Genomic DNA, 144,179 nt, shown 5'->3' on the forward strand with positions numbered 1-144,179 from the left:
GATTTAAGTTTCTCCCAATCATCTGAAAATTCTTGGCCATTAGGAATCGCCTTATCTTTATTGTGTTCCTCTGTAAATCATACTTTACAAAAGAGAGAATGAAAATTCAATCAAGAGGAGTTCTCTGGCTAACCTAAGGCAGGGGTCTCATGGAGGGGGCTTAAGCTCTATTTTTAAGGAAGAGGCGGTCCCATAAAAAACATATTTTTTTACTACAGGATTAATTAGAATCTTTTCTTAAAAAATAGAGCCCCTACCTTTTAGGCTTGAAAATCTAAGGGGGTGAAAATGGGGTGGGGCTAGAAATTGCCCCACCAACTTAGGAATGTATTATGCCATTTGTCAATTACAAAAATTTTAGAAAAAAAAAAATTTTGTTTACTACCAATTTACCTAAATTTCGGAGTTTAAACTTAGGTTAATCTGTCCTGAAAACGCTCAGCAGCTCCAGCTCTATTTTTTAGGAAGCCACCCTCCATGGGACCCCACCCTAAGACACCCTTATCATAAAATTAAAGAATAATAGAAGACACAAGTGTATGATGAGATTATGCACATCCTCTAATATTTCATGGTGTTATATCAATCTAATTATTCTTAATTGATTGTATTTAAGCTTGATGACATAAGGTGTTTGTTATGTTTTTCTTTTGTTATGATTTTTTATATCTATTAAATATTGTATCAGCTTTTGAGTGAAAATTATTTTTATTTTTAATTTCAATGTTACAAATCACAGATCTTTCATCAGGAAGAAAGCAATATTGTTGATTGTTTTCTTTCTGATAAAGAGTCACCAGATCCTTCATTAAGAAGAGCAATATTGTCGTGGACGAAAACATTAAAATTAAAAATACACACAGTTTTCACCCAAAAACTGATTCAATAATTAAATTCACGAAGTTTCCACAGTCCATGATGATCAAATTCCTTTCTTCAAGATTAGGCTATGTAGATTTTTTTAACCAATGTTTCAGATCAAACACTATGATCCATCATCAGAGTACATAGTAAGAGAAGAGAATAGAAAGGTTGTTAACAGACTTTGCAAATTAAATAGATAGAGAAAGAGGCAAGACTCTATCTATTAATTTTCCAGGGTCTGCTAACAATATTTTTATTCTTTTCTCTTGTTATATGTTCAGATGATGGATTATAGTATTTGATCTGAAATTTTGACTACAAAAATCAATATAACCTTATCCAGAAGAAAAAAAAATGATGATATAATAATGCTGAATTCCTTTCTTACTGTTATTTTATTTTTTATGAAAATTATCCTACCAAAATTCAACTCAATTTCTTTTGGAAGGCATGGTGTATTGAAAGTTTTTTAAATCTGTGGCTTTAGCAGGTCACAGGGCCAATTTTTCCTAATTCACATTTGAGAGAGCCTTCTCACAATGAAAGCTGCAATTCAATGAAGAAAATATCAAATCACAGCTTACAAGAAATTGATTGGCAAAAGCTCACAAATTTTCCCAGAGTTTGTGTTAACAGCCTTCATTCTAATCTGCTCATTGAAATTGTGAGTTGGTCAGACTGGTGTTTACTTTCATCCATCTTTGTAGTGCTGGAAGAGGAGAATCTTGAAGTCTGTTCAGCCCACACAATTTGTGTGGCGAAGAAAGTATTTTATACCATCTTGGTAAAGGTAAAGAAACTCTACTTTTTAAAATATTCTGTCTAATTATGACTAAGTATAGGAGAATAATCATAATTGTTAGAAAAGTAGTCTAGGGAAAATTCATTGAGTGGAGACGTCAATCCAGTAATTTGAACGTACTTTAACAATATCTCATTATTGTTAACTTTGGAAAGAGAATTTGAATTTTTTAAATTAGGGATGCATTTGCATTCACAATATAGTATAAGGGAAAATATCATTCTTGTGATCTAGATAATGAAGGGAAGTGTTGATGGGTTCTTTGATTCTTCTCATATTAGATGAGAATTCAAAATGAACTCACACATCTTCTGAAAGGAATCAAATCCTAGAACAAAATTTTACTACCCTAAGACCTTTGTTTTCAATTCTTAGAATGTTGGATAATTTGGTAGTTACTTGTGTTTTTTTGTTTTGATAAGGGCCTACTAGATTTAGAAAAGAAATTCAACACACAAAAGATAAATTATGCATAAACAATGAGTTTAGTTTTACCAGTGTATAAGTAAACCAATCCTAACATATATTTCCTTAAAACATCACTTTTTAGCCCATAGCCAACAATACATCAACTTGCATCTATAAAATTTCATCTCTAATATAGTGCAACCTCCAAAGAAGTTCCAAATCTTGAAACAATCTTCATTAAACACCAACTCTTTTGTGTAGTTTAACAAGATTCTCCACAACATGAAAAAATGGATTACATAGATAAAGGATTCATTTGTTTATTTTTGTTTGTTTCAAAGGTGGATTATATGGATATGGATAAAAAAAATTTAATGGATTTGTGAATAAAGTAGAGTTGAGTTTTATTTAATTTAATATCTGCATGTATGTATGCATATACCATCTTTGATTAATTTATTTTATTTACTTACTATTTATTTAATTTTGTTCTTAATATTCTTTTATATTCTTGATGCACAATTAAATTCTTGCATTTCCATTAAATATATGGATTCTTTTCTGCCAAAGAGTTGTAGCTTAAGTGGTTGGGCATAATTAGTTTGAATTTGTTTACAGTCCGCCAGTAATAATGTAGTATTCTGTTTAAACTTTAAAATGTATTGAAAGTATAGTGTTTACGATTAACAATATTTTATTGTTACCTTTCGAATTTGGCTGCAATCAACGTACTTATAACTCCAAAAGTCAGAAAGAATATTGTAATTATTTAGGGCAGGAGTGGCCCAATGTACTGGCTGTTACAATCGCCCATTGTTTTCAGAAACCAAAACTTTTGTCTCTTCATCCAACCTTCTACTTTGAAGTACTCATGATCACATGTATGGCCTCAAATGTGCATTAAAAGTTTTGTTTTTATTTTATTTTAATTATGTTCAAAAATAGTTTTAAGAATTAATTCTGTATGTTTTTAATTAAAATTTTAGATCACATTCCAGAATCAACTGTTGTTGTGTTTTTAATTCATGACCTGTCCGATCACACATAAACTGATAAAAAACATATACAATTGAATCAATAATAATATCATATGTAAATATGCACAGATCATGTATCATCTAAAATTAATCTGATTTGAATACTCGTAAAACTGTAAAAACCTTAGTAGTTAATGCCAAGTAGATTCCAATATAGAAGAGCTGTCGTCTTATATGTGTAGTGGTGAAAATTCAATGTAATTTGTTTCAGGTTTTGGAGACATCTGAAATAGATAGTGAAGGTCTTCGTACAAAGCTCCACTTGGTTGCTGCAGAAAAATCAGAAGGTACTCATCTGTCGGTGGAGGCAAGAGATATTTAGCATCTTTAAAGAATGTTTTACTTTGAGATAACTGCCTTACCTTGAAAAGACTACATAAGTGATTTATTGTTATTTTATTAATTCAGAACCACCCGTACTCCTTTCATGTTTTAGTTCAACTCTTATTGTCAAGTGGTAGGAAACAATAATGAATCAAGTTTGTGTCTCATGGAACTAAAAAAATGTTTTTTTGCATAGTGATCATGAGTCAAGTTGTGAAACACTTGCCACTTACATTTGGCTACATGACAAAAGACCATCGTGGCTCATGAATCTATTTCCATTGATCACATATATGCTCCCATTGATGTTGTTATAAGATCTCTTTTCTATTGATGTATTCTAGAGTCTCTTCCCATTATCTCTTGGCTTGTGTGACCATCTTCTTATAAAATATATAATTGATGAAAAGAGGCTTCGTATTATAAGCACAATAAGTTAGGTCTTTTCAATCCAAATATTAGTGGTCTCCATTCTAATTTTTCTTGGTATACATAAACATTATCTATATTTAGGAACAATTAAATTCTTAAATGTACTTAGAGAGCTATATTGTCAACTCAACCTATATTTTCTTTCGCTAGTTATTAGTTATTGGTGGAGCCATGTTGGCAAATTTTATCCTTTCAAATAATTTGCTAATTCAATTTCCTATTGAGTGGTAAAGTATGGTTCCAAAGCTCTTAAAATACAATTTTACCTCAACACATCATTGTTGAGTCATAATCCCATGTTGGTCCATGTTGAAATATTGTGGAATCTTAAGCACACCCCATTGATGAAATCAATTAGATCCAATTGCAGAATAATTACTTAAATAGATTGCTCAACTTTTTTAAAATTTACAATCACCAAGTAGCATTTTTCTATTGTCAATTCATATAAAGACAACCCTATGAGCTCCATTGTGCCATAATTAAGCTCGAGGTAGTTCTATTCTCTATCACTTTGTAATTCTATATTGCTTAGCTTTAACACTAGAAGTAAATTACTAGTAATAATACAACTTAGAGAGATCAAATCAAGGACTATTAGCAATATTAGAGAAAGATATCAAGTTATCTTCAAGATTAGTAGGTTTTTAAAGCTTGCGTGCCTTGTTCTAACTTTGAGAAAACCCTTCACCATTATTATTATAAGCCCACCTTAGTAGCTAATTATAAAGTGGTCTTATTTATAATTTATGATAAATAAATTCTAAAATTGTGATAATTTTTCATATGGACTTTAGAAAGATTTATAAGATATTTTTGGATCTATTCTCTTCAAGGTTTCCTTGGTAGTTTGTGCAATAGGTCCTCTAGATGATATTATAAATAAATGCAATAGTAAATTCATAACTAATGTAGGAGAGATTGAAATAAATTATAATTGGAAAATGATCATTTTGTTGAATATTTCTTAGGAAATCATAGCTAACACCTTTACATTTTACATTCGTCACTTGCTTCCACTTATTATTTGTCATGAATAGATCAGTTTCATAAAAAATAGGTATATCTTGAATAATAGTATGGTCACTTATGAATGTATAGAATGGTCTTTTGGTTCAAATTCTATTAATGGATCTATGACTCATCTTGTCTCACCATTAATGATCTGCAATCATCATCTTTTGGTTTATTCACTCCATATAAAATTTTTTGCCTCTTTCTCTAGGTCTTTATGTTCATGTGCAACTAAAGACTTTTATTATTTACTTCACAATATGATTTAAAATCAATAGAGAGTTTAAGATATTTTCCTTCAAAAATATAATATCTAACTTGTTAATGACCATTTACATGATGAATGCTTCCTCACTCATAGAGGAATGTAATATATTATAACTCCCAACTTGTAGCATTTTCATACTTGTTGTGTTGCTTCTAACTCTAATATTCAATTGCAAAAGATAGTGCCATTCATTGAGGTTTAAATTCCCATATGATTTTGCACACATATATAGAGTTACAGCAACAATACAAAGTCTCATAAGTGTAGGAATTGACTTGCAAAACAACCTTCAAGATCTTAGGATCTAGCTCTTCTTATGATTCTTAAAGGATTATTCTAACGATGTGGGTAAAAAAGAGAGAATAAAACTAAAAAATAAATCTATCATAAGGTGATGCACTAGATAATGGTTTTTTTTCTTATTTAGATGCATAAAATTTACCAACCAAATGATGATAATATATAATGATCATAAAAGATCTTAGAATGCATTCAATTGTAAAGATCAATAAATATCATTTACAAAAAAAAAATATTTAAATGAATTTGAAGAGGTTATGAGATAAGCATGATCTTGTTAGTACCTATCATTGTAGAAAGAGAATTTTATGTGCTCTCCCATGTGTCATAAAACGTAAATAAGGAGAAGTTAATATGAGAAAATTTGGAATGTTGGTATAAGGAACTGTGAGGGTATAATTACCAATTTTGTTTACATTATTTTTTTGTTCTCTAAGTGCATCTTTTGTTTAACAAACTCAAATATTGAGAGGGTGGGGTGAATCAATATACCTCAATTTTTATTTATTCATTAATTTTTAGAACTATTAATTTAGATCAACAAAAGTAGAAATGAAGCACAACATCCACACACCATGATTTTTACATGGAAAACCCAAGAAGGGAAAAACCATTGTGATGATTAACTCACTATATATGAAACATGTTTTTTTTAAAAATTATTTTAGGCTCACTGCTAAGGAAGATCATGACTCCCTATATGGACTTGCAGGCTAAGGCACACTACCTAAGACAAGATACAATGCATGCAATGTAAAGATTGGTTCTCCAAAGAAAGGAATAATAAAATTATAATAATATGCACAATTTATTCAAAGTACCGAAGAAAAACCATCTGACAAATACTTGTAGTAGTCCTATTTATAGCCCAAACTATTCTATCATACACAATATGCACACTTCATAATCATTTGAGATATTATTGATATATTTTGCACATCACAATACTTCACATCAACTCTCACTCCTTCACCACTATTTTTTTCTTCCTTATTCATCTTCCATACCATCCAACAAAATATCACTTAGGTCAACTCAAATATGACCTATCAAATGTGATGTGTGACCTAGAATTGTTTAGATCCAAACTTGTACATTAACCACAAAATTAGGTTCTAGATCAATCAAGAACATTACTAAACCCTAAAAATACCATAACATAAATTTCAATACCAATTAAATAGGTCTAAATCAAACACAAATCAAGGAACACATCATGTTCGTCAATTATCAACACCACTATCAAGACTAATTATTGTTAACCTCTTTACCAATGGGGAGAAACCACGAGGGCTTCACTAACTAGGAAATATTATATCACGTGCATTCATATTAGGGTTTAATATCCAAAAAAAGAGGGTACAATATATTGCCTATCAGTGAAAATAGGAGGCTTTTTAATTTGGGTTATGAAAAAATACAATATTTGGTAAAAATAGGGGGGCTTTTAATTTAGACTTTGTATTAGGAGGGGGTGACAAAAAAGAAGTTTAGGGAAATAGTTTTTGAAAATATGGGGATTCTTTAGTACGCCATGAACACACGTTCTATAACCCAGATTCACAGAGTGAAACCCTAGTGGTAGAAACTCAAAACAACATGAAGAAAAATAACAAGGTATTGATAACTCAATGATGAACAGTGAGTACCAAACCAGTACTGAGAGGGGGGGTGAATCAGTATAGGCACAAAAAAATTTCATGAATCGGTTTGACTGAAAACAGTGAACTTGACTGGCAATCACTAACACTAGTCATAAACCAGATTACTACCAGTTAAACACAATGAGACTGTGAAAGATATAAACAAGAAACACTTATCTTACCACACAACCTACACCCTCATTTCCACATTATCCTTGTGCATAAAAAGGTAATTTATCATTAGAAATATAATAACTTGCTAGATCAACATGATTCACCACTTGACATAAAACAAAAAAGCATCACATGAAAAAGACATCACATATGACACACATATTTTTCATGTGGAAACCCAACTGGGAAAAACCACAGTGGGGATGAATACCCACAAGCTATTTTTTTGAACTCTTTAGAAGTCCACTCAGTTAGGAGCCTAGCCCAGTTAAAGACTGTTACAATAGGTTCTGTTAGGAACCAATCATGTTAGGGATCACCTGGTTAAGGGATGGCTAGAATACCCAGTTAAGGGTTAAACCCTGTTAGAGGTTACCTTGTTAGAGGATTTTATGAACTCAATGGCTTTGAGTCACCCTGTTAAAGGATTTATAGCAAGCTGGTTAAAGCTACCCTGTTAAGAAATTTTCCAACTGTTGAAGTGGTTAGAGATCAACAGGTATTACAATGATCTGGTAATAGCACTCAATGCCAATACAGACCTGCTTTAGTTCCTTCCTTTTGCACACACACTATGCAGGTATCACTCCTCTTATCTCGTCTAGCAAGAATCATGTATCTTTGCACTTAGATACACACACAACATTTGCCAACAACTACAACATGAAACACAACATCGACCTTATAGGAAATAGATAGGTCAGTAAGACAAACCTTAAACCCTAAACATTTAGGTTGAGCAATTTAGTTGGTTCAATCCTAACCATTGAACACTTTGCATTTGAATACAATGGTCTTGAACAGATCTCAAGATATTCTCCATCCTTCGTTCTTCACCGCTTCATGGAGGCGATAACCCATCACGTGTTCTCCACCATTTGTAGAGGCTTCACACATTCCCGAGGTAGATAGGATCAATCTCCTTCATGCAAGATCCTTCACACGCATGAGGCTAACGTGGCAACATGATCTGATCTCCATTACACTACTAACTCATCACACAATGCCATCAGTTGAATAACACAGGCTCGAAACACTTCAACCGGAAACCTTGAGGCTAGGACTACCAACCGGTAGTCATACCATATTAAACCTTGATAGAGAACATTCCATATACCGGCTCACCATTCAATATACCGGTTCACTTGGACAAGCATACCGCTTCACCTTTTGCACATATACCGGTTCACAACATATTACCAGTTCACTTTGCCAGTTGCTTAACTTCAATATACTGGTTCACTCTTCAGCATATTACCAGTTCACTCTTCAGCATATTGACATTAATGACAACACAATATCATCATGTCAACATGCTCGGCACATATGCCAATAGGTATTGGAGGCCATATACAACCTTCCTAAAACATCTCCTGAAGAGGTCAATCGTTACATGTCAATGCAGGGGAAAATCATCACTACACTAGTAAAAATTGTGAAGACTAGACCATCTAAATGAAATCATTATGAAGAATACCATGCACCAAAGCACCAACAACCTTGAAAAAATTATCACAAATTAATACACTATCCTCAACATCCTCCCAAAACTACAAGGTGATATCAATTATTGTGGTAGAATGCAGAGCCTTCTGGTGAGCTAACTAAAACATCTTACATTGATACATTTATAACCAAAGATCTTACACTTATAACTTTTTTTGTAAAGATAGTTACAATGTAGAAACTAATATAATTGTACATCACATACTTAAGAGCCTGAATCCAAAATTGCACATCAAATTATGGAAGGTGGAAGACTACATAGTAGAAAAAACCAACACACATACATAGGGAACTATATTGTTATGTACTTGGATGAATTCTCTTAGATAACCAATCAAAGTATTGAACATAAACATCATAGTATTGTCACCCTTGAAGTATGTGGACAATGACCAAAACAACTAGAACATGTAATAGACACCATCTTCTCCATATCATTTTCATTGAACCAGTATAATGTCATCAGGTAATTCTCTAGACTCTTTTACATCTCTAATCATTGGAACAATTTCTCTACTCCAGTTATCTCCTTAGTGACAATACATACTGTCAAACATCAAGTTGGCATTAATGAAAACACATATTACCAATAATCTTCCCCTTTGTCATTGATGGAAACACCATGTTTGTCTTTACAAACTATCCTCTTTCACCAATATCTCTTTTGCATGTACAAATTATACACTGTCTCCTCCTTTGACATCAAGGAAAAAGGAAAAAAATGTCTGTTTGGTCAAGAATTATTCTAAAATTACTCCCCCTAATAAGGTGCATCAACTCAAAATTCTCTCGTTTAGAAGGAGATCCCTAAATAAAACTGATACATTATGCAAAAATATTCAATTGTTCATCCAACACTACAAAAACTATATAACTAAATCATACCTTAACTATGCCTTCTTGGAAGGCAATTCATGTTTAAATTTTTTCTTGATCTCGAATAGATTCATATACCATGTAGCCTATGTAGATGAAAGGATCCAATTTTGACATTCAAACTGTATGTGTAAGTCCTTAACAATATCAATATTATCCAAAAATTTCATCTTCTATTCTACTTGCTTTGCATCTCCCAAAATGTTAACCAAATTAAAGAAGCCAACCTAAGATCAACTTCATCTATTAGCAAAAAAGTCACTTTCTAATTTGATCTCTTTGCTCTAGTAGCAAAAATAGTTGTTCATGAAGTTTATTTGTTTGGATTCTAATGGAGCCATCTTATCCTTACCTGACTCATATGTGTCAACAAAATGAAAAATTTGTGACTCAATTGAGTCAATCTATCCTTTTATGTCTTTTGTGTGGTCTATCCATTTTAGACAAAATTGATATATACAACCATAGCATCTTCAATATAACCCTTAAACTTCTTTAGGTTCTTCTATAATATGATGTGCACATTAGCACACTGGTCAAGGACCTCACTAATCCTTTTATCATTGAATCTTCTTAGGGACTTGTCTTTGGCTTTCTTCTCTATATGAGTTTATTGATCCTTAATTAAATGTATTAATAACTTTGATTATTGTTTTGAAGCTATGGATACATCAATATCAACCTTTGATAAGCCTTCATTGATAATCTTAACCGTTTCATCAATGAGACTAGCTTTCTTTACATATTCAACAAGTCCTTTCTAGCAGATGCATGCAGTATGCCCCTAACTAAAACTTATGGAGAGGGAAAAATTTTGATATGTAAATTTTCCCCTTGTGATTTGTTATCTATAATAATAGTGGAGTTACCACAGGCTTGAACAATATTTGAATACCTAAGAAGTCCTTAAAGGGAGGAATCAGATGATCCCTTTCCATTATTTGTGCCACTAGAGGAAGCAAATTGCTTCTTATCTTTCCCTAGAATAATATTCTAATCATTCTATATAGTAGTATCCTCATAATTTATTTAATACTTTTCCTTTTCACGATCATTTTCTACATCAACATTCTTCTTTTCTTCTTCTCCTCTAACATCCCTATTCTCTTTAGTATCAAGGTTCACTTCAACACTGGTTTCTTCTACACTTTTGATGGTTTCTAGAAATTTTTTCCATATATTATAATTAGTACAATCTAGAGGAGAAACATATTCTTTATTTATTTTATTGATATTAAGAGAATCCATATTGGGTATCTCCAAATGATGGGTCTCCTTAGTCTATTTAACATTGTCTCCCATCTCTATTACTATAGGATCAAAATTAGATATGTGTATATATTTTATGTTTGGGATTTCTTCCAAATCATTGTCATCATGATGAGCTTGAATCTCTACAAATATATCTCCTTCCTTCATTTCCTTTAAAATATTGGTTGTAAATTCTTCTATTTCCTTCTAGAATTTTTCTTTATCCTCTTCACTTGTACTCATTAGAGATTTTATACTATGTTTTTCTCTCAATTCTTATGTTTGCCTCTATGTAGTAATTGCAATAAATTTTCTTTAGATAAGGTAGGGCCAACTTGTTTGATGGCTTCTTTTTTTTTTTTTTTCCTATAGCTTGATTGAATTCTCTCTTTTAAATTAATGCATTAGCTAGGGTCTCCAAAAGTTTGTCAATAATGTCACTTAAAGATGCATTGAATTTTATTATGTACATTATAAATGTTTGCTCAATAAATTTTTGATTATACATTAGCACATTCGGGTGGAACAAGGCTATATCTTGTAGGGCACCATGACATTCTATTGTATTTAGGATGTCATCTACTTTATAAGTCTCTTCTTGAGGAGACCTTGAAGGATTTTTCTTATATATATTTGTCTCTTTCTTCAATTTTTTCTTGCCCTTGTCCTTTTTCTTGAATATTTCTTCTCATTCATTTAGTATGGTTTTCTTTTCTCTTCTTCTAAACTCAAAGCCTCTTACTTCTTCCTCTTCTTCTTCTTCACCAACATCAATCATTTGAGCTTCTCCCTTAAATTGGCTTGTTGCTTCTTCCTTGGTTTCTTCTTCTCTATTTGAGCCTAAGCTTTCTCCAAAATGGCTGAAGTAGACCTCTTTTTTCTTGTTGGATTTTGAGTAGTTGTGGGAGTTGTGGTAATAGGAGTAAATGTGCATGTTCTCCTAGGTACTTTAGGTGATTGTGGGGTATCTACAACAATATTATATTATTCAATAATAATTTTAGATGGTATACCAAGCTTCTTCTCTAGATCACCTTTCATTTTCTCAAATTATTCATCCACCCTCTTTTTCCTTGAAGTACTTGTTATCCCTTCATAGGTTCCAAATATTTTTTCATTAGGGTCTAAGGGTAACTTCTTGATCAATATGGCTTCATATTCAACCCATTCAGGTCTAGAGACCTTATGTGGTAACTTAGGAATCCTTGAATTCCTAGGCTCAATAGATTCCATGTAATAGTTATCCGTATCAACCATTAATTTGATCACCTCTTTATAAGATTCTTCTACCTCTCTAGGTATCATGTATCTCATATTCATTTCATCTTATAAAGTCTTGAAAAATCCCCAATAGATAGCATTACTAGCCTTTCCATCTAGAAATCTATGAATATGATTTCTAATATAAGAACCTACTAATATATCATTTCTCTATACAATTTTCTTAGCCCTTGGAAATTCTCTTATTAAATAAAGCATTTCATAGATAATCAAAGATCCATACCAAAATGGGTACCTTATCTCCTTAGTCTTGTGTGAATTCTCCACCAGTTGTTGTCTTAAGAGCTCACACTGATCAACATCTTTACCTTCTTTCACCATTTGATATGCAGTATATATGACTATTGTAGATGTAGAGCCCTCTTTGTTGGTAAAGTAGACTTTGTATCCAATTCAAAGGGAATCATACCTAACACCTAGGTCAACAATGTCATCAATGATAAGTGCCCTTTTGTCAAATTTCACTCCCATTAACTTTGTAATCATATCCTCATTTATTAATTTAATTTTAGGGACTTCTTTGGTGGAAGACAGACTAGTAACCTCCCTTATAGCTTCATTGGTTATCATGTAAGGTTTGTCTAACCAAATGAATTATTCATGTATATATCTCAGTATAATTCTGATTATTTATTATTGGTAAAACATAGAAAATAAGCTCCAGATATCCAACTTTTTCTCACCCATACCAACATACTCTAGTTTTAGAATAAATTCATCATCCAACAAATTATCTACTCTAAAATGCCTTATTTCTATGCTATTGTACACTTCCAAATGAGCATGAGTGTACACATTCACACATCCTTGGTGTGGATAACATCAATAGGAACTTGTGGAAATGCATCGTCTGGATTGTTTATAATGGACTTGAAAGGACATTTCTTGAATAGGGTCTTAGCTTGTCCACAATATCTACAACCCTAAGAGTAGCCATGTTATTAAATTTTAGTCTTTAGGGTTTCAAAGAAAACTAAAAATACTTGGAATAATAAATGTAGACACACTTGCAATCTTGTTTTGTCCTTAACTCTACCCTCATTCTTGTTTTCTTCAAATGAGATAAAAAATGACCAACTGTAGCATATATAGAATTTCCATCCATCCTATCTTTTTTTAATTAATTTATCATCTTCTTTTAAAAACTTTTAACTCTTTTGTTGTAGCATAGATCTCCTTAAGGATCTACAATCCTCTACAAGAGGATCATTTTTCTTTGAAAAACACATCATGTTTATTGCATCTTAGATCATTATGCTAAAGATTTTAGCATCTTTGCTTCTCAAGGGTTCTAAAGTTCTGTAGATATAACTCTTGTTGAATGGATATCTTTTCAATTTAGTGTCTGGAAGAACTATCTGCACCATTTTAAGGTACAAATACATCCTTCATATTGTTATCTTCTTTACCAACATATTTTCTACTTCTTTATTTATCCGACCAACATTTTTGTTTGAATCAGATGTCCTAACATTCTTTCCTCTACAAAATTTAGCAACATGCCCCCATTTTTTGTAGTTATAACATGTAATACTCTGATGAAAATCATTTGCACTCATTCTTACATTAGACCATATTTGTTGCATGCATAACACTGACCATTAAAGGGTTGAGGTCTAGAGGGCTTAAATGAGTTTATGTTCATCCTCCTTATGCATCCTGCAACCTATGCCCAATCTTATTACAAGAAAAAAATTACATTAAAAGTTTGAGGATACTTGGTTTGAGAAGATTGATTAGGAGTTGATTTCTTCAAGTTATTCCTCTTGTTCTAGACTTGAGTAAAGTTATTTTCATTTTTCTTTGTCTCCTTGGATTCACTTTGAACCTTATCTTTTTCTTTCTTGTCCTTAGAACAAATCTTCCCTTTCAAAGGTAAGACCACTCATACTCCTATGTGGTTTGTGACAACTAAGAATCTCATCAAGCATGCAACTACCTCCTCTAAGTTTCAAACTATTCTACACTTGTTCTTTTGCATCCTTCAATTCCATTTTTAGATCAACAATTTCCTTCTCAAGCTTTGTGCACTCTTTTGTCTTATCATTAAGTTTGGTCCTCACAAATTTTCAATCTTGTTTCCTTCTTCAATTTGAATCTTTAGATTTACCCATAGTCATTTTCTACCTTTTTGAGATCATCATTATAGACTCTAGTTCCTTCATCCTTCATCTTGGTAATTTTTTCTTTTGCAATACTAAGTTTGTCCTTGCATTCCTTATTTTTTGAAACTTGAGCCTTTAGCTTGATGATTATCCTTTCTACCTTATTGAATTTGTTCTTGTATTCTTCACTTTTTACTCTGGAATTATCTAAATCATCAAGCATAGACTGGAGTTGTCCTTCTAAATCTATTTCACAATTAGCAAGATCAATATCCCATCTAGCAGGTTTCATTGCCTCAAGATCTACCTCGAGAAGAATCTTATCATTCAACATAATAGTAGAAATTTGTGTTCAAATGTAGGATCTACCTTAATTGTTAGGTCATTGCCTTAGCAACCTTACTTTGATACCATCTTTTGAATACACTCAAATGTTGAGAGAAAGGGGGGTGAATCAACATAATCAATTTTTATCCTTTCATTAAATTTTAGAACTATTAATTTAGGCTAGCAAAAGTAGAAATGAAGCACAACATCCACAACATAAGAACACCAATATTTTTACGTGGAAAAACCAAGAAGGAAAAAAACATAGTTAGGATTAACTCACTATATATGAAACATGTCTCTACAAAAAAAAATTAGGCTCATTGCCAAGGAAGCTCACTGCTCCCTAAATGGAATTGTGGGCTAAGATGCAGTCTCCTAGGACAAGATAAAATGCTTGTAGTTTGAAAATTGATCACTTCTCTAGAACTAGGAACAATGAAATTTAAAATTGTATGCACAATGTGAGTTAGGCAATCCCATCATACTGGGTTATATTTTTTGGCCAAACCTTAGACTGAAAGCAACATTTTGCACCAGATCTTTACTTTCTAACACTTATAGCAACTAAACCATTCAGAATTTGAAAATTAAGTAAACAAATAATTTGTGACATTTTTCATATAGATTCTAAGTATTTTATTTTTTCAAAATAATTAGAAATGAATTGCCCATATTGTTATGTAACTTTTAATAACTTAATATTTACAACAATCAGCATTTTTTAGAATCGACATTTATTCTATAGTGCATAACATTTTTTATAGCAAGAAGAAAATTCTATTTTTTAAAATATATATTTGTCACACTGATATCTAGTGGATGGATATTTTTTTGTAATTTCTTATTAATATATTTTTTTAAGTTTATTTTTTAATTCAAAGTAATTTTAATTTGGACAGAGGTGTATTCCGTACTACATAATTTTTTTTGTATGCATTTGAATTAACTTCTATTGGCAACAATAACGAAGGAAAACTAAGAGGGGGAGAGGGTTGAACAAATTTTTACAAGATCTACAAACTTAATCACAAAATACATTTGATAAACTGCAACAATAACAAAGTGTTAGCATCCCCTCAATTTTTCATTAAAATTTCAAGCTTGGAGGTTGCCTTTCGTATTTCTTTCCTTTTCGGTCTTATGTCTCCACCCTTTGAACCTAAGTTGTTGAACCTTTAATCAATTCAAAGGTTAAAGGTTCAAAGCGTGCTTTAAGTAATGTTCTTCACGGCTTTGTCTTATGGAAAATCAAGCGCATTGTTGTAATTTGTTTTTGAACTTTGAACCCTTGAACCTTTATGGTTCAAGGTTCAAACGATTCTCTTGCGTGAATCATGGCTATGCAATGTTATTTAACAAGCAAGCATAAATTTGATTAAGTCGGTATTGAACTTGAACTTTGAAGCATTTGTATTTTTCTTCAACAGTTCAAAGTTCAAAGTCTTTTCTTTTGTTTGTTATGGTTATTGCTCGTTCCCGGTATTTTTTTGAGCTACAAGTTGGAAATTTTTATGTTTTCTCTCTCAATGAACTTGAATCATTGGTTCAAGGTTCAAAAGGTTCATTCCATGTTGACTCAACAAATATTAATAACACTGGAGGTGGCGCGGCAAAAGGAATATTCCCGACATCTAATAGTTTAAAATCCTAAATTTGGAAAGAAATCACGAAATCATTAACTATTTGTGTGAAGGTGATGAGAAATTAAGAAAGTGCCAGGTTTCCAATCATCACTGTTACCTCACATGTTTGAATGAATCATTATGAGGCATGTGTATATTTTTTCTCATATTTTTTCTCGTTTGTTCTAAAAGACATGTGAATTCTTAAACAAATTGTAAATGTTGTAGCTATTATAATTGAATGAGCTGGTGACACCCAAGGTAATTTCAGCTTCACTTTACTGAGAGGGTTTCATAGATTCATGGTGGTAACAGGTGAGTTTAGACAATTTCCCTATATTATATTTCTTTAGTTCAGAAGGTCTATCAGTGTAGGAGAAATCTTTGGTTTGTTGGAATAGAATTCTATCTTGCTTTAGAATTGTTTGATAAAAGTAGAAGTGGTCATTATGAGGCCGATACATCTAAAACTTGGACAGACATCATGCTTGGTGAGCATACTTCCAGAGTTAGATGACACTTCTTTGGCTCAAGTCAACCTGGGAGATTTCTTAGAAAGGGCCAGAAATACTAGAGCTCATTCAATGATGGAGAGGATAGTAAGAAGTGGTTTGATTGAAGCTGCTTCTTTTCCAATTGCTGCCCCTTGCCCAGATTTGGTAATAGCATGCATGAATAGATACAACACTAAAAATAGGTGCATTAGAACCAGTAGCGGCGAGTTGTTAGTGGATATTAACAGAGAAATAGTAATGGCTACGATGGGGATCCCACATAAGGAGCCATACGAAGACTGGTCAATTAGGACCTCATATGCATTCTTCTCAGAGAATAGAAGCATATACAATAGTGTTATTGCAAGAAATTGGCTTCTAAAAGTTCAAAAGGGTGGGTCTCAGCTACTAAAGCCCCTTACCAGAGAACACTTCATTATAGAAGTGCGAGATATTGTTATATTATTGAACAGGCTAAAGGGGACTCACATTCCTTTTATTGGGAGGACTGGATGTATTTCTATATCTAGGTGTTGCTATCAGGTGAAAAATACCTTTACTGAGCACAAGTGATTGTACAAAGCTCCATGAGGGTTTGAACAATTTTGTGGGTATGTCTAGCTTCTACATGCTTCTTATTTATTCTACATATTAGCCTACACTAGAGATTGGCATGGACTGCATAGTGAACCATGGGTAGATGGCATGAAAGTCTATGACTATTACCCTTTACTACAACAACAAAGATATGTAGAGCATTTCACCAGATGGAATGATGTCTTTGTAGGAAGACTAGCATTTGAATTACAAGGTGATATTAATAAAATAATATTAGTTGAAGCCATGAAATTGATTAGCATCTATGGAATATTTTTCTTTTAGTTTCCTAGATTTACATATCTTTGAGTGGGTGGTTTTGAGGGTGAACCATTCAAATTACCCAGATATGCCTTTGAGAGCTATGTACTCATTGAAGTGAGCAGACAATTGGCTCATATTGACAAAAAGTTAGGAACAAAGGGTAAATCCAGAGTTGTTTTTCCAATTGAACTTGGATATTACAGTTGTAAATCGGTGTCTGATGCTTTGAACTTAGAGTTAGAATTTAAGAAGATGAATTTGTAGCCTTACATTGCTAGGCAAAAGTTTGACAACAAGGGATATGCTATGGAAAATCTGAATGTGGATGATCATTTTGATCATGAACCCCATTTGAAAGATTATAGGGAAAAATTTAGTGATGAGTTTGAAGTGAGAAAGAGATTATGATCAAGATTCATTCTACAATAGGTAATTACCATAAGACTTCCCATCAATGTGTCTGGTGTACAGGAAGAAACAGTTGAGGATGTTTTGGATTCTGAATTTAGTAAGAATGTTCAAGGATAGTCGATTCTTGAGATTGACTAGGACAAGAGGGAAGATGAAAAAATTTGGTCTAGGACCTTTAATGTCATAAGGAGAACAGAAAAATGGCTAAGGGATCCAAAATTTAGAAAAGGATCACTCATGCCTTCCCATGAACTAGCAATTGGTTCGCATGTGCTACAAATCAACTTCCTATTTCTACCTCTAACAAGATTGTTGATGTTGTAGGTGATACAAAGTCAATTGTTGAAGAAGTTCAACCTAGAAGATCAAAAAGATCTCCATTGAGTTCTTCATCAATTCGAGTTACTCACTCAAGAAGTGAAAAGAAGAGCAAAGAGCCAGTGTTGAATCAAATTGTTGTAGACTTGGATCGGAGTGAAGAAGCTGAAGTGATAATGGATCAATAGGAATTGAATAACCCTCCAATAAAAGATGTGGATATAGGCAAAGAACTAGAAGAAGAACCGAATCCAATGAACACCCTAACTATTGTTGATTATCTGAGTGATCAGACACCTCCACCATCTAAAGAAACTTCAAGCACTCCATGATGGTTAGGAGCTTCGATTGGGAAAAAACATAATGTTATCCCTATCACAATTCCCATGGAAGATATGATGAGAAAGTTCCTCGGAAAAGTGTCTAAGCCAAAGAAACTCAAAGCACAGGCAATGGTGGAAGTAGACAAGGCTACGGGTCATTAGATAGCTGAAATAGCTAAACCTATCCTAGGTGGAGATTCAGACAAGGCCATTGAAGATGATTTCACTATGGAGAAAATTGATTTGGTAATTGCTTCATGGGCAGTTGATGTTAAGCACCTGGAATCGTCCACAAAGAGGATGATTTCTAGGTCTTCGAAGGATGAGAAAGATAAAAAGGAGCTAAAACATATCATCACCCAGATGGTCAAATACATTAACGCCATACATCATCCAAGCCCTCAACCCCTGTCATAAATGACACTATCTTTTGATCCCAAATCGCTGGTGAACCAAAAGTTGTTAGATCAGGTTCAGAGGAACAAAATGGTAGTAGCGATGTTCAATGAATGGCTTGATCTTATAGTACAGTAGGGTTCAGATTATATTGCCAGCTTGGTTAAAGTGTATGAAGATGTTGTAACCGTAAGTAAGGAGTTAGAGCTAGAAGTTGTTGCTTGGGAAAAGGGAAGGATTAAAGGGATGGAAATACTAGTGCAAGTTAATGATGTGCAGAAGTTTGGCATAATGAAGTTCCTAGCTAAGAAACCTATGGAAAATTTTGATGATAATGTACTTTATGTGTCAAGGAAAAATATAGAGTGGAGAAATTCTATCATCAAACAAGGCCATGAGGAATCTACAAGGTTGCTTAAAGGGCTAATAGATCTAATTGACATAATGCAGAAGGATCTTAAATGCATTGACATCCAAATCATGAAGGAAGATGCTCAGACAATTGAAGCTGCTGTAGACATGGAAAAAATATTCAAGGAGAGAATATAGCTCATCAGGGAAACAAGGTCCTTGACCACAGATGATTTTTCAAAAGTGGCTAGAATAGAGTCAATGCTCACAGTTTGCTTTGACCACTTAGAGGCACATAAAGCTAAAGTGTTGCAGGTGAATATGGATAAGGAGGTCTAGAAGCAATGCATCTTACACATTAGACTCCCATATTTTCAAGTTATCTTGAATTTCTTAGTAGCACATCTGGAGTGGCATAACATGCGCAGCTCCACAAAAAAGGAGGAAAATCGTCGGCCACCTCTTCCACAGTGAAGTCTTGATCAACAAATCGATGACCTGTTAACCAATCTACAACTATTGTTTATTTAGTTTCATTTAGTTTCAATTAAATGGTTTCTTTGAATCTAGGTTAGAGTTAAAGGTTTGGAGTTATTATGTAACAAACTATTGGCCCGGGGGCTATATATGTAAGTAAGTTTAAGGAAGGGTCCGAAAAAATTTGATTTGGAGGAATAGATTTGATTTTCTTTGAAATTCTCAGAACTGATATCTCTGGTATTTGTATGAAATGTAATTTGGTGCAATATTAAAATCTATGTGTTTGAAGAATTAACAACCTCAGTTGGCATGTTTGCTGATGTGCAAAAAATATAATTTCAATACAAGTTCTTCCGTGTTTGTGAATTCATTGATTTTGTTACTTACAAGAAAATCCATCATTGTTTAAGTGGCATTGATCCCCCCTATCCTATGAGGCATGAGTGAGAATCGATCAACATTTACAATACTTTGAGTTTATTGAATGAACATGTGTGGAAGTAGAAGTCTATGAGCTCTACATTTGAAAATAGATCTTTATAGTATTCTTTTGTGTTGATGAATGAATACGAAAGCCCTTTGCGCTTTCTGGTGAAAAGTGTATTCATTTCTAAATTTTTTGCATAAAAATTCATTGTAAATCTCATGAGAAGCTACCCTCTAATGCAAAGGATGAACTTTAAATTGTTTCACCCCACTGTTCCTTCAATTTTTTTCCTTTCATAAAGGGGTGTGCCGAGTCAATTTTATAATTCATACATAATTTAAAGAAAGGGCAAATCTTTTAACCAACAGATTTTTGGAGACTTTGCTGGGAGGTCGAATCACAAGATTGGTTGCTTAGTTATAGAATATCAAGAATTGGATTGTCAATTTTTAAGAATCTTTAGGTGTCATCAAAGTTTTGCATTATAGATAGACTCGAGTCAAGAAGGTACACTAGGTCTCAAAGGCGAGAAGGGATAGTTGACTCTATTTTTTGAGAATCGTAGAACCTAAATTTTCAGCCCTCCTTTTCACCTTGGAGGTGAGTAAGAATTAGATCTCCTTCTGCATCCCCTTCATTCACTGTATCCTTGGTTTTTCACACTTTAACCTTGCATGGTGTTACTTTACCCAATATAATCAACCCAAACCCTCTCAATATCATTCTTCCAATGGCATTAAACAATCCTTGGGGGGCTATAGTGGTGATGGGAGGACATCGGTTGATGAACACTTGAATGCGTTCAATGTTGCATGTGGTATAATAGTTGTCCAACATAAAGATGTTGCAGTAAGGCTATATGTACAAATGTTAAATGAAGTTGTTGCGGACTGGTTCTATCACCTACCGAATGGTGTAATAACGAATTGGCAGGACTTGAAAACAAGTTTGAAGCAAGGTTAAAAGTAGCAGAGGATGAACACTCTCTTTAGCTCAATTGGCCTAGTTCAAAAAAGAGATCCTGAAATCAATGAGAGATTTCGTAGCAAAATTTGATAATATTGTACATAAAATTCCCATCAATCAGAAACCTTTAGATGATAATCTGATTTTTTTTTTTATAAATTTCATGCCTTCAGAGATAAGTTTTTTGATCCGCAAACAGAGAGTGGCATACTTGAATGATGCCAGAACTATTGTCGTTGAATTGGAAGATGACTTGATCACTGTAGGAAAGTGGAAGAGAGAAGTATAGATACCCAATGCTCAACCTTCTACTTCTTCAGATCCTATAATCCAGAGGTTGATGAATGATGTGATAACTCTTAAGAGACATCTACCTAAAGCAAGTACATCTTTTTCATCACCTTATTAAGACATACCTAGGAGAAATACCAATCATTCTCTGGGGATTTGAAACACATCTTTACAATTACCCCTGACCCAACAAAGATTTGCAATTCAAGCCCCACCACCAAAAGGGAGTATGTGTGTTTTTCATCTTATAGATGAGGATGATGGAAATTCTTTTCCTAAAATGGTGCGATATGCACAGTTGACTAGTTTGAAAGAGATTTCAAATGAACTATGTGAAGAAGAATCTTTGTGGCAACCTGGTGACTCTGAAATCCACTTCCTAGAGTATGAGTTAGATTTAGAAAGAGGAGGTGACATTTTTGTTACTTTCGAGGATCCTTCGTGTGTTGTGCAAACAAGGAATCAACAGGATGTAAAACATCAAGGTCTCTCTTCATCCTCTACTATAAATTCTAAAGTTAAGGAAATTGATGCATTGTAAAAAGCATTAGAATGGTGATGGAAACACAAAAACACAAGAAGAAAATTCACACATTAGTGTTAGCAACAAAAGACTATCCTAAGCAAGCATATCAAGAGAGATATTAAACATGAAATGGAAAGCATGCAAATACAAAAGAGATAAACTACACTCCTCCAAACGGTAACCAAGATGCTCATAGCTGATCCTCCCTTGTTCCTCTCCTCTGCAAGTTCCACATGAGTGTAGCTCTCATCTTTGCACTACTATGGAAGTCTAATGGAGATTCAAGATTGAAGAATGATTATGAAAATATGCAAATGAAAGCTAAGAATGAGAGAACATGAGTTAATTAAGCTATTATCAATTTTAACCAAAAGACAACGTTGATTATGATTTTACTCTAAAATGCTCTCTCAAATTCACTATAACTTAGATACATACAAGATTTCTAGATCTGGATTATGAAGGAAATGGGCTCTATTTATAGGAAAAATATAGAAATGGATGGTTGAGATTGAGTAATTTCAACAAGGGTCAAGATTGAAAGGTTCATGATATATGTGAGGGCTTTCAACCCAATCCTAGGATGACAAATGTCATCATGAGATGGTTTGAGAGGAGAGGGAAGAAGCATTAAATGCTTGAAATGACCCGAGGGTTACTCTGGGAGGGTTTGGTTAAGCTTGAGTTAATGGATAAAGCTTTTATCTAATTAATAATGCTTTTATCCAATGGACAAACTCTTCTGCAAGAGTTAGTGGGGATAACCATGGTCAAATAAATGAATGGTTGAAGAGACACATGGGTTATATGGGGGTTAAGTTAGAGGGAAAGTCTCTAACCATGCGGGTGGGTTGAGTTAACCATTAATGGTCATGTAAGAGCCATAAGTGGTTTGGAAGACTTTAAGGGTTAACTTGTTGGAGACACAAAGCATTGAATGCTTTTCAAAGACTTTGGAGGCTTTGAGAAGTGACTTCAAGTTTCATAGGAATGTGACAATATTTTGGGGATGAGTTAGGCTAATTAGAAGGGGTTAGAAGAGTCTAGCAGGTGGTTAGAAGAGTCTAGAACATGGTTAGAAGAGTGAGTGGGTTTGGTGGGTGAGAGAAAATAAGATTTTAATTAAAATAAAATTCATTTATTTCTATCAAATAGGTGCAACTTGCATTTGTAGGAGAATGCAAGTGGGGGGTAGTTTAGGGGTTTAAATAAACATTTGATTATTTATTTAAATGACAAAGGGGGTTAAAGTTAAATAAATATGTTTATTTATTTAATTAATTGTTTTAGAATGTGATTTAATGAATTAATTTAAATAAACTAAATAATTTATTTAATTAATAGGAGAAGAGTTTGAGGATGAATTAATTAAATATTCAATTTAATTAATTGGTTATTGATGGTTAAATAATCAAATAAATAGTAAATATTTATTTAATTAAGTGGACAGATTTATGTGACTACATTTGCCCCTCTTTGAGACAGTGCGGTTTATCGCGTCATTTCAAAGAAACAAAAATAGGTGTGAAGAAATATGCCCCATAAATATTTAATTTAGTGGGTGGTATGCCCCCTCGAGAGATGGGCTGAAAGAATTTTGAAAAATCAGGTGATCTCTCGAAAAAGAGAAAGAAATGGAGGGGAGGTAAAATAGAAGAATTTAGCAATAATGGTGAAAGAATGGGAGAAAATAGGAGTAAAACAGAGAAAAGGCAAGCCAATGAGTACCCTTAGGTCATGCAAGAGATACAGTGCAAAGGTAGTGTGTGCTTTTGATTGATGCCATACATTTGATCAAAATTGGCTGGACAATCTGGTGCAATCAGTTAAATTGCCCCAGTTGAGTCAAAGCATGACAGTTGATGTCAGTTGTTCACTTGGACAAGATAAAGTCTAAGTAAGTGAATCAAAGTGACTTGATGAGACTTAGACAATTGATGTAATTTCCTGATGAAGTCAAGGTATCTGAAGAAAAATACTCGTTGAGACTTAGACAATTGATGTAACTATTTGTTTTAATTGTGTTTGATTGGTTGATCAATTGATAGGATTTTCATTGTAGGTTGGTTGTGGTGAATCATAGAAGCCCTATTGAGACTAAGGTCATTATGATAAATGCTTGTTGTAGTGGTTTGCCATGATTGATTACCTATTGAGACTTGAAGTTACTTGATCAGAGTATCTATTGATAGTCTAGGTGTGTGTGAGTCGATGTACCCATGTAGATAGAGTAACTTGCTTGGCTTATAGGATGACTTAGAATGGGAAACACAACCCCTCCTATTAGAGATGGATGGTGATGAATGTGGCTTGATTGGGTTGATGGCACATGATGTAGGGTATGTGATTTATAATGATGACCTGGATAGGGAGGGTTGGATTCAATGTTAGATATAAGGTATAGAGAACCAAGGATTCATGCCTTTGGAAGAGGATCAACAAAAGAGAGTATGCATTTTCATTACTATGTATGAATGATATGTAGCTATATAAATTTATAGATGGATGGAATGCAATATATACAGATGAGATGAAATGACATTCCATAGATTATTCACAGTGCTTTATTTTCATCATCGAGCATAGTAGTATCATTTCTTGGTCGAGGTAGTAGGAACCAAGTTGGTGCATTGTACCTGCAAGAAAGCATTTATAGACATGGAAAAGTGACCCTCCATTCTGGTTCATGTGCAAATGGTTGAGGTATACGCTATAGTCAGTAAGCCATAGTGATCTATGACTAGTTTTTGCATAAGATCGTGTAGCTTAGTGAACTTCCCACATAGACACCATCAGTACATGCCCTATAACTTCATTGGAACAATCTGCAAATAGCAAACAAAGAAAAAGATATCAAGATCCATTCGAGCTACTCTAATCACTTGTGGATATCCTGGATTAGCGTAGGAACCTATTATGAATAAATAAAAAGATCATAACAAATCAACCAAGTACTTAGCATCTTAAACAAAATTTTCTTGTCAAAGAAAATGTTGCCTTGTCTTTGTTTTGTAAGGAAGGATGCATCCTTGTGAAGATAGTTATAGTGCATAAATGTTTTTTGATTGGTTGGTTGATTTGATAAGTGATGATTGTGTGAGTAGTTCAAAAATGTTTGTTTGGTGTCTGGTTATGGTGTGTATGTAGAAAGAATATGTATATGTTGCAATGTTTTTGTTTTTGTTTTTGATGTGTTTGATGTTTTTGATGTTTTTATAAGTTTTTATGAATGTTTTTGGAGTTTTTTGGTATTATGTTCAAGACATTTTTGAATAAGGAACTCAATGAATCACATGCCATGTAGAATCCACTTCCATCGGTAGGTTAAGAGTATTGCCCCCAGTTAGATGTTTCTTTATGAAAGCGTGATGTAGGATACATGAAGTAATAACCACGATTGTAGATCAATAACAAGTTATGGTTTGAATGATAAGTGAATGGATACAATGGATGCAATGGAAATGATCTTGAAAGACAATGGAGCCATAGCCTTTTACGAATGGTGCCTGTTTGCCAGGTTTTTACCACCGTATGTACCCAAGGTGCCACCGAAGTGGTTTTCACCATTTGGATGAATGATTTTTCTTTGCTATTTTGATTTTTTTGTATTCTTCTTTAGGACATTTTTCTAAATTTTTTTGGTATTTTCTAATATATGGTGGAGCTTGATATACTGTACAACTTATGTATGAAATCATTTGAGGTGCATAATGTTGATCAAATCAGCTAGTGGTTCACCTTCTAAAGTTGCCAACTAATATGCCCCAGACCCGAATACAGTTGTACTAACATATGGACCCAGCCAGTTTGATTCAAACTTGCCTTGATGTTCTTTGTTTGGTTGTTTACGAGGATTTTCTCTGAGAATAAGATCACCTACCTCAAATGTATGAGGTTTAACTTGGTGATTATAGCTTCTTCTCATATGATACTGATATGCCTTGAGGTGGTTGTGTTGGTATTATGGATGTGTTGCATTGGTTTTGTCATTGATGTCAACACTTGTCAACACTTGGAGATCTATGGTTATGTTCACCAACATGTTCAATGACTTATGCATAGTCACCAGTATCTAGTTCACCAACAGGTTATAGTGTTCACTGACACTGAGGATGATCTATTATCATCTGGAGATTACTTGATTATGTCCAAAACATTGTTTGGACACTTAATTTTTGTGATTTGATCATTGGTACAATCAAGTTTGCATATTTGTTGTTACCAACAAATAGGTCTAGGTTATGGATCGACAAGCATTATCTATTCGAGATCAGCATGGCACATTATGGAGATGATTTTTTATTGTTGTAAATGCATTGAGCCAACATCATGCATCGCATATTGATTCATTTGTAATTGATTTTATTGCAATATCTTAGTGAGCCGACCTACACATTTGGTCTTAGGTTTTGGTATATATGTAAGATCTCATTTGTGAGATTATGTAGAAGTAGAAGAATGTGAAAAAGGATTGTAATAAGGTATATGCGAATATAAGCAGAGCTATACATGCAGATATCATTTGAAGATTCAAGGTGGCTTTTGGAGAAGGCAAATCAGAGCTTAACCGGTACTAAATTTAGCATATGAAGATGCTATTTTGAGCAGTAAATTATCATTGGATTTAACCATCCAATTGTAGTCAGTGTGACTCCCATTTTATGATTGAGCAGTGAGCTCTAGGTAGTTGGCCTTTCTGCATGTGCAGACCCCATTTGTACACACATAATATCTGCAGTAGTATCATTTGATTGTGGGTAAGGTTTCCCACCGTGGTTTTTCCCCTTACAGGGTTTCCATGTACAAATAACTATGTTATGTGTTGTGTATGTTATTTTTTTTTCTGTTTCATGCATTAAACTTTACGTGTACTATTATTAACTGCTAAACTGTCTACCAACATTAAAGTTTGGTTTACCGATATTATGCACTAAGTTTGGTTAAGTTAGTTTTGGTTTGAAATTAATAGACAATGGATTCACCCACCCCTCTCAGTTGCCTTCAAGACCTAACAATTGGTATCAGAGCTTAGTCCTCTTTTTGTAGAAGTTTAACAACTTGAGGAGATCCTATGTCTACTAACTGTGTGGGAGAAAAAGTGACACTAAGCAAACATGCCCTAATCTCACTTTCAACCACACACTTGTGGAATACGAAAGAGCCTAGAGGTATCACACAATTGGCTACTTCTTCTTGTGGAAGAGAGAGCCACGGGCTACCTATTAGGATTTCTATTCCTTTGTTGCGATTGAAAGATGAAATGATGCAAGTTCAATCCCTAACCCCAAAGTGCAAGTATAAACTAATAACAAGATTGCAAAATTGAACTTAAACAATGGAAAGTTGTAGACACAAGGACAAGACAAGAATGCAAATGTGTACCCGGAGTTAAAATCTGACTGAAAATGTTCGGGACAGGGGCGCGGGCGCCACTGTCCTGATTCTGCCCCTGAAACTGCTCCGGAAACTGCTATTTTGCAACCTAGAAAGTTGTTAAAAATGCTGAAAATGCAGTCTGTCAGGAGGACCAGGGTGCCCAGCGCCCCTATCCCAGGAACCAGGGCACCCAACGCCCCTGTCCTGGCAGGACCAGGGTGCCCCATGCCCCTGTCCTGGTCTTTTGCTCTGAAATTTGGTGGGAAGGTCTGTCTTCGTCTGCTTCTTCCGGATCTGTAACTTGCGGCGTCGTCTGAGTCTCGAAACCTGCACTTATATCTAAAAAGGGTATGGGCGGCTATATAGGGTTTTGCCTTAGTCAAACCCCCGCTTCGATGATTTCCACCTCCACGAATAGCCAAGTTGTATTGTAAAATGTATTGTGTGTACAGACCTAGTGTGTGTGCAAGGTCCTTAAATGCAAGAAAGAAAACTAGATCAACCTAGAAAGTAAACCCTAATTGCTTGTAAACGACAATGTAAATGCTCTAAATCAAGATGCAAAGTGATCTAAAGCATGAATACAAATGATATAATGAGGCTTATGCAAAGACATGAAAACAACATGAAATCATACCCAACCCCAAGGGAGGGGTACAAGCCAATCTTCAGTCGGTAATCTCCTATTGCTCTTCAATGTCTTCAAAGCCCTAAATGGATGAATGAAATTGATAAATGCTTGATAGACGGATGTTGAATGTTGTTGAAGTCTTCAAAGATCTGCTCTTTCACTGCCTAGAAGGTCCTCGAAAGCCAAAATTCTGGATCCTTTCAAATGAAGAAAGAGAGCTCTTATATATGAAACCCTAGGTCTTAATTTTGACTTTTGGCCGACCTAGAGATTGAATATCCCACCAATTTCTTGGGGTTAAGCTTTATTTTATGATTGGATCGCGCTCCTAAAATTTTGGGAAAAATGTCCGGGATCGTGTGCACTCCGGGTGCCATGGTCCCGACAACTTTTCACCAAATTTTCAGGGCCATCGGATATGATGATTTTAGAGAGAATCCCGAAGTTACAGGTGATTTTGAGATGTTTTGACCCCCGAAATCAAGCCCCCAAGTTCAAAATAGGACCTAATTAGGGTTTTTGATTAAATGATGTATAGGAGGAATAAAATGAAAAGGGCACACTTTAATGAAAGGGCCCAACTTTATGATGCGGGAGATGATAAAATAGAACCTTAGACCTAATTAATTTGATTAATTAAGTGCTAAAGGGTAAATGCAATGCAAAATGCAAAATGCGCCAAGGCGGGTGCTAAACTAGATGTGAAATTGTACCACCCTAGCAAGTGCGTACAATTTACGACGCTACATTTAGCCCCCACTTTAGCGGTCATATGAACACTACGTGCATATGCAAGCTAAAGTACAAAAAAGTAAACATTATTTGAAAAAGGATATATCCATAAGTCTGTCGAACGAAGCCCCCAACGGTATCTGCAGTACACAGTTAGGAACCGCACCCTACAAAACACACGTTAGATCACAAAATCACCTAATGCTTACTAAGGAAGGTGATGAAAATTTGAGGGTAGCTATATGCCCCCCCTGTTTCGGCTTGCTAATTTTAGTGAGTTGAAACAGGGTATCATGTTTACCACTTTGAATTGTTAAAGAATATTGATGACAAATGCTCACAAGAAGATTTGATATGAGATCAAAAACTAATGTAGAATCATTTGGTAAGAAAAGAGGACTAAATCTCAATTCCAACACCACAAAGAGTGTGAGGATTTGAGAGTTCTCTAACACAAGATGAAGGATGTAAATGGAAACAAAATGCAAAGAGAAGAAAAGAAAGGAAAAAAGCATGAATACACACATTGGTGATCCATGAGAAGAATAGTGAGAGAGAAAACATGGACTTCTCGCCCCTAGATCTTATCTAGGTGATCCATGGGAAAGAGGACATGGAAAACTAGCCCCTAGAGTCTGTCTAGGTGATCCATGTAAGGGAGGAGAGTGAGAAAGTCTAGCCTTATGCCGCTAGTTCCACTCAACCTCGTGCATGTGTGTGTAAGGGAGGTTAGAAGCACCTCATAGGAGTCTATGCCTGAGTATGCTACAACCTGTATATGTATAGTAAAAAAAAGCGCGACATCTCGCTCTAAGAGTCTGTGCTCTGGTTCTAAGAATAATCACCTTGCATAAAAGAAAAACGGAGACATCTCGCTCTAAGAGTCTGTGCTCTGGTTCCGAGAATGACCCATTGCTCAAAAAGTGTAATGTTTATGTCATAAGCAAAGTAGAACAAGGATACCTACCTTCATCACAAAAGAAGATACCCCAAAAATGCAACAATGTCATAGATCCAAGCAAGAGAGTTTTGCACTCTTTAAGCAAGGATAAGATAGTTGGAAAGGGATATCTTGTAGTATGTGTAAAGGGGATCCTTAGAGGAGAAGAGATCTTTATACAAAAGACACCTATCCTTGAGAGGAATTGTCTTAGACAAATATAACATCTTCTAGAATAAGACAAAGAAGAGAATATGAATGCAATACTTCCTTCTTTTGCAAGGTGAAAGTGATTCTTAATGAAGGATGATGCTCCTTTTAACCCAATTGGGAGAGTGAATTCATTATGGATGTATTTTACCAAGTGCAAAAGAGGTTGTAGTCAAGGACCTACACCTCTTGTAAGAGAGAATCCTTTAACAAACAACAACAAATGCATACAAGGAATAACATCAAGTAAAAAAAGCCCACACCATCCACGAAATAGGAAAAAGTGGATCCTTAGATGAAAATAAGGAAAGATCATTGCCTCCCAAGGATAAGGACAATGAGAAGGACTTACACAATCTTCTAGGGAGAGATTTGGACATAAGAAAAAGAAGAGATGTATGAAATCACTCTTGTCCCCATAGGAACAAGAAAATTAGGCTATTATGTTGCTTCAAAAAATATGATTGCACTTGAAATTGTACCATCATGAATGACAATGAGCCCCCAGTAAATGAGCTACCAATGTCACATAATGATGAGCAACATAATAGCCATTAATGTTATTTAAAGACATGATAGACTAAATGAGGTATTTGAATATGACATGTTAAATGCTCAACTATAAGTGAGATCAAAAACATGTATAAAAGGATAAAAATTGAAGAAGAAAAGTCACATGAAATCTTAGAAGAGGGATGAGTGTAATTTATTAGAGCCTTATCCCTAGAGGAAAGGACTTTATGATGAATAGGAGATAAAGATTCATAAGTGGATTTAGAAATTTGAGGGGATTCATAAAGAGATTTGTTCATTACCAAGATTTCCTTATGAGGGGAATGAGAGTTGATAGAAGTAGAAGATGATTTAGTTGAAGTGAGATCATCATCACTACTAAATATAGAATTCACATTGAGAGATGGTCTTTTAGATGCTTTAGTGTGTTTACAGGGATTATAGCCAAGTCCAAAGGCATAATTGTGAAAATTAGTTTCTAGAGGAACCTTCATCCCTTGTTCATGAGCCCCACAACCATTTCCGTGATACCCATGCTTAGCAAAAATGCGAAAACCACGACCATAACGATTAGCCATTTCAGGAAGAGAAGGTGATTTTTCATAAGACAAAGAATCAAACTCTTCATAATTAGAGGTGTGAGGAGAAGAAGTTTGAGAAGCGGCCACAAAATTATTGCTTATAGGTTTAGGTAAGATTGATTGATTTTTAGTGTCTTCCTTCTTTTTAACTTTAAACTCTCTAGGAGGAACCCTATACTCACCTACAAAGGTGGGATTAAAATCAAGAGATTCCTAATCGTCTTCTGCGAGAACCTTCTCAGGATCAAAAGCCTTTTCATGCGTATATTCAAGTCGAGAAGGATCTTCTTCAGGAGCTTCAGACTCATCCAAAGAATTTTGATTATCAGAGGGTAAGGATTCATCCATAGGTATCTTGTTCAAAGAGTCATTACTAGAAGAGGAAGGCTTAGATGTTTGCAAACAAGCTTGGAGATTAGTGTCACCTATCAAGGTATATGTCTTATTGTTATAAATGAATTTAACTTGTCTATGCAATGTAGAGGGGACAACTTGCATACTGTGAATCCAAGGCCTCCCTAATAACAAGTTGTATGTTAGATTTCCTGACATAACATGGATAGGAGTAGGCAAAGTAACAGGTCCCATTGTGACGGGTAAGGTGATAATACCTAATGAAGACTTAGCCACATTATCAAAGCCTCGAATGGGATGAGAGTCAGGCTCAATAAGGGATGTATCCACATTCAACTTATGCAATAGATTAATGCTACACACATTAAGGCCAGAGCCATTATCTACCAGTGTTCGTCTTATAGCAGTGTCATTTATGATAACCACAATCATCAAGGGATCATATTGTTGTTGAATTTCACTAGTAGGCAACTCATCTTGGGTATACACAATTTGAGCTTTAGGATTCATCACAGAGTTAACTAAAGATGCTATATTACTAGATGTATTCAGTGGAGGAACATTCAAATCTTTCAAGGCATCTTGTAACATTCCATGATGAACAGAAGAAGTTTGGATCAAATCCCAAAGGGATATCTTAGTAGGGGTAGTTTTAAGTTGTTCTATGAGATCATAGTCCTTACTAAGCATTTGTGAAATACGAGGAGCTTGAGGAAGAATAGGTTGGGAAGGAGGAAGTGAAGTGGGGATAACTGGAGGAGGATTAGGTTGCGTATTGTTTCTTGTATTATAGGTATGGGCAACCGCATGATAACTCTCTCTAGTTAGTTGCTTAGCATACTCATAAGGGCTCTTAGAAGAATAACCTCCTTGCACAGTAATAATAGGTTTCTTAGGCGTGCAAAAAGAATCATTAGCATAACCACCTTGAACCACTAAGATAGGCTTATTTAAAGGTTGAAAATTTTTAGGACAAGCACCTTGGACAGTGAAGAGAGGTTTGTTAGGTGTCTCATTCACATGTATCAAATTGATTGAGGATGGTTTAGAGGAATGAACAAAAGTGTTGGAAGAATTATTGATAGTCTTCTCTTGCACTAAAATCTTATCACGGATCAAATCAATTTTAGGAGAGAGACAAGGGATAGGCATTGATGTTCTAGTAGGAAGAGTAATACTAGGAAAGGTCATATCATCCTTTATCATCATAGGATCTACATGGGGAATAAACTCTCTAGGAGAAGGATCAACACTACTCTCTAAAGTCTCACTTTTGAGAGGGAGATCTTTGAAAGAAATGTTAACCATCTTGCTTTGAACTAGGGTTTCCTTATGAGTAGAACCAAGTTGAGGAGAGGGAGATGCTTTATTTTTAGAGGGAGAATAATTGAGATTCAAGGAAGGTGAGAAACTATCAAGGGAGTTTCCAATCTTTATTTCATCCCCTTTGGCTAGGGGTAGAGAATAATCTATACCTTCTTCTAATGGTTCATCCCAAATAGTGAGGTTGTTGAAAGGAATGTTTGAAGTATTGTCAATTTCGGGAGAGGAGATAACATTGTTTATTAATTCCTCATCCTTAGGAGGGAGAGCATCAATAGATGTGTTAAACTCATCCTCTTTCCTCAAAATATGTTCAATATGATCTTTAGGGAAGAGAGAATTAAGGAAATTACTTATTATTTCATCTTCTTTCTCTAAGGGATGCTTATGGGTAAGACAAACTTTAGGAGAAGGGTAAGCATTTATCATTAATTCATCATCTCTAGTGGGAATTTTGTTGGAAAAGGAAATGCCATCACTAGGGATTGTAGGGATAATGTCATCTTCTTGCACAAAAGAATCCTCATGAAGGGAGTGTTTTTTAAGAGCCACACAGTCATCAAGGGCATCATCCATTAAAGCATGATCATATCTATTAAAAGGTTTATCTTTTGATTCAAAAGGAGACATTTCCTCATAGAGGGGATTATTGAACACAACCATGTTACTAGATTCAGTGGAAGAGTTGATAGGAATGTACCCTTGAGAGGAACCATTCGACTTATCTTTCTCATCACATCTAAATGGCATAGTAACAAGGTTTATGAGTTTTTGGTAAAATGAAGGTTTGGCATCTTTAGGGTTCAAAAACTCATCTAAAACTTCATCTAATTCATCTTGGCTATCATCAGAAGTATGAACATTTTGCAAATAAAAATCTGACATTTTGAAATAAAGGTTGCATAAAATTTAAACACACAATGCAAAGAAACACACTTTTTTTTTTTCTTTTTAATGAAAATGAAATGAAAACTCACTAAATCTAGATCTAGATCTAACAAATGCAATGCAAGAGGAAGCAATGATAGATTCACATCGGGTTCACCAAAATGTGTGGGAGAAAAAGTGACACTAAGAAAACATGCCCTAATCTCACTTTCAACCACACACTTGTGGAATACGAAAGAGCCTAGAGGTATCACACAATTGGCTACTTCTTCTTGTGGAAGAGAGAGCCATAGGCTACCTATTAGGATTTCTATTCCTTTGTTGCAATTGAAAGATGAAATGATGCAAGTTCAATCCCTAACCCCAAAGTGCAAGTATAAACTAATAACAAGATTGCAGAATTGAACTTAAACAATGGAAAGCTGTAAACACAAGGACAAGACAAGAATGCAAATGTGTACCCAGAGTTAAAATCTAACTGAAAATGTTCGGGATGGGGGCGCGAGCGCCACTGTCCTGATTCTGCCCCTGAAACTGCTCCAGAAACTGCTGTTTTGCAACCTGGAAAGTTGTCAAAAATGCTGAAAATGTTGTCTATCAGGGCGCCTAGCGCCCCTGTCCTGGCAGGACTAGGGTGCCCCATGCCCCTGTCCTGGTCTTTTGCTCTGAAATTTGGTGGGAAGGTCTATCTCCATCTGCTTCTTCCGGATCTGTAACTTGCAGCGTCGTCCGAGTCTCGAAACCTGCACTTATATTTGATAAGGGTATGGGCGGCTATATAGGGTTTTGCCTTAGTCAAACCCCCACTTCACTGATTTCCACCTCCACGAATAGCCAAGTTGTATTGTAAAATGTATTGTGTGTGCAGACCTAGTGTGTGTGCAAGGTCCTTAAATGCAAGAAAGAAAACTAGAGCAACCTAGAAAGTAAACCCTAATTGCTTATAAATGACAATGTAAATGCTCTAAATCAAGATGCAAAGTGATCTAAAGCATGAATACAAATGATATAATGAGGCTTATGCAAAGACATGAAAACAACATGAAATCATACCCAACCCCAAGGGAGGGGTACAAGCCAATCTTCAGTCGGTAATCTCCTATTGCTCTTCAATGTCTTCAAAGCCCTAAATGGATGAATGAAATTGATAAATGCTTGATAGACGGATGTTGAATGTTGTTGAAGTTTTCAAAGATCTGCTCTTTCACTGCCTAGAAGGTCCTTGAAAGCCAAAATTCCGGATCCTTTCAAAAGAAGAAAGAGAGCTCTTATATATGAAACCCTAGGTCTTAATTTTGACTTTTGGCCGACCTAGAGATTGAATATCCCACCAATTTCTTGGGGTTAAGCTTTATTTTATGATTGGATCGCGCTCCTAAAATTTTGGGAAAAATGTCCGGGACCGTGTGCACTTCGGGCGCCATGGTCCCGACAACTTTTCACCAAATTTTCAGGGCCATTAGATATGATGATTTTAGAGAGAATCTCAAAGTTACAGGTGATTTTGAGATGTTTTGACCCCCAAAATCAAGCCCCCAAGTTCAAAATAGGACCTAATTAGGGTTTTTGATTAAATGATGTATAGGAGGAATAAAATGAAAAGGGCACACTTTAATGAAAGGGCCCAACTTTATGATGCGGGAGATGATAAAATAGAACCTTAGACCTAATTAATTTGATTAATTAAGTGCTAAAGGGGAAATGCAATGCAAAATGCAAAATGCACCAAGGCGGGTGCTAAACTAGGTGTGAAATTGTACCACCCTAGCAAGTGCGTACAATTTACGACACTACACTAACTATTTTAGGAAGGACAGTCTGAAGCTTGATGGAACCAACTATGGTATATGTAAGATCAGAATGGAGACACATCTGAATTACATTGGAAAGGACATATGGGATATTACAAAGAATAGCTATATTGTTCCTACTCAAGGTCAACCTAATCCACCAACCTTGGCTAAACATGAAGAAAATGATTGCAAAGCAAGAGAATCACTTTTAAGTGCATTGTCAGATCAGCAAATCATTGGATTATCAAACCGATCTACTACTAAAGCTATTTGGGATAAATTGGAGACATTGAATGAAGGTGATTCCATTGTCAAAATTGCAAAACTGGAATGCTTCCGAGTCAGGTATAAAAATCCGTAAATGGAAGAAGATGAAAGAATTTCTTCTTTTATGGAAAGAGTTAATGAAATTGTTTTGGGTATACAATGTTGTCGAGGATCCTTAAGTGAAGATGAAATTATTTCTAAAGTTTTAAGAGATTTTCCAATGGCATACAAAATGAAAGTAACTGCTATTAATGAATTGAGAACAATGCCTAATGCATCAATATCTAGAGATACTTTGGTTGGAAAACTTTCAGCTTTTGAACTTGAGGAATTTGGTCCTATTACTACAATTAAGACAAATTTGGCTTTCAAAGCTTCATCATCTGCAACATCATCATCATCATTTGAAAAATCTGATTGGAAAGCACTCGATGCTAGAGAACTTGAAGAAATCAGAAGAGAGAATGAAGAACTTGAAGAGCTTGAAGCAATATTTGCAAGGAAAATGCCTAAAGTTCCAGTTGGAAGTAAGTACGAAGGTAAAGCACCATTTAAATGTTTTAACTGCAATAAAATTGGTCATATGGCATCTAGGTATCCTAATAGACATGCAAGATTGAAAGAAGAAGTTAAAAGAACATACAAGCCTAACCCTGAATATCAAAGGTACAGATTTAAGAAGAATAGAGACAAATCATGTTACTATGCTTATGAAGGATTTACTGATGATTCTAATGAGGAACCGATAGATAATGGATGGGATTTTGTTTCTATAATAGAAGATCAACTGGCACCTACTATTCAACTGGTAGAGCAAGCCCTGGCAACTAAAATTGAAGAAAACAATGAATGGATTATTGATTCTGGATGTTCACATCATATGACTGGTGAGAAGAGTAAATTCTTAACCTTTTAGGAATATAATGGAGGTCTAGTAAGATTTGGAGATGTCAAAGCTTGTTTGATCAGAGGAAAAGGCACTATATCTTTTGACGGTAAGGACAATCTTGATAATGTTTACTATGTTGAAGGTTTGTAGCATAATATTTTGAGTGTTGGTCAATTAGTTGAAAAAGGATTTCAATTACAATTCAAGAATGGTAAATGCAAAATCATGAATAGAACTAGTTTGGAAATTGCAATCGATAATCAAACTACAGGTAATATCTTTCATTTGAATAACAATGAAAAGACATGCTTGATTGCACATATTGATGAAAGTTGGTTATGGCATAAGAGACTGTGTCATGTAAATTTTGATTGCATTGTGAAGATTACTACAACTAAGGAAGTAAGAGATTTACCTAAGATTGTTAAACCTCACAATCTAGTATGTAAGGAATGTCAATTTGGAAAGCAAGTTAGAAAAACTTTTAAAAGTATTCCAGAAAAATCCAATAATGTTCTTGACTTAATTCATATTGATTTATGTGGTCTAGCAAGAACTAGAAGTCTACAAGGAGATAGATATTTTAGGCTAATCATTGATGATTATTCGAGAATGTGTTGGGTTACTTTTCTCAAGTAGAAATCAGAAGCTTTTGGGAGATTCAAACTATTCAAGGTGATGGTAGAATGAATCCGATAAGAAAATCAAATGCTTGAGATCAGATCAAGGAGGTGAATTCACATCTAAGGAATTTAATACATTCTATGAAGTGAATAGAATCAGAAGATAATTATTAGCACCTCAGACACCTCAGCAAAATGGAGTTGTGGAAAGGAAGAACAAAACTATTTTGGATGTAGCTAGAAGCATTATATCAGAACCAAACCTACCTCATGTGTATTGTAGAGAAGCAGTCAATACAACTGTTTATACATTCAACAGAGTTCACATCAAAGGTGAAATTGGTAAGACCCCTCATGAACTATGGTTTGGTAATACTCCTACTCTTAAATATTTTAGAATATTTGGAAGCAAATGTTATATTAGGAGAGATTATTATATTGGAAAATTTGATCCTAGAAGTGATGAAGGAATATTTCTTGGTTATTCATCTAAGAGCAAGGCATATAGATGTTTTAATAAGAGATTGTAGAAAATCATTGAAAGTGCAAATGTGAAGATTGATGAATAGTTTAGAAGGTCTATAAACTCTGAACCTACAGTTGAGATAATCACAAATGAAACTACTATGAGTACATTGGTATAGAATGTTGATCCAGTCACACCGGCATCATTTGAGAATTCTACAATGATTGAAGAACAACAACAAGTGAACACACCCAGGTATGTAAAATTCAATCACTCTGAAAGTTAGATAATTGGGAATAAGTATCAAGGTGTTATGACTAGAGGAAGACTGGCAAATGAAGAGTTATGTCCAATTTCTCAATTTGAACCAGCAATTATTAATGAGGCATGTGAAGATAAACATTGGATTAAGGCTATGGAAGATGAATTGGAACAAATTGAAAAGAATAACACATGGACATTAGTTCCTTATCCTAAAAACAAAAATGTAATTGGAACTAAATGGGTATTCCAAAATAAACTTAATGAAGATGATAAGGTAATCAGAAACAAAGCAAGATTAGTGTGTAAGGGATAATCATAGAAAGAAGGAATTGATTACAATGAAACCTTTGCACCGGTAGCTAGAATTGAGGCAATTAGATTATTCTTGGCTTTTGCAGCACACAAGAACTATAAAGTATATCAAATGGATGTTAAATATGCATTTTTGAATGGAGATCCTGAAGAGGAAGTTTACATTGAACAACTTGATGGATTTTCTTTGACAGATGACAAAGATATGGTTTGCAGGTTAAGGAAAGCTTTATATGGATTGAAGCAAGCTCCTAGAGGTTGGTATGCTAGACTGGACAAATATCTTTTGAAGCTTGGTTATACTAAAGGTAATGCTAACAATAGCTTATATTACAAAGTGACTAATGATGACATCTTGGTTATTGAAGTTTTTGTTGATGATATAATTTTTGGAGGAGAAGATGGATTGTGTAAAGACTTTCCTAATAAGATGCAGGAAGAATTTGAAATGTCTATGATTGGAGAGATAAAATTCTTTTTAGGATTGCAGATTTCACAGACTGATAAAGGTATATCCATAAATAAATCAAAGTACTTGAAGGAATTACTTAATAAATTTGGCATGGAAAACTCTAAATCAGTAAGCACACCTATGACTACAATTGATAAACTATCATTGAAGGATGAATTAGCACCTGTTAATCTGACAAGATACAAGTCTATGATAGGAGGTTTACTATATTTAACACAAACAAGACATGATATTATGAATGTAGTATATATTGTTTCAAGATTTCAAATTAATCCTAAGGAAAATCATGAATCAACAGTAAAATGGATTTTCCGGTATCTACAAGGCACAACAAATCTTGGTTTATGGTGTCCTAAAGATGAAAATTTTGATTTATGTGCATACACAGATGCAAATTGGGTAGGAGATGTAGATGATAGAAAAAGTACCACTGGCGGAGCATTTTTTCTTGGCAGCAGACAAATTTTATGGTTGAGCAAGAAACAAAGTTGTACATCCTTATCAATAGCAAAATCAGAATATGTTGCAGCAGCAACTGATTGTACACAAGTATTATAGATTAAGCAAATGTTGAAGGACATAAAGGTAAAATGCAAGGAACCTATAATCATTTATTGTGATAATATGGCAGCCATTGATATATCAATGAATCCGGTATTTCACTCAAAAATTAAACATGTTTCTATCAAATTCAATTTTCTAAAAGAGAATGTTGAAGAAAAAGAGGTGAAATTGGTTTATGTGAATACTAAATAGAAGATTGCAGATATCTTTACTAAGCCTTTGCCTAAGGAAACTTTTGAACATCTAAGAGACCAGCTTGGAGTTATACCCTCACCAGTAGAAACTTAGACAGTTGGAGAATGGCATCAGACTAGTAGAATTAACAGAGAATTTATTTTTTTTGGCTTTGATGAAGGAGAGCTACTTCTCGGGGGGGTAGTTGGATAAATTGATAAGTTGGTATTTTTGTATTTGGTTTTGTATTGCTTTGGCATTTGATGTCAAAGGGGGAGAGATATCTATGGAAAAACACATTATCTTTTGGGAAGAGATTATTAATTGGGGAGAGATTGTTACTCTCTGTATCTATATTTTGATGATCTCTTTGGGAGATTGTTGGTTTTTGGTTTGTGGCATTTCTACTTTGGCACTTAGATGGTTTTACAATCTTGTGTTGCCATCAATGCCAAAGGGGGAGATTGTTAGTATTATGGATGTGTTGCATTGGTTTTGTCATTGATGTCAACACTTGTCAACACTTGGAGATCTTTGGTTATGTTCACCGCATGTTTAGTGACTTATGCACAGTCACCGGTATCTAGTTCACCGACAGGTTACATTATTCACCGACACTGAGGATGATCTGTTATCATCTGGAGATTACTTGGTTATGTCAAAAACATTGTTTGGACACTTGGTTTTCATGATCTGATTATTGGTACAATCAAGTTTGCATATTTGTTCTTACCAGCAAATAGGTCTAGGTTATGGACCGACAAGCATTATCTATTCCAGATCAGCATGGCACATTATGGAGATGATTTGCTATTGTTGTAAATGCATTGAGCCGACATCATGCATGGCATATTTATTCATTTGTAATTGATTTTATTGTAATATCTTAGTGAGCCAACCTACACATTTGGTCTTAGGTTTTGGTATATATGTAAGATCTCATTTGTGAGATTATGTAGAAGTAGAAGAATGTGAAAAAGGTTGTAATAAGGTATATACGAATATAAGCAGAGCTATACACACAAACATCATTTGAAGATTCAAGGAGGCTTTTGGAGAAGGCAAATCAGAGCTTAACCAGTACTTAATCCAGCATATGAAGATGCTATTTGAGCAATACATTATCATTGGATTTAACCATCCAATTATATTCAGTATGACTCTCATTTTGTGATTGAGTAGTGATCTCTAGGTATTTGGCCTTTTTGCATGTGCAGACCCCATTTGTACACACAGCTATCTGCAGTAGTATCATCTAATTGTGGGTAAGGTTTCCCACCATGTTTTTTCCCCTTATAGGGTTTCCACGTACAAATAACTATGTTATGTGTTGTGTATGTTATTTGTCTTTCCGTTTCATGCATAAAACTTTATCGGTACTGTTATTAACTGCTAAACTATCTACCAGCATTAATGTTTAGTTTACCGATATTATGCACTAAGTTTGGTTAAGTTAGTTTTGGTTTGAAATTAATAGACAACTGATTCACCCCCTCTCTTAGTTGCCTTTGGGACCTAACAGGTTGTATGCAGGGTTTTGCCATTCATCGAGTAGTTCCAAGTCTTGAAGACATGATACCTGATATGCTTCATCATCGATTAGATTGTGTAAGGAAACCCATAAAGAGGGTATCTCAACCTCAGTAGGTAGAATGGCTTCTGCTCCATAGACTAGTGAATACAGAGTTGCACCTGTAGGGGTTCAAATGCTAGTTTGATATGCCCATAGTGCTGGATTTAATCAAATGTGCCAATCACAGCCAACAACATTGACTCTCTTCTTGAGGATTCTCAATATATTTTTGTTTGATGCTTCGGCCTGACCATTTCCTTATGGGTAATATGGGGTGGAAAAGCAATGTTGGATATGAAAATTTTCACAGAGTTCACATACATCTTGATTTTTGAAAGGAAGTCTGTTATCTGTGATGATGGACATGGGTACACCATACCAGCAGATGATGTAATTAAGGATGAATGAGGGGATCTGCTTGTTGGTGACTTGTTCAAGTGGAATGGCTTCGATATATTTTCTGAAGTATTTGATGATGGTAATGATAAATTTATGGTTGTTGGATGAAGATGGATGGATTTTACCCACAAGGTCCAGTCCCCATTGACAAAAGAGCTATGGTGTTGTGATTGGTTGCAATTCCTATGTTGGTGCATGTATCAGGTCTCTGTGAACTTGGCACTTCTTGCATTTTCTAACAAAATAGTAGGAGTCTTTTTCCATGGTGAGCCAATAGTATCCAATGCGCATGATTTTCTTTGCTAGGGAAGGACCATTTGAGTGAGCCCCACAAATTCCTTCATGTATCTCTTCCAAGGCCTTTGTTATCTCATCTTGTTTCAAACATTGAAGGAGAGTACCATCAAGACTTCATCAATATAGATTTTTAGCAATAATGGTGTATCGAGTGGTTTGGCAGATGAAGGTCTTTCATTGGTTATTGGATTGGTTGAGAGGAAGTGTGTGATCATGGAGGTAATTGAAGAACTCACCGTACCAAGGGGATTTAGAACCGATGAGATGACATATCATTTTAGTTTCAGGGATATCATAAGCGGGGATCCAAAGCTGTTCTACCAAGAACTCATAGCATGTTGAATTTTGCAGAAGAGCTAGGAGAGATGCAATTGTAGCCATTGCATCGGAGGCTTGATTCTAATCTCTAGGTACTTTCTCCAAAGTGATAGTTGTGAAGGATTTTTTATAACTATCCACCATCCGTTTATATGGCATGAGTTTATCATCCTTAGTTTGATGTTCATTGATGACTTGTTTCTAGATGACTAGTTTGGAATTGTCATAGACTTGTAGCTCTTTGAGATGCCATTGTATAGCCAATCAGAGTCCTGTGATCAAGGCCTCATATTCTTCTATAATATTGGTGCATGGGAAAGTGAGGTTGTATGATTTCAGGATGTTGTCACCTTAAGGTGTGATGAAAAGAATACCTTCCCTCGATCCATGTCTAGTGTAGGAGTCATCAAAATATAACTTCTAGGGTTGTGTGGTTGTTGATGCTCTACAAAAGGGGCTAGAAAAATTTGTTCGATGACAACACACACACACGAGCAAAACATTAGTGTTAGCAACAAAAGACTATTCTAAACAGGCATATCAAAAGAGATACTAAAATCATGAGAGAATATTTAACTAGGAAAGTAAATATGATGAGGAATCTCCAAATACCTCCTAACATGCTCTTAGCTCCTTCTCCTTTGTTCCTCTCCTCTCCAAGTTCCAAACTAGTGTAGCTCTCAACAACTTTTTGCACTATGGATGCTTATGGAGGTTTGAGATTGAAGTATTTACTCTAAATGTGAATAAAAAGCTAATTATAGATGCTATGATGCTAAAATGATTTATTTTAAACCAAAATGACAAGATATTAGTGATTTATGCTAAATGCTCTCTAAAATTATCTATAACTTAGATGCATACAAGTTTTCAGGATCTGGATTATGAAGAAATGAGCTTTATTTATAGGAAAAATGGAGCAATGGATGGTTGAGATTGAGCAATCTCAACAAGGTTCAGGATTGAATGATATTCAATCCATGTGAGGGCTTTCAACCCAATCCCAAGATGACAAGTGTCAACATGAGATGAGTTGAGAGGAGAGGGAATAAGCATTAAATGTCTGACATGACCTGAGAGTTAACTTGGGAGTTAAGGTCAAGGTTAGGTTGAATGAATAAAATCTTTATTCAAAGAATAAAGCTTTTATCCAATGGATAAACTCTTGTGCAAGGGTTAAAGGGATAACCATGGTCAAAGCAATAAATGCTTGAGGAGACACATGAGTCACATGAGGGTTGAGTTAGGGGTTAAAGTCCTTAACCATGAGTGCAAGTGGAATTAACCATTAATGGTCATGTAAGAGCCATAAGTGGTTTGGAAGACTTTAGAGGTTAAATTGTTGAACACACAAAGCATTTAATGCTTTTCAAAGACTTTGAAGTCTTTGAGAAGTGACTCCAAGTTGCTTAGGAATGTGACAATAATTAGGGGATGGGTTAGGTTAATTAGGAAGGATTTAGAAGAATCTAGAAGGGCATTTAGGAGTGCAAGTGGGTTTGGTGGGTGAGAAAATAGGATTTTAATTAAAATAAAATTAATTTATTTCAACTTGTGGATGCAACATGCATTTGTAGGAAAGTGCAAGTGGGGGGGGGGATTTATGATTTAAATAAATATTTAATTTAATTTATTTAAAAGAGGAAAGAGGATTAAATTAAATAAATAGAATTTATTCATTTAATTAATTGTGAATTTGGTTTAATTAATTAATTAAAATAAATTGAATAATTTATTTAATTAAATATTAATTTAATTAACTGATGGCTAGTGGATTTTTAATCAAATAAATAGCAAATATTCATTTAATTAAAATGGATAGATTTATGTGACTACATTTTCCCCTCTTTGAGACGGTGTGGTTTAGCGCATTGTTTCAAAGAAAGAAAAATAGGTGTGAAGAAATGCCCCATAAAATGTTAATTTAATGGGTTGTATGACCCCTCGAGAGATGGGCCGAAAAGTTCAAAAAATTGGATGATCTCTCGAAAAAGAATGAGATTTGGCGAGGTGGTAGAAGAGAAGATAATAAAACTAATGGTGAAAGAATGGGAGAAAATGGAGTGAATTGGAGAAACAACAAGCCATTGAGTACCTTTAGGTCATGCAAGAGATACAGAGCAGATGTAGTGTGTGGTTTGGATTGATGCTATATAATTGATCAAAATTGGTTGGACAATCTGGTGCAATCGGCTTAATTGCCCTGGTCGAGTCAAAGCATGATAGTTGATGTCAGTTGGATGCTTGGACATGATAAAGTCTGAGTAAGTGAATCAAAGTGACTTGATGAGACTTAGAAAATTGATGTAATTGCCCGATGAAGTCAAGGTATAGGAAGCAAAATACTCATTGAGACTTAGACAATTGATGTAATTGTCTGTTGTGATTGTGTTGGATTGGTGGATCAATTGATAGGGTGCATGTGATGGATGGTTGTGGTGAATCATAGCAACCCTATTGAGACTAGGTCATTATGATAAATGCATGTTGTAGTCTAGGTTTTCCATAATTGATTACCTGTTGAGACCCGAAGATACTTGATCAGAGTATCTATTCATGGTCTAGGTGTGTGTGAGTCGATGTACCTGTACAGATAGAGTAATTGGCTTGATTGTGTGGATGACTAAGGATGGGATGCGCAACCCCTCTTGTTAGAGATGGATGGTGATTGACATAGCTTGATTGAGTTGATGGCACATGATGAAGGGATTATGATGATGACCAAGATGGGGAGGGTGAGGGGGGGGTTCAGTGTTAGAGAGAAGATATGGAGGACCTATTCCTATGGAAGAAGAGTGAAAAAGAGTATGCACCCATTGTCATTACTATGTATGAATGATATGCAGCTATTTATGAATGTATGGATGGATGAAATGCAATAGAATGCAATATATATAGATGAGATGGAATGACGATCCATAGTGCTTTATTTTTCATCATTGAGCTTTGAAATGTTGTAAGAAAAATATAAGCAACTTGACATAATGATTCAAGATGACTTGAGTATTCCTTACATGGATTTTGATATAGCAAGTTAATATAAGAAACCTTATATAATGGATCAAGTTGACCTGAGTATTGCTTGCGGAACAGACAAGGATTATCTCCTTTCATGTATGACTTGGATCGTCCTCCTTGATCTTAGGCTGATCATATCCCGAGACAAGTGCATACCATAATAAGAGATAAAACCTTTATCCAATTGGATGAGGTAGGAGAAACTAAAGAAAGAGCATTGTACCTGCAAACAAATAGTATATACAAAGAATAACGAATAAAGGATATGGATCCTTGATAATGGTTCATGCTCATATGGTCGAGGTATACGCTGTAGTCAACAAACCATAGTGATCTATGACTGTATTTTGCCTATGATCACGTAGCTTAGTGAACTTCCCACGTAAACACCATTAGTACATGCCCCAGAACTTCATCAGAATAATTCATAGAGGATACACAAACAATGCTATAAGAACCTGATATAAATAACCCACAAATCAACCAAGTATTTGATTGCTTAAACAGTATTTTCTTGTTGAAGACAGTTTTGAGTGTTGATGTTGATTATTTGGTTTGATTGATAAGTGGTCATGTGTTTGGAGTACGTTGCAATGTTTGGTATCTGCTTTTGAAAAATGTATGTACAGGGTGTTGCCATGTTTTTGATTTATTTTTTATGTTTTCTCACGTTTTTGGATTTTGTGAGATAGTTTTCAAATGTTTTTGGTATTTTACGAGATAGTTTTCAATGACTCAATGAATCACAAGATAGTGTAGAATCCACTTCCATCAACTAGATTAAGGGCATTGCCCCTAGGTTATAGACATGACTATGAAAAAGCGGGATGCAAGACGCATGAGGCACTATCTTTGATTGTAGATTAATAATAAGCCATGGTTTGAATGATGGATGGGTGGGTGAAATGAATGCAATCACAACAAGCTTGAAATACAATGGAGCCATAGCCTTTACGAGTGGTGCCTGTTTGCTAGGTTTTCACCATCGCACTTACCCAAGGTGCCACCAAAGTGGTTGTTCACCATTTGGATGCATGATTTTTCTTTACTATTTTGATGTTTTTGTATTTTCTTCAGGACATTTTTCTGAATGTTTTTGGTGTTTTACGTTATAGCTTTTAGGTATAAAACCATTTGAGGTGCATGTTGTTGATTGGATCTGCCAGTGGTTCTCCTTCGAAAGTAGCCAACTGATATGCCCCGGACCCAAATACAGTAGTGATAACATATGGACCCAGCCAGTTTGATTGAAACTATCCCTGATGTTCTCAATTTGGTTGGTTATGAGGATTCTCTCAAAGAACAAGATCACCTACCTCAAATGTATGAGGTCGAACTTGATGATTATAGCTTCTGCTCATGCACTACTAATAGGCTTTGAGGTGATTGTATGCAGCTTGTCATTTCTCATCAAGTAGCTCTAAGTCTTAGAGACGAGATACTCTGTATGCTTCATAATCGATGAGATTGTGCAAGGAAACCCATAGTGATGGTATCTTGACCTCAATAGGTAAGATAGCTTCTGCACCATAGACCAGTGAGTAAGGAGTTGCACCTGTAGGGGTTCAAATACTAGTTCGATATGCCCATAGTGCTGGATTCAACTGAACATGCCAATCACGACTGACATCATTGACTATCTTCTTGAGGATTCTCAATATGTTTTTATTTGATTCTTCGACTTGACCATTGCCTTGTGGGTAATAGAGTGTAGAAAAGAGGTGTTGGGTGTGAAACTTCTCATAGAGCTCACGGACATCTTGATTCTTGAAAGGAAGCCTGTTATCTATGATGATGGACATGGGTACACCATACCGGCAGATGATGTAATTAAGGGTAAATGAGGCAATCTTCTTGTCGGTAACTTGGGTAAGTGGAACAACTTCGGTCCACTTTGTGAAGTATTCAGTAGCGGTAATGATGAATTTATGATCATTAGATGAAGATGGATGAATTTTACCCACAAGGTCAAGGCCCCATTGACAAAAAGGCCATGGTGTTGTGATTGGTTGCAATTCGTGTGCTGGTGCATGTATCAGGTCTCCATGAACTTGGCATTTCTTGCACTTTCTAACAAAGTAGTAGGAGTCCTTTTCCATAGATGGCCAATAGTATCTGACTCATATGATCTTCTTGGCTAGTGGCAGTCCCACAAATTCCTTCATGTACCTCTTCCAAGGCCTTTGTTATCTCATCTTGTTCCAGACATCGAAGGAGAGTACCATCAAGACTGCGTCGGTATAGGGTTTCAGCAATAATGGTATATCGAGTGGTTTGGCGAATGAAGGTTTTACATTGTTTATTCGATTGGTTAGGAGGAATGGTGTGATCGCGAAGGTAGGTGTAAAACTCACCGTACCATGGGGATTTGGAACCAATAAGGTGACATATCATCTCGGATTCAGGGATATCATAAGCAGGGATCCAAAGTTGTTTGACCAAGAACTCGTAGCATGTTGAATTCTGCGGAAGATCTAGGAGAGATGCAATGGTAGCCATAGCATCAGCAGCTCAATTCTAATCTCTTGGTATCTACTCAAAGGTCATAGTAATAAATGATGCCTTTAATTTGTCCACCATTTGTTTGTATGGCATGATTTTTTCATCTTTAGTCTGATATTCATTAGTTGCTTGTCGAATGACCAGTTGGGAGTTGCCATATACTTGTAGTTCTTGTAATTTCCATTGTATGGCTAGCCTAAGTCTTGTGATCAAGGCCTCATACTCTGCTATGTTGTTGGTGCATGGAAATGTGAGCTTGTAAGACTTCGCGATGCTATCACCTTGAGGTGTGATAAAAAGAATGCCTGCCCCTAAGCCATGCCTAGTATACGAACCATCAAAGTATAGTTTCCATGGTTGTGTTGTTGTGATCATGAATATCTCTTCATCTGGAAAATTGGAAATGAGAGGATGATCACCTATGAGGGGTGCATCAACCAATTGATCTATAATGACTTGTCCTTTGATAGCCTTATGGTCTACATACTCGATGTCAAATTCACTTAGAATCATCACCCATTTGGCCGAGCGGCTTGTCAATGCTACTTTACTGAGTAAGTACTTGAGTGGATCAATCTTTGCAATGAGCTGTACCTTGTGTGTTAATAGGTAGTGCCTCATTTTAGTGGTTGCCAAGATTACTGCTAGGCAAGCTCGCTCAATAGGTGTGTAATTGAGTTTATAGCCAACTAGTGTGTGAGAGATGTAGTAAATGACACATTCTTTTCCTTCTGCATTGTGTTGTGCCAATAGTACACCCAATGCTATACTTGTTGCTGATATATAGAGTAATAGAGGTCTGCTCGGATCTGGTGGGATCAGCAATGGTGTATTCGTGAGATAGTCTTTAAGCATCTAGAATGCTTGCTGGCATCTGGTATCCCATTGAAAGTGGATGTTTTTGTGTAGCAGGTGTGTAAAGGGGTGACACTTATCTATGAGTTGTGCAATGAATCTTCGGATGGATTGTAGTTGGCCTTGTAATGTCCTTAACTGACTGATGTTCTTTGGTGGTGTCATGTCCATAATTGCTTTGACCTTTGCTGGATCAACCTCAATGCCTTTACTTGAGATGATGTATCCTAGAAGCTTCCCTGAGGTTACTCCAAAGACACACTTCTTTGGGTTGAGCCGAACATGATATTGTTCCAGTCTATCAAAGATTTTCTCTAATATTTCCAAATGACCTTCTCTTGTGAGTGATTTCACCAATAAATCATCAACATAATCTTCCATTATGGTATGCATCATGTCATGGAAGATGGTGGTCATTACTCATTGATAGGTCGCTCCTGCATTCTTGAGACCAAAAGGCATTACATTCTAGTAGTATGTGCCCCATGGACATGTGAAGGCTATCTTATGTCGATCCTTTGGTGTGATCTTTATCTGATTGTATCCTGAAAAGCCATCCATGAGAGAAAGCATGGCATGTCCTATTGTTAGGTCTACTATTATGTCAATGTTTGGTAGGGGGAAGTCATCCTTAGGACATGCTTTGTTTAGATCTCTGAAGTTAGTACAAATATAGATGCCCCCATTTGGTTTGTCGACAGGCACAATATTGGATATCCAAATTGCATAATCAATTGGTCTAATAAAACCAACATCTAGGATTTTCTTGAGTTCTGCTTTGACTAGTACTGCAATCTAAGGATGCATCTTCTGAAGCTTCTGCTTGATAGGTTTGGCTCCTTCTGCTATGGTGAGGTGATGCATGACTAAATCCGGATCAAGACCAGGCATGTCTGCATATGACCATGCAAAGTTGATCTGATGCTTCTGGAAGAACTCTACAAATTTAGGTTGTTCTTCTGGAGCTAGAAGAGATGCCAGAAGTATGTGGTGAGGAGTTTTAGGAGTCCCCATGTTGTATTCTTTTTTTTCCTCGATGAGAATCATTGATCGTTCTAACCTTTCATCCTCTGGTGCCTCAGAGAGGTTTTCACCATTGGATACGCTCTTTCTTTTTACTTTTGTTGGATCAAACAGTGCCACAGTATGGTTTTCACTGGAACATCCATATTGTATTGTTATATTTTTCCAGCTAAAAGGTTTGGCATCCACCCCAAAGTATGCTGCACTATTAAGTTCTATGGCAAATCCAGCTTTGTGATCTCCACTTGGTATGTTATCCCGTAGTTCCAAAAAGTCAATGATTGCCTCATCATTTTGGAAATAGTCAAGACATGGGGGATTAGGTTGGTTCCATTCAATGAGTTCTAGATGGATAATGGGCATTACCTCATCAATAAGGTGAAGGGTGTTGGATGTGTCAGTGAGGGTTAAGACGTTGCGATGAAGGTCATTGATGATACTCTCCCTATCAAAATCAGGCATAGGATGTGACGTAGGGTCTGTGGAAGAAGTTTCCAGCTCAGGAACCTAAGAGGTCTTTATCTATGCTTCTCCATAAACAGGGATGTCTTTGCGAGGTGGAGGTAGTGATGTGTCTTCCTCATCTGTAGTATTAGGCTGGATGGAATCAAATTCTCATTCATGTGAGTCGGTGTCTAAGTCACTTTCTAGTATCCGATTACTATACCATACTAGGATGTCCTTTGAGTTAAACATTACTGGTGTGATCGGTTGATGTACTTGTATAGATGAAATAAGAAGCGTTGCAGGAAGGATGATGGGGATCAATGAATCTGATACAGGGAGTATCGGTAGTGTTGACTCTGTTGCTTCTGCTGGAACTACTGATGTTGTAGATACTGTTGTGCGTTCTGATACAATTACTACTGCTAATGGTGCTATTGATGTTATGGCTGCTACTGGTCGGATTGTTGGTTTGTTTGGTGGGATGATTGGCATTGTAGATGGTTGTGTTGGGATTTTTAGCCTTAGTGGGGCAATTGCGATGGTGTTTGATACTGCTTTTATAATCAAAGGTGTCCTCTTTGTAATAGGATGATATAGTGGTTTGCTAGGTTTTCCTTTGAATCTGAGCTTAGAAAGGATCTCTTTTTGAAAGCTAGTCCTGTATTATCCTTGGGTTTTAGTTTCGGCTACAGTGGTTCATGTCTTCCTTGTTTGCAAGGTCCTAAAGCACTTTGACCATCATAACCCATTCTTTTCATAATGAGAAGGCCTTTTCCATACTATCTATGGGTAGCTTAGCTTGCGGCATATCGGTCGTGATGGGATCTTTATAGATCCATTCTGCTAAGGCCTCATCTCTGGTTTCTTCTTGACTCTTCCCCAAGATGAAAGGCGTCAAAGGACATGCTGGCTTGATCAATGGTTGTTGAAGTAACTAATGAGGTTTACCATGTGTTCTAGGAGAAGTGGGCATTTGTCCCACACAAAAGAGTTAACTCAAATTGTATTCCCCAGGACCTTCCTCTACTATTTTCATCTTAAGCTTTTCTTTCTTGGGTATAGTGGTGTTTGAACTGGCAAGAGAGGCTGGACCTATGTATGATGTGGAGGAGATGGCTTCTCTATTGTTAGGAATGGTAATCTTCGGTTGATGACTTATATTATGACAATATGCAAAGGGATTTGCATCACCCAGGATTGTGATCTCTACACCATTATGTGGGAACTTGATACACTGATGGTAAGTGGATGGAATGTCTTGCATGGCGTGTATCCAAGGTCTTCCCAACAATAAATTGTATGGCAGAGGAAGGTCCAAAACTTGACAAATGATGTGTTTCACCACAAGGCCCACTCGGATTGGTAGTACAACAAATCCTTTGGATGAATGCTTTGCATCATCATAAGCTTTGATTGTGATCTTCTTGCGAGGATCCACTGATTCTATTGCATATCCCAAGGCTATGACTAATTGTAGAGTACAGATATTTAGGCCTGCTCCATTGTCGATCAAGACTCGCTTGATCCTATGCTGGTTGATAAACCCTTCAATGTGGAGTGAGGCGTTATGAGGTTGCTAGAAGGATGTGTTGTCACTTTCAGAGAAAGTGAGACAAGGTGATGACCTTAGATTTCTGACCATGGCTTGGAACTGATCTATATTTAGGTTTGCAGGGAGTGATGCCTCTTGGAGAGCTTGATCTAAGATTGTTTTATGGGATGGAGATAGGCACAATAGCTCTAAGATAGATATCAGTGTGGGTGTTTTGTCTAACTGTTCCACAAGGTTATACTGCTTTGGGATAGATGGGGTGCCTTGTGGAGTTGCTTTGATAGTAATCTTGCTGCGACGTGTAACAATATTGCAAGTGGAACTGGGATTTTTGATGATTATAGTTGCAATTTGTTCATTGGCATCGTATAGGTGATTCACAATATTATTATACGCGGCTTGCATATAATTGGTGGTATTTGTGTTTCTCCTTGAAGTGGAAGCACCCCTTTGATCTTGTGATGGAAGTGGATTTTTAAACATAAGATGATCATTGTTTGTTATCTTTGGGTCATGTCATTCAATTTCAATTTCACCTCGGTCAATAAGATCCTGAATAAGATCTTTCAATCTGTGACAATTGCTTGTTTTATGCCCTTTGCCTTGATAGAAATCACAATGTTTAGTATCTCACCACCATGAAGGTTTGACTTGAGGTTCATAATTTGATGTTTTGGGTAGGGTTACTAGATTTTTAGAAACTAACTGTCGTAATACTGTTTTGATGAGTGCCCCTAAGGGAGTGTATGTTCGCTTTGGTTTTTGTTGATGTGGTCTGGGTTCATCTTGGGATGTGATGTGGCCTTGATTTGGAGGAGCAACTATGTTAGTTTTAGGTAGAGGATTCTATCCTGCAAATCGGACTATAGGTTGCGCACTTTTGATAGTTCTGGCATCCACAACCCTATCATTGACGACATTTTTGTTTTTCTTCCAGAAGTTTGGTTTGTCACTATTGAAGTGGGGATGAGGGCCATCCTTTGGCTCATTGTAGATTTTGATAAGTCCTTTCTTGATGAGAGCCCGCTCACATTTTAAACCTTTGGTGATCATGTCATTGAAAGAGCCTGTGTCTTTGACATCAAGGTGAAATTCCATTTCTTCGTTTAAGTTGGAAATAAAAATTTCCACTAATTCCTGTTCAAGTAACTAAAGAGAACATCTGCAAGACATTTGACACCATCATTGCAGAAAGATTGAGAATAGTTCACCTGGTTTTTGTTTAGTGTTACATAGATCGGCCATGGTGATATCACGTTCAATGTTATGTGAGTAATGTGCCAAGAACTTTTGAACTAGCTCTTCAAAGGTCTTAATGCCACCTGGTAATCGGGAAAACCATGATGTGGTTGTTCCTCCCAAGCTTTGGGGAAAAAGGTGCATGAGGTACGTATCTTTGTATGCCACTTCGAGGCAAGCTTAATGGAATTCTTTGACATGATCGTGAGGATCTCCTTTTCCTCTATACTTTTCGAGCTTGGGTGTTTTGAACCCTTGTGGAAAAGGTGGCATATAAAGATTCCTATCAAAGGGATAGGGACAAATGTCATTGAGTGAAAATTGATTAGTCTTTACACCACTATAAAGTTGTTGGGCGAGATTTTCAACTTGTTGCCGCAACATCTCTATGTCATTTGGAGGAGGAGGTGGTGGTGGGTTGCCTTGAGGCATGTTATACTTGATGTGATCTCTACCTCTTTCTTCCTCATTGTGAATTTGTCATTCTGATGCTTGTCTTAGTTGTGCAAGATCAAATTCAGAGGGAGTTTGGCTCCTTCTTGAGCAAGCTTTAAAAAGTGAGCATCCGCATTGGTCCTGAGTATTTCATCAAAAATTATGTTAAAGAGAGGTTTGTGTTGAGCCCTTTCTATTTTTGTAGGAGTAGGAGTACTTGGGTTTTTGTCATTCACATTCCCTCCAAGTGCTTCTTGAAATTCATTGATATTTTCCTCCTCTTCTTCTTCAATTTCTATTTCTCGTTGCCTTGACCGTGATTAGGTATGAGCCATTTTGTTTATAAGTTTTTGTTGAAGTTGGGTGAAAATGATGATGAGTTGTTGATGAAATGAAAGATTGATGTTTGATGAATTGTTTTGCATGTGGATCTCTAGCACTTAAAGGTAGATGTGACCAAATTTTTTTCTTGAATTGCTTGTTATTTTTTATAAGGTTTGATGTGATAAGGTGTAGAGAAATCTGAGATGTGTTATAGACTTAACTACCTAGTAATGAGAGGATTCACTCATAAACTAGTTTTAACCTGCGTAGATATGTCTCTTAGGATGAGCTTATCCTAGATGAAGAAACAATCTAAAAGTGATTTGTTGTGTTTGATTCAAGAAATATCTAAAAGAGAACTTAGGACAAGAACCTCTTAATGTTTTGAGAGTTTAAAAATGAAGTGATGAAGTGAAGGTGAGAAATGGATGAAATGTTTAACTTCAATAAAAGCTTTGTGTCACATATGGGACAAATTCTACCTCTTCTCTTTCGGGCATTGGTGGCTTTTCTCGAGCTATGTTGTATGTGATACAAATGTCTGGAAAGAAATTGGGATTGATCTTGCCTCCTTGGTTTTTGTGATAACTCAAAGCTCTATATTGCATAAAAGCTCTGCAGTTCAATGACTTTGGATCAAATTCGTTTGATTTCCCTTGAAGGTATAGACACATGTGATGTAGAAAGGCTCTATGAGAGAAATATTTGTCTATTTAGATAGAAGAATTTCCTCCTTTTGATCAAATCCTTTGAGCTCAATGGTCTTCTTTTCAAGTTGATGTGTTGATGAAGATTCTTCTTTCTCAAGATGTGAAGAATGGTCATATAGTTTGATACTCTTCTTTTCGTTTTTGATCGTTTGGTTGTTTTGAAAAAATGTTTGGTTGGATGAATACTTGTTCTAATTTTTGGATTTTATGATGTTTCTTTGACAAGAAAAAAAAGCAAGCACACAAACACAAGAATGTTGCCTTAAAGACACAAATGCGTATGGGTCTAGATCAACCCAATCCTTGGACTTTTTATGACCCTTTCCTTTAAGTGTATTTTAGGTGTTTTTCTTTCCAAAGCCTAAAGTCGGCTCAATTTGTACTTGGTCTTGACTAAAATGAAAACACTTCAAATACTTTTTATCCCTAAGGTCAAATGGCCAGTTGTGATAAATTCAGCCCACTTCTTGATATTTCTTCAACTTTGGTACTACATACCTTATGAATCCCGTCGTGGTAGGTAAGGATGTGATATACTAAGTCTTGCATGAGAATAACAAATAGATGATCCCTATGATGGGGGAGTCACCACTTTCATCAAGCCACAAGTGACTTTTCAAAAAGCTATGTTTCTACTCAAGGAAATATGTATGGTGAGTATCTTGGGAGCAAAACCATCTATGCTCTTGCACTGAATTATATCACAAATATCCTCAATCAATAGAATGGGTGGGCTACTATTTTAAGGTATAGACTCACTTAAGAGCCTTGTAACTTGTGGTGGGGCCCATTTGTCCTTTCATCAAGTTACACTGTAGGAACAACTATACCCAAGGCTATAGCTTTCGCTCTCACATTATTTCTATAGCAGCTCGAAAGATTTACCGCACGAGGTCATTCCCAAGAGTGATGTGTCTCTTGGTAGGCCTCTCTTAAAAAGATAAAAATTTGAGTGTTACCAACACTTTTCTCTTGCACCTAGGACCACGAAAGCCAAGGGAGAGGATAGTGTGTGTTAGAAGTAGGACCACTCGACAAACTTTGCACAAGCGTGCCAAACACAAAATTCACTTGTTATTTTTAACTTGTCATTGCAATGATTTTCTATCTGATTGGAGATGTTGCTCCAACAAACATGATGTTCTTTTTAACTTCAAAGGCAATATGTTTGAGTAAACTAGAATTTGAAATCCTGGTCAACTTAATGAAAAACACGTTTGCGTGAAGTAAAAATCATTTTGCAAGGTAAGACAAATTGATTGTGAATTTTTATTTGCACCAAAATGGAAGTGTTGATTGTGAATTTTTTAGTTTGATGCAAGAAATAAATTTGCCTTGTTGATTTTAAGCACCAAAAGAAAATTAAGCCTAACTTGCAAGAAACAAAGTTTGTTTTTGTGAATTTTTAAAGCACCAAAAGGAAGTGATCCTAACTTGCGAGGAAATGAAAGTTCTTTTTTTGTGTGTGATTTTTAAAGCACCAAAAGGAAGTGTTTTTAGATTTTAAAGCCAAAAAAAGTTATTTTAAAACTTGTACATGGAGCAAACAGTTAGAAAAAAATGAAAACATGGTGGGCTTCCACAAGCCTAAGCAAATTTATTTCATCAGTTACATGGCATTTTTTATGATATTCTGTTACAATAGCGCTAGTCTATGTGAAAATAGAAGCGCTATTTTAACACAAACGTGCTAATACAAAGACAAAAGCGCTAAAAGTAAAACTTTAACAGCAAATGCAAAAGTGCCAAAACAAACACAAAAGTGCCAAAACAAGCACAAAAGCACTAAATAAAGGTCAATAGCACCAAAATTGAGACAATATCGCTATTGTAAAAACAATAACACTATAATGTTAAGTTGCAATAGCGCTACAACGCGATCAAAAGTGCTAAAGCGCAACCTGTGTGTCAAGTTCAACATTCAAACATGTTAGTTGTGTTTAAAAAAAATGTTTTTTTAGGTGTTTGGATTCACGTTGGGTTCACCAAATGATGCTCTGCAAAAGAGGTTAGAAAAATCTGTTCGATGACAACACACACACACAAGAGCAAAACGTTAGTGTTAGCAACAAAAGATTATTCTAAACAGGCATATCAAAAGAGATACTAAAAGTATGAGAGAATATTTAACTAGGAAAGTAAATATGATGAGGCATCTCCAAATACCTCCTAACATGCTCTTAGCTCCTTCTCCTTTGTTCCTCTCCTCTCCAAGTTCCAAACTAGTGTAGCTCTCAACAACTTTTTGCACTATGGATGCTTATGGAGGTTTGAGATTGAAGTATTTACTCTAAATGTGAATAAAAAGCTAATTATAGATGCTATGATGCTAAAATGATTTATTTTAAACCAAAATGACAAGATATTAGTGATTTATGCTAAATGCTCTCTAAAATTATCTATAACTTAGATGCATACAAGTTTTCAGGATCTGGATTATGAAGAAATGAGCTTTATTTATAGGAAAAATGGAGCAATGGATGGTTGAGATTGAGCAATCTCAACAAGGTTCAGGATTGAATGATATTCAATCCATGTGAGGGCTTTCAACCCAATCCCAAGATGACAAGTGTCAACATGAGATGAGTTGAGAGGAGAGGGAATAAGCATTAAATGTCTGACATGACCTGAGAGTTAACTTGGGAGTTAAGGTCAAGGTTAGGTTGAATGAATAAAATCTTTATTCAAAGAATAAAGCTTTTATCCAATGGATAAACTCTTGTGCAAGGGTTAAAGGGATAACCATGGTCAAAGCAATAAATGCTTGAGGAGACACATGAGTCACATGAGGGTTGAGTTAGGGGTTAAAGTCCTTAACCATGGGTGCAAGTGGAATTAACCATTAATGGTCATGTAAGAGCCATAAGTGGTTTGGAAGACTTTAGAGGTTAAATTGTTGAACACACAAAGCATTTAATGTTTTTCAAAGACTTTGAAGTTTTTGAGAAGTGACTCCAAGTTGCTTAGGAATGTGAAAATAATTAGGGGATGGATTAGGTTAATTAGGAAGGTTTTAGAAGAATCTAGAAGGGGGTTTAGGAGTGCAAGTGGGTTTGGTGGGTGAGAAAATAGGATTTTAATTAAAATAAATTTAATTTATTTCAACTTGTGGTTGCAACTTGCATTTGTAGGAAAATGCAAGTTGGGGGGGGGGATTTATGATTTAAATAAATATTTAATTTAATTTATTTAAAAGAGGAAAGAGGATTAAATTAAATAAATAGAATTTATTCATTTAATTAATTGTGAATTTGGTTTAATGAATTAATTAAAATAAATTGAATAATTTATTTAATTAATAGGAGAATGTTTGAAGATGAATTAATTAAATATTAATTTAATTAACTGATGGCTAGTGGATTTTTAATCAAATAAATAGAAAATATTCATTTAATTAAAATGGACAGATTTATGTGACTAAAGTTGTAATCATGAAGAGTTCTTCATCTGGAAAGTTAGAAACAAGAGGATGGTCACCTATGAGTGGTGCATCGACCAATTGATCTGCAATAACTTACCCTTTGATAGCCTTGCGATCCATGTATTCAATGCCAAATTCACTTAGAATCATAACCCATTCGGCCAAGTGGCCTGTCAATGCTTCTTTGTTGAGTACGTACTTGAGTGGATCGATTTTAGCAATGAGTTGCATCTTATGTGTCAACATGTAGTGCCTCGGTTTGGTGGCTACTAAGATAACTGCTAGACAAGCTCACTCAATAGGTGTGTAATTGAGTTCATAGCCTACCAATGTTTGAGAGATGTAGTAGACATCACATTCTTTTCTTTTTGCGTTGTGTTATGCAAGGATTACTCCTAATGATGTATTTTTAGCTGAAATACATAGCAAGAGAGGTCTATTTTGATCTGGTGGGATCAGCAAGGGTGTATTCATCAAGTAATCTTTAAGAATTTGGAATGCTTGCTGGCACTTTGTATCCCATTGAAAGCAGATATTCTTGAGTAACAAATGTGTGAAGGGATGACACTTATCAGCCAATTGTGCAATGAATCTTCGAATTGATTGTAGCCGCCTTGTAGTGTCCTTAACTGACTGATGTTCTTTGGAGGTGACATGTCCATGATTGCTTTGAATTTTGCCAGATCTACTTCAATGCCTTTTCTTGAGACAATGTATCCTAGGAGCTTCCTAGAGGTTACCCTGAAGACACATTTCTTTGGATTTAGATGGACATGATATTGCTCTAATCTGTCAAAGATCTTAGCTAGTATTTCCAGATGGCCTTCTCTTGTTAATGATTTTTCTAGTAAATCATCGACATAATCTTCCATTATGGTGTGCATCATATCATGAGAGATGGTAGTCATAGCTCTTTGATAGGTTGCCCCTGCATTCTTTAGACCAAAAGGCATCACATTCCAATAGTACATTCCCCATGGGCATGTGAATGCAGTTTTGTGTTGATCCTCTGGAGCAATCTTGATTTGGTTGTAATCGGAAAAGCAATCCATAAGAGAAAGTATTGCATGGCATGTTGTTAAATTGACAATCATGTTGATGTTTGGTAATGGGAAGTCATATTTAGGGAATTCTTTGTTCAAATCTCTGAAAACTATATAGATGCAGATGCCCCTAGTAGGTTTGTTGATAGGTACAGTATTGGAAATCCAATCTACATAGTCGATTGGTCTGATAAAACCAACATCCAAGAGCTTTTTGAGTTCAACCTTGACGAGAATAGCAATCTGCGAGTGCATCTTTCAAAGCTTTTGTTTGATAGGTTTAACTTCCTTTGTTACTATTAGATGATTCATGAACAAGTTAGGATCTAAGACAGGCATGCTTGCATAAGACCATGCAAAGTTAATTTGACACTTCTAGAAGAATTCCACAAATTTAGGCTATTTCTCTGGAGTTAATAGAGATGCCAAATGTACTTGATGAGGAGTCTCAGGGGTCCCCACATTGAATTCCTTTGTTTCTTTGATTAGGATCGTTGATCTCCCTTGATTTGAACTAAATGGGAGGATGTCAAACCTTTCATCCTCAGGTGCGTTGGAGAGGTTTTCACCTTCAGATTCACTCTTTATTTTTACTTTTGTAGGATCAATAAGTACCACTGTGTGGTTTTCACTAGAAGATCCATATTTTATTGTGATATTTTTGTAGCTGAAAGATTTGGCATCTACTCCAAAGTATGTTGTGTTGTTGAGTTGAATGGAAAACTCATCTTTGTGATCCTCACTTGGTATTTTATCCTATAATTCTAAAAAATCTATGAGCGCCTCATCATTTTGGAAGTGATCAAGACATGGGGGATTGAGTTGGTTCCAGTCGATGAGTTCGGGGTGGATGATAGGAATTATCTCATCGATTATGTTAAGTTCATAGGATGTGTCTGTGAGGGTTAATATAGATGAGTGAAGTGGATCAATGGTACCCTCCTTGTCAGATTTTGGTACGAGATTCGATTTAGAGCCTGTGGAAGGTACTTCTAGCTCAGGTTTCCAGAAAGTCTTTATCCATGCTTCTCCATACACAGGTATATCTTTACGAGGTGGCAGAGGTGATGTGTCTTCCTCATCTGAAGTATTGAGATTTATTGATTCAAACTCCCATTCATGCGAGTCTATCTCTGAGTCAGTTTCTAGCATATGGTTACTGTACCAGGATGGGATATCCTTTGTGTTGAATAGTGCCTTAGTTACAGGTTTATGTTGTTTTGGAGGTGGAGTTATTGGTGTTGTAAGGATGACTTGTGTTACTAATTCTACTGATGGGATTGGCGGTTCTGTAGATGTTGTGGGTGTGATCACTGGGAGTATTGGTGCTACTGATGGGATTGGCTATGCGGTTGGTGTTGTTGGTACTATGGGTATGATCGGTGTTGCTAGTGTTATCGGTGCTATGGGTACTGTTGGGTTGATGGATGCTTCTGATTTGATGATTAGTTTTGTGGGTGCTATAGATATAGTCAAGGATGACCTTCATGGAGTAACTGGATGATAACTGGTTTTGTTGGGTTTGCCTTTGAATATGAGCTTAGTAAGAGATTTCTTTTGAAAAGCTAATCCAATTTTATCTTTAGGTTTTAACTCAGGTTCTAGGGGTTCGTGTCATCCTTTTTTGAAAGGTCCCAAAATGCTATGGCCATCATAGCCCATTCTTTACATGATAGTGAGGCCTTTTCCATATTGATCAGTGGGTAGCTTAGCCTTGGGGCTATCTTTGATCTAGGGTCTTTTTAGATCCATTTTGCTAGGTCTTCATCCTTTGTTTCCTCCTCCTGACTTTTACTAGGGACAAATTGTGTCAAAGTACATGCCTTCTTGGCTGTTGGTGTTTGAAGCAAGTTATGTGGTTTCCCATGAGTTCTAGGGGAAGTGAGTATTTGTTCAACACAAAAGAGTTGGCTAAGATTATATTCCCTGGGATCTTCCTCTGCCATTTTCATTTTCAGCTTTTCTTGCTTTGGTATAGGGGTGATTGAACTAGAAAGAGAGGTCGGATTAATATATGATGTGGAAGGGATAGCTTCTTTGTTTTTAGGTATGGTGGTTTCTGGCTAATGAATGATATTGTTGCAATATGCAAAGGTATTTGCATCATCAAGGATTGTGATTTCTACACCGTTATGGGGAAACATGATACACTGATGATAGGTAGATGGTACGGCTTGCATAGCATGTATTTGAGGTCTTCCCGACAAGAGATTATATGGCAGAGGGAGGTCTCGAACTTGACAAACAATATGCTTTGCCACTAGCCCCACTCTGATAGGTAATACCATAGCTCCTTTGGAAGAATTCTATGCATCATCATAGGCTTTAATGGTTATCTTTTTGTTGGGATCCACTTATTCTACTGCATAGCCTAATGTTGTGACCAACTTTAAAGTGCATATATTCAAGCTGACTCCATTGTCAATAAAGACTCACTTAATTCTGTGTTGGTTGATAAATCCTTCAATGTGCAAGGATGCGTTATGAGGTTGTTGGAATGATGCATTGTCACTTTTGGTGAAAGTGAGACATGGTGATGAATTCAGACTACCTACCATGGCTTAAAATTGATCTATGTCAAGGTTGGCAGGAATGGATGCTTCTTGGAGAGCTTGGTCCAATATTTTTAATTAGAAGAGGATAAGCGCAATAGTTCTAATATGGATATGAGTGTAGGCATTTTATCTAATTGTTCCACAAGATTGTACTTTTTGGGAAAGGGTGTCATTCCTTGTGGTGCTGCTTTAATGGTGATCTTGCTACAATGTTTAACAACATTGCATGCAAGATTCGTATCTTTGATGATAAGTGTTGCAACTTGTTCATCATCATTATAGAGGTGATTCACAGTGTAATTATTTGTCACTTGAGTATAATTAGTTGTAGTATCTGTGTTTCACCCAAAGGTGGAAGGACTCCTTTGATCATGCGATGGAAGTGGATTCTTGAACATTAGATGAACATCATTGGATGTTTTAGGGTCATATCCTTCTATTTCAATTTCACCTCTGTCAATAAGATCTTGAATAAGATCTTTTAGTTGATGGCAATTGTTTGTCTTATGTCCTCTGCCCTGGTGAAATTCATAATGTTCATTATCTCTCCACCATGGAGGCTTGACCTGAGGTTCATAGTTTGATGTTTTTGGTAAGGTCATAAGAATAGAAGAGACCAATTAGCATAATATTGTTTCGATGGGTTCCCCTAAGGGTGTGTATGTACGGTTTTTTTTAATAGTTCTATTGTCATTGTCTTGGTTCTTCTTGTAGTGTATTTCAACCTTGATTTTGTGGATGAGTGATGGTGTTGTTTTTAGGAAGGGGATTTCGTCCTGCAAATCGGACCACAGGTTGTGCAGTCTTTACTATTCTTGCGTCTACTACCCATCATTGACAATGTTTTTGTTCTTGTTCTAGAAATTTGGTTTATCACTATTAAACATGGGCAAGTGCCATCTTTAGGTTCATTATAGATTTTGATGAGTCCCTTTTTGATGAGGGCCCTTTCAGATTTCAATCCTTGGGTGATCATGTCTTCAAAGGACTCCATGCCCTTCATGTCTAAATGGAATTCCATCTCATCATTTGAGTTGGAAATGAAGATTTCCACTAACTCTTGTTTAGGAAAATAAAGAGAACATCTACTAGATAGTTGTCTCCATCTTTGTAGGAAAGATGAGAACAACTCCCCTGGTTTTTGTTTGGTGTTGCAAAGATCTGCCATGGTTACATCTTGTTCTATGTTATGTGAATAATGAGCGATGAACTTTTGAATGAGTTCCTTGAATGCTCTAATACCACCTAGTAATTGGGAGAACCATTGTGTGGTTGTGCCTCCCAAACTTTGAGGAAAAAGGCACATTAGAAAGGTGTCCTCATAGGCCACCTCTAAACAAGGTGAGCGGAATTCGTGTACATGATCTTGAGGGTCTCCTTTTCCCCTGTACTTTTCAAAATTAGGTGTTTCAAACCCTCATGGAAAAGGTGGCATATGTAGGTTCCTATCAAAGGGATAGGGACAAATATCGTTAAGTGAAAATTGGGTAGTCTTCACACCACTATTGAGTTGTTGAGCAAGATTGTCTACTTGTTGTCTCAACATGTCCATTTATGTAGGAGGAGGTGGCGGGAGATTCCCTTGAAGATTAAGATCATAATGGAAATAGTCCCTACCTCTTCCACCATCATTATGGATTTGTTCAAATGTCTGACATGTTTGTGTTGTATCAAAGTCAGAGGGTAGTTTAGCACCTTCTTGAGAAAGTCTCAGAAAATGAGCGTCTGTGTTGTTTCTAAGGATTTCGTCAAAAATTCTATTGAACCTAGGATTGTGTTGTGCTCTTTCGATAGCTTTAGGAGTTGGAGTGATAGGATCTTCATCATTTACGCCTCCTCCAATGGCCTCATGGAAATCATTGAGGTTTTCTTCCTCCTCTTCAATCTCTGGTTGTTGAGTTTTTGATCTAGTTTGAGCCATTTTGTGTGGAAGTTTTAACTGAGTTTAGTAAAAGTGATATTGAGTTGGTGATGAGATATTTTGATGAGAGATAATATTTTGTGAAATGTTTAGAACATGGATCTCTAACGCTGAAGGTTGGATGTTACCAAAGTTCCTTTGTGAATTTCTCTTTTTGTTTTCAACAATTTGGATGTGATAAGGTATAGCAAGGTTTGAAATGTGTTACAAACCAAGGTACCTAGTAATTAGAGGATGCACTCATAAGCTAGTTTTAACCTTTGAATAAATGCCTCTTAGGATGATTGATCCTAGATGTAGAGTCACTCTAAAAGTGATGTGTTGTTTTGATTTAAGCAATATCTAAAAAGAACTTTAGGACAAAACCTTTTTATGTTTTTGAGAGTTGAATGAATTGATGATGTGTGAAGGTGAAAGTGGGATATTAACTCAATAAAAACTTTGTGTCACAAAGGGGACTTCTTCTTCCTCTTCTCTCTTAGGGGTTGGTGGTTCTTCTCGAGATACATTATAAGTGATGCAGATGTTTGGAAGGAAAGAAGGATTGATTTTGCCTACTTTGTTTTTTTGATAACTCAAGGATCTATATTGAGTAAAAAGCTTTATTTTTCAAAGACTTTTTATCGAACTCATTAGTTTTGCCTTGAAGATATAGATGCATATGATGTAAGAAGGCTCTGTGTGAGATAAAAAATTGTCTATTGAGATAGAAAAATTTCCTTCTTTTGATAAAATCCTTTGAACTCAATGGTCTTTTCTTCAAGTTGATATGTTGATAAAGATTCCTCTACCTCAAAATCTGAGTGATGGTCATCTATTTGGATATCTTGTTGTACTTTGTTTTTCTTTGTTTGTTGGTCAAATGTTGATGGAAAATTGTGGTGGATGAATACTTGGTTTGAATTTGTTTAGGATTTCTTTGACAAGAAAACAGAGCAAGCACACAAGCACAATAATTTTCCCTCAAAAGGCACAAAATAGGTGTGGGTCTAAATCAACCCAATCTTGAACTTTTTGACTCTTTTTCAAATTTTTTGTAGGTTTTTCCAAAAGCTCAAAGTCAGCTCAAATTGTCACTGGTCTGACACAAAATGAAGACACTTCAAACACACTTTATCCCTAAGGTAAAATGGCCAGTTGCGATAATTTCAATCCACATCTTGATATTTCTTCAACTTTCGTACTACATACCTTATGAATCCCATCGTGGCAGGTAAGGATGTGATATACTAAGTCTTGCAGAAGCATAATAGATAGATGATGCCTATGATGGGGGAGTTGCCACTTTTATCAAGCTACAAGTAGCCTTTCAAAAAGCCATGTTTCTACTCAAGGAAATATGTATGGTGAGTATCTTGGGAGCAAAACCATCTATGCTCTTGCACTAAAATTCTCACAAATATTTCCAATCAATAGAATGGGTGGGTTTCTATAATAAAAGGTGTCTAGTAATGTTCAATATTTTTGGACATAAGTTCATTCTATAGTGACTCACTTAAGAGCCTTGTAACTTGTGGTGGGGCCCATATGTCCTTTCAGAAAGTTACATTGTAGGAACAGGTATACCCAAGGCTACAACTTTTGCTCTCAACTTATTTCTATAGCGGCTCGAAGGATTTACTTCGCAAGGTCGTTCCCAAGAATGATGTGTCTTTTGGGAGGCATCTCTTAAAAAGATTAAACTTTGAGTGTTACTAACACTTTTCTCTTACACCTAAGACCACGAAAGCCAAGGGAGAGGATAGTGTGTGTTAGAAGTAGGACCACTCTACAAAATTTTGCACAAGTGTGACAATCACTGAAAATACTTGTTCTTTTTAAATGATTTATCGCAATGTGGTTTAAAAGCTATTTAGAGATGTTGCTCCAAAAAACATGGTATTCTTTTTAATCCTTCAAGGAAAAATGTTATTTAATCTAGGAAATTAAAATCTTGGTCAACCAAAATGAAGCATGTTTTTTCTTGAAGTAAAATCTATTCGGAAATAGAACTTTGACAAGTTGTTGGTTCTTTTTAACTGGAAAAAATGAAAAATTGATTGTGATTTTTAGCTTTGTGCAAGAAAATGAAAGTTTGTTTGTCTTCTTCTAAGCCCAAATGATGCATTGCAAAAATGATTAGAATGGTGATGGAAACAAAACAACACAAGAAGCAAGTTCAGACATTAGTGTTAGCAAAAAAAGACTATCCTAAGCAATCATACCAAGAGAGATATTAAAGATGAAATGGAAAGCATGCAAATACAAAAGAGATGAATTACACTCCTCCAAATGCTAACCAAGATGCTCATCGCTGCTCCTCCCTTGATCCTCTCCTCTCGAAGTTCCACATGAGTGTAGCTCTCAGCTTTGCACTACTATGGAAGTCTTATGGAGATTCAAGATTGAAGAATGATTATGAAAATATGAAAATGCAAGCTAAGAATGAGAGATCGTGAGTTAATTAAGCTATTATCAATTTTAAATAAAAGACAATGTGGATTATGATTTTACTCTAAAATGCTCTCTCAAATTCACTATAACTTAGATGCATACAAGATTTATGGATCTGGATTATGAAGAAAATAGGCTCTATTTATAGGAAAAATAGAGAAATGGATGGTTGAGATTGATTAATCTCAACAAGGGTCAAGATTGAAAGGTTCATGATCCATGTGAGGGCTTTTAACCCAATCCCAGGATGACAAATGTCATCATGAGATGGCTTGAGAGGAGAGGAAAGAAGCGTTAAATACTTGACATGACCTGAGGGTTACCCTGGGAGGGTTTGGTTAAGCTTGAATTAATGGATAAAGCTTTTATCCAATGAATAATGCTTTTATCCAATTTACAAACTCTTGTGCAAGAGTTACTGGGGATAACCATAGTCAAAGAAATGAATTATTGAAGAGACACATGGGTTAGATGGGGGTTAAGTTAGAGGGAAAGTCTCTAACCATGTGGGTGAGTTGAGTTAACAATTAATGGTCATGTAAGTGCCATAAGTGGTTTGGAAGACTTTGAGGGTTAACTTGTTGGAGACACAAAGCATTGAATGCTTTTCAAAGACTTTGGAGGCTTTGAGAAGTGACTTCAAGTTGCTTGGGAATGTTACAATATTTAGGGGATGGGTTAGGCTAATTAGAAGGGGTTAGAAGAGTCTAGAAGGTGGTTAGAAGAGTCTAGAAGGTGGTTAGAAGAGCGAGTGGGTTTGGTGGGTGAGAGAAAATAGGATTTTAATTAAAATAAAATTCATTTATTTCAATCAAATAGGTGCAACTTGCATTTGCAGGAGAATGCAAGTGGGGGGGTTAGTTTAGGGATTTAAATAAACATTTGATTATTTATTTAAATAAGAAAGGGGATTAAAATTAAATAAATATATTTATTTATTTAATTGATTGTTTTTTAATGTGGTTTAATGAATTAATTTAAATAAACCGAATAATTTATTTAATTAATAGGAGAAGATGTTGAGGATGAATTAATTAAATATTCATTTAATTAACTAGTTATTGATGGTTAAATAATCAAATAAATAGTAAATATTCATTTAATTAAGTGGACAGATTTCTATGACTACAGAAATCATTTCCAAATTTCATAACAATGACCAAAAGCTTCAAGAATCTCAGTTGGTAAAATCTGTAGAAAAGGGAATTTCCTTTGATATTGTAGAATTTTCCTTTTAGATCCAAGTTACATTGGCTGAGTATCTTAAATTAAATCCCAAAGAATTGGATAAGCTTGTAAAGTTTGTAAAAGGAGATAATGTATTACAGGCTAATGGAGCACAATAGTTATTAAATACTACATTGTCATTCCAAAGGGATGTGTCAACTCAGCCTAATGCTCCCAAAGTGACCCTTGAAATAACTTCCCTTCAAAATGATGATACTTTGCCTATTAATGAGTCGAAATTTGAGCCTTTTTATATATCATTATTTATAAATGGTCATAAATTAAACAACTGTATTATAGAGTCAGGTGCATCAGATAATACAATGCCCTCTGCAGTAGCCAAAGCGTTGGGGTTATCCTTGCCAAAAACCTTTGGTAGGTGTTATTCAATGGACTCAAATCAAATACCCCTATTAGGATAGATCAAAGATGCTTAAGTAGTCCTTGTTGCCCACTCGAATAAAAGAATCAAGCTCACTATTTTAATAGCTGACATTCTTGCAAGCTATGGCATGTTATTAAGTCATACATTTTGTAGAGACTTAGGAGGTGAGATAAAAATGGATTGGTCTCAAGCCACTATTCCTGTAGGAAAACAGTGAGTCATTTTGCAGCTTGAACCTAAGTCTAAGTTCACCATTTTTCCTTCTGATGATCCAAAGGCTCAAATTTTGTATCATGAATGTCAATTCGGAAATTACATGATTTTATCTGATAATGAAGCAGCAAAAAATGTATCACAACCGGAGGTCAAAGAAAATTTATGGTTAATAGAGTTTGATGGGAGTTGTGCAGTGTTAGGTTCTAGTGCAGGGGTAGTACTTATTCCTCCTTCTAGTATTCACATTCCTTTTTCTTTTAAAATAGAATTCAAGAACACAAACAATATGGCTGAGTATGAAGCTTTGTTGTTGGGTTTAGCTAGAGAGAAGAAATTGGGAGTAAAGCTTCTCTGAGTCAAGGGAGATACGGAGTTGATTATGAAATAGGTCAGAGGATTGTTCAATGTAAAAAATGAGAGATTAAAACACTACCGAAATAGAGTCTAGGATGAAATTGAAGATTTTGATGCATTTTCTATTGAAGCCATTCCCAGAGAACAAAACTCCAAAGCAAATTCTTTAGCCATATCGACTTCCTTATTGATTCCTCATCTTGAGTTTATCGATGATATTTATCCAGTGGAATTAATATATCGACCTAGTGTTCCTAATAACTCAGAGTTTTGGCAAGTCTTTGCAAATGATAAACAAATTAACAATTTCATGCAGTGTATAGAAACATTCGCTACTGCATATTTTGAAGGGTTAGATGCAGAATGTAAAGAGTTTTCACTAGAACGGGCCAAAGAGTTGAGTGATGGGGTTATGCAGTTAAAAGGGAATAAGATTCCTAAAGGTTTGGTTTCTTTAGAACATCTCTTTGATTGCCATGATGCTTACAAGAAAAGAAAAGGTGAACAGATTCCTATAGTCCAAGATGTTAGGGGTTATGAAAGAATTAACATTCGCACTAAGGAAGATCCCAAGTATAGAAATATAGGAAAATGTTGCACACTTGTAGAGAATGAAAGGTTCAGTAATCTCTTGTTAGAATTTAAAGATGTTTTTCCTTGGTGTTATGATGACTTGAAGAACTTCAAGGATGGAAAATTTTAGCATCACATTCCTTTGAAGCCGGGAGTAATTTTTTTTTGGCAAAAGCTTAGAAGTTTAAATTCTAAAGTAGCTAAAGCAATATTTCAAGAAGTAGACAAAATGTTGAAGGCCAGGATTATATACCCTATTCACCATTCTAGGTGGATATCCAACATTGTTCCTATCCGGAAGAAAAATGGGGAAATAAGAATTTGCGTAGATTTTAGGAATCTGAATCAAGCCAGTCTTAAAGATAACTACCCATTACCTGCTATGGATCATATTTTGCAAATGGTTTCAGGTTTAGAAATGATGTCTATGCTTGATGGATTTTCTCATTATAATCAGATCAGTGTTTTAAAAAGTGACCAACATAAAATTGCCTTCATTACTTCCTAGGGTACTTTCTCTTATAACAAGATGCCATTTGGTCTGATCAATGCAGGGGCAACCTTTCAACGGGGTATGGACTTATCTTTTGGTCATTGAAAGATAAGATAATTATTGTAAATCTTGATGATTTAACTTTCTTCTCGAAGAGAAGAAAGAATTACTTGAGAGACTTGAGGCAAGTGTTACAAAGGTGTCGTGAACATGGAGTGTCTTTGAATCCAAAGAAGTTAGTATTTGGGGTGACAGAAGGTAAATTTCTTGGTCACATCATCTCTAAAGAAGGAGTAAGAGTGGATCCTGAGAGGGTAAAGGTAATTCAGTAGCTAAGTCTACCATCAAACAGAAATGCAGTCAGATCTTTCTTTGGACAGGTAAATTTTCTGAGGAGATTCATTCCATATTTTGTAGAAACCAGTAGGTACATTGTAAACCCGATGAGTGAAAAGCAAGCATTTAAATGGAATGAGGAGGGAAAGAAAGAATTTGAATCAATAAAGGAGGCCATTGCCCATGCACCTATTCTAGTCAATCTAGATTTTAAAAAGGATTTTATTATCTATTGTTATGCCTTAGAGCACACTATGTCAGGGATTTTGTTACAAAAAACCGAAGATAATGAAGAAGTCCCAATATCTTTCATGAGTGTTCCCCTAAAGAAACATGAATTGAAATATTCCTTGATGGAAAAACAAGCCTATGTAGTTGTGAAAGCCATAAAACAATTCAAGTATTATATTCTTCATTCTCATGTAGTGGTTTATGTGTCGCATTCTGTAGTTAAGAGCATTTTGACACAACAGGATATAGGAATGAACAATAGAGCCTCATGGGTATCTAAGATATAGGAGTTTAATTTAAACATTAAACCTACAAAATTAGTAAGGGGGCAGGGCCTGTGCAAGTTGATTGTTGAAAGTAAGAATGAAATGACTGAGGAGTTGCCCTTAGTCTTATTTGTTGGGCTTCAAGATTCCTGGTTTGCAGATGTTGCATATTATTTAACCTATGGGGAATTTCCAATACATATTTCTTCAAGAGAAAAATGGAACTTGGGACTAAAAGCTACCAAATATGTCATTTTTGATGATGTGTTGTACAAAAAGGGGTTGGATGGAACTTTCGTGCACTGTGTGGATAAGTCACTTTAGGAGTCACTGTTGAAGACCTTTCATGATGAAGCCTGTGGTGGCCATTTTTCATCAACAATAACTGCTTACAAAATCTTGAGAAATTGTTATTATTGGCCATGCATGTTCAAGGATGCATATTCATGGGTAGCCAAGTGTGAAAAGTGTAAATTATTCACAGGTACGCCACAACTTGCAGCATTACCTCTTCGACTGGTGATTGTGGATGAACCATTCAAATTGTGGGGTTTAGATTTTGTAGGTCCCTTGTCACCTATCTCAAGTGTGGAGAATACACACATACTGATGTCCACAGATTATTTCACCAAATGGGTTGAAGCCATTCCAGTGTGAAAGGTGACTTCAGAGATTGTTTGTAGTTTTCTTAAAGAAAATATTCTGGTTCGATTTGGAGTTCCTCTAAAAATTGTGGCTGATAATGTAACTAACTTCTCTTCTGCTGAGATTTCATTAATTTTCTATGATCATGGGATATTTCTTGTGCACTCTTCATATTATTATCCTTAGGGTAATGACCAAACAGAGTCGAGCAATAAAAATCTCATAAATATTATGAAGAAGTTGGTGAGTGAAAACTTCAAAGACTGGCACAAGAAATTGTATGAAGCTCTTTGGCAAGATTGTACATCTCCAAAAAAGAGCTATTGGGATGTCACCTTTTGAATTGGTTTATGGCATGAGTGCTTAGGTGACACTTCCCTTAGAACTTGCGGCTTCCAAGTTACAGACTGTCATTGAGGATGTGTATTTTTCAGGATTCTTTGGAGAAAAGGATTATGCATTTGATGAGAATCGATGAAGAAAGGGACAAGTTAGTTGATCAGATCACAAAACATCAAATGAGGGTCAAGAGAATATTTGATAGGCGAGCTAGGCAATGAAAATTCATGCTCGGTGATCAGGTTTTGCTTTGGGACAGAAGAAGGGAACCAAAAGGGTGCATGCAAAGTTTGAATCTCTATGGAAAGGACCATTTGTAATTCAAGGGGTAAAAGGCCCCAACTCTTTCAAATTAGCATATCAAGATGGTTTTGTTCTTCCCCTGACCTATAATGGGCAGGATTTGAAGCTATACCAATTGTAAGTGAGATTCCCTCGTGAGTCTTGTACATAAGTTTTAGTTTGTTTAGTTTGTTGTTTTTGTTCCATTTTTGTGTTTGTCTCAGTCCTTTTTGAATAAACTTGTTTGCAAAACCAGAGACTCCAGGGTTCATGTCTAGTTCCCTTGTAGTCCTAGTCCCTAGTCAGAGTTGATGTTAGCATCCCCTCATTTTTCATTCAAATTTCAAGCTTGGAGGTTGGCTTTGGTGTTTCTTTCCTTTTTTGTCTTATGTGTTGAGACACGGACTAGCTAGGACTCGAACCTAGGACCTTCCATACATTGCTGGAGTGCTCTACCACTGAGCTACTAGCCCCTCTTGGACCAGTCCATCATTGGTCTGGGTGTGGCTTATTTCCAACACCAACACCCCCCTTAAGCCACACCTCTCATGTGCTTGGGGCTCCTAGCCTGAACCTGGCTTTGATACCATATTGAGACATGGACCAGCTAGGACTTGAACCTAGGAACTTCCATACGCTACTGGAGTGCTCTACCACTGAGCTACTGGCCCCTCTTGGACCAGTCCATCGTCAGTCCGGGTGTGGCTTATTTCCAACACCAATATTATGTCTCCTTTCTTTGAACCTAAGTCATTGAACCTTTAAACAGTTGAAAGGTTCAAGGTTCAAAGAGCACTTTAAGTAATGTTCTTTGTGGCTTTGTCTTATGGAAAAGCAAGCGCATTATTGTAATTTGTTTTTGAACTTTGAACCTTTGAACCTTTATTTAACGATAAAGCATTGTAGACACCCAAAATTGTCCAGTCTAATTATCTTAAGCCTAATTCTTCTATTAATTAAATAAATCTTTATTTATTTAATTCATTCATTTATCCTCTTCTAGCCTTATTTCTCATTTAAATAAATACGTTTACTTATTTAAATTATCCTTTTCCTAAATTAAATAAATATCTTATTTATTTAATTGATCTCACTCCTTCTATTAATTAAATAAATCTTTATTTATTTAATTAATTCATTAACCTTTTCTACCCATGACACATGTCATTCATCTCTTATTTCATACACTACCTACCCCTTTCATTATTTTATTATTTCTTTTACCTACCCTCTAATCATAGTCGACCTCCTTTTACACCTCTCAATCTTATCCCTCCATTTCATATAGTGTCTTCTATATAAGGAGATGCTTCCTTCATTATCAACCCTAATCAATCATTCTAATCAATCTATGCCCCCCATTGACTACTTGACTACACTACGCTTTTGAACATAAGTGATCCTACTTGCAACCACATTCTGTTCTTTGTTGAGCTCTTGTGCACATAAAATCTGAGAGCAAATATATCAAACAAGATCAATGGAGATAGGAAGAATGGAGATCCAAACCCTATTGGACATGTGATGGTATAATCTTTGTGATTTCATTTGATTTGCATTGTCTTAGGTAATCTTCATATGTTATGGTGGATCTTTGTTGTTGTTAGACTAGGGTTTTGTGGTTGAATTCATTTAGTCTTTCAACATTGTTGTTATCCATTTTCACCATATACATTTTGGCATGCCCGGTGGGACATGGATTTTTGTTAGATCTATGTTTTTTGCAGATTTTTCTAACCCTATATTGTTGTTTTGTAAAACAATTTGGAGAATAATCTTGTGCAGCTAGGGTTTTGGACACAAAATCAAGATCTTGGAGAGATTTGATCATATCTCACAAATGGATTGGAAATTTTGCACCAAATTTTTTTGCAGGTTGAAGAAAGCATCAGGAGCTCTCAATACAAAATTCAGAATTTGTGGAGCACATTTTCATTTTCTATGAATTTTTTATGATTTTTCATACAAAATTAATTTTGAGAGAAAATGAGATAATTTTTCAGATTTTCTTACATTTTTGGAAATCACTCAAAATTATACATAGGATCTGTTCTTTGTAATTTTAATTTTAATGCAAAATATTTCCTTAAAAATTGGATCTTTAAAAATTAGGGTTTTTCCTTATTTTGATTAGAACTCACAAACAGCTTCAAATTTTGGCATCAAATTGTTTTTGCAGGTCAGGAAACGTATAAAAAGGATTCAATAAAAATTTTAGATTTTTTGGATCAAGTTTTCAATTTATACGAATTTTTTATTATTTTTCATAAAAAAATTAATTTTGAGAGCAAATTAGTGAATTTTTTAGATTTTCTTACATTTTTGGAAATATCATAGAATTATACATAGGATTTGTTCTTTGTGATTTTAAATTTGATGCAAAATAATTCCTCAAAAATTAGATCTTTGAAAATTAGGGTTTTGCATTATTTTACTCATATCTCACAAACTGCTTGGATTTGTTGCAGAAATTTTTTTATTCAGGTTTGGAAGACCATCAGGACTCTTCAGTAAAAATTTCATATTTTTTGGATCGATTTTGCATTTTATATGAATTTTTTATGGTTTCTCATAAAAAATTAATTTTTTGAGCAAATTAGCAAATTTTTTGGATTTCCTTACATTTATGGAAATCTCTTGAAATTTTACAGGTGGTGTTTTTTTATGATGAATCAGATCTTTGAATTGGTCAACAAAATGCATTGTTAAAGGCCCCTATTTCACAAAGTCTTTTGGATCTAAAATTTACCTAACTTGTGTGCTTGCAGGAAGGGGTGATTATTTCAAACAATCCAAACTACTAATAAATCTTTGTTGCAGGTCCTTGGCAAGGGTTTTTGGATTTTTATTGTGTGCCTTGTTTTCATAGACTAGCAAACACTTCAATTGGTGCACTAAAATTGAATCATTGTCTTTTGTGTCTTGAGCAATAGGCTCTTTTTGTTTAATCTTTAGAGGGTCTATCTTCCTGTGTGGTCATTAGGACTACTAGTGAGAAGAGAATGACCCAAGTGGTAGCAAGGAAAACCAACCTCTTCCGAACCACTAAAAACAACTATATTCATGGTGAAAACTATGGATAACGTGTGTTGATTAGTTCATACCAACACTATGTCTCCCCATAAACCCGTTTGATCAAATTTATTTGATCAGTTGTAGGGCGTAACTCCTACTGGCTGGGAGCCTTCTGTATGGCCACACGAGCAGATTCCCTTACTAGCACCTTTTTGTTTTAGAAGCCAAAATCCTTCTAGTTGTTGAGGCGGGAGGTCAGACCTCTGGTAGCGGCCCACACACATACTATTCTTAGTAGAGATACAAAGTTCGCCATGGGGAGTTTTCATGGGGACTGATGCTTGGCTGACCCGAGAAGTGAGTGCTGAGGGTGGAGCCAGTGAGGTCAAGCATCTAAGTATCCACTCTGAATAGCGTAGCCTCGGGGGTAAAACCTCATGTGGGATCAACAACTATTGTCTTGGCCAGCCATAAGAATTGTGCTTGACTTATTTTAAACATTCAAAACATTCAAGACCAAATAGAAAAACATTGTGTCTTTTGTGTCTTCAAGTGTATGCAAAACATTTTTACATCAAACAACACACTTTTCTTGGAGTCATTTTGAGTCTAAACACTTGCAAACATTGAGTCCTCATCAACATTGTGTCCTCTTGTCACGAAAAACAATCAAACATTCAGATTTGGTCACAACCAACAACTTCACAAATTGGACAAGATAGAGGAGTGCCTCAGAACATTATGGAGAAGAGTCTCAGCATTCTGAAAATCTTAGCCAACAACACCCATACCCTCATCAGCAAGCTCGATGATGAAAAGGAAACCCAAGATATTGACCTAGATGCAGAAGGAACCGGGGAAGTCCAAGGCCCCAGAACTCGCACCCGTGGAAAGAGGAAGGAAAAGAAAGTGAATAAGGACCTAGAGGAGCTAAAAGAATTTGGGACCTATGATGAGTTGGTGACTAAGGTAGAGGATCTGCTGAAGAGAATTACTAAGGTAGAGGATCTATAGTGTCTCCTTGGGATCTTTGCTATTTTTTGTTGTTTAGCTATTTTTTTTGTTCGCTCGTATTTTGGACCAATCGCTTTATATGAGGACTCTATTTTCTCAACTGTCTATTTTAACTATGTTGTAATAGTTTCAGGTCCTTAAAACCTATTTTTCAATCAATCAGAACAACTTCACAAATTGGAAAATTTTTACAGTCCAGCAAACAAGAGAAATCAGTTTCGGAATTCTTGAGCTTCCTAGGTTGTTTCTCCAGGTTTTCATCTAGCATTCAACTTGTCTTTGGGTCTCACAAAGTCCATCATTGCTTTACATCTTGCATTAAATTTACATTTGTCTAAACTTGAGTCAAAAGGTCTCTTGCTTGTCCTCATCATACTTTGTCAGCACACTACATACAACAACATTTTGCTAAGTGGTCCCTCATCAAGGTCTATCACCTTTAGGTCTCATTTGATCTTACTTAGAGTCAAGGTCAACTTACCTCATCAAGAGAAACTATCCTCTCTTTGGACGTCACACCTACTCTACTGCATACATACTTGGTCTTACACTTTGGACATTGCAAGTACACCTCAGATTCATTTACATTCCATCCAACTCTTGGTCTTCCATACTCTTTCCATTTTCATCTAGTCTCACACATCTTGGTCAATACCTAGTTCATGGTTGAAACCCATCTTCAAAAATCTAGGAGAGAAGCTAAAGAGGCTCAAGAGTCCGCAAACATGAGTTCCTATGAGTATGACAATGATATCTTTTTCAATTCTGATCATACTACATTACCTGACATGGATGCCTATAGAAACATTCCAAATGTTGAGAACATGGACACTACAAACAACAATGATACACACAATGATGATATGGACAACTTTTCAGTACATTCAGCAGATGTGGAAGAATCCATTATGGATCCCTGTTTCAATCGATTGGTTGAGGAAATAATGAGGAGGGATAGACAATACTTCTTACAAATGATGGCACAAAGTGGAGCCAAGATACCTCATGATTTTGACATGTCTCAAATAATGGAAAATCGATCTTTGCAACAACCTCACTCCAACATGGATCAAAAGAGGCCTAATAGTGGAGGCAATAGAAGACCACATCTTGTGCCTGAATCACCATCATCTTTGTTTCAAAAACCAGAGGTCCCACATACACATGGTCAAGCATATGATACTCACCTTCGTAGACCATTATGGAAGTCTTATGCAGAGAAATATGCTCAATCACATACCAATGTTAAGGATCAAACACCAAAGCAATTGGATATTCAAAGGCATGCTCAAAATTTGGACACAAGGAAACCCCGTGTCAAATTTGGGGGCAACACACTAGAACAAATTCATGACATGCTTGTAGAGTATGGTATACATGGACAAAGTAGATATTCCATTCCTCACCATGAATCTATACCAAGTGGTTCATATACGCAACATCATTATAGACCTCCTCCATATGAACATGTGTATGATCAATATCATCCATATATGCAACATGCTCCTCCTCCACCCAGTGGTTCAGGCATGGGGTATGGTCCAAGAAGTCGGTCTTCACCAAAGAACAATTTGGAGCAATAAATCATGGACTTACAAAAGAAAATGGAGGACATAAATACACCAAAGCCAACATAAATAATGAGAGACATATGTCCTTATCCATTTGACAAGAGCATTCCAATGCCTCCTTTTCCTACACACTTTGTAATGCCTAAATTTGATAAGTATAGAGGAAAAGGGGATCCTAAGGCACACATAAGATAGTTTTTCATAGCTTGATGAGATTATTCCCACAGAGCCTAGGTGATCAAGCTATGGAATGGTTCTCCCAACTTCCACTTGGAATTAAGTCATGGGGTGACTTAGCAGAGGCATTTATTCAACATTTCTCCTACAATATAGAGACAGACATATCAGTCACTACTTTGTGCAACACCAAGCAAAAAGAGGGAGAGCCTTTTGCATCATTTTTACAAAGATGGAGGAATCTAGCCAGCAGATGCTCTTGTGAAATTCCACAAAAACAAATGGTAGAAATGTTCACCCAAAATGTTAACAAAGAGATTGGTTATGACTTAAGGAAAGCTTGTTTGTCCACCTTCAAGGACATCATTGAAAAAGGCTTAGCAATAGAGAAGGTCCTAATTGAACAAGGAGTCATTAAGATATTCAAGGAAAACAAAGATGATTATAAAGGAAAAGACAAGCCAAGATTTTGGAATAAAAACAAGAACACAGTCAATGATGGTGTTGTTGATGCCAATACAGTGTGACCCAAATTCATTTTTTCCGTATCAAATTAGGTGAATACTCAAACAACTTCTAAATCATGAAGGAAGTACACTCCTTTGGGAGAACCACTTGAGTCAGTTTTCAAAAAGCTAGTGGCAAACAAGGTAATCACTATTCTAGATTTTCCTCCATATGAACCAAAGGTTAAACCAAATTGGTGGAATGATGATGAATATTGTGAATTTCATAAGAGCAAGGGTCATAAGATAGGAAATTGCCATCGACTGAAGAACTTCATACAAGATCTCATTGATAGAGGTGACATTGAGATTGAAGGACATTCCTCCAATCAAGAACATGAGATATTTAAGGAACCATTCCCAAAACATGACAAGGGAAAAGCAAAAGCCACAGATGATCAAACCAACTATACCAGAGCATCCTATAACTATGATTCAACTGTTAATCATATTTTGATGGACAATTATGTCTCTACCATTAACATCAAGGACAAAACACCTAAGAATTCTACCCAAAGACCCAAGATTGTCCTAAAAGGAATTGGATCTTCTTCCGAACCTACCTCTAAATGTCATGTTACAACTAGGCAAGGCAAATTCACCTTGCAAGGTGCTCCAGCTAAAAAAACCGCTTCCTCATCCACCAAACCTGAGTATGACCTTGTAGAATAGTTAGGGAAGACACTCGCACTCATCTCCATTCTTGAGCTCCTACGCATATCCCCCACACATAAATCCATTCTTGACAAAATCTTGAGAGAAATTGTTGTTCCTACTGATCTGAACATGGACTAGTTTCAAGCCATGGTGGGATACCTTTCCATTCCACACTCCCTTACATTCACAGAAGCCGATGACGCCTCCGTAAGTCAGCCACATAATTCACCTTTACACATTGAAGCCTTCATACACAAACATAGAATCAAACGAGTCCTGATAGATGGAGGAGCAGGTCTAAACATTTGTACATTGAGCACTATTAATCAATTGGGATATTTCGACAAAGCTGTAAATTCTACAAACAAAATTACCATCAAGGCATATGATGACGAAGAGCGCTCATCCAAAGGCACAGTCACATTACCTCTCAGAGTTGGGCCAGTTACAAAGGATGTGGTTTGTCAAGTCCTAGACCTAGATCTCACATACAATATTACTAGGACATCCATGGATTCATGAGATGAGCACAGTCCCATCTACATATCATCGATGTATCAAGTTTCCACACAATGGAGTTGAAGTGACCATCAAATCTGATCCAAATCCATTCATATATTGCAACAATCTGTGACCTCGATCAGAAATAACAATACCAGTCAATAAAGAGGCTATTCCATCTTCATCATACGTGGATCCAGAATCATTAAAAGCTTCTACATCCAAACAATCAGAGCTAAAAGAAAAATTCAAGATTAAAGACATGGGATGTGGTGAGTATATCTTTCATGTTGACCAACTCCCATTATCTCCTAAGGTATTCAGTCAATAGGAACAACCTACAAACAATTTGTAATGCCAAGGAACTGGGTGTGAACCACCTAGTGTTGTGGCTACTAAGTCTGAATGCAAATCTCCTCTAGTGGTGCAAGCAACTCTTGATATCAATAGTCCTAAGAGTGGTTCCAGCGAAGAATCTATTGAGTATATCGCCAGCCCTCTTGAAAACTCACATAGCCTTACCATTTCATCCACTCATTCCATTTCCTCTCCACTTCCAAACTTGGATCAACAAGAATTACAAAAGCCTTTACTAATTGGGGATCAAAAATCAAGTTTTGAAAAGAAACATCTAAAAGTCAATAATAAAGAAAAGTCCTTTAGTCCAAATCAAAATCAAAAGCTACTAGACTCCACAAAAATCAAAGTCAAGGATAAAAATCCTATGAAGAAAAAAGAGAAAGAGTTGATCTCCCCTAATACCAGAATAACTGGGGGCAAAAGTTCTAAAATTTCAAGTCAAAAAGCATACTTGTTGATCCTAAGTCTCCATCATGCTATCCTACTTTCACTTATTTTCACAATCATAAGCCTTGATAACTCATCCACTTGTTCCACACATCCATCCCCTTTTGGCAATATATCATGGACCTTTAATGGAGCTTCCTTGAAGGACCTTGTTATCAAGGATGCCCAAACTTCTTTAGGTGACATGCATATGGGACTATGTAGTCCACACACTAGTAATTATATCTCAGTTCCTTTATCAAGGAAGACAGTCACTCAAGCTACACATCAATCAATCAAGGAACGATACAACTACAATCATAAAGTCAAGCCTCACACATTTGGGGTGGGTGACTTAATTCTCAGAGAACATCCTAAAAATCAGCAGGACAGAGAGAAGAAGGGCAAGTTCAAACCAAATTGGGTTGGTCCTTACATCATTATAGCAGCATATGGATTTGGGGCATATTAGCTCTCAACTATAGAAGGTGAACCTTTGGAGGATCCTATCAACAACATGCACCTTCGTAGGTTTTACACATAGCTCTTCAGAGTATCATAATTCAATAAATACAAAAAAATTCAAAAATTTCAAAAATACAAAAAAGAAATTATAAAACAAAAAAATTGTTACTTGGTGAAAACCTAGCAAACAGGCACCTTGTGACAACAAAAAAATAAAAAAATAAAAAAAACATTAAAAAATCATTTCGTCCAATGGTGAAAACCACTTCAGTGGTGCCCTGGGCAAGTACCATGGTGAAAACTGGGTCACTGGCACCATGCGTAGAGACATTGCTCCTCCCTCCTTCAGGATTCTCTTTCATCACTTCACTTTGCACACACTCAGGACCAATTCATCCATAATAAACTTACCCATTCCCATCTTGTTATTGATCTACCCAAGATTGGTTAGCCATTCATAATAAACCTCCATTTTCACCACCCTTTCCATCCATAATAAATTAGATCCTATCTGTGGCTAAGACAAATCCTATGTCTAGTGATGGGTGTGGAACTGAGAGGATCGCACATTCTGAGGAGTACAATTTCTTCCAGTTTTCTTCAGTCTATCCACGCACAATTTGCAATAAAGCAGCAACTGCATCACAGATCCGCAATAAAGTTTTATCTTCTCCACAATAAAGTATCAGTTTCATGGATTCAGTCAGTTTCAGATGAGACACAGTAGCAACAATGGGCTTCAACAAATCAAATCTCTCAATAGACTTAGACAACATATGGTTCAGTGCTATCTATCCTTTCTGTGAAAGTAAATATTGTGACCACAATCAAATAAGACTTATACAAGTGACAAGAGACACTAAATTTGAGGACTATAGTGGATGTTGGTGTCGAGTCTTGGTTTTCTTTTGATTTTATCTTTTGGTGACATATCTTTTAGCTTTTCTAGGATGTCTTTGACTAAAGATTTTATCTCCAGGATGTCTTTGACTAGAAAGGCCAGGATGGGGTATCGTCACCTATTTGTATTTGTTGTCTGTGGATTGTCTTTTAGTAATGCTATGACTTGTCCAAGGATATGAGGACACTGTGAGTCTAGTATGAACTAAGGCATTCTTTGTTTGTGACTATCTTATCTCCATGCAAATAGGTACAATGACTTTCTGGGTCAAACATATGCCTTGATTGTTAGAACCTATTTTGCCATAATAAAGCTCAATGATGATAATGCACAAGAAGCTCTTTTCACTTTCATATCTTCTATCTTCCATCCCCATTTCTTGATTGACTTCCATTGTCCTTCTTGAGTCCGTGTAGCTTGCTATCACATGACTGAGTATAATGACACACCAAAAACATTTGCATCTCATGTAGTTTCACCTACATTACCACATATAAGCATTTCATACATACATACATACATATAGGTATCACAATTGCATCACATCCTGCACACATCAAATGTTAGCAATCTTACATTTTTATCATGTAAATAGTTCTTTGCATTATCATATTCATTTGCATTTCATACATTCACATTTGCATTGGTATAACATATTAAAAACATAAAAGAAGAAAAATATTGCATTTCATCATGTATATATTTGCATCCATATCATAACCATCACATAGAAACATACATCATGAAACATCTCATCACATAGGTACACATGCATATAGCTGCTACAAAGAATCATGTTATATATATCTCAAAATCATAAGTGTCATGATACAATGATGTCCAAAATCATATGGCTACAATCACCTGAAGGTGTCTACTTCATCATACAAAATGGTACAAAATTGATACATAGGAACCCATTGATAACTCCTACCAACACTGTTGGTAGTGCTAATCCTATCCATCTCATGGTATCCCAAGCCATGTATCCAGCCCTCATCTCCAATCTTGGATCCTAGAACACTCATCTCAGGGCCTCCCTGTCTCCATCTTGATCATAGGGTATCAGCTCCCCATCGATCGGTATCCTCAGAATCCTATAAACATCCTCCAAGGTGACTGTCATCTCACCCATTAGCAAATGAAATGTACAAGTCTCAGAGGGCCATCTCTCAGCAAGTGCAGTCAGCAAACCCATGTTCGCCCAAAACTCAGGCACATATAGAATGTATCGTAGACCCATAGCCTCAATAGCAGCTCGGTCCTCGAATGTCAACTCTTGTCACAACCTCTGAGTCGATGGGAATCTCTCCCGTGACTCTAGCATAGGCAAATACTCCTACAGTCACACAAATCAATCATCTCAGTCCTAGTGACACTCACTGTTCATCACAAAGTGTTGCTTCTATCCTAGTGGTACTCCCTGTTCATCACAAAGTACTACATGTTTGGTACTCCCTGTTCATCACAAAGTACTGCTTACATTTGCACTCACTGTTCATCACAAAGTGTTGCTCATATTTTAGTACTCCCTGTTCATCACAAAGTACTATATCTTGGTACTCATTGTTCATCACAAAGTGCCTTGATCTATCTTATCCTAGGGCCTATGCTTGAGTGAATCCTCTTTAGTAGTTTCCTAATTGGCAACGTATGTTTATCACAGAACTGTCAATCCTAGCCCTATTTGCTATCCTAGTCTTCCCTAGAGGACCTGCTTGAGTGTGTCCTCTCAGTGGCTTATCCAATTGACAGTGTATGTTCATCACAGAACTATCTATTTGACCTTGAAGACATAAACACGCTTGCCTAGCACAAACGCGCCTGAAACACACAGACATGCCTATGCTCTGCATAGATGCGCCTAAAAGACACAGACGCACCTGGCATCAACGCAGACGTGCCTAGCAAGCATAAACATGCCTGGCACCAACAAAGATGCACCTACATGTTTCTAACACTTTTTGGACCCTATTCTAAGCACATTTATTACTCTACCTAGCATGCATTAATTACAACAATAAATGCATCAAAGTACAAGGAAGTTTTGTGGTACTTATTGGCTCTCCTACCTCTATTGGCCTCTGAAATCGGCGAACGCGATCGAATCTGTGAGCCATTTCCATCGTTGCTAACTATTGCTGCTCTATCTTTCTCTATTCTTTGATCTCTTGGATGTGTGGATGACAATGAGGATGTTTTCCCCTCGTGGTCTATCTTATAGACTACCCTAGCCCTAGTCTCCTATGTCAGTCTTCGTTATCCTATGACTTTGTCACTTTATCTAGTCAGTCCATTCTAGCCTTTCTTTCTTATCGAGAGATTGTCTGTGGTCTTTTCACACATTTTCATCCAATCTCTCAAGGGGGCATATCATTCCCATCTTGGGGCAACTTTGTATCAGTTCATCTTATCTTCTTTGAAACAACGCGACAAGCCACATCAAGTCTCAAAGAGGGGCAAAATGTAAACACCCAAAATTGTCTAGTCTAATTAAATAAATATCTTTATTTATTTAATTATCTTAATCCTAATTATTCTATTAATTAAATAAATCCTTATTTATTTAATTAATTTATTTATCCTCTTCTAGCCTTATTTCTCATTTAAATAAATACATTTATTTATTTAAATTATCCTTTTCCTAAATTAAATAAATATCTTATTTATTTAATTGATCTCACTCCTTCTATTAATTAAATAAATCTTTATTTATTTAATTAATTCATTAACCTTTTCTACCCATGACACATGTCATTCATCTCTTAATTCATACAATACCTACCCCTTTCATTATTTTATTATTTCTTTTACCTACCCTCTAATCATAGCCGACCTCCTTTTACACCTCTCAATCTTATCCCTCTATTTCATATAGTGTCTTCTATATAAGGAGATGCTTCCTTCATTATCAACCCTAATCAATCATTCTAATCAATCTATGCCCCCCATTGACTACTTGACTACACTACACTTTTGAACATAGGCGATCCTACTTGCAACCATGTTCCGCTCTTTGTTGACCTCTTGTGCACATAAAATCTAAGAGCAAATATATCAAGCAAGATCAATGGATATAGGAAGAATGGAGATCCAAACCCTATTGGACATGTGATGGTATAATCTTTGTGATTTCATTTGATTTGCATTGTCTTAGGTAATCTTCATATGTTATGGTGGATCTTTGTTGTTGTTAGAATAGGGTTTTGTGGTTGAATTCATTTAGTCTTTCAACATTGTTGTTATCCATTTTCACCATATACAAGCATAAATGTGATTAAGTCGGTATTGAACTTGAAATTTGAACCATTTGTATTTTGGTTCAATGGTTCAAAGTTCAAAGTCTTTTATTTTGTCTGTTATGGTTATTGGTCTTTCCCAGTATTGTTTAGAGCCACAAGTTGAAATTTTTTCTGTTTTTCTCTCTCAATGAACTTGAACCATTGAACTCCTTGTGAGTTGGTTCAAGGTTCAAAAGGTTCATTCGAAATTGACTCTAAAAATTTTAATAACATTGGAGGCAATGCAGAAAAAGGAAAATACCTGACATCTAATAGTTAAAAATTCTAAATTTGAAAATAAATCATGAAAGCATTAACTATTTGTGTGGAGGTGATGGGAAATTAAGAAAGTGTCAGGTTTTCAATCATATCACCATTACCTCACACATTTGAATGAATCATTATGAGGCGTGTGTAGATTTTTTCTCATTTTTTTTCTCGTTTATTCTAAAAGACATGTGAATTCATAAACAAAATTGTAAAAGTTGTAGCTGTTATAACTAAATGAGCCAGAGACGTCGAAGGTAAATTTAGCTTCACCTTCCTGAGAGCCTTTCATAGATTCATAGTGGTAACAGGTGAGTTTAGACAATTTCCATATACTATATTTCTTTAGTTCAGAAGGTCTGTCAATGTAGGAGAAATCTTTGGTTTGTTGGGATATAATTCTATCCTGCTTTACAATTGTTTGATAAAAGTAGAAGTGGTCATTATGAGGCTGATACTTCCAAAACTTGGTCAGACATCATGCTTGTCGAGCATACTTCCAGAGTTAGATGACACTTCTTTGGCTCAAGCCAACCTGGGAGATTTCTTAGAAAGGGCCAGAAATCCTAGAGCTAGTTCAATGATGAAGAGGATAGTAAGAAATGGCTTGATTGAAGCTATTGCTTTTCCAATTGCCACCCCTTGCCCAAATTTAGTAATAGCATGCATGAATAGATACGATGTTGAAAATGGGTGCATTAGAACCAGTAGTGGTGAGTTTTTAGTGGATATTAATAGAGAAACAATAATGGTTGCGATGGGGATCCCACATAAGGAGCCATACAAAGACTAGTCAATTGGGACCTTCTATGCATTATTCTCCGAGAAGAAAAGCATATACAAAAGCATCATTGCAAGAAATTGGCTTCTGAAAGTTCAAAAGGGTGGGTCTTGGCTACCAAAGCCCCTTATTTGAGACCACTTCATTACAAAAGTGCGAGATATTGTTCTATTTTTGAACAGGCTAAAGGTGAACTCACACTCGTTTTATTGGGAGGACTCAATGTATTTCTATATCTAGGTGTTTCTATTAGGTAAAAAATACCTTGACTAGGCACAAGTGATTGCAGAAAGGCTCCATGAGGGTTTGAGCAGTTTTGTGGGTATGTCTAGCTTCTACATGTCTTCTTATTTATTCTACATATTAGCCTACACCAGGGGTTGTCATGGATTGCATAGTGAACCATGGGTAGATGGCATGAAAGTCTATGACTATTACCCTTTACAACAACAACAAAGATATGTAGAGCATTTCACCAAGTTGAGTGATGTCTTTGCAAGAAGACTGACATTTAAATTACAAGGTGATATTAATAAAAGAATGTCAGTTGAAGCCATGGAAATGATTAGCATATATAGAAGCTTTTTCATTCAGTTTCCCAAATTTGCCTATCTATGAGTGGGTGGTTTTGAGGGTGAACCATTTAAATTACCCAGATATGCCTTTGACAACTATGTACTCATTGAAGTGAGAAGACAATTGGCTCATATTGACAAAAAGTAAGGAACAAAGGGTAAATTCGAAGTTGCTTTTCCAATTGAACTTGGCTATTAAATTTGTAAATTTGTGTCTGATGCTTTGAACTTAGAGTTAGCATTTAAGAAGATGAATTTGCAATCTTACGTTGCTAGGTGGAAGTTTGACAACATGGGATATGTTGTGGAAAATCTGAATGTGGATGATCATTTCTATCATGAACCCTAGTTGGAAGATTACTGGGAGAATTGTAATGATGAGTTCGAAGTGAGAAAGAGATTATGGTTGAGATTCAATCTACAACAAGTAATTACCATGACACTTCCCATTAATGTGTTTGGTGTACAGGAAGAAATAGGGGAGGATGTTTTGGATCTTGAGTTTAGTAAGAAGGTTCAAGGACAACTGATTCCTGAGATTGACTGGGACAAGAGGGAAGATGAAAAAATTTAGGCTAGGACCTTTAATGTCATAAGGAGAACACAAAAATGGCTAAGGGATAAAAAATTTAGAAAAGGATCACCCATGCCTTCCCATGAACTAAGAGTTGGTTCGCATGCTACAACTTAACTTCCTATTTCTACCTCTAATAATATTGTTGATGTTGCAGGTGATAGAAAGCCAATTATTGAAGAAATTCAACCCAGAAGATTAAAAAGGTCTCCGCTAAGTTCTTCAGTAGTTCGAGTTACTCGCTCAAGAAGTGAAAAGAAGAGCAGAGAGCCAGTGTTGAATCAAATTGTTGTAGACTTGGATCCGAGTGAAGAATTTGAAGTGATAATGGATCAACAGGAATTGAATAACCCTCCGATACAAGATGTGGATATAGGCAAAGAACCAGAAGAAGAGTCGAATCCAATGAGCACCCTAACTATTGTTGATTCCCTAAGTGCTCAGACACCTCCACCATCTAAAGAAACTTCAAGCACTCTATTATGGTTAGAATCTTTGATTGGTAAGAAATGTAACGTTGTCCCTATCACAATTCCCATGGAAGATATGGTGAGCAAGTGCCTCGAAAAAGTATCTAAGCCAAAGAAACTCAAAGCGCAGGCAATGGTGGAGGTGGACAAGGCTACAGATCATTGGATGGCTCAAATAGATAAACCTATCCCAGGTAGACATTCAAAGAAGGCCACTGAAGATGATTTCACTATGGAGAAAATCAATTTGGGAGTTGCTTCATGGGCGGTCGATGTTAAGCACCTGAAATCCTCCACAAAGAGTATGATTTCCAGGTCTTGGAAGGATGACAAAGATAAAAAGAAGCTAAAATATATCATTACCCAAATGGCTGAATACATTAATGCCATACATCATTCAATCCCTCAATCCCTGTTACAAATCACACTTTTATTTGATCCCAAATCACCAGTGAACCAAAATCTCTTAATTAGGTTCAGAGGAACAAAATGGTAGCAGAGATGTTTGATGAATGGCTCAATCTTATAGTACAACATGTTTTAGATTATATTGCCATCTTGGTTAAAGTGTATGAAGATGTTGTAACCGTAAGTAAGGAGTTAGAGCTAGAAGTTGTTGCCTAGGAAAAGGAAAGGACTAAATGGGTGACAGTACTAGCACAAATGAACGATGTGCAGAAGTTTGGTGTAATGATGTTCCTGGCTAAGAAACCCATGGAAAATTTGGATGGTAATGTGCTATTTGTGTCAAGGGAAAATGTAGAGTAGATAAATTCTATCATCAAACAAGGCCATGAGGAATCTACAAGGTTTCTTAAAGGAATGATAGATCTGATTAACACAATGCAGAAAGATCTTAAGTGCATTGACATCCAACTCATGAAGAAAGATGCTCATACAATTGAAGCTGCTACAGACATGGAAAAAATCTTCAAGGAGAGAATACAGCTCATCAGGGAAATATAGTCCTTGACCACAGAGGATTTTTCAAAAGTGGCTAGAATAGAGTCAATACTCACAGTTTTATCTAACCGCATGGAGGCACATAATGCTAAAGTGTTGCAGGTGAATATGGATAAGAAGGTATGGAAGCAATGCATCTATTACATCAAACTCCCATATTTTCAAGTTATCTTGAATTTCTCAGCAGTACATCTAGAGTAGCGTAAAATGCACAGTTCCATGACAAAATAGGACAAATCAGCAACCTCATCTTCCACAATGGAGTTGAGATCAGCGAATGGATGATTTGTCAGCCAATCTGCGGCTATTGTTTATTTAGTTTCATTTAGTTTCAAGTAAATGGTTTCCTTGACTCTAGGTTAGAGTTAAAGGTTTATAGTTATTATGTAACAAACTATTGGCCTAGGGGCTATATATGTAAGTAAGTAAGTTTAAGGAAGGGTCTGAAAAACATTGAATTGGAGGAACAAATTTGATTTTCTTTGAAATTATCAGAACTGATCTCTGGTGATTTGAATGAAATGTTATTTGGTTCAATCTTAAAATCTATGTGTTTGAAGAATTAACAAGCTCTGTTGGGATGTTTGGTGATGTGCAAAAAATACCATTTCAATACCAGTTCTTTCTGTGTTTGTGAATTCATTGATTTTGTTACTTACAAGAAAATTCATTGTTGTTTAAGTGGCACCGATCCCCCCTGTCCTATGAGGCATGAGTGAGAATCAATCAACATTTATACTACTTTGAGTTTACTTTACTTTGATTTTATTGAATGAACATGTGTGGAAGTAGAATTTTGTGAGCTCTACATTTGAAAATAAGTCTTTATAGCATTCTTTTGTGTTGATGAATGAATGTGAAAGCCTTTCGTGCTTTCTGGTGAAAAATGTATTCATTTCTAAATTTTTTGCATAAAAATTCATTGTAAATCTCATGAGGAGCTTCCCTCTAATGCAGAGGATGAACCTTAAATTGGTTCACCCAACTATTGGTTCATTTGTTTTCCTTTGACGAAGGGGTGTGCACAAGTCAATATTGTAATTCATACATAATTTAAAGAAAGAGAAAATCTGTTAACAACACAAAGATAAGAAAATTGATAACACAACACACAACACCAAGATTTTGAGGTAGAAAACCCGGTTAAGGGAAAAAATAATGGTGGAGACCTACACTCAATAAGATGATACTCTACAGTAGCATGTGAAAATATTACAATGGGGAATGCACATCCATTCAAGCACATTGCCTAGAGCTCATTGCTCAAAAGATAATAACCTAGAAGGCTACAACCCTCATGAAATTCTCACTTACTTATAACAAGATTCAGACTACAATCCAAAAGGAATGAATTGCAACAATAGCATCTCCAAATGCTTGATGATAGTTTTGGTTAAGCATAATTGTCTTCTCTACAACACCAAACTTTTCTCAACCATAATGTCGAAGGTTGAATCACTTGATTGCACATACACCACTCTCTAATAATGCAGACACAACCACGATACATAAATTACATGACAATATCACCTATTTATACAATTCATCAACCTTGACAACAAGGTCAGTTAAACCCTCAACTCACAATCACACGATACAAAGATCAACCACCAGACTAATATAATGATTTACATGACATAACATGGTCCTAAATCAAATATCTAAACATGCAAGACCACCAAAAATCATGCCAAGAACAACCGCAACACGCTACATCACCAAGAAAGTTGCATAACATGAAAACCATCACCGGTTCAGCAAAATCACGAAGAATTCACACAACAATCAATGTAGATCGTCAAGACAAATAGGACACAATTAGGAAACACCAAAAAGCATGTTAGAATCATTAGAAATAGTTTCACCAACACACTTATCAAATCTTCATTGATCAACATTTGAAACTCAAGAACACTCAAACAACAACAACTATCACGAAGAAAAGATAACTTGCGGAGCACCAAATCATGATCCATCTAAAATGAAGATACACAAGACCATCCCAAAAAAATCCCAAAATCTCATCACAAGATCTGATCACATAGGAATATAGTGAAGGAAATACTAGACTCTACAAAGCACTGATTAGAAAAACAAACTACAAAATTGGATCATCTGATATGATCAATTAAGCTTCCTTGATCACCAAACCAATACATAAGAATACAATGATACCGAAAATACTCCATACACCAAACCAAGATCATAGTGAACCAATTTGCAATCACCAGAGCAAGAATACGTTGGCATCAATGACAACAACATATCCTAGCAGAAAATTGTCCAACAACTTGGGTATGTGTAGGATCATCATGGGCCAAACAAGCCCTTAAGTGGCAATGAAAATTGTTGGTGTAAATAAATTCATCTTGGATATTATTACACCTTACTTAAGTTTACTTAGGAAATGAATTTCATAGTAGTTTGGGTATGAGACACTTGGGTGTTTGTACCACATTGGGATAGTGTGTGTAGGAGAATTTCCACCTTTTGTGGACTTATTTTGTTGTTACATTCCACATTCAGTGGGTGATCCACCTCATGTGGAATATTATATTGTTTCTCCTACCTACCCACACCTATTTCCTACCTACCTTTGTTTCTTATTGAGCCACATGTCATCTTTGTGTGCTCACATATCCATATAGCCTTGCCTATATAAGCAAGCTCATATTCATTTTATGTAATGATTAATGATCCAGTTGATCAGTATTTTCATCTTGATAGAATACAATTTATTTCTATCATCTATTTTTCTCTCTCTTATTTGTGCTTTCCATTGCCTCTTGATCTTGGAAAAATATCACATGGTATCAGAGCTGGTCCATGTCTCACATGGTATCAGAGCCATTAGAGTGTCATTAGTTTGCTAGTTGAGAGAAATTTTATGCTATATAGGGTTGTGTATTTTGGTGTTTTCTATTGCAGGTTATTTTTGGAGCTTGATGGGTCAAATCTGAGGTTACCATTGGATTAAGGAGGTCCAAGAAAGTTAGTTTTTCCTTTTGTTTCATCAAAATCGGACTTCAGAGGCCAAATCTAGAGGCATTTGAAGTTTGACGTTGCAGCGAAATTTTCCAGAAATTATAATTTTGCAGGCAATTTTCAAATAGTGATATCTCACTCATCCAGACTCCTTTTTTTGAGAATTTTTTTTTTGTTTTGGGGTATAATTTCATGATATGTATAATGGCGCAAGATTTTTTTGATTTTCGAATACAATTTTTTCGAAAATCATGAAATCTCAATTTTTTACAACTTTGGAGGCTTCATTTGGGTTCATATGGACTCCTTCTCAGGTGCCGTTTTTTTTTGAAAGTGCATATTTTTTCATCTACTTTCATCATCTGCCATCTATTTGTAGTGATTTTAAGTAGAAATTGTACTTTCTGTATTTGGCCATTTTTGGCATATTTGTTACTTGCATTTTTCTTGGATCTCAGTTTAGATCACTAGCAGTATTTGTTGAAGTCTCTTAGCTCTCATTTTGACAAGTTGTAAATTGAAATCAGAAGTCCACTTTGCCTTGTTTTGCAAGTGGCCCATTGTATACGCACTAAGTATAAAGTGTCAAAATCACCATTTTGGGGGGATTTCTTGATTGAGTATTTTGGGGGGTTGTCTTGTGTGATTGTGCCTCTCTCTATCTTGTGTTTTTTTCATTTTGGTGCTATGGGTTCTCCTAAATTTCTGCTTTTAACTCCTCATAATTATGCATCATGGAAAATTAAGGCATGGAGTAGACTAATGGAAAAAGGACTCATTCATTATGTAAATGAAACTATTACAACACCACCTAATCCTAAGGCTGATCCCAATGCTCAAATTGAATGGCTTACTAAGAATGCTATGGCACTTGGAACTCTTAGAAAGTATGTATCAGATGACCTCATTTTTCACATTGATAAGTGTACAACAATTAAAAAGGCTTGAGATATTTTTTTGAAATTGTATGGTCAAGTTGATGAGATTAAGGGCTAGAAGCTTGATAGTGAACTCACAACTTTGGATCCCAAGGATTTTGATACAATCCAAGATTATGTCACAAAATCAACTGAGTTAAGAGCAAAGCTAAAGGATTGTGGAATTGAAAAAAAGGATGCTCAATTGATTTTATAACTTGTTGGACAAGCTTCCTTCAGAGTATGTAGCCTTTGTATCTAGCTTTCACACCCATAGGTTAGCTCAAGGTTCCTCATACACTTCTCCCTCATTTGATTCATTCACGGAGATGTTGATACTTGAGCAATCTAAGTTGACCATGACGGGGATTCTCAAATCTTCAAAGTCACAAGCTTTGGTGGCTAACAAAGGGAATCAAAGTAATCAAGGAAAAGGCAAGAATCAAAAGAAACCTAAGTCTAAACCACAACAAGATGGAGCACAATCTTCCTCTCCACAACAAGGTGATTCACCATTCTCACCTAAGAGGAAATCATATAAGGACAATCTTTTTTGTGGATATTGCAAGAAGTCAGGACATGATGAACATCATTGTTATAAGAAGGATATTGATGAGTTGAAGAATCTTCTTGAGAAGAATAGAATCAACCTACCTTCTAGAATGTCTACATTGGCTTCTTCTTCCAAGGATAAAGGAAAGGATCACTCTTTTGGGATAGATAAAGGAAAGGGACAAGCTCTTTGTGCTACTACAAGTCATGATTCAGGGAGATGGCTTCTAGATTTAGGGGCTTCTCATCATATGGCATCTTCGTAGTCTATGTTTTCTACATTTGAGCCTTGCCACATGCCACAAATTTTGATGGGCAATCATACATACATGGATGTGATTGGGAAAGGATCTATTGCCATTGGGGATAACTCCTTCAATGGTGTGCTTTGTGTACCCCACTTGACAAACAATCTTCTTTCCATCTATCAAATCACACTTGGGGCAACTAGGAAAACTATGGAGTTTACACCTGATTTAGTTATCATTAGAGACTTGGAGAGTGGAGCTACCATTGTGACTAGGGTGGTTGATCATGCATCTCGGTTGTACTCTTTTTCAAATTTTGGTCCTATTGATGAGGTTGATTCTTCCTATATTGATGATTCAGATTTTGAGGAGAACATTGGCCATTTGAACTTGGGGATTCTCACATGTGAACCCATTCTTGAGCCTTGCATTTCATCTCCTTCTATTGATATCACACCACCTATTGCACCTGATGATGTAGCTAGTGCGACAGTTTTGCCTTCTTATTATTCAGTGCAGTAGGATATTTCATGTCTTCCAGCTTCAGTTGATTGGGATGCCTAATTGACAGACATTGTAGGTTTGTTTGTGGACTCCTACATTGTAGATTTGGGAGATACCATTGATGACATTCATCTTCTCTTTGATGAAGATGATCCTTCTTTGATTGTTGTGAGGGATAACTCTGACCCTCTTGTGCAATCTCTACATGATCAATCTTTAGAGGTTGACATGATTGTGGATACTTTTGTACAACACTTGGAGGAGGTCTCTTTATCTTTTGAGGAGACATATGAGTCTTTGGATATTGTTCTACATTCATCTCCACTAGATCTTGGAGTGCCTTTTTCAGCAGTGTGGCACAGTTTACCACCTTTGGAGGGGGTATCTTTTAGCATTGACATGGGGACACTTGAACAGTTTTTAGAGATTCCTTTCATCATGAGTATTTTTTCTCCATCTTCCTTTCATGGTTGGGGAGACTTTTTGGATACACCTTTGGTTTTTTTTCTTCCTAAGGGGAGGAATGTTGTTCGACATTCATGGAGTAGTTTCTTCATTCATCTTCGAGCTTCTATCATTGGTGTAGATTCCAAATTGAGGAGGGGCTTCCTAGTCTCTCTTCTTCTTCTCTCATATGGGGGGGACTTTTTCCTCACATGGGGTTTTGTCCTTCACATACTTCTATGAGAGTTCTTTGTATCTATTTTTCATCTCTCTTTTGGGGGAGGGTTTTTTCCCATTGTGTTTTTCTCTCTTTCTTGACTTTGTGGGAGATTGCATTTTCATTTGTACATGGGTACCTAACATGGCCTCATAGCTGGGACCCATCTTGCATTACTTAGTTGCATTGTAGAATTTAGTGCATTCCCCTAAGTTGCACTTAAGGGGGGTGTTGGTGTAAATAATTATTCATCTTGGATATTATTACACCTTACTTAAGTTTACTTAGGAAATGCATTTCATAGTAGTTTGGGTATGAGACACTTGGGTGTTTGTGCCACATTGGGATTGTGTGTGTAGGAGAATTTCTGCCTTTTGTGGACTTATTTTGTTGTTACATTCCATATTCAGTGGGTGATCCACCTCATGTAGAATATTATATTGTTTCTCCTACCTACCCACACCTATTTCCTACCTACCCTTGTTTCTTATTGAGCCACATGTCATCTTTTTGTGCTCACATATCCATATAGCCTTGCCTATATAAGCAGGCTCATATTCATTTTATGTAACGATTAATGATCCAATTGATTAGTATTTTCATCTTGATAGAATACAGTTTACTTCTATCATCTATTTTTCTCTCTCTTATTTGTGCTTTCCATTGCCTCTTGATCTTGGAAAAATCTCACATGCTATCAGAGCTGGTCCATGTCTCACAAAAATTAGAAAACAAAGTTAGGGATATTGACATAAAAATTTGAATAAGTTACCAACATTATTTCAAAAATATGTAAGAATAGAATCTATAGAAAATTCAATGTAGTTTCTAAGCTACTAGTTTTTTTCTAAAAAAAATAAATCTATGTCATGAAAATTTGAAATTTCAATACAATATTATGAGAATTTTTAGGAAAAAGATAAGAAGCAGGTGTCTGTTTGACCATCCTAATCATGATCAAATTATAATATATTTTAATAATATTTTAGATATAAGTAGAAGACTCATGTCCAGATGTGACACATATTTTTTTAATATTTTTTTTAAATAAATAATTAATTATGATTTTCTTACTACAATCTTTTAAAAATATAAAAGACTCGTATGTTCGACCACCATAACTTGGTCAAAAATTTATGAAATTCAATTTTAATTTTATTAATCCTATAGTATATGAAGCATAGAATGTGACACATGTTTTGGATTCAAAAAATGTGATACCATTTGAAATTTATAAATATTTTTCAATCATCTTATCAATCAGAACTTGGTCTGAAAATCGCCACTTTTTGGCCCCTCATGATGCTGCACATACCCACTTCTTCTTTTCATGTTGAAATGAGGATATCAATACCTAAGGAAAATATATTTTTTACAAATTTTTCTCTATTTGTCAATTTTTCCACATGTGTGAAACACAATCCTTAATGTTCGCTGAAAAACCTAGATTCATAAGAAATAAAACATAAAATATGAAATTAATTAAATATATTAAAGAATATAATATTTGGAAATATTATAATAAGGAATACATACTTTAAAAATCAAATTTTTTAAATGAATTCATTTGACCCCCTAGAGCTAATGTAAAAGTGATTTTTTATCAACATTTTGATAGGTGTGAAGGAGACTCCATTGCAGGTATGATTTAACATTAGATAGGTTCTATCCAAGGGATTTTAGTCTAACTCCTCAATTAATTACTTGAAATGAGACCTATCAAGCCTTAAATAATTATATTTTCTAAAAAATGTATGATTTTAGAAAGAATCAAGATGTACCAAAAGGTGTAACCTAGTATTGTGGGATTACCCAATTGCTAAAGAAGAAACATCTAAAAAAAGTACGTAGTGTAGTCCTCCTTGTATCCCAAACTGTTATGTCATATAGGTTCCATACACTTCATAATCATCTAAGATTTTATTGATGTATTTTGCACATCACAATACTTCACATCAACTCTCACTCCTTTACCACTAAATTTTTTATCTCTTATATATCCTCCACACCATCTAAAAAAATCACTTAGTTTAGATCAAATAGGACCTATCAAATGTGACATGTGACCCATAATAGGTCGGCTTCAAACATGTACAATAACCACAAAATTAGGTTGTAGATTAACCAAGAACATAGCCAAACCCTAAACATATCATAACACATCTTGCAAAACCAATAAAATAGGTTTGGATCAATCACAAATGAAGGAACAAATCTTATCGGCCAATTATCAACATCACTATCAAGATTTCTTAGAGTCCACATACACACTTCCAACAACATCTTGTGAAGGGATCAATCATTACATGTTAGTGCAAAGGAACATCATCACTAAATTAGTTACAAACATTGTGCAAACCGAACCATCTACTTGAAGTCATTATGAAGAATACCATGCACCAAAGCACCAACAACCTTGAAACACTTGTCACTAATTAATTACATTGTCATCAAAATCCTCCAAAAACTACAAGGTCATATCAATTATTGTACAGTTTCTTCCCATTTTTGAAGAGGATATTCTGGGGGATGTTTTTTTAAGGTGAATGTTGGTGAATAGAAACATGAAGATGGTGATGATGAGTAGACTAATGAAGGAGATGATGAAGAAAAAGAGGGAGAAGGTCAAAAGAATGTGGATAAGTAAGAATAATGGGAAGAAGATAATAAAGGTGAAGTAGATGAAGAAGAAGAAGGGGTAGAGTAGAAAGAGTTAGAGTAAGATAGCTTGAATTTACCCCTATATTAAGTTATGTTGGATAAGGCTTCTAGAAAAGAGGAGGAAGAAGAAAGGACTAAGGGAATTGAGGAGTTTTAGAGGGATGAATAGTTTGTTAGTGAGGAAGGATGAGAAGCCTATTAGTGAGGATGGAGATAATAATTAGAAATACTTTTTAGAATCTCTTCAGGCTAAAATTTCTATCCCTAAAAGGAGGATGATGGACATCGATCAAAAAATGGAAAATTAGAAAGTATAAAGAATGCAAGCAAAAATTTGGAAGATCATTTATGATCTCATAAGCAACTATAAGGGAAGGATCAAGAGGATTGATGAAGGCCCTAACAAATTTGATACTATACATAATAAGATTATGAACAAAATTGTGATGGGAACTATTAATGGGAAGTCAAAATTTAAGAAGAAGAAGAGGAAGCAAGGCGGTGAGAAGAATACTCACGACTCTAGAAATAAAAATAAAGAAAAAAATTTGTAGGAGAAGGCAACTTGGGAGGAGTTTCTTGACTCTCTAATTGAAGATTGGAAGTACATATGTTGAGTTGTCTTGTATTTTTTGGTGTTAATTTGACCTTCTTTGTTAGATATTTTTCACTCTTTTGTTATGCGGTATTGTTTCTTAGAGGATTTTCTTTGCTAACTAGGGTGCCAACCTATTCTTTATCCACTTATCTATTTTTCGTTATTGATATCTATGTAATGGAATCTTGTAATGGGATCATCATCATTTGCCTATTTTATAATTTAAAAAAAAATTATTTGCAAAGAATGAAACACATAAAGATAAATGTATTACATTGGGATTGGGTTATGTTGGCCAATTGATGTTGTAGGGATGAAAAATGCTGCAACAAACAGTTTGTAGCAACATTAGTGTGTGAATTGGCTTGTGAAGTGTTTGATTGTGATGGATGATTTGAAGGGATATTTTGGTAGATATGTGGAACATTATGATACATGGGCGGAGGGGATGGTTGATGCATGTTTTGAGAAACAAAAGGAAGATTGGTTGAAGATGGAACATAAGCATACTGATTGATAGGATTAGTCCCATTACTTAGATGTATAATATTACCATTTTGTGTAATAGTAGTCATAATAGAATATGTGTATTCAAGAACATTGGGTGTTGTTTTGGGCATAGGAATTGGTATCTCAACTTGGGTTTAAAGAATTAAATATCCAAGCACTTCCATGCAACTAGATATTTTCATAGTATTTTCATCCACTATGTGAGGCATGCTTTGTAGAACATCCACACCATGTTCATCACCTTGTATCAACATCCTTAGACTCTCAATCAAGGGGACTACCTCTCCAACCAAGTGTTCTTGACTCACAATTTATTGAATACCTTCCAATTCCTTGCTAATTTTCATCAGATGTTCATTAGAAACTTGTATTGAAAGGCCATCCTCATCATGAGAAAAATGAGAGGAATGATTTTTAGTAATGTTAAGCATGATAAATGTTGGATTAAGAAAATATGACTTTCCCAATATTTTAAGTGAGAATAAGTTATCATGCAAATTAGGCTCAACATCATTGTTATTTAAATCACAAGAAACCTTGAGTCTATGACTTCTTCTTATAGGAATATCAAATTTATCATAATGGATTATGAAACTCATAAACAAGTGCAAGATTCAACAACATATAGTTGCTCCTAGTAAGCAAGAAGGAAAGCTAGAGGCAAGGAAAAGGATATTGGTCTATGCTTTCAATGCCCTTAATTAATTGATAAAATTTATTACAAATGTAAACAATGATAATACAATAAATTAACCAATCTAAAGTAAATTTATATGAAAATAAACTCAAATATAAACATCTAAATCATAAAATGAGAAAAAAGAGTTAGGTTCACCAAAATCAAATGTTTGGAGATAGGAGTCTCTACTTGAAAATGTAAACTAGGAATTTATTCATTCACCATTTCTAATTATGATCATTTCATTGATGCAAAAATTAATTAGGTTTATCTTCAATCCTTAAAGAGAGTTGAATGCATTGATTAATTGTCCCCCTTCTTGATTTGATATGATTGGATATGACTTGATTATGGGGTAGCTGCAAGAAGTTGAGTCCCACTTTTGGGCAAAAAGTGGAAGTGTTTTCTCTGTTTTTCAAATTTTCTATCGATTGATGTCAAAATTTGATGCACTTAGAGATTGAATCTCAAAATAATTCAGTAATAGAAAATGTAGTGCTCAGAGTCTACTTTTCAAATGTGTAATTTATTTTAATACCCACATGCTAGAAATCCCTTTTTAGTAGGCATGTTTAAAAACCAGTATTTCAAAATGCATGTTTCATGACCATACCACACATGTGTACGACCACCCTTTTTTGATGCAAATAAATGAATTTTTGCAAATCCTTCTAGGAAATGATACCTAAGACACCAAATATTGATGAGAATAGTTTTGCTTATTTTTTTATTGAATATTTTTGTTTAATTAATTTTTAACTGACAATAAAGTATATTTTCAAAACATCAGGTGTTCGACCACCATAATTTGATGAAAATTTCATATTTTTCAATTTTTTTTTTTAATATTCAAAAGAATTGTATGTAGATTGATGTCATAATTTATTTTTCTAAAATCCTAAAAACAAAAAAGTTATTAAAGTTTTAGTGAACCTTGGTATTTCAGGTTTAGGTTCCACTTTTGATTAATAAATAATACAAAAATAATAAAAGTAATCTTATCACTATGAAATTTATATTTATGAAATCAGGACACTGAAAACTCTAATGGGTTTTCATTTCGTCAAAAAATTCAATCAGAAAGACCTTCAAAAAATTAGGCCGAGGTAGAAATCTAATGTCGTTTTACCTTAGTCATTTTTTTGGAGGTTCAAGCATAGGCTTTGTCCCACCAAGCCTATCTTGAAGCAAAAAACAAAGCTAAGGGTTGTTTCTTGCCCCTAATTTTAATAAACGGGTGCCCGTTTTTTAAATTCAAAAAACAGGCGCCTATTTTCAAAAACGGGCACCCATTTCATTCAATAACGGGCGCCCGTTTCTGAAAAGATCCATTGGGCTAGAATCTGGCCCACAAGCACAAATCCCAATGATTGAATGATTTTTCAATCATTGCCTGGCATGTACGATCTGCAAAGAGAATGTTTTGATTAATCATTCTCTTTGTTTGTCTTATTATCAATTTAGTAAGGAAATCAATTCGAATTCAAATTTTGGTGTAGCCATGGGATCAAATCAACGCAGGAAGAGGCAAAGGAAGGTTATAAAAATTGAGGAGATTGCAACAAATAGGGAGAAGGAGGCAATGCATCAACGAGAGAGAAGATCAAGAATGAGAGAAGGAGCTTCAAGTTCCACAATCATTTTAGAAGAGGAGAACATCAATGAGACCATAAATGTTGATGAAGGAAACACAATAGAACCATTTAATTCAGGTGCATTTTCTAATCCATTATTGGATACATGTATGTCTTCACAGCCCTATGTTTTTTCTCATGAAGAAATTGGTGATTTAGTAGAAGCAAGTTACTTATTAAATGAAATTCTAATTGAAAATCAAACCCCAAATGAAATTAGAACTCAAGTTGAAACTAAAATTAAAAACCAAATTGAAACCCCAAATGAAACTAGTTCTCAACTTGAAACTGAAATTGAAACCGAATTTGAAACTCCAAATGAAATTGTAAATCCACTTGCAACTAAAACCAATAATGTGTATGTAGACATGGAAACACCAATTGAAAATGAAACATGTTTGAATGATAATCATCTTCTTGAAAATTTTGAAATTAAAAGTGATGTACTAGACAACCTTCATGGCTTGGTTTCATGGAGACAGATTAGGACACATGCAAATACATTGTTTAGACTTTTTTTTATAATAAGAAATTTGGGTTTCAATGTCAATTAATGGTACAACTAATTAAAATGACTAAAATGCGAAAAGTGATGAAGAAGTTAGGCTTTATGTCAAACCCAAGAAGAAGGACGAGTCTTTAAAACAAGTTGTATCGACTATTGCTAGCGCCTTTGATACAATTGGAAAGAAAAGTCATTCTAAAGATAAAAATGCAGCACGATGAGCAATAACAACAACTTTAGTAAGCCAAACAACTTCTAATAAAGAATTATGAGTAAAATAAGTGGATATCTTAATATTCATCGCAAAAAATTTTCAAGAGCTATAAAAAGAAGATGTAATTTTGAAATTGATCCGGCAAACAAATTGTGGACTTTTAGTGGTAGACTACTAAGGTCTGATATGAAACTTACTGGTGGAGTCAAAAATTTGATCAAAAAATTCTTGCACTATAATACGAGAGTATCACCTAATGTTAGAGATGTTCTTCAATTAAGAGTTGGATCAAAAATTCGTGATCCACATCCAAAACACCTATTGGACATGACTCAAACTGAATTGTATAAATTTATTTTGGATGATAAGGTGTTGACTATTAGCATTTGTCAAAGGTCTTTTGAAAAGTGTAAACCTTGGTATGTTCAAATTAACAAGGAAAGAGTCACATGTTGTTGCAAAACTCATGTTCAATTTCGCTACCATTATGATGTATTTCAATATATACATGTTACCATGCATAGTAATGGAATGTTCCAAGAATATGGTATAAATATACCACCTGAAACTATAAAGGAGTTTATTTCAATTTTGTTTTGCAACCCACTAAATGAACAAAAGTTTATTTTCAATGCATGTGTTTCTGTTGTATGTGATATATGTGGCAATCTTGCATTGTTGGATGAATGTTTGCATGAAAATCTTTCAAATGATTTTGGACAACAATTAGTTGATGTTAAAAGATTTAAAACTATTGAGTATCCACTAAAGGATGGAAAGGTTGGAAAATGATGCGATCTAATCACTGAAAAAGTTAGTGTTCATGCATTTATGAATGAATTCAAGAGTAACATCGTACCTAAATATGTTAAACACACTCAAAATGCTAGATGGATATGGTTAGTTTCGAATATGTAAGGATACATTTCTTGTTGGTAGTATACTTTCGGTTGTTGACTTTGTAGAGAGCTACACACTTGCACCACAAGATGAGGTCCAATCACAATACTACAATTCAGTGCAAGTATCGATTTTTGTCCATATTGTCTATAGGCATGCACCAGATAGTACAGAAGAGGATCGCAAAATTTTGAGAGTACCATTTCTATATGAGTGATAATAAATTACACTCATCTGAGTTTGTCTAGTTTTCCTTCAAGACCTTTTTTGAGAATGTGAGGGAGAGAGAAATTCAGATGACATAACATCTAATATGGTCTGATAATTGCACAGGGCAATTCAAGAATGCTAGAATGTTTTATTGGTTGAGTAGGATTCATAAGAAAACTAATATCAAACACGTGGATTTTTTTTGAGGCTGGACACGGGAAAGGAGAACATGACGGTGTCGGTGCATGTGTTAAGAGAGCCCTTTGCAGAGAGCAACTCAAATTCGAGGAAAAGGCTAAATTTAAAAATGCAAGTGCAATTGTGGATTGGTGTAGTGCAAATTTATCCACAGGATCAAGTCAGAACTCTACAATTAGACGTTTCTTCTGGCTAGTTAAAGAGGAGAATATCCTTCCAAGATATGATTGTGATACAATCAATGGGTCAGCTAGATGGCATTCATTTAAGAGTTCTAATTCTAACATTTGGACTATATGGACTAGAGAGCTTGCATGTTTTTGTCAATTTTGTGTTGCAGGTGAATGGGAAGAATGCGAGAATACGGAATGGGTCGAAGAATGGAACACAAATCCTTAACACCTACTGAGACACAATATGAAGATGTTAGAAGAAATGAAGACCCTGATCATGCATTTGCATCAGATGATTATGATCATGTTTCAGACCTCATACAACCTGGTAATTTAATTCAATTTATTGTTTATAACTTTAAATTATATATTTTTATCTATTGTCATATAATTTATGATTTCATATTTGAATTATAAATTCTAACAAGTTTTATTTCTACATGTACTTAAATTTGTTTTCTAGGACATGTGTATGCTATTGTTGCACCTGAAGATAATGATGAGCAGGTTGAGTATTGGCTAGCTAGATGTGTAGAACCTAAGAAAAAGTTGATATGTGATCAAGTAGATGATGATGGTTTTCAGTATCCAGTTGGATTTGTTGTGGTAGTTGGTACATGGCTACGCAAATACTTAACAAGAAGGAATGGCTTACCAGCTTATGAAGACTACCAATCAGAAAAGAAGATTATACACTATTCTCATTTGATGGTGGCAACAAACATCAAATTAGAAAGATACAAAGGTAGACCTGCCAATAAGGTATTGTGGACACTTTCAGTAGAAGAGCATGAGGCAAACATAGACGCATTGCAAAAGAGAGAGGATGCAGGATGGTACATTAGGTTGAATCAATTTTATATGCATGTAAGTTTGTGTTACTTGTGTGAACTCTTTTATATTTAATCATGATAATTGTTTTACAATTTATTTGTCTACATTTGATACAATTTTGGTTTCATAAACAACATTGTATTAGTTATCTTCTTCTTAATGTTATTTTGTGCACATTGTAATTGTGTTACAATTGAATTCTAATTTTTTATGATATATTTATTTTATCGTAATCTCTTCATAGATTAATTGTAAGTTAACTTAAGAGGAAAGTCAACTAGTAAACCTCTACTATCCGTACTAATAAACCATCAATACACTAGTAAAGTAGTGTGGTCAACTTAAGAGGAAAGTCAATACTATGTTTGTAGCTTCCTTTATGAGATTCATTTATAATTAATAATCCTTTTATAATTTTCATATCAAATTTATATGCACGAAAGTTTGTGTTACTTGTGTGAACTCTTTTAAATTTATATGCATGTAAGTTTGTGTTACTTGTGTTAATGTTCTTCAAACCTTCCTAATAATTTGGTTAGCCTTAGTTCCATCAATCTATTGGATTCCTCTATGAGATTCATTTATAATTAATAATCCTTTTATAATTTTCATATCAAATTTATATGCATGTAAGCTTGTGTTACTTGTGTGAACTATTTTAAATTTATATGCATGTGAGTTTGTCTTACTTGTGTTAATGTTCTTCAAACCTTCCTAATAATTTGGTTAGCCTTAGTTCCATCAATCTATTGGATTCCTCTATGAGATTCATTTATAATTAATAATCCTTTTATAATTTTCATATCAAATTTATATGCATGTAAGTTTGTGTTACTTATGTTAATGTTCTTCAAACCTTCCTAATAATTTGGTTAGCCTTAGTTCCATCAATCTATTGGATTCCTCTATGAGATTCATTTATAATTAATAATCCTTTTATAATTTTCATATCAAATTTATATGCATGTAAGTTTGTGTTACTTGTGTGAACTCTTTTAAATTTATATGCATGATACAATTTTGGTTTCATAAACAACATAATAACAAAACAATGTATCACATATATAATCACTAGAGTGCACCAAATCACATAACACAACCTGATATCATAATAGCAAGGAAATGACATAATAAAAAGTCTTATATATAATCACATAACAACAAGTCCTATATATAATCACATAATAACAAGTCCGAGGATAACATAACAAGTGTCATCATAAAAAGTCCACAATATAATAATATGACATGATCTAAAATATACAATCTAAGAACTCGCATGCATCTCATCTGCAGTCCTCTTCAGTCCACGTGAAGGTGGCTGAGATGAATCATCCTGTTGCACATGGTCTTGAGATGCACCATCATGTATCTGTGCAGTATCAGTGTCTCCACCCTCATGTGTAGTATCAGTGACTCCACCCTCCTATGCAGTATCAGTGTCTACACCCTCCTGTACATTATTAAAAGATTTTACATGACAAGAAGATTTAACATGAGAAGAAGTTACTTGCATAATTCACTTATAAAGTAATTAAATACTAAAAAATTTAAAATAAATTACCATACAACCATTCTCTACAATGCCCTCACTGGTACGTGGAGGTCCACTATCATGAACAAGAAAAGTGGTCGTAGTCAAGTCCCGCAAAAAAAAACATTTTACATCAATTTTGATAATCCCTATAAAAGCTAGGTACACAGTATAAAAAAATAAGAAATTATTTTTCTAATCATCACCTCAAATGATAATGTCGATGGTTGCATCTAGCTCAATCCCATAGCCATACCAATACTGGTAGTGGTATCGACCTAAACAACATATATAAAACATGAATCAAACTCGTATATATACATAAATTATAAAGTATATATATAGAATACAAGATTATCATAGAAAAGAATACATGTGATGTAGGCAAAGTAATTGATGGTCGAAGGCGTACATGTGATGCGCCATCAAACAATCCAAAAGCTTACAATTGCAAAAAAAATGAACATGAATCAAAGTTGTACATAAATTAGTAAGCATGTAAACACTTCAAATTAATGGATGAAAAACATACAAGTGGTATATGAGGATGAGCCTCAGTGGTCCATGAGTCACATGAAGAACTACCCACCTTAGTGCTACATGAAGCACCCTACAAAATTGAAAAAACATATCATATACATCATTACATTAAAAAAATTATTGTTTATTTTAAATGTACATATCAATACAATGTATCTAGATGAAAGTGCATACCGTAAATGGGGTACCAACATCTCTAGGTATTAAGGTAACATGATGTCGGTTCCTCAATGATGTGGTATGATCCATCCCCTATTTAGAAAAAATGACTCATGTTATGGTTCATATGTGTATATATAAGGAATTTAATATTGCACTGTAAATTATACAAATAAATTTGTACCTCTGTAGGCTGATCATCGTCTACCCATAGAAGATCAACATATGAAGAGATGGCATCAACATGTGCAGCCTCCTCGACATCATCATAACCACCATGGGCAACATCAACATGTGCAGCCTCCTCGGCATTGTCATAACCACCATGGGCAGCATCAACATCATCAAAATCACCATCTCCTCCAGGGGCAACCTCACTCTGTGGACCTCTACATACATCCTCACAGCTCGTGAAAACATGTGCTAAGCTGGGGGTAGCCCTAACCTCTCACAACTGCTGTACCCAATTGCCCGACAGGGCGCTCAATGAACCTAGAGCATAATCCACTACTCGATGATGGGGAGGTGCTGGAACAACTGGTGATGGGAGAGGAACCAATGGATCATCGCGCACATGGTTTCTAACCTTGTTGCTCAATTTTTCTCCTAGCCTATCCTGGGGCCTGCCTCTCCCAATCCCCTGAAATGATCGAATATCAAAGTAATTGGTCTTTTTGCCCAATTCAAATTCGGCCCATAATTTCTTCAAGAAATGCATTGGGACCTCATGGTTGGACCATCCACCACCGCTCCCAAAAATGGCTAGTAATGCCCGGGTGCCTACACCATTGAATAGAGATCCATGGCTTCTTCTAGCCTATCCTGGGGCCTGCCTCTCCCAATCCCCTGAAATGATCGAATATCAAAGTAATTGGTCTTTTTGCCCAATTCAAATTCGACCCATAATTTCTTCAAGAAATGCATTGGGACCTCATGGTTGGAGTGTGGTGGATGGTCAAAGACCATCCACCACCACTCCCAAAAATGGCTAGCAATGCCCGGGTGCCTACACCATTGAATAGAGATCCATGGCTTCTTCGGATCTATCTCCTCACCCATCTTAGGGTTTACAAAATATTTTTTCAAATCCATTTTCATTATTTTTAATTCATTAACTTGTTTGTATGTGAGGCCATTAGCGTAAAATGCATGCAATCCATCACGCCAACTACGATAGCTATCTAGCTCGCTATCTAATGCTTGCACAGACTGTACAATGCCTTGCATGCTGTCTGCAAGGTGTAACAACTAAGGAGGTGGATGAGGCTCACGCCTAATAGTATGAATATCTCTAATCAAAGCATCAATATTCATCCTAATTGTCTATCTCAACTTATCGGGTGGAGATGGAGGTGGAGGTGGAGGTGGAGGTGGAGGTGGTACTAGATCTAATAGCTCATCTATCTCAAACTCATCCATCATGTGAAAATAATCTACATATATATACAAACATAAAAATTTACAATTACAATTGCAAAGATGAAAATTTACAAATACAATTACAAACTATTAAATTTACATTTCACCTTCCAAAAAAACTTAAAATTAAATAAAATTTAGCAACTTAAATATAAAAAAAGGAAACTCATATAGATCTATAATATTATTAATAGGTGGGTAATAATAAGCATCATTCAAGAAATATTATCCACTTAAATCAAAGTATAAGAAAAATTCTACAAAATAAAACATCATAATGCCCGTGCAACTCAAACAATACTTTTTAACATCTAAAGATGAATTAGGATAAGTTTCATCAAAATCATAAAAATAATCATAAGTTTTAAAGTCATTTAAGTTATATCTATGAACTTGTCAATACATGTAAGTTACTCTGTTGTGTTCTTTTCTAGAATCACTGGATGATTTAGTGATGGTAACTAGTAGTACTACACTAAGTTGAAGCTTGAATAAATAGTAGGTTCTCTACTCTTGGAGGATTTAAAATAAAAAAAAATTGTATTGATCTATATTTGATTGTTATTTTTATTAAATCTGCCACTAGTGTGATTTATTGTCCTCTTAACTTAAATCAAGCTATGTAAATTTAAAGCCTCATAAATTTTGATGGAGAGCATATTTTTTCATGCTTCATGTGGCATTGAAAAGGTGGTTCATAAATCTTCATAGATCACACAATTATTTTCTAGAATATTCCCTCGTATTTTATATATTTTTTTTTTGTGATTTCACATTCTAGTCATTTACTTGGACATCATGGCACTTGAAAATGACCGTCTTACATGAGATGAATTTGTTTGATATGTTTTATATATGTATTTATTTTATTGATCTTTTAAGTTTTTATTTGAGGAGGTATCATAGGTTTCGCTATTCATCCTTTTGTGGTAAAATTAGAAAGGGATAACTATGATTCTTTTGTAAAATGATATCTTGATAAGTTTTAGGTGGTGTAATCATTTTCCTTTTATGTATGGAGTCATACCTAAACTAAAAACACTAGAAATTATATAATCTTGGTGTAACATCATTGACCATGTAGGAGTGATTTGATCTAGTATCAAGATCATGATTCTATATGTATTGCATTGGATATTGATTTCCTCCACATACTTTGGAATATACTTTAGGAGATCCATGGAGACCCACATATCTCTCCATTCCTAGAGGATCCTATTGTAGATTGTTTCATTCCCTTTGTAGATGAAGATCACATACCCTTCGATGGTGATACTTAAGAGGAAATTTATTATATCATATTAAATAATTTATTTACTTAAGAACAACTTTTATTTACATATTAAATAATTTTCAAAATATATTTTAATTATGTACATCAATTATATCAATTAGAATAAACATTTGGTAATTTTAAATACAAGCAATTATCATAAAAAATTTAGAATCAATTCATTCTAAATGTAAAATGATACATACACATAAATATATAATCAGTTTTTTAATTTAATATATACTTGGCAAAATAAATTTATATAGAAGTGTAAATTTTTAAGTAATTTAGTGGGGTTTATAATGAAACCTATCCAAGAAAATTTGTCATATATTAGAATAAGATATTTTATCTTACCATATAAATTAAGGATCATGACTCACAAGATTGCTATATATCTATGTGTTGTAAACAAAATATGTAAAATACCTGTACTAATAAAAAACATTTTTTTTTATAAAAGAAAAGATATGGACAATTTCCTATAAGATACAAATGGAAAATAAATACATAACTCATCTACCCTATATAGACACCGCCCTCAACTCTCCCTTCTTGTTGGTTCTTATTTTACTATTTCAATTAATGCTTTCACATAATATAATACATTCACTTCTAACACACACTCTACTATTTTCATGTGCATTTTGCAAACCAACCAACACTTTACTAATATTGCTACAATAAGATTGCAATACCTCAAACTCTTGATGTACACCTTCTATTTATACTTTCTTGCTTTCCATTTGAGGCAAGTAGGTCACTAAGTCCAATCCTTTCGAGAAATCAACAAACATTTCTTAGACAACCCTACCTTGATTCTCCCTTAACAATTTTCATGTCCATAATTAAAAGGTGTCTTAAGATCCATTTTCATAAGCCTACATTAATAATGAACATAATTAGGTTGAAGAAAAACCCCTCTTAGATACATTTTTTGTGATGTTACCTACCTCCATACTTGTCTCTTCTAGTGCAACTTTCATGAATCCTAGAGCTTATTTTGATTTGTAAATAAAGATTTGGTTAAACCTTTTGTAAAATAAATTATTACAGGGTTTTTGATCCTTTCCTTTCTCTATGTTTATTATACTTATCATCCAATCCAATGGAAAAATACACTCTCCTATAACCAAAAAAAACTAAATTTAACTCTAAAAGCTCCAATTAAAAACTAAATATATGTTCCATTTGATACAACACTATTAGGAAAAACACTGATCACTAAGCACCATTTAATACCATAAGCACCAATAACACTCCTTCAAATGTTATAGCACCACCTTTATTAAGTTAATCCATTAAATTAGCATTCTACAAAATGAACACTAATCTAATGAAATTAAAACCATTTATATTTAAAACTTATAATTCTCCTTAATAGAATCCTTATCAAACCTCAATAATCGTTAAGGAACATTAATCCATGGTGTCCAACTCAATTGCGTAGGACATGAAAACGTTAAAATTTCTGACACTAAATATAGCCACCATTACGAATGCTTAAGGTGGTTGATAACATACATGTTACTCTAAATGTTTTCTTGAGCTAGGAATCATGGTATATTGCCACTATTGAATCTTAATCCAATATTGTATTGACCAAGTAATCAACCAAGATAGTCAAATTTCTCCTGGGACTTGTTCGTTTTTTTCTATTTAGGGTTTAGTGTTTGTTTTTCTGTTTAGGGTTTATTGTCTTTTTTTTGTGTCTAATGTTTATTGTTCGTTTACGTTTTTGTTTTTTGTTTTTTGTTTTTTTCCTACGGTTTTTACTATTCATGTTTTTTGCAATATTTGAAAACTAAAAACTATTTTAAACATGAAATAAAATAAAATAAAAGATGATTTTCAAACTTTAAAACATAAAAAATTAAAAAATAACAATACATTAACATTTTTTTTATGAAAAACAATAAAAATAAATAAAATAGAATATAAAAAATAAAACTAAATACCTGGAAGGAGGTAAAAATGGTCTAGGGGGTCAGCTAGGGTGAAAAAAATGGGTACCTACGCTCCTTAGAAATGCCTACCCATTTTCCAAACAGTGAAAATGATGGAAAATAGGTTAAAAAAATAAATAAATACATTTTAAAAACGGGTGCTCGTTTTTTTCAAATCAGGCACCCGATTTGAAAGAAATGGGTGCTCGTTTAGCTTTGGGCACTCATTGCTAAATGGGTGCCTTTTTCTTTATGGCTCGGGCACCCGAAGCTAAATGGGTGCTTGATTTTTAAAAATCGGGCACGGTCTATTTCTAGCGGGCTCATTTTCCAATGCGTGGACTTTTGCGGGATTGGAACCCAACTTTGTGTGTTTACCCTATGATATGATACCGAATTGAAAAGATTTAGTGTAAACAAATAAACACATAATTGAAAGAAAAATTAGAAGTATAAGTCTGTAAATGAGATACAAAGAAGAAACTATAACTGAAATCCACAGCTAAAAGTGTTAGTCTATGGAGGTAGTTATTCTAGGCCTAGAGGTTCCTTCATTAGGTGACACTTCAAATTCTCAATCATGACAGTCTATAGATATTTCTCTCCAAAATTTAGCCCAAATGTGTTAGTTAGGTGAGCTAACTGGCATAGTTCAAGGGTTTTTGCCAATTCAATGTCTAGGATTGTGTGTGTTAGTCAGATTTTCTATGCAATTCTACAACTTTTGGCTATTGAATCTATAACCTACACACATAAAAGGGGAAAAATCTTGTACAATATAGGGGCCTTCCTAAGTCAAACCCTGTGTTGGTGTTTCCACCTTTACTAAAACAATGTTGGCTGAAAGAGAGATTACCCTTGGTAGGGAAGAGGCTAAAAAAATTAAATAAAATGATGGAAATGATAAATGATACCTTTGATGTGAAACCCCTTGGCTTATAGCCTCACACAAAGTTTTATGTTTCATGATTGATGCTAATAGATGCTTTCATCATGGCGGAACACATAAATATTGATCATGATTGCTAAACTTGAATCCTTGATTGTAGAATCCTCCTCAATTGCCTTGGAGATGCTTATTTAAATGCTCGATTGGAGTGTTTGATAAAAAGTAGATGTAAGAGATAGATGTTCAAATGGGATAGGGAGTTTCTATGTTTAATTATTAAATAAGCTCAATATCAAGGAGGACTTTATTGTTACTCACAAAGCTAACCATTATGATTTCTAATTTGGGGCTAAAATGCTTGCACATGGGTGGTAGGTATTCTAGTCCAAGAGTCTTAGCACTTTAGGCCAAAAAAGGTCTTTGAGTAGGGGATTGCACTAAGCTTCCAAAAATGGCCATGAAATTGAGCAAAATCAAGCATGAATTAGGGGCAAGAAAAAAAAACCACGAAAGTGATCCTAAAATGAGTGTGAAAGTGTAGAGGGATACAATGTACAACACTACAATATTGAACGAACTCGAACCCATATACATGTAAACATCAAAAACTCGATATAATAGTTCCCATATCGTTTGATAAGAATTGTTTCTTATGGAGATATTTTGAGTCCAGTATCCTCTTGAAGCTTTCTCACTGTTGACATGGTGAAAACATTATTCACCCTATGTAAATGCTTGTAACTTTCTTGTAGTTGCAACTACGGATAAAAATCATGGATTTGAGTTGTGTTATCAAATATCTCACAATTGTTGAGCCATTACTAAGTTTTAATGCTTGCAATTATGCACAAAAGGTAAGAGGGTATTTAAAAAAACCACAAATCGAGTTAGTTGATCATGCAGATTATTACTAACAATACCTCCCCAATCAATGAGCTAGTCAACAAAACATATGATGGTAATGAATAGGTACATCTAGTTTCCAAAATTTTCTGAATTTTTATTCCCCATAAATTTATTTAGGAGTAGCACCATGCAGGAAACATCTTCAACCGAAAGAGACCTGTGAAGTATCTTCGACAATTGGGATTTCCCTTTTTTAAGTGCTGTCAACCAATGTTTTATTATAATGTTGAGGCATTGATCTTTATTTTTATTAAAATATTGTTCTACATTTTCATTGTTTATTGCTATGAATTGGTCTATAACCGACACCCTAAAAATAATCCAAAGAGAAATGGCATCAAGTTTTACCACCAACCTATCATACGTGGTCCTGGTTTCGCTGGTCTTTGAGTCATATGCTTTCATGCACTCTTGAATATGTTCTGGATATTAGATTGTCGTTGGATAACCTATAGAATGCGCTAATTGGCTTTCAAACACTTTATGTGCTAATGAAGACCACTTTCCTTCTATCATGGTTTTCCAAAAATCTTGAATGTTGATATACCCCAATTATGCATCTAATAATGCATAGTCTTAGTATTTATACTTCATTTTTGTAGAAAACCCGCCACTAGTTATGAAAAAAAAAATTTACTTGCCAAGAAACCACTTCTAACAGTACCAAGAATAAAATAACAAAGAGATTCGCTTTCCACGCTTCAAATTTTTAAGTTTGCTGATTTTCCCTATCCCACTCTTAACTTGACCAAACTATCCTTTTCACTACCATTTGAGAGCTTTGTTGAGATCAATTTGTGAAAATTTTGCTGTTATAAGAATCTCAATTATTTCGCTAAGCACTGTACCAAAAGGCTCATATAGTCATACTAAGTTCATATTTAATTGTTATAACTCAAATAGTTATACTAACAGCATATTTAACAAACCAAATGCAATTTGTTAACTTTTCACTGTGATGACCGATAAGTTATTCCTTTTCTTTCTCTTTCACTACATTAAGCAAATATATTAAATCTAATAATACTCCATTGTCTTCATTTGCCAAGGCATTTTTCCAATTTTGTACTACACAGGCAGAAAGAATGCTGGAAAAATTACGGAATTTATCTTTATGTCGCCAATTACGCTTGTTCGGAGGTCTCTAAAGCCATTTTAACGAATCTAATTTGTTTATATCATGCAATCATTGCATTCCTTGTGATGAAAATTCTTTGACGCATTTTATCAAATGTTTGAATGCTAGATTGTAATCCTACATAGGTCGTGCATGGGAGAAGGGGTAAATTTTAGCTTTCACACAAACCAATCGCATTTGCTTGATAGTTTCTAAAATCTTTTCAATAAATCTCTCTAATCTATATCTTTGCAATCAATGTGCCATGAGATGACATTTCTTGGAAGCTTCCTATCAAATGATTCAGGCATTTTGCCTATGATTCCTTATTTTGCATGCGTGTCCAACAATGGCAGTTGCAACTACAAAATCTTACAAGAATCTTTATCTCTTTACGCTTTGACGGATGTTCATGTCTACCCTATTGACAAGCTCCCTTACCAATCCTGCTGCATGAAAGTAGATTGTAAATGAAAATTTGGCGCATACACATTAAACTTTTAAATCCTTCTCTAAGACATTTTGCCAAACAATTCACTACCTTTTGCATGCTTCTACACAGGTCACGTGTAATTGCTTCGAAATTTTCTGAAGCCTTTTCAACAAAACAAATACCTATGCATATCGGCTTTTCTTGCATTCAATGAGACGACATGTCTTTGTCGCATTTTGTAAAATAGTTGACATGTTGTTAATACTTACACTAGTATATTCGGAGCTGATTTCTGACGGTCATTTGTCGGATTTGCGACGAATTTTAGTCAGAGTGTCGATAAAATCAACCGTCGAAAACTCGACGTCGGATTGGTCAATGATGCCATACCCGTCGGAAATACGACAATCCAATGGACTTTGCCGACGTTGTATGTCTGTTGATTACATTGTCGGTCGAAAGCTTGGTAGTCATCGTAATTTCGACGATGATAATTTTTATCAAAAAAAAATTATTATTATCAATGTCGGCGTTTCCTTCCTTTGATTGCTCTTTTATATTGATGAGACATCGATGGGTTTCATCGATACCTTTTGAATTCAGATCAATGAAACCTAGTGATGTCTCATCGATATAAAAGAGCCATTGAAGGAAGGAAACACCGATGAATTCCAGAAAGGACTCACCGAAGATAATAACTTCATCGACAAAAGATATCGAAGAAAGCAGAGAGGGTCTTCATCGACGGGAAAAGTTCTCAAGGAAATAATACTATCGGTGCAACATAAAAAGGACCCAACGAAAGGAGCGTTTTCATCGAAGAATAATATCGATTAGACAAAAGGAAGCTACATCGATAAAAGATATCGATGAGGATAGAGGTTTCGAGGAGGTTAAAAGGCATGTTCTCGATATGCGTGGTTTTGCCGATGTAACTTTATTGGTGAGATAATAGACTCATTCATCGACGGGGCATAGTGATATCGATGAAAGAAGTATTTTGATGGAAAAATAAAGGAGGACACCGAAGCCCAAGGTTTCTTCGACATAAGACCCGATGGATATCAGATATGTTTCGATGAGGAGACAACCATACTACCCGAATACAATATTTCTATGAAAGGAAAAAATACTTGATCGAATTAATATTCAAAACAAAAGTATTGTCGATAGAAACAAAGAGATCGATGGACTAAAGAAACAAATGATTGAAAGACATATCCTCATCGAAATGATTATTGATTGCCGCAAAAATCGGAAACAAATCCCACGAAAGGTCACATCGCCATTAAATTCAAACATGTGCCCGAGTGACCATTGTCCAAAACGACCATTACTAACTGATTAAATACGCCATAAGTAGTGGATCAACATCAAAGGACACAACATTAAGGAATTCACAGGCGACGAACTAAAAGCAGGAATTGGGCGAATTCACAGATAAAGCTCAGTAATTCCAAGTAAGTTGTTTGCACATAGACCTCTTTTTTAAAATTCAAATGGAATCATCATCTAAAACTAATAAGACCAAAAAGAGAAAAGAATCTATCGCTGCAGAAGAAAAACCTAAAAGACAGAAAAGGGAAGGGCGTTCTTTGGCCCAGGACCTGATTGACTAGTGCCCATCATCCAGTTTGAGGTCCAAAAAGATTAGAGTTGATGAGGAAGGCCTGAAGGACCGGTTTGAGGATCTTGGAGACATATGGATAGAATTGAGAGGGTATGAACTATTCATATATGGGTACAATAGAAGAGTTGCCCCTCAACCTATCAGCAATTTATGGTGATTGAACTTAGGAAGGTTAGTTGTGGCTAATGTACTCGTGAATGTGGAGCTCATGAAGGCATTGGCAAACAATTATGACCCTAAAACCAGGACCATATATAACTACATGGGTGAGCCAATTCTTGCAATCAGAAAGGAGGCTATTGACACCATGTTCGAGTTGGATTGGGGATTTGAAGAATTGATTGACCTCAAGAAGTTAACAAGTGAATATTTTAACCTAGAGAACATTTACAAAATGTGGAGACTCCCTATACATAGACCTAGGAATGCAGGGTCCTTAGTGCCACTAGGTCAAGATGACAAAGCTACCTATGATGTCAACTCTTTCCATCCATATTTCAAGTATACCTATTACTGTGTTGCCCAAGTGCTAGGGATAAAAGCCCATCCTTTGATGGATATTGCAGCCATGGTCATTTGTGTCGATTTGCAGTCTAAGGACCCCCGCTTCTTTGATTTTTCTGCTTATTTGGTTGAGGTTTTGAATCATGGGTTAGAAAAGTTAAAGGGGGATGTCATCAATGTTCATTTCAAGCATTATTCCTTACTTATGCATATGCTATTGTATGTGGGCCAAGATGAAGGGTTATGGCCAGAAGAGTTATGTGTCAGGACATATGACAATGTTGGGATGAGAAAACCAGTGCAACTATGGGTTTCTTCATGGGACTAGAGGTATGTGAATAATCAATATTGACATTTTGAGGAGTTCTTTGTCAAGCCATTATATAGACTATTGGGATGCCCGTGCGATCATGCCCTTGCACCAGAGGTTCAAAGATTCCTAAAACCAAAAGATTTCGTTGAAAATCACTCAATTGAACACAATTGGGGAGATTGGTATTGTTTTTTAGACTACACACAAGTCAGGGTATACGGGTTCGAAGGGAGACCATACTTACTACCACTTACAGTCCCTAACAGAGTGGCTTGTCTAGAAATTATGAGGCAACTGTCAATAGTGAGTACAGAACATCTGACAAGCCATGGGAAACAATCAATTGTACTTGGGTTGTTAGTATTTTCAGATTTTATTGTGACAAGTTCAAAGAGTTATGGCCTGTTGCACACAAAATTGGATTATTATGGCATGGCTATGGGTGATCCAAGGCCCAATTTCAATCCTGAAGGATACATAAGGATAGACCAGTCATCACAAAAGCCGAAGGCTAGAAAGCATAAATCTTACCTACCAGATGACCTCATTAAGAACATTGGCAAAGAAGAGGCCAGAGTGAAGTGAATAAAGTTTGAGAAAGCAATGTAGGCTTATAAATGGAAGCATTTTAGAAGGAAAATGGATGAGAACGTGCTACAAAAGATTGAAGACCCCTTGGAGTTGGCCAACAAACTTGTGAAGCATGAATTGGAAATACTTGAGGGTGTCTCGCCTCATGTTTTTAGGGATTACATTGATACTATTAGGAATACAGAGCCTTTGGCTCATATGTCTTATGCTTCCACATCTAGCATCGTTCCATTCACTCCTTGAGAGGATTACCCCCTGGTTATGAAAAGGATACACTGATAGACTTGGCAGCAGGATGACTGAATGTTCGAGATGTGTTTGACATCAGATTCCTAGAGCATGAGGATTTCATTGCTGATAGTGACTTCATTGCTTCCAAGGAGTTCACCGCATTCCTTTATCAACATAAAGGATCTCAAATTCAGAATAACATGAGAAATAGTGAAGAAGAGCAGCAGCTTCAAAAGTTATAAGAGGAGATGGATCTTGTGATGAGAGAAATGACACCTGAGAAGGGAAGACATGTTGTCTTCAAAATCTGATTCAATTCAACATCCTTATAATAAAATGATTAAACTCTATGCAGAAGAGATATTAAGGGAAGGAAACTCTTAGGACAACATATGACAAGGTTTGATTTAACCTTCTACACTTCCAACCTACTCAGAGTCCAGGCGGGTATACCTTTGTGAACTAAATTCACACTTTCAAAAGATAAATCCACAGCAAACCAGTCCAAAAAACTAGTGGATCTAATCACCTTGAAACTAACTAAAACAAAGGAATGAAAATTATACTCATATTCAGTATTTTGACCTACAAAACATGTAATAAACAACCTCGATCTATACCAGTGCCTTATCCAATGTCACAGAGTCATCTAAATTCAAATAATACTCCCCAAACAAGATATCTTTACACATCCCATTGGCTCGGCTTCTATTGATCCCTATATATGCCTAACACACACAAGAATTTATGCATACCAAATTAAACTATGCTCATCAAGATTCAAAGTGTCCTATAGAGAATTTATAGGTAGAAATAATCCTTGCATATTTAATTCCCCTCCTAAAGAGAAAAGCTAAGAAGAATATCTACTGAAAGTTGCCTTACAACTCTATTCAAACAAAATAACCCTGGATTATTTAGAATGAAACAGTAAACAATTGCAAACACATTTGAAGATGACACAAAGTTTTCACTCAAAGCCGATGGTCTGTATGTTGATATTATCTTCAAGAAAGTATTACAAAAACTTTTGAATATTCTCCATTAAACTTAGAAAAACTTAGAAAAGCTTAGATAAATTTCTGTAGCATTTTCTTACAATTCTTTGCGATCGATTTTGTATTAGTCCTGGTATCCATTTATAACAATATGGATGAACATAGCTTCGGACTTTCCTAGGAGAATTTGTTACAATCATTTCTTTTCTAGAAGAAGTTACAAAGCCTTTTAAAAAAAACAGTTACAAGTCCTTTTCAACCTCTCCAGCTTCTTCTACTTGCTGTCTAGTTGCAACCTCTTCTAACTGTTTAGGAGCACCCTCTAACTGCTCTACATCTTGGATGGCATATTTTCTTGTCCACTCATTGTACACATCATCTGTTGGCCACACGAAGTTAATCACTTTTGCCTTTGCCTTGGTTAACCTTTTCCAAGAATTTCTCATCTTGTTGACTTCTGAATTGAGAAAACCATAATGAGATTTTATTTTCTCTATCTCCTGAATTGTTACAACAAAAAAGGAAGCATCATCTAAATCAACAATTCTTTTTATTCTGGCTGACAATTTGGTCTCTAATTCCTTAAGCCACACTTGTTTGTCCTTCAATTGATTTGGGCTTACAAAAACTCCCAGAAGCAATTCAAAAACCTGATCAGCATACTCCTTTTTGTACAAATTGATTTTCCTGTCAGCATTATCCACCCCTTTTGCCAATTTTACTAAATCCTTGGTGGTGTCACAAGTGGATTTGATGATAGGATTGGCCACTGCTTCATCATAAGATACACAAATAAGCTCCAAGTCCTACTCTCTAGGCTTCCACTTGTCAAAAATAGGTGTCAAAATGGCCTTATCTCCATTAAGCTCATTCCACATATCCAAAATCTTGCTTATGTTATTATATAACAGTGAGGCACTCATTATATCTGCAAAACTTGAAATGGTAGCCCTTACTCTTTCCTAATACTTCTTTGCATACAAGGCCTGAGCCTGTTTTAAATTCTCTAACTCTTGAAGAGTAATCTCAACCATTTGGGAGCTAGAAGGTGTTGGAGATGGTGGGAACTCAATGATGGGGCTGGTAGGTGGAGGTCTTGTAGGAGAAGAGGAGATCATCAGTGTTGAAGACTCACCTTGATGGTACTATCCTATCAACTGGCTTTGCAACTTAGCAATGATGCTATCCTCACCTCTTACCTCCTCCTTAGCACTATTATAAGCCTTCAAAATTGTTTCTAACTTGACTTGGAGGTCTGCTTTTTCCTTAGCCTCCCTTTCTGCTACTGCAACACTAAATTTTGTAGTTTCTAACATAGTGCTAGCAGCTTCCACCACCCCTGTGTTCTGCACTCTCTTCACTATCATTCCACCAAGGTAGCTTGACCCTAGGGTATCCTCACTTCTCTTATTTTCATCTCTCTTGAGAGACCACATGACAAGTGTAGCATTATCTTTGCTGAAAGTGATTCCCTCCATGGAGTTCATTTCTTTTCTCACTGCCTCCAGTACCAAGGCATCTACTATGTCCCATTCAGGGAGAATGAGCACTCTAGCTTGTGCCACCATATCTCTTCCTTGCTCAAGAGTGATGGTCTTAAACTCATCCATCATTTCTTGTTTTATTTCCTCCTCCGCCAGAGCTGGATCTTTGTGAGGCTTCTCACCTTTTCTATTCTCACATCTTGCATTGTATTTGTCTATATTTTTCTTCCATACAAACTGCATAAATGCTTCTGATATAACAAAATTGTTGTCAGCCAAGAAGTCATCACTGGCTTGTTTGATCTTAGCATCCCAATCCTAGCCCTTAAATTCATTGGTAGTGATGTTCATTTCTGCAGCAAGGGGCTCTTCTAACATTCCCTCTTCTACTTCATCATATGTGTAGGCTATTTCTCCTAGACTGCCTAACTGTATCAGTTGTTCAACTGGTGCCTGTTCATCTCCTATGTGAATAGGGGATTGGGATGGAGAGTACAAGGGTGTATCAAATTGTACTTCTTTTCCTACCCTCTACTTCTTTGGGCTCTCTTGGATGTCAATGACATCTTGTATCTTCCTCTTTCCTTTGGAGGTAGAGGGCTCCCCTGTGGTAGGCATCAACACACTATAATTAGATTTCTTGTGCAATGTATAGTCATGAGGAGGGATTTCTCTGGTGGAGGTAGACCTACTTAGAACCATTCTTGCCTTTTTAGGGTTGCTTTTAATCAAATCCTCCCTCTTTTCTTTCAGAGTTTGCATTACATCCTCAAAGCAAACAATTAGGAACTTTATTTTCTCCTCAAAAGGGAAAAAGCTAGACAATGGGTCATAGCTGGCATCAAACTGATGTACAAAATCTAAGGCTTTCTTATAAGCCACCCATTTTTCCTTCCTCAGCTCCTGCTCATCTAGATCAAACTTATTTCTAATGAGGTCTTCAGGAAACTGGAATTGATGGGGTCTACCTCAGCACACTGCTCTCTTTCTAAACATGCCATTGAAGAAGTCTTCTGGATTGGCACACCTGGATATTGTAGTTGACAAATGATAAGGTTTGAGAAAGTCTTCAAAACAATTCCAACCTCCCTTGGTTATTATAAATTGATTGGTTATGGTAACCGTAGGGAAAATAGTCCCTTTACCCTTGCCTATCAGCTCTACCTCTTGTACACTACCAATCTGTCTAAGGACTTCTGCAATTCCCCCTTTGAGAGGGGCCTGATAGGGCAACAAGAATGGAGTGCCTTTGAAACTAGAAACTCTGAAAACTGTTGAGACTGGGTATAAGTAAATATCACCCCAATTATGAACAATCTTTATACTCTCTGCAAATTCTTTTGGTCTAACAAATTCCAAAAGAACCTTGGGGATTCTTGGGTTTTCTGAGCAGAGGAGAGTTCTAATCTTTGATTCAAAATATTTATCAAATTTTAAGAAACTAGAATCATCTATGTCCCATGACAGCACTATACTCCATAATTGCATCAACATCTTTTCTCCCTCTTTCTCTTTTATGAGGTCCAGTCCACTTGCAAAGTAATCACCATCTTTGAACAAAAATAGATGCATGAGGAGTGAATACCATCCGAAAGGCCTATCCACCTTCCCATTTTTTATTCCTATCAACCCTCCATGGATAGCATCAGTAATGAAATAAGCATAATGAAATGTTACTACAAGAGAAGGATTCAAAATCTGAGCAATCATTAGCAAGTAGTGATTGGGCATATTTGTCTCAGCATCCTCTCCTAAAATCTGGCAAATAGACCAATACATTCCTTTAGCCCTAAGGGTGAACATATTTAATGAGAAGGGCTCTTTAGTGTTGGGTCCTACAACTGTCAACCCACCTATCTTCACAAAAAATTCCTTAAGAGGCCCATTTCTAAGGTGGTTCCTTTCTGCACTATATACTTGAGCTAATGATTTGAAGTTAATGGGTTCTAGAAAATTGGTGAACTTATTAAGCCCAAAAGCGCTTCTGAATTCCTCATTATTGATTTCAATAAGGGATTTCCCATTTATATCCCTAATGCTCCTTGTGACTGGATCATAATTATGTGCAATTTGAGTCAATACATCCATATCCATGAATACTCCTGGAACTACCAACTTCCCTACATCTAACTCCCAAATGCTATTCTGCGGGGCTGGAGAATTTCTCATTCCGAATCTAACTTTGAATAAGCCCAAACCAGACAACCCAACCTGTGGATCTCTCAACCAGTTGCCCTTATCATATAACCCTTCTCCTATTTTCAGACGAGGAGCTCTTCGCACTAATTCTTTTACTTTTGATGCCTGATTAGTCAACAATGTCAACTGCTGAAGAAAATCATCACAAATGGCCCTCTCCTAATAATTAACTTTCCTGGAAAGTTCTCTCTTAGGTGCCATTTTGAAATATGCAAGCATTTAAACTATTACCCCAACTGATTTTGTGACAAATCAAGACCTTAATTAAAACACACCACAAGGAAATTTCCACACGAGAGTACAAGAAAACCTGTTTTTAGCTCGAAGGAATCCGCTCTGCAACTGAATTGACTTGCTCTATATTTGAAGAAAATAGCTATGTATCTGCTCCTTTGCAGCAATTCTTAGAATGATATCTTCATCCAATTGATAGGAGATCATATATGGTACCCAGGGTCTTAACTGCGACATTGACACCACATGCTTCGGCCATCCCTTTAGAATTGAATTCTTGAGAGAATTCAAATTTTTTGCTCCAACAGGTCACAACATTCCTACACATTATTTCCTTTCGCTCTTTCACTGTTTCACGATGCATAACCTTCGGGCAATTTTGTTAAATGAAATCACGCCAACTGTCCGATCAAAAGAAACTTAATTGGCCTTTACACTGACTTAATAGCCTTGCCTTCACGCTGGGCCCTACCTCCTTTTTGCCATTTCACGAGCTTTATCCTTCGAGCACTTCTCCTTTGCGAAGCCGTGCCAGGCATTGGATGGAAATCTAACTGCTTGGCATTTAACTCTTACCAAAACCATCGACATCTTCATTAACTGTGCCTTTACCTTGACTGCTAGCAGTCTTTCGCTATTTCGCGAAGCTTAAATAGCTTTCAACTTCAGGCCACGAAACAATGCGAAGCGTTGGATCAAATCAAAGATGACCATCCTTTAAGGGAAACCTTTATGCTTGCTTTACTTACGCCGCCTTTTCATTGGTTACTGACTACCACATGGCACTCAACCATTAGCTGCCATTGCCAAAGCAAAACACAATTGGCATATACTGCCAGTTACACCTTGGTGGGCCCTCAACTTCTTCTAAAACCACATGTCCATGGACATGTCACCATCTAGCATGACACCTAGATACCCTCTCTTCTTTTCGCCATTTTGTGAAGCATATCCTTTGGTTGGTTTGCAACCATGAAATAATGCCAGCCGTTGGATCAAAATGGAGTTGATCCTCCTTTAACCTCATGCTTTATTTATCTTTGGGGACGAAAAACCTTTTCGCCATTTCGCAAGGCATAAAACATGAGCACTTTACCTTTGCGAATTCACGCGGGCCGTTAGGTTATTTTTGACTTGCTCAATGCTTAACAATCTGAACTGAATCTGGCAGACGTTGGCCCTCTAACTCAACTTCAAACACCTGGCATCTAGTCACTTTCAAAGATGACATGTCAGTTTTTCATTTGCTAAGAGAAAACACTGGGTTCCACCTCATCCTTGCCACCTGTATCCACCAGGTCACTTCTTATCTCATGGCATAACTTACCTCTAGGCCCCACCTCTTAATCCTTAGACTTGCCTTGCTAACTATTGTGGCCTCTGACACGTGCCATCATCTTACTCACCCTCTCGACCAGCTGGACCGTCTCCTTGGAGTGCCATGTCATTTTGTTACTTCACAAAAGCTAACTGTCGAGCATCTTCATCCTGTGAAATAGTGTGAATCGTTGGATCAGATTGGACTTGATCACCTTTTAGTCACTTAGAAAGTCTTCGCATACAGGGTCCCACCAGACACTTTCACCATTTCGCGAAAGGTATTTCACTTGCAACTTCAGGCTACGAAATAACACCAGCCGTTGAATCTTGGACGAGATGAAGCCTCTTTAAACTGGACCAAAAGAAACATTTAGAATGCTTCTCCCTTTCGCCATTTCATGAGTCTTAAACCACATGCAACTTTGCCTAACGAAATAATGAAAACCATAGATCTACCTGAGAACTGTGCACAACTTACTAGGCCCGACAACATTAGGAAGAAAAGACATAAGGCATAAAGTTTTCAATTAATTCGACAACCGCCTAGGCAAATGACAAGGGGGGGACACCTCCCATGACCCCAAGACCCATTACTTAAGTGGATAAAGTAACGAAGAAATAGAAACCAGAGGGTTTTTTGATAAAACATTGAACAATTTAAAATTAAAACCCTAAACCCCTAGGACCTAACACAGAGCTGAAGCTATTGATAGCATGTCTAATTCAAAATTTCAAAAACTTAGCCAATTATGGGAGAGGAAAACCCATTTTTTAAACAGTGATAACAACGGCTCTGACTGGGGATGGTTGATTGCAAGGTCAACACAAGAAAACTTAGAAACTCTGGAGAAACAGACCAAAACACAAACCCAAACAAAACAACAGGAAAGAAACAAAATATATATAAACAAAGGACCTAGTGTGCATGGACATCAAGAGAAATAATGTTTCAGGAATTGTCCATGCACTGGAAATTCCTGTATTTCATCATTCATATTCTTCACAAAATATGAATCCTTACCATTTAAGTCACAGACCACAAAAGGGCCAATCCATAATGATTCAAATTTTTTATGCTTTCCCTTGTCCTGTCCTTTTGCATTCCACTGAAGAACAATGTCATCAATTTGAAACTTCCTTAATGATGTCCTTTTATCAAAAAGGTATTTGGATTGCAATTGAATCTTTTGATTTTTCTTATGAGCCAAAGTTTTGAGCTCTTCCACCTCCACAATTTGGATCATTATGTTTTCCATAGGTTCAGATAGCTCCATGTCCTCATCTTGCAAGAACTTGTAAACTAGAAGAAGATTATTCACTAGCAATCTGACTTGAGTACCATAAACCAGTTCAAAAGGTGGCATTCCAATGGCCTTCTTGACTGTTATTTTATCTGCCCATAGAGCTAACTTCAATTTTTGATCCCAAGATCTCTTATTTTCTTCCAAGATTTTCTTGATGATATTCAAAAGGCTTTTATTGCTGGATTCTGCTTGTCCATTCCCCTGAGGGTGATAAGGTGAATAATAAGACATGAGTATTTCATGACTAGTACAAAATCCTACAAACTCTTCCAACCTAAAACTCATGGCATTGTCCATTATCGATTTAGCAGGTATTCCAAACCTAGTTATTACATTATCCATCAGGAAATCAATGGCAACCTTACTTGTAGCTCTTCTTGTAGGAATAGCTTCTATCCATTGGTGAAATAATCAGTGGCTACTATGATCCATCTGTGACCTCTTCCTGACCTCTCAACAATCTTTCCAATAAAATCAATGCCCCACTGGACAAAAGGGGCTTCCACTGTGACTGGATTTAGGGGTAAGGCTCCTTCATACTGTTAGGGTTACCACAGATATTGAGAGGGGGGGGTGAATCAATATCTGACCGGTAATGAAATTTTCTTAAAATTGAATATGCAGAATATAAAGTAACAGTATACCGATATGCAAGAATTAATGCAAATAACAGAATCAAAAGCATCCACATGAAAAGAACACCATAACACAAGATGTTTAACGAGGAAACCCGGTGTGGGAAAAACCTCGATGGGATTTGTGACCCACAATATTCACTTACTGGCCAATAAGAGAATATTACTTACAATAAGGGCCTGCACATGCAGGAAGGCCAACTGCCTAGAGCTTACTGCTCAATAAGAAGTCACACTGACTTACAATGAGGATTTACACAAATCCAATATTCTGTACTACTTTACAATAGCATCTTCAATGCCAAATTCAGTACTGGTTCTTGCTCTATTCTTTACATATACCCTTGACCTACAATTCGCACATTAGGTCTGTCTTATAATTTATTTATTGCATTCTATCCATATCCTACAAATGACTACAATGATCTCTTTTATATACAAGAGTCATTTTACAATTTGCCAAGTCGGCTTACAATAATAAACAAAATATTACATATCAAAAATCTTGTCGGCCTCTGTGCCGATATACATATTTCCTTCTGTGCCAGTGTACATCTTCTGTGCCGGTGTTGGTGTAGATTGATCTTTTGATGTCAATGCACTATCTTGCCTGTGTTATATTTTGCCAGTGCCATAGGATTGCAAGGTTTCCTGTATAATGCTTTGCTGGTATAATGTCTTGCCGATGCCATAGGATTGCAAGGTTGCCTGTATAATGCTTTGCCGGTATAATGTCTTGTCGGTGCCATAGGATTGTAAGGTTGCCATCAATGACAAAACCTTCAATCACACACAATATCTCATTAGAGAGTCCATTTTCCAACAATTTCCCCCTTTGGCATTGATGGCAACACTCATGAGAAATTTCAAAAAGATATCCAAAAATGTGTATACCAAAAAAATGTTACCAAAAATATGAGGGCTCCCCCTGAGCATGTGATCCCTATGTTTTGAATTTTCTCATCTTCTACTCCCCCTTTGGCATCAATGACAAAGGTTAGTAGATTTTGTAGTTGTACCAATTCATAACCTCAACCTTGTAGTTGGGTAGTTATTATCTGAAGAATATCTCCTAAAATTAAGTTTATACCATCCATAAACTTCTTGCTCTCCTTTATTGCTATCTTAGTTCTGTATACTGTACCGGTGACATGCTGCAAGTGCTTTGCCAGTGTTCTGCTACCCTGTGTTAGTGCCTCTGAGATTTCCTTACGCAGAGATGCTAAATAGTCCAATCTTGGACTTAATTTAGATCTCAAAATTTTTGCCTTGTTTATTATTTTCTCTTTTTCTCTTTCTAATTTGAGCAGTTCTTCCTCAAAATTTGTTATCTTTTCCTCAAAAATTGATAGTGTATCGGGCGAGTTAAAAAAATTATCAGCCAGTTTATTGATCTCTTCCTGTACCTTGCTCATCTTTTTGTCTACATCCGTGGTCAAAAAGTTTATCTTACAGGTGTCTTTATACAGAGTTTGTACTCTTTCAATAAAATGCATAGTTCCGGTAGAAGTGTGTCAAATTCCCTGTTACACTTCTTTATTCCTTCCTCAAAGAATTTTTGTTTCTCTTTTTCTACACTTTCCTTTATAGTTTCTACCTTTGTTTGCTCAAAATTTCTAGAAATATATTTACAAAGTGTATCCAATTGGCCTAAAGAATCTTTGTTGGCTATATTACAATTTCGAGCTATTGATTTCAAAACTAGAATTGAATCATCTATCGCTTTATAGGCTTGTGAGCTATAATCAGTTATTTTCTTGATAGATTCAAGCAATACCTCTATTACATTTGATGGTGACCCAATAAACTGAGTGCCGGTGTGAGTGACCATGCTGGTATTGACCTCTGGTAGGTCTATTTGTGTCTCCATCTCTTTAAGCACAGTTTTTCCTGCATCATTTCTTACCAGTGGCATCAGTTCTGGAGCCTTTAGCTCTGTTTGTTGCTCTGTTTGTATTCCAGAATCCATCTTTTTCTCTGAATTTGCTGCCGGTTGCTCTTTGTTTCCTATTGCCGGTTGCTCTTTGTTATCAGATTTATCTGTGGTATCCTTATCTACCACTATGTTGATTTTTTGAGTATCAACATTCACAGTATATAGGACTTCAGGATTAGGATTATTATCCTCTGTGTCCATGCTCTCAGCTGTCGGTTGATCTTCTGCAGTTGTTGTTTTTACCGGTGGAGTATTTAAAGGAGGTGGGGGTAAGTTGTCTCTAATCTTGATACTTGGTAGTCCACCAACTTTACCTTTCCCTTTGTCCTTTTGATATACCAAGATGGGCTTGGGATTCATATATTCTTCTTGTTTTTCTTTTTCAACCAAGAATCTATCCCAACCATCTTCTGTTTCAGTTGAAACTTCAGTAACTCTACCTGCCATTAATGATATTTGCCGGTGTGCAGTGGAAAATACTGTCCGGTTGACCTAAGATATCAAATCATCAATTTCCTTAGGTGAGTTGACCGGGTATACTGCAAGTAATTTTTCTATTTTAATTTTCTTATCTAAATTATTCATTGCCTTTTGGCCTCAAGTCTTTTATATAATTCATCAGGAATTTCATTTAGGACTTGCATCAAAAACTTTTTATACATGTCCATGTGTAGTATAACACTTTCCTCAACTTGTCCTTTCTCATCATCTGATAGGGTGTCATAGATTTTCCCTATGTTTTTCAATTTACCTTCCTCTATGATCTCATTCAGTAATATGTCAAAAGGGGCCAAGTCAGTGTCTGTCTTCTTCTTCTTTTTAGGGGTCAACTTTTTCGTAGGTGTGGCTTTCTTGACTGGAGACCTTACAGCTTGTTGCTTTTGTCTTGTCCTTCTAGGTGAAGGAGTGGATACCGGTGAGGGGTCTCTTTTCCTAACAACTCTTTCGAAAGTTGTTGGCATATCTCCTTCTGAGGAGGTATCTACCAGTGATAGATGAGTTTCAGGCTGTTGGGCTGCCAACTCTTCTTTTGTTATGCCAGTTTTCTTTAATACATCATCTTTTAAGGCTTTTGCTTGCCTGGATCCTTTCCTCACAGATGCCTCAACTTTCTTTACTCTCTTTTTAGATTGAATTTGACTTTCGATGTGCTTAGCACTACCAAATACTTCTTCCTTTGGTTCATTGGGGGCTTCCAGAAGTGCTTTGGTATAAGTTTCCATTATGTGGTCATCTGTTTCATACCCCATCTTTGTAACCTAGATTGTTCTTGGGATGACTGCTTCCATCTAGATCTCATCCTTTTTTATTACAAAACATATATCATCCTTGTATTTGTTGGCAATTTCCTGTGATAGTCTGATCCTCTTATTCATTTTAACCTTTAGTGCTTGAAAATACTCATTGATATTCTTTTCTTTGTTTTCACCCATGTTGTTGAATAAGTTAGACAATTGTTTTCCTACCGATATGTCAAATCCAAAATCCTTGTTGCCTATACCGGGAGCCTGTTTGGTTATATGTAGCATTAAGCATACAAGTAAATTTCCAAATCTAACGGTTCCTTTCTTATCCTTCTTGATTTTTGCCAAATTGTCAATTAACTCATCTTTTAACCATTCACAGATATCAATTTTCACATTGTCCTTAACCATGTCATAAGCACTCTTTATGCATAAACTCGAAACAGAGTTAAGCCTATTTGCATGAGTTTCTTTGTAACCTAGAATCATGCTAATGAATCTCACATTTGTATCGGTCACATCATTAACCCTCAATGATCTTTTGTCGAATGTTGCACCAGTTAGTTTCATTACTAGGTCATTGGAGACCTTCTTGGTTTTGTCGGGTCTGGTACCGGTGGAAGGTAACCCTGTTACTGCTTTCACAACTACCTTTGTAATTTTATGCACTGAGTCAAGCCAAAAGAATCAGCCATGTACCCTACTAAGAACTATCCTAACCACTTCCTTGGGAAATTCAAGAATGTAGAGGATTTCAGTGAATCCTAGGGTTTCAACAATTTAATGTTCAGGTTTCACATTTCCGGCATTGTCACATATAATAGATTTATACATGTTTTTGATTTCTTCATCACCTAATTCCTCTATGTTGCAATGAATATACATTCTAGGGTCTTCTGCATAAACAACACCCTTTGGATTTTGGGAAAATGCACTTGTGTTGTCATCTTTCTTAGCTACCTTGGGAACTAGCTAAAACATGGGTCTAGGTCATTTTATAACCTCAACTATTGTAGGGTTTGCTATGAATTTAGGTGCAGAGGAGGATGCCATGATGATAAATACCTTTTTTTGCCTTTGGATGGATTGATTGTTGAAGTACTTTGCCTCTTTGCTCAGAATGCCTTAGCTCAGAAATCTTCACACTCTCTGAAAGTTTGAATTCACGGTGAAATGAAATGGAGCCAAAAACCTTATTTTATAAAGTCTTTTCTACTACCTACCACATTAATTGTTTGTCGGTAATGTATTAACTCAACTTTATTTACTGGTAATGAAGGATTTTCAACTTCTTTTCTCTAATCGAGGGAATAATAGCACATGTGTCATTAAATTGCCAAACCCTCAAGATAATTTTCTTCAATTTGATGAAGAAAATCCTGCCGGTGGAGCATTGCTCTGTCCTGCTGGTGGAGCATCATATTGTCCTGCCGGTGGAGCAACGCTCTGTCCTACTGGTGGAGCATCATATTGTCCTGCCAGTGAAGCATTTGTTGATTCTACCGGTGGAGGAGTAACCCCAATATTTAGATCACCTTTTCTAATCCATTGCTTTGAAAATTCTTGCTTAACCTCTTCAACCTTTTCTTTACCTTTCAAGCTAGTACTTTTATTATCTACCGATGTACCTTTACTTCTACAGAATTTAGCAATATGACCAATCTTGTTACATGCATAACAAGTTACATTATTTTTCTGAATAGCTTTCCCATAACCTATGCCAGTTTGTGTTCTGCATTTATTTGATAAATGACCAAATCTTCCACAAACATAACATCTTACATTCATTCTACAATTTTCAGAGTTATGACCAATTTTTTTCCATTTGGTGCATTAACCGATGGGAGGATTGATGTTCTGATAATTCCTATATCTACATTCATTTGCCCTATGACCATATTTATTATAGTTAAAGCATTTTCCATTGAATTTGTAAGTATTAGAGGGTCTTACCGGTTTGCTTTGATCCTGGGTATTTGCAGTACTGGAGCTTTCTCCAACTTCAAATCCAACTCCAGAAGTGTCACCTTTGGGTTTTTGATTCTTCAATAAGGTACCAAGTTCTTCTAAGCTTTTCTTGAATTTTTCTTTGTGTTGATTTGCAGTTTCCAATTCCCTTTCCAAGATCTCTTTTTGTCTCATTAGTTCATTCGAGTCATTTTGAGTATGCATCAGATCTGTCTTCAACATATCATTTTCATAGCTAAGTCTTGTGTTCTCATTTGCTGCATCACTTAGTCTTCTAGTCAATTCTTCTTCATTCTTCTTTCTGTCCTCAATCTCTTTGCAGAATCTCATAGTCATATCCTACATTTCATTTTTTGTTGTCATGATCTCTTGTTTCAATTTGCTTATCATATCATTTAGTGATTCCTTTTTATCATTTTCATTTTGCAATTTTTCACAAAGTTCTCTTCTCTTGTTTCTTGTAACAGTAAGATTTTCTTGAAGTGCCTAAATAATGTCCTGAGCTACTTTTAAATCATCTTCTAATTTGATATTTTTCAACTTCTCTGCATCATAGTCAGTAAGAGCTCCTTCAAGTTGCTTCATAAGATTTTCCATCTTTACCAATGTCAAGATCTTCCTCAAGCTATTAGGCTTCTGAAAATAGAGGACCACGCTCTGATACCAATTGTTAGGGTTCCCACAGATACTGAGAGGGGGGGGTGGGTTGAATCAGTATCTGACTGGTAATAAAATTTTCTTAAAACTAAATATGCAAAATATAAAGTAACAGTATACCGGTATGCAAGAATTAATGCAAATAACAGAACCAAAAGCATCCACATGAAAAGAACACCATAACACAAGATGTTTAACGAGGAAACCCAATGTGGGAGAAACCTCAGTGGGATTTGTGACCCACAATATTCACTTACTGGCCAATAAGAGAATATTACTTGCAATAGGGGCCTGCACATGCAGGAAGGTCAACTGCCTAGAGCTCACTGCTCAATAAGAAGTCACACTGACTTACAATGAGGATTTACACAAATCCAATATTCTGTACTACTTTACAATAGCATCTTCAATGCTAGATTTAGTACCGGTTCTTGCTCTGTTCTTTACATATACCCTTGACCTACAATTCGCACATTAGGTCTGCCTTATAATTTATTTATTGCATTCTATCCATATCCTACAAATGACTACAATGATCTCTTTTATATACAAGAGTCATCTTACAATTTGCAAAGTCATCTTACAATAATAAACAAAATATTACATATCAAAAATCCTATCGGCCTCTGTGCCAATATACATATTTCCTTTTGTGCCAGTGTACATCTTCTGTGTCGGTGCCAATGTAGATTGATCTTCTGATGTCGGTGCACTATCTTGCATGTGTTATATTTTGCCGGTATAATATCTTGCCAGTGCCATAGGATTGCAAGGCTTCCTGTATAATGCTTTGCCGGTATAATGTCTTGCAGGTGCCATAGGATTGCAACGTTGCCTATATAATACTTTGTCGGTATAATGTCTTACCGGTTCCATAGGATTGCAAGGTTGTCATCAATGACAAAACCTTCAATCACACACAATGTCTCATTGGAGTGTCCATATACCAACACATACTTCAGCTTGGATGAAAACTTTTGACATGGGTCACATTTCTGAACATATGCATGAGCATCTTTGAATAAGGTGGGCCAAAAGTATCTAGCCTAGATTATCTTACTAGCAGTTGTCTTAGCAGAATAATGACCCCCACATACTCCATCATGCATTTCAGTCAATACTCGTTTAGCTTGGAATTCATCCAAACACATTAGTAATTCTCCATCTCTTTTTCTCCAAAACAAATCACCTTGAATGAGCACATATTTTTGTGACTTGAGCTTTAGAGTTCTTTTCTGATTATGTGTCATTCCTTCTAAGAATGCAACATCTCTTAGGAATCAGACTATCTCTGAGTACCAAGGTTGACTTTCAATGCTAGTGACTGAAGTATCTCTGACTTCAACATTATTTATTTCAACATTCATAAGATTAGACTCAGTCATGAGCTTAGCCAAACCTAAACCTCTCACCAATTTGGTGATCTTTATCTCCAAGTCAAATTCTTGAATTCTATTAATCCATCTGCATCTTTTCTCTATAACCTCAGACTGGGACAAAATATCCTTAACTACAGCATGAGGGACATAGGCAATGATATTTGCATTTAGCAGATATGGCCTAAAAGCCTTGATAGCTTTAACCAAAGCATAAGCTTGTTTCTCCATGGTCTCATATTTTAATTCTGCTACATGCAAAGACTTGTTGTAGAACGCTATGGAATGTTTATATCCCTCATTATCCTTTTGTAACAATACTGCAGCTACTGTATGATATGAAGCAAAAGAAAATAGAGAAAAGGGCTTACTGTAATCAAGAGATTTTAACACTAGTGCTTCTTGAATGGCCCTTTTGATTTCAGCAAGAGCCTTTGAGGCTTCTTGATCCCAACAAAATTTGGTATCCTTCTTGAGCAACTTGACAATGGGCTTCACTATCTCTGCAAAGTTTGCAATGAATCTCCTAACAAAATTTACTTTGCCTAGAAAGGATTGAATACCTTTTACATTCTTTGGTTCAGACACCTTATTTATTGCTTCAATTCTTTCAGGGTCTATCCTTACCCCTTCCTTGGAAACAATGTGTCCCAATAGTTTTCCCTCAGTGACTCCAAAATGACATTTCTTGGGATTTAGTGACACACCAAATTCCAAGGCTTTATTGAACACCTTTTCCAAATGTCCACAATGATCATCAACCTTCTTAGAGAAACAGGTTAGATCATCTTGATAAACCACCATGATGATATTAATGAATTCTTTGAAGGCTACATCCATAGCTCTCTAAAATGTAGCTCCAGCATTTTTCAATCTGAATGGCATTCTCACATAGACATATGTTCCCCATGGAGTAGTGAAGGCAGTTTTAAACTATTCAGATTCCTTCACTAACACTTGATTGTATCTTGAAAAACCATCCATCATGGTTAAAAGGTCACAACCTATCACTCTTTGAAGCATGGCTTTCATATTTGGGAAAGAGTAGTTATCTTTCAAAGAAGCCACATTCAAATTTCTAAAATCTACACACAATCTAATGTCCCCATTTTTATTTCTTACTGGAACCAAATTGGAAACCCATGAAGAATGTCTTATAGGTTTGATAATCCCCCCTTCTCTTAATTTAGTCAACTTTGTAGGTCCCGGGGACAACTGAGAGGGGGGGGTGAATCAGTTGTCTAATAAATTCAAACCAAAATCTTATTAACCAGCTTAATGCTTAGTATTGGTAAGATAGTTAAGTATGTCGATAAACAGTGTTAATAGAAAATTGCTATACCGGTAAGAATTAATGCATGAAACATAAACATAAAGTCATCCACAACACATGACACAAATATTTGTATGTGGAAACCCTTTAAGGGGAAAAACCACGGTGGGAAACCTTACCCACAATCAAATGATACTACTGTAGATAGTAAGTGTACGAGAGGGGTCTGTACATGCAAAATGGCCAACAGCCTAGAGCTCACTGCTCAATCACAGATGGGAGTCACACTGACTATAGTTGGATGGTTAAATCCAATGAGAATGTACTGCACAAAATAGCATCTTCATATGCTGGATTCAGTACCGGTGTAATGTTGATATGCTTCTACAAAAACTTAACTTCACCTTTAAATGATGTCTTCGTGTATATCTCTACTTGATCTCGCATATATCCTTCCTTAAATCTTTTTCGCATTCCACACTTGATCTTACAAATAAGATCTTACATTTATACCAATTTTAGTAGGTCGGCTCTACAAGATATTACAATAAAAACATTTTACAAATAATACAATATCCAATGCAATAATTGATTAAACATGTCGGCTTAATGCATTTACAACAATAATAAATCATCTCCATAGCATGCCATGCTGATCTGGAAAAGATAAACCTCCCGGTGTAACCCTAGATAACTTGGACCTATTTGCCAGTAAAAGCAAATATGCAAATAAGAATATACCAATGATTATTACTTCAAAGTAAAGTGTCCACATGATGTCTTCAACATTACCAGGTGACTTCCATGTCAATGCAGGTACTGGTGAACATTTTATCCTGTCGGTTAACCATATACTAGTGACTGTTTTAAATAGTTTACTGATTGCCAGTGAATGTTGTTGGATCTCCAAAGTAGGTGAATTTAGTAGGTGTTGACATCAATGACAAAACCATACCAAAATACCAACAATCTCCCCCTTTGGCATTGATGGCAACACAAGATGGAAAAACCATCAAAGTGCCAAAGCAGAAATAACCAATTCTCCCCCTGGGAGTAATATGTGTTTATACCAAACTCTTATACCAATCTCTCCTCAATGTTTTATCTCTCCCTAATGTTTTTCCATATATCTCTCCCCCTTTGACATCAAATGCCAAAGTCACAAAAAGTCAAGTTCATACAAAATACCAACCAATTCAATATACCAACTACTCCCCCTGAGAAGTAGCTTCCTCATCAAATATCAGAATAAAAGATTTGTCCATTTAATTCTGTTGGTTGATGACAATCATCAACTGTCTAAGTCTCTACCGGTGGAGGTAAGACTCCGAGCTGATCTCTGAGATACTCAAAAGTTTTCGTAGGCAAAGGTTTTGTGAAAATATCTGCAAGTTGTTCTTTAGTATTCACATAAACCAGTTTTATCTCTTTTTCTTCGACTTTTTCTCTTAGAAAATTCAGTTTGATACAAACATGTTTTGTTTTAGAATGTAATACTGGATTCTTAGATATATCAATTGCTGCAGTGTTATCACAATATATAGTAATAGGTTCCTTGCATTTTACCTTTATGTCTTTCAACATTTGCTTAAGCCAAAGTACCTGTGTATAGTTTGTTGCTGCTGCAACATATTCTGATTTTGCTGTTGATCAAGATGTACAACTCTATTTCTTACTTAACCAAGAAACTAATCTCTTTCCAAGAAAGAATGCTCCTCCAATGGTTCTTTTTCTATCATCCACATCTCCTACCCAATTTGCATCTGTGTATGCATATAAATCAAAATTTTCATCTTTAGGATACCATAATCCAAGATTTGTTGTGCCTTGTAAGTACCGGAAAATCCTTTTTACTGCTGATTCATGATTTTCCCTAGGATTACTCTGAAATATAGAAACTATACATACTGCATTCATAATATCAGGTTTGGTTTGTGTCAAATACAGTAAACCTCCTATCATAGATTTGTATCTAGTTGGATTGACAGGTGTAGATTCATCCCTTTGAGATAATTTGTCATTTGTAGTCATAGGTGTGCTTACCGGTTTAGAGTTTTCCATCCCAAATTTCTTAAGTAGTTCTTTCAAGTACTTAGATTGACTCAAAAATATGCCATTATCAGTCTGTAAAATCTGCAATCCTAAAAAGAATTTTATTTCTCCAATCATAGACATTTCAAATTCATGCTGCATTTCAAGAGAAAATTCTTTGCATAATCCATCTTCTCCTCCAAAGATTATATCATCAACAAATACTTCCATAATCAAGATGTCATCATTAGTTACTTTGTAATATAAATTGCTATCTGCATTTCTTTTAGTAAAACCAATTTTTAAAAGATACTTATCCAATCTTGCATATCAGGCTCTTGGAGCTTGTTTTAGTCCATACAGAGCTTTTCTTAATCTGCAAACCATATCATTGTCATCTGTCAAAGAAAATCCATCAGGTTGTTCAATATAGACTTCCTCTTCAAGATCTCCATTCAAGAATGCACATTTAATATCCATTTGATAAACTTTGTAATCCTTGTGAGCTGCAAAGGCCAAAAATAATCTAATTGCCTCAATTCTGGCTACCGGTGCAAAGGTTTCATTGTAATCAACTCCTTCTTTCTGAGAATATCCCTTACACACTAGTCTTGCTCTATTCCTGACAACCTTACCATCTTCATTGAGTTTGTTTCTAAATACCCATTTGGTTCCAATTACATTTTTATTTTCAGGCCAGGGAACTAATGTCCAAGTATTATTTTTCTCAATTTGTCCTAATTCTTCTTCCATAGCTTTAATCCAGAATTTATCTTCACATGCCTCATTGATAGATAATGGTTCAATTTGAGAAATAAGACATAACTCTTCATTTTCCAATATTCCTCTTATCATGACTCCTTTAAATTTGCTTCCAATTATCTAATCTTCAGAATGATTCAGTCTTACATACCAGGGTGTCTTAGTCTGTTGTTGTTCTTCAATTACTGTGGAATCCTCTGATGATACTAGAGTAACTAGATCATCATTTTGTACCGGTGGATTTACTATTGGTTCATTTGTCATAATTTATGTTACTGGTTCAGAGTCTATATACCTTGAAGTTCCTCTGAATTGTTCATCAATCTTTACATTTGTACTCTCAACAATTTTCTGCAATCTTTTATTAAAACATCTATATGCCTTGCTCTTAGATGAATAACCAAGAAATATTCCTTCATCACTTCTAGGATCAAACTTGCCAATATACTCATCTCTTCTAATATAACATTTACTTCCAAAATTTTTGAAATACTTAAGAGTAGGAGTATTACCAAACCATAGTTCATGAGGGGTCTTACCGGTTTCACCTTTGATGTGAACTTTGTTGGATGTATAGACAGCAGTGCTTACTGCCTCTCTCCAGTACACATGTGGTAGATTTGCTTCTGATAACATATTTCTTGCTACATCCAAAATAGTTATGTTTTTCCTTTCAACAACTCCATTCTATTGTGGTGCTCAAGGTGCTGATAACTGTCTTTTGATTCCATTTACTTCACAGAATGTATTAAAATCTCTAGATGTGAATTCTCCTCCTTGATCTGATCTTAAACATTTAATTTTCTTACTGGTTTCATTTTCAACCATTGATTTGAATAGTTTGAACTTCCCAAGTGCTTCTAACTTTTCTCTGAGAAAAGTAACCCAACACATTCTAGAATAATCATCAATAATTAACATGAAATATCTATCACCTTGTAAGCTTTTAGTTCTAGCTGGACCACATAAATCAGTGTGAATTAAATCAAGAGCATTATTGGATTTTTCTGGAATACTTTTGAAACTAGCTCTAACTTGTTTTCCAAATTGACATTCCTTGCAAATTGTATTCTAAGGTTTCATAATTTTAGGTAGAGCTCTAACTGCCTTAGAAGTATTGATTTTTACCATGCAATCAAAATTTACATGACATAGTCTTTTATACCATAGCCAACTTTCATCTATATGAGCAATTAAGCATGCCTTTTCACTGTTATTCAAATGAAAGATATTACCTCTAGTCTGATTACCGAATGCAATTTCCAAACCAGTTCTATTCATGATTTTGCATTTTCCATTTTTAAATTGTAACTGAAAACCTTTCTCAACTAATTGACCAACACTTAAAAGATTATGTTTCAATCCTTCAACATAGTAGACATTGTCAGTGTTATGTTTACCATCAAGAGATATTGAACCCTTACCTTTGATTGAACAGGCTTTGTCATCTCTGAATCTTACTAAACCTCCATTGTATTCTTGAAAGTTCAAGAATTTACCTTTGTCTCTAGTCATGTGATGTGAGCATCCTGAGTCAATAATCCATTCATCCTTTGATTCAACTTTAGCTGCTAGGGCTTGTTCTACTGGTTGAGCAATAGGTACCGATTGATCTTCTATTATAGCAACAAAGACCCATCCATTGTCTACTGGATCCTCATCAGAATCATCAGTCACACCTTCATCAGCAATGTAACAAGATTTATTTTTGTTTTTCTTAAATCTTTATCTCTGATATTTAGGATTAGGTTTGTATATCCTTCTAGCTTCTTCTCTTAGTCTAGCATGTCTATCAGGGCATCTTGAAGCCATATGACCAATCTTATTGTAGTTGAAACATTTAAAGGGTGCTTTACCTTCATACTTACTTCCAATTGGACCTTTTGGTATTTTTCTTGCAAATAGTGCTTCAAGTTCTTCAAGCTCTTCATTCTCCTTCCTGATTTCTTCAAGTTCTCTTCAATAAAAGGCTCTCTAGTCTGATTTGTCAAAAGATGGAGCAGATGATGTTGATGCTTTGAAGGCCAAATCAGTTTTTATAGTAGCAACAGGACCAAATTCCTCAATTTCAAAAGCTGAAAGTTTTCCAATCAATGTATCCCTAGTTACTGATGTATTAGGCATTGTTCTTAACTCATTAATAGTAGTAACCTTCATTTTATATGCCAGTGGAAAACCTCTTAAGATTTTTGAAACAATCTCATCTTCACTCAAGGTTCCTCCACAACATTTGATACCTAAAACAATTTCATTTACTCTTTCCATAAAAGCAGAAATTCTTTCATCTTCTTCCATTTTCAGATGTTCATACCTGACTCGGAAGCTTTCAAGTTTTGCAATTTTGACTGTGGAATCCCCTTCATTCAGTGTTTCCAAATGATCCCAAATAGCTTTTGTAGTGGATCTATCTGATAATCCCATGATTTGTTGATCTGATAATGCATTCAAGAGTGCTTCTCTTGCTTTGCAATCATTTTCCTCATCTTTAGCTAAAGTAATAGGAGCAGTCTGACTAGCTACAGCAGCAGTATAACCATTCTTAGTAACTTCCCAGATATCTTTATTAATGCAATTCAGATGTGTTTCCATTCTGATTTTCCATATTCCATAGTTGGTTCTATCAAGTTTAGGACTATCCTTTCTGAAATAATTAGTAGACATTGGATCTCCTCAAGTTGTTAAACTTCTGCAAAAAGAGGACTAGGCTCTGATACCAATTGTAGGTCCCGGGGACAACTGAGAGGGGGGGGGGGGGGGGCGTGAATCAGTTGTCTAATAAATTCAAACCAAAATCTTATTAACCAACTTAATGCTTAGTACTAGTAAGACAGTTAAGTATGTCGGTAAACAGTGTTAATAGAAAATTGCTATACCGGTAAGAATTAATGCATGAAACATAAACATAAAGTCATCCACAACACATGACACAAATATTTGTATGTGGAAACCCTGTAAGGGGAAAAACCATGGTGGGAAACCTTACCCACAATCAGATGATACTACTATAGGTAGTAAGTGTACAAGAGGGGTCTCACATGCAGAAAGGCCAATAGCCTAGAGCTCACTGCTCAATCACAGATGGGAGTCACACTGACTACAGTTGGATGGTTAAATCCAATGAGAATGTACTACACAAAATAGCATCTTCATATGCTGGATTCAATACCAGTGTAATGCTGATATGCTTCTACAAAAACCTAACTTCACCTTTAAATGATGTCTTTGTGTATATCTCTACTTGATCTCGCATATATCCTTCCTTAAATCTTTTTCGCATTCCACACTTGATCTTACAAATAAGATCTTACATTTATACCATACCCTAAGACCAATTTTAGTAGGTCGGCTCTACAAGATATTACAATAAAAACATTTTACAAATAATACAATATCCAATGCAATAACCGATTGAACATGTCGGCTTAATGCATTTACAACAATAATAAATCATCTCCACAACGTGCTATGTTGATCTAGAAAAGATAAACCTGTCGGTGTAACCCTAGATAACCTGGACCTATTTGTCAGTAAAAGCAAATATGCAAATAAGAATATACCAATGATTATTACTTCAAAGTAAAGTGTCCACATGATGTCTTCGACATTACCAGGTGACTTCCATGTCAGTGTAGGTACCGGTGAACATTTTATCCTACCGGTTGACCATATACCAGTGACTATTTTGAACAATTTACTAGTTGCCGGTGAATGTTGCTGGATCTCCAAAGTAGGTGAATTTAGTAGGTGTTGACATCAATGACAAAACCATACCAAAATACCAACAAACTCTTGCTGCATCTTCGTTTCTAATAGGGGATTGATGGGTCTATGTTTCTGTCTAAAAGGCTTAGCATCTGGAAGTAAAGGAACTTCATCCTGAAAAAGATCTTGCCTATATGCCTTTAGGTCTTCATAAGACCAAGCAAAAACATGTTTATATTTCCTCAATAAATTAATAAGGTTAGTCTTGACATGAGGGGGTAGTTTCTTCCCAATGTATACTAACTTAGGGGATGATTCAGTCCCCAGATTTACCTCCTCTAATTATTCCAACTTGGTGGTAGACTGCTGATGTAAGTGACTGTCATTGTAACTGAACATGCTTTCCAGCTCTACCAGCCCTTTAGGTATTTCGTTGGTTTCCAACTAGACCAAATCATTTCCAAACACTATTTCCCTATTATCAACCACCTCCACCAGTGCATTGCAATCAATCTTCTATCCATCATAATCATCAACACATTGGATGAACCTAAGAATGCCTTCATCATTAGCAAAAACTTGCCAATTGTACACATTATCAGGAATAGTAGGCCTAGATTTTATTTCCACAGTGGAAATACTGGTTAGTGTTGCATCATCATTTTTCAAGGCAACATTAGCTAGGAAATATGGCATAATATTCTTTGATTGCTCTATCCAATTAATAGAAAATGTACTAAAATGCTCAATAACATCCCAAACTACATGTTTATATCTCTTTAATCTATCATTCTTGGATGCATATTTGGATCTTACTTGAGATACAACCAATTCTGAATCCCCTAACACTGTCAATAGTTGGATTCCATGCTTCTTTGCAACCTCAAGCCCTAACAATAAGGCTTCATACTCTATAGTATTATTTGTGCACTGGAAAGCCAATAAGAAAGAATAATTAAAGGTTATACCTGATGGGGATACAAAAAGAACCCCTACTCTAGATCCTTCTTTGGAGCAAGCTCCATCAAAATACATTTGCCATAATCCATACTATTGTGCTTCTAATTTGACCACAATGGGGTCAATATTCTTCAATTGGGGTGAAATTGGTTGAAGTCTAAAGTTATCAAGATCTACATCAATCATACAATTGAGCATATTAGGGTCTACATTTTCAATTACCCTATGAGCACGTGGCTCTCTATACAATTTGACCTGATTTCCATTGATTGGAATGGTGGAATAAGATAAGTCCAGTTGAACATTTCCTCCTACTACTACTTCCCATTGCCTAGATAGTAACATACCATAATGAGGCTTGGTATCAGTAACAATAACATCCATTTTATAAGTTGCCTTAGGGAATGCTGCTATTTTTACCTCAACATCTTTCATTGTACCTATCACAGGTACTTCCCTGTTATCCATAGCATAGCATTTTCCATATATAGTGGTTACTGACAGTCCTAATTATTTCATAACACCATAGGGCATTACATTAGCAGTAGCTCTTGAATCTATCATGCAGTTTTTTATCAACCGGTTGTTTACTAACAAAGTAACATAGAAAGGATCTACCTGTGAAGGCTCTTGAGTGATAGTGGTTCCAACATAAACCTCTAGGGTTTGGAACTCTTGATCCTTTCCAATTCTAGCTGAACTGATGGGTAAGATTGTGTCACTATCAGATATACTAGAAAATAAAGACAAAGTTGCATCCCTATGTTCTTTAATCTTCAATAATTCTACTAATGGGACAGTGACCTTCATCTAAGTAAAAGCTTGAGCCATGTCAAATGTAGAACTATTTCTTATTTTAGTACTAGCTCAAACTCTTTCTATCTTGAGCTGACTTGCCTTTTTCACTGTGGTAGCTCCTTGTATATCACCAGTGTTTTTATCATTTGTACTCTTGGGTACATCTTTAACTTGTTCCCTTCTTTCTTGACCAATCTTAGAAACAGTAGTGGCACTACTTGCTGCCCCCTTTTGAGTGACCTCTTTTATGAACATGGAACTAGGTTCACCCTGATCAGTGTCCCTCTTAGTGCTCCTCAAGTTATAGTTGTGTTTTGCTTTGGCAATGGCAGCTTTAGTGAGATTTTTAACTTCTTCCTCACTAGGCCTTCTAAGATGAACTTCTTCATCCTCAATTGTTACCACATTCAATGTAGGATGCCAATCTAAGGTTAGTTGTCCTTGAAAAAACCTTTCATTATCTAGCACATCACTATATTCACTTTGTATAGACTCCTCATCACTTTCTATGATGGTATCAAACATATTGATGTCAGGATCAGCTTCTTGTCTCATAGATTCTTCAAGAGCCTAAGCCACTGCACACTGATGAGGAGAATGTGGTCCATCACAAGCAATACACCAAGGAGTATTTTCTATATTATGGATAGTTTTCCCTTTCAAGGGATCTGGAGTGTCTTGATTTTGGGCAATTTTAGGCTTCTCATTTTGGGGTTTGCCATCTTTCCAGTTGGTATTATAAGGCATTTCATGCAATCTAGGGGGTCTATCTTGCCAGTTATAATGAGGTTTGTCATTTTTGTTTACCTTGGCAGTCAGATCCTTCATTGCAATAACCAACTTCTCTATCTTATCTTCCTCAGCAACTTTATTAGGTTGTTGTTTTGCTTCTTGCCATAATCTACCATCTGTTCTTCTTCCTAACTTCTCGGATGCTTTTCTATTACTTTCTACATTTATGGCAATTCTAAAAGCATCTCTCAAGTTATGTGGATTCTTATCTCTCAAGATATAGGCCATCTTAGAATCAAATGCATTGCAGTAGGTATTTAAACACATGTTATCATCTAATCTCATCACCTGATACAATCTATGCATAGCCTTTTGGAATCTGGCATTGAAATCAGTGACCATTTCATTATCAGACTTTCTGATGTTATTGTACTCATTGAGCATGAAGCTCACATTAGTCTTATCACCATACTGCTCTTGAAAACAATTTTAAAATCCTCCCATGACCCTATGCTCTTAACTAGAAGACCTATGTACCAATCTCTTGCATCATCAACCAGGGATTGGACAAACAATTTCATGATAACATCTTCATCCACTATCTCATAATCATTTATTAGGTCCCCAAAATATTTTAGATGTTCCTCAGCACTAATTGCATTGTTCCCAGCAAATTTATGGAGTCTATCTCTTAACTCAGTAAGAACATGATTGGGATATCCTAGGATCGCATCGAAGAACAATTGTCTTTATTGTTCTAAATTGATTGGTCTCCTTTGAAAAGGGGTAATAGCATTATTGTTTTCCATGGTCATTTTAACTTTTGGAATTGGAGAGTGAGATACTTGGGTGTACTAACTATTCACAGGGATTTGACTCACTGAGGCTATATTAGCAGGCACTATAGGCCGAATCTTAACCGGGGGAAGGGAAATTTGTTAAGGATCGAGCTTACTAAGGTCTTTTGATGGAAACGTGATAGGGGGAGCCTTTAAGTAACTAATTTTTCTTTTTACTTCCTGATTTTCCGCTTCCAATTTAGCTTTCTCTAGTTCCATTTGGAGATCCTCTTTTTCTTTCCTCATTCTTTCCATTTCTCTCTCATGTGTTGACAACCTATCAAAAATATCCTTTGTAGTTTTAGATTCAATTCCATCATCCACCCATTTCTGTTTTCCTTTATCCACATTAGTCCTAGGAAGCTGAGAATCACTAAATACTTCCCTGTTTGGTTGGACTACTGACCTATATGCTTGCTTGGCTTTGGGGATCAAAATTTCTCTGATCACAGGGCCTTCTTCATCACTCTTTTCTTTTTCCTTAGCTACCACTTCAAGATCAGCTATTTGTCTAAGAAGCCTATCTCTCTCTATTAATTTAGCTTTGACTTCCTTCTCCTTATTTGCTTGCTTTTGGGCTCTTAGGGAGATTAGATGGTGAACTCTTTTATTCAGATCTTCAATTTCTTAGGATACTTTATCTTCATCAGGGAAATTTTCCTCAGAATCTGATATATTGACTTGATCTATGTCAATCAAACTAATGTTTCCATCAATTTTTCTAGGCACAAAGTGTCTAATTGCATTTGAACTAGTCCTATCTCTTGCAAAGACACTAACATGGGATAAATCTTGATTTAAAACATGTGCATTATCAATATTTCCAAACAATCTAGAATGGAAACCTAATACATCTTGTTCAGAATCTTTGGAAGAAGAATTAGACTTTGAATAAATAGGTCGATCAGGCATCTTACCAGTATTATTATTCTTTTGTACCCAAGCAATATTTGATGGCTCGTGTAACACTGATCTCTTCTGGCCCCTTCATGACTGCTCGGGCAAACCCTATTGCAAAGTTTCACGAGGATGCTTCTTCATGAATGATCTGGTGTTTTTTCCTCCTTGCATTACGCTTGACTTCCTTTTAGGATGATTTATAATTCACAAGGATTGGTTCCAAGATAACAAAGTCGCCACCCACAAGAATATGGGAATTATGAAAACAAGCTTTAGAATAATACGTAGGAATTCAACACACACAATGATTTTCTTTACAACTTAAGCACAAATCTGCGTCTGGATCCTTAATGCAACTCTCCCCAGCAAAGTCACCACTTTTGTTGTCTTCAAAATTTGATTCAGTTCAACATCCTTATAATAAAATGATTAAACTCTATGCAGAAGAGATATTAAAGGGAAGGAAACTCTTAGGACAACATATGACAAGGTTTGATTTAACCATCTACACTTCGGACCTACACAGAGTCTAGGTGGGTATACCTTTGTGAACTAAATTCACACTTTCAAAAGATAATCCACAACAAACTAGTCTAGAAAACCAGTGGATCTAATCACCTTGAAACTAACTGAAACAAAGGAATGAAAATTATACTCATATTCAGTATTTTGACCTACAAAATATGTAATAAACAACCTCAATCTATACCAGTGCCTTATCCAATGTCACAGAGTCATCTAAATTCAAACAATACTCCCCAAACAAGATATCTTTACACATCCCATTGGCCCGGCTTCTATTGATCCCTATATATGCCTAACACACACAAGAATTTATGCATACCAAATTAAACTATGCTCATCAAGATTCAAAGTATCCTATAGAGAATTTACTGGTAGAAATAATCCTTGCATATTTAATCCCCCTCCTGAAGAGAAAAGCTAAGAAGAATATCTACTGAAAGTTTCCTTACAACTCTATTCAAACAA

The 144,179-nt window shown here is 35.6% G+C and overlaps 1 protein-coding gene across 3 annotated transcripts in view; it reads left to right on the forward strand.

Annotated features, from left to right (window-relative positions):
• Nucleotides 1-3,730, forward strand: part of LOC131048802 (uncharacterized) — a 4,363-nt gene extending 633 nt beyond the window's left edge. Inside the window, exons 2-4 of one of the 3 annotated variants that reach the window (XM_059209963.1) lie at nt 1,352-1,654; nt 3,323-3,399; nt 3,471-3,730. In XM_059209963.1, the coding sequence (XP_059065946.1) occupies nt 1,352-1,654; nt 3,323-3,399; nt 3,471-3,495 (405 nt within the window). In that variant the 3' untranslated portion in view covers nt 3,496-3,730. Of the gene's footprint in view, nt 1-1,351; nt 1,655-3,322 lie in introns of all 3 variants that reach the window. The other 2 variants (XM_057982874.2, XM_057982875.2) reach the window with 2 other exon arrangements.
• Nucleotides 3,731-144,179: the final 140,449 nt, after the last annotated feature.

The sequence above is a fragment of the Cryptomeria japonica genome, chromosome 8, assembly GCF_030272615.1.
Source record: "Cryptomeria japonica chromosome 8, Sugi_1.0, whole genome shotgun sequence".
Taxonomy (NCBI): Eukaryota; Viridiplantae; Streptophyta; class Pinopsida; order Cupressales; family Cupressaceae; genus Cryptomeria; species Cryptomeria japonica.